This window comes from Hyaena hyaena, unplaced genomic scaffold, assembly GCF_003009895.1.
Source record: "Hyaena hyaena isolate Hyena2069 unplaced genomic scaffold, ASM300989v1 scaffold_138, whole genome shotgun sequence".
Taxonomy (NCBI): Eukaryota; Metazoa; Chordata; class Mammalia; order Carnivora; family Hyaenidae; genus Hyaena; species Hyaena hyaena.
In genome coordinates this window covers 1,908,996-2,051,578 of record NW_024080770.1, presented here as the reverse complement: position 1 = coordinate 2,051,578, position 142,583 = coordinate 1,908,996, and the positions used below count along the sequence as shown (strand labels likewise).

The window sequence follows — 142,583 nt, the reverse complement described above, 5'->3', positions numbered from 1 at the left end:
AAGTCAAACTTCTGGAGACAAAAAGGACACTGAGATGAAAAGTATAGTCGATGAGATTAAAAAGGAGATTAGGCATTACTAAAGAAAAGATTCGTGAATTTGAAGATCTAACAATAGAAACTGTACAAAATGAAATCAGAAAAAGACCGAAAAGATTCTGAATTCACTCTAAATTGATCTCATAATTCAGGGCAATCAAAATGTCAGCATGCTTTTATGTAGATTATAGCTCAATAAAGCTTAAAAGAAAGGACAGGGAAAGGAAGAAGAGCCCACAAAGGTGACTGAATGGACAGAAAAACTTTCTCATTTTTCATTTCATACATGCATTTGTCTTACCTTTCCTTTTCTAAATTATTTTTATGACACAGATAATGTTACATATATGCCTTTATACTTAAAAATTCATGTAAACAAAGAAGAGCAGAAAAAAAATAATGCGTAATCCTGGTACCCAAATCAATAGCTCCATTACTAGAAAGCATTCTTCCAAGCTTATTTTATGTTTACTTGTCTGTCTGTTTATACTGAAACTTCCTGCCTTATTTTGAAGAGACTGAAATGTTTTCCCTACTCTGTTGAATAGGCTGTTTCTAACTTCTAGTGTGTCAGATCCTTGTGGGGTTTTTCTCTTGTATGGGGTTAATAAATTTATAGTGTATTCACTTAAATTAATTTGTGTCAATTTGCAGGAATGGTTCCCCAAGGTGAGGCCAACTTTGCTCCATCTCTAAGCCCTGGGAGCTCCATGGTGCCGATGCCAATCCCTCCTCCTCAGAGCTCTCTGCTCCAGCAGACTCCACCCACTTCTGGGTACCAGTCACCAGACATGAAGGCCTGGCAGCAAGGAGCAATGGGAAACAACAAGTAAGGGACAGTTTTTATATATGCGCATCATCCCTGATCCTCTGCAGCACAGAGCACGCCTGCCTTCACAATCCAAATAGAAGATTATCAGCTCCTGCCATTTGCAAGTTCATGGAACTGAGCTTTGTGTTTTAGCAAAGAGAAATAATGACTCTTAAGTCCTTTTAAGTTTCAAGTCATTTTTAAGGCGAATTTGTATGTTTACAGTACGAAAAAGTGTCCTAATGGCCCTCACTCAACCTCTCCCTGCCACCCCCAGCACACCTGAAGAATGTGATCAACACCTATATGTAACAGAGCTTCCCTGCAACAGATGTAGAAATGGGTACTTTAAAAAAAAAAAAAGTTGTTCTTTATAAAAAACACTTAAAAATCTTAAAAGTCTTAGGGATGCCTGGGTGGCTCAGTTGGTTAAGCATCCTATTCTTGATCTCAGCTCTGGTTTTGATCTCAGGGTCATGAGTTCAAGCCCTCTACTTTTAAAAATCTAAAACTCTAAAGGAAGAATGGTAAAACATAAGAATTCACCAGAGCTGAATAGTGGGCACACAGGTTTCACCCTTCTCAGCACGTTTGAAAGCTCTCGTAGCAACAGCAAATGTTCTGAGGCTTCTAAGGCTGTTGTGCCTCAGCCAGCTTTTTGAATCTCAAGATCTTCAGTGGCCTCATCTTGCCCATTCTGCTTAGAATCGTCTCACGAACGTCATTTTCCCCCCGAATCCTGGCTGCTGAACTTTTCACACTTCACTTGAGTTTTGTAAGGGTTTTAATTAGGTTGTGTCTTGGTTCTAATGACAGGGAAACCGTTTGATCTGACAACATAATAAGTAAGGCAGTTAAAGTTGAAAACTTAAGACCCTATTCTCTTATTAAAGTTCACTGAAAGGTGAGAGGAAGTCTTCCCTTTTGAGAACTGCGTAGCTTTTAGTGAGGACTGTGTGTGAATTAGGTAGATATGGAACCATCTGTGTAACATGCAGGAACAAGGTAGTCTCCTAATGTGTTCTAATCCCAGCTTCCTAAATTCAGAGTCCATGGTCCATGATTATAAATCCAACTAAACTCTAGCTCCATACCCACACATAAGCAGTGAAATGTGCCCTGGTAAAAGCACAGTCCTGCTGCCAGTTCCGCTCCCCACTTTACAGTTAAATTCCCTAAAAGATTATACTCTATGCTACCTCTCCTTCCATTCCTTGTTGGCCAGTCAGGCTTTCATCCCTACCACTTTTCCAGAAGTATTCTTGTCAAGGTCAGCAGTGTCCTGTACCATGCCAATGCAGGGATCGTTGGTAGCATTTGATATATTTGAGCACTTATACTTTCTTGAAGCACCTTCTCCATTTGCTTTCTGGAACAACTTTCTCCCTGGAGGAAGGTGACTGTCATCGTATCTTGGTGTCCTCCACTAGGACTTTGTCATCTCTCTGACCTCCATATGAAGGCCTCAGAGCTCATTCTGTCTACTTGTTCTCTTGGTTATACCATCCACTGTTAGGGCTATAAATGCCCATGTCGCTGTTCAGGACTCCCCAATTTAAATCTCCAGCCCCACCTTCTCCCCTGAACATCATAGTGGATGTGCAGCTGCTCAGTGAGCATCCCAGTCAGAAATCTGATAGGCACCTAAAACTTACCACGTTCTTCTCCCCAAAACCCGCTCCTCCCCTTCTTTCCCCATCTCCATAAATGACAACCTCATTCTTCCAATTATTCAGGAGAAAACCTCTTCTCTTTTCCTCACATCCCACATCAGACATCCCATCAGCAAATCACATCAGCTTCTCAGCGGCTCTCACTTCTTACCTGTCCCACTTATACACTTTAGTGTGAGTCACCGTCGTCATTTTCCGGGACCGTGCAGTAGCCTCCTGTCACCTGCTTCCTGCTTCCACCCTCGTTCCACTGCTGTGTAATCTCCGCATGGCAGCCAGAGTGATGCTTTCAGAACATGAGCAGTATGTCAGTCCTTTACTCAAAGCTCACCGACTTACTCAAAATGCAATACAGGGCCTGTGCAGCCCACAGAATCTTGTTCCTTCTGACCTCTGCTGCTATTCCCATCACTCAGTCTGCCACACTGGTGTCTGTTTATTCTTCTGCTCCTCACCTGTGCCAAGTACATTGCAAACTCAGGGCCTTTGCATTTTTAAATCCCTCTGTTGGAATGTTCTTCTCACAGTAGCCACATGGTTTGTGCTCTCACACTTCAAGTCCCTCCTTAAATGTCACCTTATTAGACACAGATATTAAATGTCACCATATTAAACTTCCCTGACCATCATTTCCAAAACAACAGCATTTCCTACCCCCTGATCCCTTCTCTCCCTTCTTTATTTCTCTTCATAGCACCTGGCATATTGTGTGTTAGTCTGTTTGTTTATGGTCTGCCTCCTCCAACTAGAATATAATGATCCTAAAAGCAAGGACTTTGTTTTTGTTTACTTGAGTATGTCCGTCCTTAAGAACAGGTGAGCACTTAATGTACATCTGTTGAATGAATGGGTACAGAGATTCCCTTTCCCGCCTCAGTCACTTCTTGGATTCAGATTCAAATGCGGACTTGGATTTTTATTGCACTTAAACAGTTTTTGTGAACCTTGACTTTGCCAAATCACTTGAAAAAGAAAATAGATCAACTCTTCAAGCATTCACACTTGCTTTTCTGTTTCACATGTAAAAGCGTATTAGTGGACGCAGGCCACGTGTGTTTTGTGACCACTCACTGTATCGCACGGCGCAAGATGCCACAAGCAGCAGGGGAAAACCGCACTTGCTGTTGAGTTACCGCGAGTCCACTTGGTGACAGGAGTGGGAGGAGAGAAGTAAAACACTAAACAAAGACTCATTTAGTAGAATGATGTAATAGGGTTCAGAGACAGTGTAATGTGATTCTTTTCCATTACCTCTTCGGTGGCAAGACAAATAAAGGGTTAAAGCCAGCCTCTTTGTCCTGGAACAGTGCAGGTTTCTGTGTAACACTAATCGCTCTGGAGAATCCTAGTGCTTATTAGCATCTTAAAGGCTAGGAAGGCCTGTTGTTTAACCCTTCCTTTTTAGACTTAATTGACCTGGAGTGCCTCCCTGCTTGTTAATACCTGTATCTATGGAAGCAACTTCAGGCCAGAAGTCTTCATCCTTACCTCCCCCCCACGCAACCGTGATTCAGGGACTACCAGAAGCCTGGGGCTAGCCTGCAGAGACCGGAGTGGTTGCCCCTGGGCGACGTAGAAAGCACCCGGAGGGAGGGCTTCTTTGCGCAGGGCGAAGGTGCCAGTGAAGCCTGCTGTCCCTCTGAGACCTGGAAGAATGAGTTATGCTGCAGCAGGGTGTGGTCTTCCCATAATGGGAGAAATTGAAATGGAACTATTGGCAAGAGCAGTCTGAAAGAACTTAAGTGAATAGAAGTCCCAAGTATAAAATGTGAAAAGAAATTAAATCTGAAACTTTTTTTCACTAAGTATGACATCATTGCAGCCCTTGGAGCTTCTGTGTGCATTAGCGTACATAGCCCTGAGCTGAGCCCCCACAGTGGTGATTTATGTGTCCGTTGACAAATGAGCATTGTCTGCGGCAGAAATGTTCTCATTAGAAAATGGGCGGCCAGCTAATGGGTTTTCCCTCACCTTTAGTTGTGGGGACGCTGTACAAGCATACACACTGTACAGACATTAATGGCTCAGAGATGTATTATTGACCATTTCCTCGGCATGTAATTTTCTTTGAGCATCTGTGTTTTATAATTACTTGGGGAAATTTTGCTACTTTTTCTTCAGACATGATGAATAGGCTGTTTCTTGGCCTGTTAATTTTAGTATGATTGCCTTAATCTACCGGAAACTATAAATGTCAGTACATCCTGCTTACCTCCCAGGATCTAGCAAGGAATGGATAAGCCATTGATGGGGTACATAATTTTTAGAAATCAAATTCTTCAGAATTCACATTAAAAGAGGTGGAATTTTACCAGCATCTTATTGTTTAACAACTGATAATCATCAAACACTTGATGTTTTGTAGAACTTACAAAAGACACAGCTCATATAATTTTCCTTTAGATGTGTGTATCTGTATCATTTAGAATTTGGGGGTTCGAATACAAAGTTTCCAGATGTATTTACTTGGAGTTTATTCCATACTAGTCTACTGACTAAGAGAACCGGGTTTAACATTTAAGATCTCTGTATAACAGCAGTCCAGAACAAGGCCGTGAAGAAGGAAGTCCGTAAAACAAGCCCACTGAAAAACATAATTGCGCTTGCATTTTGCTTCTAGAAAAGACATAAAGCTGTGGTTAGGCCTGAGAAGACCTTTGAAATCTTTAAACATTTAAATTTGCCAAATAAACATATCTGGTTATATTCCTCTTAGTTTATAGCATATAGAAAGCATCCAGAAGCTGAAACCTTGAGAAATGACATCAAGCTCTAAAACACTGAATAAAGGCCCTTGAGTCCTAATATGCATAGATAGTTAGAAATGCAAATTTCTGTGCCCACCCTCAGAAACTGTGATTCACTAGGGCTGGAGTAAGGCCTGGGAGTCCCCATTTTTAATAAGTCCTGGCATTGGTGGTAGAGTGGTAAGCATAGCGGCCTTCCAGTTTTCAACAAGTCCCAGGGAATTCTCTTGCAGATGCTCTCTGGACTACAATTAGAAAAACATTGGTGTAGGTACCAGAAAAATCTATAAATAAGCAGTCTGAACCTCATCCATTGACAACACTGAGTAATAACCCATGTCCATAAGTCACTGATTCATCAGATATTTACTTATTCATCAGAGAGACAAGGAATAAGTGGAAGAAAACACAAAGTCTAAGAAGATATACAAGCAATCACAATATAAGAATCCCATCTTTGAACTTGTTTATTCAGTGAACATCTATTGAGGATTGATATATATCCCAGGCATTTTGCTTAAATAGAATATTCTCTGTTTAGGAATATAGAATGATGTAACAAATTGTAGAATGGTTTTGATGGTTAAATGAGTAAACTTCAGTTATCTGGAAGATTTACTTAAGTGGAAAACTTTCTTAAGTTTTCAGCTAATTGGGGCTTACAACTCTGATCCTAGGCCAGATAATTGTAACTTTTTTTTTTTTTTTTTTAATTTCTGAGAGAGACAGCGTGAGCAGGGGAGGGTCAGAGGGGGAGATACAGAATCTGAAGCAGGCTCCAGGCTCTGAGCTGTCAGCACAGAGCCCGATGTGGGGCTCAAACCCTTGAACTGTGAGATCATGACCTGCGACAAAGTCGGACACTTAACTGACTGAGCCACCCAGGTGCCCCAGATAATTGTAACTTAAAATGAGTTCTGTATTATTAAATGCTCTGGGTAGAGTTCAAAATTCATCTGAATTATACTCAGTTTTTATATATGGTAATAAGATAAAGTCTTACACATAATTCAAAAATGTATTAATATTTTCTTTGGAATTTCATCTAATAATTAAGAACCAGAGTCCAGTCCACTTACCCCCATGTTCACAATCCGTGGATGTAATTGGGATTGTTTTTGAGTTAACAGTGTGTTCAGTCAAGCTGTCCAGAGCCAGCCCACACCTGCGCAGCCCGGACTGTACAACAATATGAGCATCACCGTGTCCATGGCAGGCGGAAACACAAATGTTCAGAACATGAACCCGATGATTGGCCAGATGCAGATGAGCTCTTTGCAGATGCCAGGAATGAACACTGTGTGCCCTGAGCAGGTAAGTGGTACAGCTGGTACGTACACCACACACCATAAGTTGTTATCCGAGGGAAAATCAGGTGTGTTCGCAGTTACTTGTCAGAAATAAGTGCGCCACGCAGTGACTTGTGCTAATTATTTCTCAGTAACACTGAGGGGAAAGATGCACTCCTTCATTATTTCCCACTATCTTTTGGTAATTAGCCTCTCTTATGATATACAGTGGAAAATTTTGACAGACCTTCTAAGATTTTAGTCTCAAGAGATTTTAGTGTTTTACATTTATTATGAGATGATACATAGAATACATTGGCTCGGAACATATCCCTTTATATTCTGAACACATTTTCTTCATTTTTCTCTTTCCATTTAACAAACCCTTATTCACTACTTACTGTATACAAAGCTAGTTCTGTGGGAGATAATACTGACAAGTTGGGGAGATACGACATGAACAAAGGATCAGTTGAATAACCGGACAAAACCGCTGTGTAAGAGAAGGCCGTCCATAGCACCATACATATTTATGTCAGATTAGGAGGATGTACAATTAACTGCTGAGGGTTTAAAAGAAAAACCGCCTGATTAGGAAAGGCTTCTTGGAAGATTTGCCTAAAAAAAAGAGAATAGAAAAGAACATTCAAGACTGGTTGCCACAGTATAATCTAGGCAGGAATAGAGGTTGAAAGTCTAATGAATGTTAAGGGGACATTTATATTATATTTAAAGCAGAATATATATGATAAGCTTTTTAGGGGTGTTGCAATCCATCTGAATGCTTTTGAGTTTATCCCGGAGCCTCCTGAAGATTTTTAAGGATAGAATGACTAAATTCAGAATGATGCTTAAGGTCATTGGGGTAATTCCCTATAGTTGCTGTTCTCATTTTCAGCAACCACAAAGGAGACAGGTGACTAGACTGTGACCATGTAGCTATAATTTATAGCAAATCTTACAAACCTTTAAACACGGATTATCTTTTCTATAGAATTCCTTTTTGATACGAGGTTTTTTTCTTAATTAAAAAAAATGTTTTTAACTTTGCATTCACCATCCCCCCTACTTGATACAATAAGTCCCTCAGGAGTTTAGCAGGGGGAGAAAATCAATGACTTAGTGATTTATTTACCTATAGCAAAAAAGAAGACCTAGTGTTGTGTCTTGTCCTTGTCCTTATTATTCAGTAATTAGAATATTATACTTAAAGCGTATTTCTTATATAGCTGGGTCTTTGCTTTCCTATTCAGTTTGACCGTCTGCACCTTTTAATTGGAGTGGTCATTAGCCCATTGACATTAAATGTGATTATTGTTATGGTTGAACTTAAATATCTCATCTTGTTTTCTCTTTGTTCTATATCTTGCCTTTTTGGGGTTTAATTGAATACTTTAATTCATTTTATCCCTTTTGTTGGCTTATTAACTATATATGCCTTCATTTTGTTATTTTAGCAGTTGCTTCAGAGTTCAGAGCATGCATCTTTAACTTATTGCCATGTACCTCCAAGCGCTGTTATATCACCTTGTACATAAGAACCTCACAGCTGTTTGCTCCCATTTCTCCCCTCCTCTGCTATTGCTCTCATACGTATTGTGCCTACCTATGTCATATACCTCACATTCTTTAACTTTAATCAGACATATATTTTTAATTTAAGAAGCCTTCTGTGTTTACCCATGTCACCATTTCCAGTATTCTTTCTTCCTTTGTGTAGATCCAAATTTGCAGCTTGGTATCAGTTTCCTTATGCCTGAAGTTGCTCACTTAAATCTTTTATGGTCTGCTGCTGATGAATTCCGTCAGCTTTTGTATGTGTTAAAAAGCTTTTGTTTTACCTTCATCTTTGAAAGGCTTTTTTCCCCTGAATTCTAGGTTGGCTTTAGTTTTAGCTTTCAGTACTTTGGAGATGTTGCTCCACTGCATTATCCCCGATGAGTTATCTGCTGGCATTTTACCTCAGTTCCTCTGTACACGATTGATTTTTCTCCCTCTCTGGCCTGCTTTTTAAGATTATTCTCTTTGTCACTGGTTTTAAACAACATGAGTACCGTATGCCTTAATGATTGCTTTCATGGTTCTTGATGTTGGGACTTCAGTAAGCTTCCTGATTTATGGATGTATAATTTTCATCAAATTTGGAAAAATATTGACCATTGTTTCTTCAAATATTTTTTCTGTCACCACCCATCTCCTTTCCTTCAGAGACTCTTAACTACACACACACACACACACACACACACACACACACACACGACCACTTGAAGTTGTCCCCCAGATCACTGATGGGGAGGGATGAAAGGTCAATTATTTTTTTCTCTGTGTGCTTGATTTGGGTTAGTTTCTATTGCTATAGCTTTAAGGTCACTAATCTTTTCTTTTGCAGTGTCTGATCTGTTAACTTTATTCAGTGTATTTTTCTTCTCAGGTATTCTATTTTCCTCTCCAGAAGTTCAGTTTGGACCTCTTTTATATCTTCCATGCCTGTAACATGTTTAGTCTCTCCTCTTCTTGAACATATGAAATACAGTTATTATAATAACTATCTTAATATTCTTGCCTGTCAGTTCTATTCATCTGCATGATTTTAGAGTTGGTTTCAATTGATTGACTTTTCTTTTCATCATCGGTCATATTTTCCTGCTAATTTAATTTGCATGCCAGTTAATTTTATATTGGGTGCCAGACATGTGAATTTTATCTTGTGATGCACCTACATTCTTGAGCTTTGTTCTGGGAAATGGTTAAGTTACTTGAAACAGTTTGGTCTTTTCAGATCTTCCTTTTTTGCTTAATGGGACCAGAGCAGTGTTCAGTATAGAGCGCATGTGACTTTACTACTGAGGCAAATTTCTAATACGCCATACTATATGAATTATGCCACTTTCCACTCTGGCTGGTGAGGTCAGGACCTGTTGCCAGCTCTGTGTGACCTTTGGGAATTATTCCATCAGCATCTTTGCAGGTGACCCTTTCCTCTGCTTTGGCTAGTTCCCTAAAAGCCATTAACAGATCAGTACTAAGTTGAAGGCTCAAGGGGTCCCTCTGCAGATCTTCCAAGCTTTCTCTCTGTGTAGCTCCCCCTCCTCTGATATTCTGCCTGTGAATTCTAGCCTCCTTGACCATCTCAGACTTCCAGCTGCGTCTTCTCAACTTACGGAGCCATCAGGCTCTGCCTGAGTTCCCTTTCCCCACACTGGCTACAGCCTGGAAATTCTCTGTAGACAGGAGACTGGGGCAATTGTAGGATTCACCTCAGTTGTTTCCCAGCTCTTAGGGGTCACTCTCATTCCTTGGGTTTGTCCAGTGTCTTGAGTGCCTTCACTTCATATATTTTGTCCAGGCCTTTCGTTGATTCAGGCAGAGGATAAATCTGATTTCTATTACTGAATCTTGATGAGAAAAAGACGTTGTTTGCTAATTAACTTGTGTGTGTGTGAATTTAACTTTTATTGAAGTATCATACAAGAATATACAGAAAAATCTACAAGTCAATGAGTTTTCACAAACTGAACCCATCTTTAAAGCTACCATTCAGATCAAGAAACAAAACATTATCAGTAACACCCGAGTTCCCCTCATGCTCTTTACACGTCACTCTTCACCCCTGCAAAGGGAACCACTGTCCTGACTTCTAACAACACAGTAAATTGCTGAGCCCTTTATTCCTGCTGCACTCCTATTTTCTGTCAGTGAGATTATTTTTCACTGAAGAATGTGGTCTTCAACTTAAACAACGTGCTTGTAATTTGGTCTTGTGCTTATCTTTAATAGATAAATGATCCAGCACTGAGACACACAGGCCTCTACTGCAACCAGCTCGCATCCACTGACCTTCTCAAAACAGAAACAGATGGAACCCAGGTCAGTAAGAAAACTCTAAACCCAGAGCTGCCAAGTGTACTCTAGATGCTCAGGAGAAACTTTGTTCAGTATCGTGGTTAAAAGCCTGACGTGGGGAGTCAGACCCGGCTGTGGGTGCTGGCTCTCCTCTTCTTAGCTATATCGTCCCGGGCATGTTAGAGAACTTTCCTGAGCTGCTATTTAACCAACAGAACTAACAAGTTACCTGCTTATAGGATTGTTGAAAGTGTTAAATGAGATAAGCTTTCAAAAGGTTTAATCCAGTGGTTAAACAGGATAAAGGGATCACAAATTGTGGCCACTAATTGTTATTTTGTAAATAAGCACAATTCTAAAACTCATGTGTAATCAAAGTACCTCAAAAGATCTCAGTAAATTCAGACAAGACAGAATGCCTGCTGCACACCCTGCCTCGTTTTAGAAATTCATTTCAAAACAATACAAACGGCAAGGATGGCCACTTTCCTGTATTGACAGAAATTTAGAGATTTTGGATGTTTTAGTCCACTTTAGTAACTTTGGGTTAGTCGTTAGTGCCTTAATAAATCTGTATTTTTAAAATATTGTACAGGCATTATGGTAAGGTCGAGATACAAAGAAACATGAGACATGTTTGCCCTTTAGGTGAACTGTGGGGAGAAGTGAGGAAAGGAAATTTCTTTTGTGAAACACTTACAATTTGCCCAGCACTGTACTACGCACTGTCTGCTTTATCTCATATAAGCCTCACTACAACCCTATGAAGGGAGTAGTATCCCAGTTTTTCACAGATGAAGAAACAGAACCTGAGGAGATTTAACTACGCACACAGTTCACAAAGCTAGAAAGGGGCAGAGCTGAGATTCAGACCCACGTATTTCAAACAACCAAAGTTCATGTTCTTCCTGCCCTGTCGCTTGAACAATAAAACATGTAGACATCTACACATAAATTGTCACATAACCAAAGAAGGCAAATTCAAATTTATGTTACAAGTAACAAGAACCATTAGGTTTAAAAGAGAAAATGCTGTGAAGGTCAGAAGAGCATTTACACAGGAGCTGAACTGGGCCTTGAGGACAGTTAGCAAGGCAAAATGAAGGAGAAAGTGTCGGAGGCTGGAGGAAGGAGTGAGCCTGGAAATCTCGGGCATTGAGAGTAGAGGGCACAGGCACAGGGAAACAGTAACATCTTAGTGTAATCCTGGGAAACCAAATCCACTAAAGGTAAAGAGTTATGTAATAAGATTTTATAGGAAATAAAATTGGTAAAAATAGATTGGGGCAAATTTCTGGGGGCCTTGAATGCTAAACTTGGGTTTGGATTGAGTCCTACAGGTGAAGTAAGTGTCCCCTTGAGGGAGCACAGTGATACAAACACTAGCTCAGGCTTCATCTTGAGGGACAGAAGGAGCACTGGGCAGTCTCCTCATGAAGAAAAAGACCAGATAGGAGCCGTGTGCATAGTCAGGGCACCAAGAAAGAGGATCTAAGGCCTATGTAGGTGAACAGGGGATTCCGTGATGGGGGAAGTGAAGTCTTCATTCACCGGAAGATGTTCAAGGTCTCACGCCTACAGAGACATGTACTGGGCAGCTCAGCAGACTAGTGAAAACTAAACAACCAAGTTTAAAAGTTCTTGAGCTCTGAGACAGCATTTGCACTGATGTAAAAACTCTGCCGGAGAATCTTAAGAGGTTGGGACCCTGCTCTCAACGCCATTCCTCTCACCTGGCAAATCGTAAGGCTTGCGCGCATCTTGCTCTGCCTGTCTTGTGAAGGTGTGGCAGCATCTGGAGTCCTCTGAGGTCTGGGCTCAGGCACCTGTTTTTAAGTAGCAATTCAAAATGGCTGAAGTTTGGTTTAATCTTTTTGATTTTTTTAAATTTCAAAATAGACTGTCTTAAAAACATTGTTTTTGAAGAAGCAAAATTTTCTCTCTAGTTTCTTTGATCATGCCTTCATTAAGAATGTTTTTAAGTGTAGGGGGACAGAAACACCTTGTACTCTGGCCCAGTATTTCATATGTTGAAACACATAAACATGAAATTGTATATGCTGGGTTTTTTTTTAATCAGTCAGTGCCTCCAAGCACTACAGCTTGTGCTCATGCTAAGTTTCAGTGGCAGACTCTTCTTTCTCTTGTAGCCCATCATGCGATATCTGTTTGCTCCAGTGCTTTTGTATTTGTCAAACAGAAGCTTGGAAGCAAGTTAAATACAAATCTCGAGACAGATGTACAGAAAAGGAGAAGGAAGAGAACCAAGAGAGAAGGGCTCAGTGAGGATTGAGGACCACCTGTATTTGGAGAGTGGAGACGGGGAGGAGGCAAGACGGGAGAGAACCGGAAAAGAACAGAGTATAGAGAAGCAGGAGAAAGGCTAGTAGAGGGATTGTTGACGTGGGGAGAGAGGATGCCAGGGGTGGAGCTATAGGAAAGAGAAGTTAGAGGACAGAGGTGAGGGGAAGGCACAGAGATAGCCAGAGAATAGACTCAGACAGAGAGTTGATGTATGTTAGATGCACAGAAAAGAACCCAAAAGAGGAAGACAGATGGGAGCCTGTGGGGTCAAGAAGCAAAACTTGGGAAACCAGGTGAGGAAGAGGATAAGGAGAAAAATGATGCTAATATAAATAGAAGTGTAGTCCAGCAGGCTGGGAAGACTCAGGGCTGTCTTCTCTGAGGGAGAGCAGAGTGGAGGTGTAGAAGGGTCAAGAGGAGAAGACTTGGGGGCTGGACTGATACACCAATTGGGGGTTGGGACATTTCACATATGGCCCGTGAAGGTTGATGAAAACAGCTTCTATTCAAGTAGGATAGAAAAATTTTCCAAAAAAGCTGAGTGTAATTGACATAAATTAGTGGTGAATGACCAAAAAATGCATCATTAATCTAAAATACTTCATGTACCTATTAAACATAAGCACAAGTTTGCCAAAAGCTTGAGCATCTCCATTCTTGGTCTTGAACATTTGCAAGTGTGATACTGGCTTTAATCAGTTCCATAAATGACTTTTTAATAAGGATGTTTGTAAGAACTAACTTCTGGCTTTGTTTTCCCAATAGAAAATGCTAGAACTGTGCAACTTTAGACATTTTTAAGGAATACATGTACTATTAGTGAAAGTAGCTAAAGGGAAAATTCACACTGTTCTCAGCTGGTAATTTACTGTTATTTTTAGCTCATGTGTTTAAATGAATTGTCTATCAGGAAAAAGAAGTTAAATATAAAATTGTTCTACTAATATTTTGCTGTAATTCTAAAGACAATACGTAAAAGAACTATGTAAGAGTAGATTTAGATACTACACAAATCTTCTGGACATTAACTTTAGTAATGCTGATGTCCTGTTACTGAGTTGTGGTGGTTTTTATTTTGCTAATACTGGGTTAAAGCCCTTAATTTTCTAACATTATAAAGTTTTTTTTTATCCTACTAAAGTCATCCATAGAATGCTTTCGTTACCAGTTTCTGAATAATATATATATATATATATATATATATATACACACACACATATATATATGCACACTTAGATTTTTAAACCCACCACTGGACACCCAGACTCTGAAACTGGGCTTTTCCCAATCTTGGCAATATTAGCAATGATGCTTATTTTCATTATTGATGGCAACCCTGTAGGAGGCTTGACCATTCCAATTTTGATTTTATTTTTTAAAGTGTGAACTTTCCAGAACCCTGAGCAAAATGAGTGCAGCGATTTTCTTTTTGTAGGACAAGAAGACAGAAGAGTTCTTCTCTGTGGTGACTACAGACTAGAGGAATGCTCTAGTGAGTTTCCACTTCAAGTAGTACCCACTCATAAGCCGGGGGGGCAGGCCCTTCTGTCTAAACACATCTTTTATTTGTGTTCCAGCAGGTGCAACAGGTTCAGGTGTTTGCTGACGTCCAGTGTACAGTGAATCTGGTAGGCGGGGACCCTTACCTGAACCAGCCTGGTCCACTGGGAACTCAAAAACCCACGGCAGGACCACAGACCCCCCAGGCCCAGCAGAAGAGCCTCCTTCAGCAGCTACTGACTGAATAACCACTTTTAAAGGAATGTGAAATTTAAATAATAGACATACAGAGATATACAAATATATTATATATTTTTCTGAGATTTTTGATATCTCAATCTGCAGCCATTCTTCAGGTCGTAGCATTTGGAGCAAAAAAAAAAAAAAAAAAAAAAAAAGAATTCACTTTTGTTGGAAGATTGAGAGGTGTTTTTGTTTCTTTCTTTGTAAAGGCCTTGGATATTGAAAAAAATAACAAGGCAGAACAGTTGGACAATCTATTTCTTGAGCCAAATTTAATTATTCTTATTTTTGTAATCAGTCATTGGCTTCTTATCTGGATGAAGGCTTTTGGAGGAGAACCAAAACGACAGTTCCAAGGGGAAGATGAAGCCCCGCCTCTGCTGGCTCAGTCCCCACCCTGACGAGGAAGAAGGGCCCGGTGGGGCTTTGCCTGTGCCCGTCCACCAAAGGCTGTCACGTGTGTCTGAATCAACAGCCCTCCCCTTCCCGACCCCAGGCAGCTTGTGTGTACAATCAGCTTCTTCTAGCAACTCTATATCGGTTGGCTTCAAGAGAATATTTTGCCTCCCATATGTACCCCTTCTCCTTTTTTTAAAGATGGATTTAAACCAAGATGCCTCCAGGAATGAGGACGAAATGAGTCTATTCACAGAGGAATCCAAAAAATACAGTTTGGGGGAAAATGCAATAATTTTTGATGAGATGGGTGAAGGACAAGAAACGAGTTCTGTCAATTATTGTAGATAACAATTTTCTGATTAAATCTGGAAAAAAAGGCAGCCTGTTCTTTCTGCTTTTATTGTATTAACAGCTAAGTAGCTAAAGTTATTTAAAATAAAATTAAATTTATGATCCAAGTAGCTTATTCTTCCCTTTAAATCTCACTGTAAATATACTTGATTTCTTGTAGAAATTGATTTCCTTGTTTAATTTTATGGTTTTATTATCATACTCTTGATTTTTCTAAATTTGTGTGTGAATATATCATTGATTGAATTGCAGTTACATTTGGCTAGTAAGAGTTCATTCTCTTAATAACTGTGATGCCATATATGGATTTACTTTAAGGTTCAAATCAAAATGCCACTGCCAGAAAGAGCTGTTCCGGATGAGCAGCCTGCCCTAGCGTGTCCCTGGGATCATCGAACTTGAGACGGTGCAAGGAATTAACACCAGAAGTGCACTGGCTACCTGTACAGAGAAAAATCAGTACTCAAAGAAAATCTTCATTTGTTTTAGATTGACTTTGGGGATTTGAATTTTCATCAGTGCAAATACAAATTTCTCCAACCTGCCCTGAGGCTAACTGGTACCATATTTTCCCTTTGTGTCTTGTCACTCTGCCACATCGTGTCTCATCCTGGCCTCTGAGTCAAGGACCCAGTGAACTGTTCTAGAAGTTCCACTGCAAGGCCAGGAAAGCCTGAGAGAGGTATTGTGGAAGAAGCAAAGGTAGACCCCCCCCCAGCACTCGCCTTTACCTGCACCCTGGGCCTGTGAATGATGACAGCGTCTGACATCGTGCGCCAGCAACCTCTGCTTCCGCGGCAGGGAAGAGGCCACGAGAACTAACAACAGAAAAGGAGCATGGACTCGGACACCAAGGAAGAAGCCATTTTCCCAGGTCCTCCTTTCTGCATCTCACCACCCCTAGTTACAAATAACTCCATTGACAGCATCTACTCAGAAACTATACCGAATAAAAAGATTGCTGGAAGGGCTCACACGGATAGCAACTCTGAAACAGAAATAGGACACTCAGTTACAAACATTATCTCCTTTAGTTTTTCAGAAAATGCATCCCTGATTTCATTCATTCCCAGCTTGAACGCCCAGCCATATTACTCTAGTCCTTACCAAACTGCTCTAGGAGGTCATTTCTGTTTTGTTTGTGATATTTAGAGGCGCAAACTTCAGGAAGTTCACCTTTAACTTCAGCATTCCAGATGAAGTTTCCTGACTCAGTGCTTTTGCATAAGGAACTAGTTTTTAAAAGTGGTAAGGAAAATTGGAGATGCTAATAACATCCTCCCATCCCACTGCACCTGAAAGTATGCATGTCACCTTCAAGGTTTTATAATTGCACTGTTTGTTTTATGTATGTACAGATTAAAATTATTGCTACATTTGAGGAAAATAAAATTGCTTGCTTCTATGTAATTCCTGTCATTCCACAGGAAATTCACTTTTCCAGCTACTGAATAGAACTTGTTTAACAACCTCCCGGGTTGCCTCTTCATTTACAGGGAAGAAATGAAACCTACATCCTGCATGACTTGCCAGAGCCCCAGTGACTAATGAGTAATTAAAGGATCTTAAAAGAAAGGATCCCTGAAGCCAGATATCCTCGAAGTCACCCTGATATGAACCAGTGAAAACTGAAAAGGTCCAAGTAAAGTCATGAGAGTGGGCCATGAGGAAATTTTAGCTCTGGCCATTTGCCTGATGATTAAACACACTGCTCCCGCTGTTTCCGGACCCAGGAGATCTGGTCGGGGCAGCCCCCATAGCTACAAGACCCCATCTCTCTCTTGGTCATGGTTTTTATATACTGCCAGGTATTAGTTATATGCAGATTGCAGAGATGTTGACTCTTACTTAAGGAGGCTCTTTCATTTTGTCCTTGTACTTTGTAAAAGGCAGCCCCTTTCTCTTGTTTGTGTGTTTTTAAAGCAGCCTAAGTCCACCAACACTTAGCTAAGTCGGCCAGGGTAAGCAGGGTCAGCAAATGTGATTCTAGAATCACATTCCACACACATTCCTACATATAAATACACACGGATTTGGTGGTTGCTCTCTGACGTCATGCTTCTGGGAGAAGAAAACCTTTCTTCTCGAAGTTGAGGTGAGGTAAAAATGATACATTTCTTAGATGAATCTGAACATTGATTTAAATTTATCCTAAGGTAGGGGTGGGAAGGCCATTAGAAAAACAAATAGGAACAATTGAGGGAAAAGTGAGGTTGATATAGAAGAACCTCATCTTCTTTATGGTTTTGCCAAGATAGGTTTGTACCTACAAACAGTCTCCTGGGCCCTGAAAATCAAAGAAAATGAAAGGACAATTGCCTATTTACAAAGGAAGCTGTGCTGATTTCCTCCTTGACATGAACTACTCTTCCCAGGAGAGCAGCTCCACTTGAAAAAAGTGAATAATTCAGAGCAAGCTTGATCCTTGGCCATTCCTGTACCTCTGAAAAAGATCTTGACGATTTAATTAAGCCCATAAATTCTTTTTATTGGAGAAAACTGCCAAAGGAAGCATTCCTCCATCCAGAACCCTTTCTGCCAGCCCTAAATTAGTTTTCTTTATATATTTTATTTTCATTGCCGCAAGAGCTCTTAACAAGATTAAAGAAACACAAAGCTCTGGCCTCGTTTAACATATTTTATTGTCTTTATCCAAGGTACTAAGATGTGGAAGAATCCAGACATGAACCCTGCCCTCCCACAGCTTATATTCACATGGGAAAGGACTTCCATAGTGATAATCACAGTGGACTAAGTGTTACATATAATGGAGAGTTAGAAGTTGCTTTGTGAACTTCTTGTCTGGAGTGAAACCTTGTCTGGAGAGTCAAGGAAGGTTTCCTTACTGAAGAAGTGGCATTTGAGGTGAGGTTTGTAGGATGAAGAGGAAGTAGCTCAGACAGGGGCAGGGTGAGAATTCTGACAAACAGGACGTACGGAAGGCCTGGAGGCAGGAAGGAGCCTCAGAGAGCTGGGGTTTTTAAATTGTTAACCAGTTTCTGAGTTCTCATAAACATGTTATTAGTATTATATCCGCTGATGAACTGGAAAGTAATTGAAATCAGCATTTGGCTCCAGGAGGAACATGAACCAGTCTTCGGGACCCCCTCGCTCAGAAATTGTGCCAGCCAGTAGCTAAGGTCTCTTTCCTAACTAGCCATGTCCAGCCAGAAATACAGGCTTTTATTTATATCTTTTATGCCAGATGGGCCACAAGAATCTGTTGTAGCAGGTGACCATCTCCAGAACATTCAGGGAAAACACCTTTGTACTATAGCAACGCCTACAGTGCTGTTCTGTACATTGCCTCATGTAATCCCTGCAGTCCTTTAAGAGAGATGTAAACAGAAAACAGACTGAAAGCTGATGACACAAATGTGGTTTATGAGGGTAACCAGAACTTGAAGCCAAGTCTTCTGAAGCCAAATTCACCATCCTCGACCATATGATGTAGGACTGATTCAGAGTCTGCAGACGCTAATCTCACTGTGTAACCTTAGGCAATGTGTTCTTATATGAAATAACTTTTAAAAACAGGCCTTGGAAAGCAGGGTGAGGAGTCCAGGGCTGAGAAGGAAGGACCTGGCCCTTCTCTGGAGGCAGTCCGCGCCTGCCTTTTGGAGGCTTCTTGGGGGCTGAGCTTTGTTGTAAAGTCAGGAGACGTCCTGCCAGTTTGGGGAGAGGCACTCTAGCCTGCATATCTAAACAGGAAATGAAGAAGTGGTTCCATGAAACTGCAGCGTCATTCCCTTAGCTTGAAAGAATGTTGGGGGTCCTGGGTGGCTCAGTCCATTAAGCGTCTGACTTTGGCTCAGGTCATGATCTCACGGTTCGTGAGTTCTAACCCCGCATAGGGCTCTGTGCTGACAGCTCGGAGCCTGGAGTCTCCTTCAGATTGTGTATCTCCTTCTCTCTGCTTCTGCCTGCTCTTGCTCACTCGCTCTCTCTCTCAAAAATAATAAAAACATTTTTTTAAAAAAAAAGCATTTTGGAAAATGTGGGTTCCTTATGCAGAGGGTATAAAACGAGTGACAGAGGATCACTTTTGAGAAGCAGGGCCCTACAATTCCTCCTAGGAAATTTGGTTTTTTGGATCAGATCATGAAAGCCATCATTCACTTTTCTCTGGCTCTGGAGCCTTCTTCAAACAAAGAATCTTTTTCCTGTGCTGGAGTTTGGCTCTGGTCTAATCATTTGTGCTTGTCTCAGAACTCTGTAGTTTATGCAGCCAGCAGAACCAATCTCTGCCCATAGGTATCCTGAGACATTGGCTTGAGAAAAGAACTCAAATGTATAAAGGAATATTTTTTAATAAAGTTAGTTAGGTTTTTTTTTTTCATTCAAGTAATCTCTATGCCCAACATGGGGCTTGAACTCACAACCCTGAGATCAAGAGTCACATGCTCTACTGACTGAGCCAGCAAGGCGCTCCTTAAAGGAATAATTTCTGTTCCATCAGATTTCTTCCCACTCTAATGCCCAGAGGCCCTAAGGTGCAGGATAAAGCAAAACTTGACACCAAGGTTTATGTATTCCATTTCTGAGGAGCTGTTGCAGTACAGACATTGTGATAGGCAGTGTGGGAAGTATACAGATACTTGCCTGAAGATACTTCCTTCCTAATAATGGAGAGTCTGCATCCGTTAAGAAATACTTCTCTGGGCACCTGGGTGGCACAGTCGGTTAAGCGTCAGACTTCAGCTCAGGTCATTTCACGATTCGTGGGTTCAAGCCCCACGTCAGGCTCTGTGCTGACAGCTAGCTCAGAGCCTGGAGCCTGCTTCAGATTCTTTATCTCCCTCTCTCTCTGACCCTCCCCTGCTCATGCTGTCTGTGTGTCTCTCTCTCAGAAATAAACATTTTTTAAAAATTTTTAAAAAAATACATCTACTCTGCTAGGCAATATGTGAGGCTAATATTCTTTGCGCAAATAATTTCTTAGTTTGTACAGCAGTTTCACATGCAGTATGTCCTTTGATCTTCAAAATCCTCTGAAGCAATTGCAGTAGGTCATAGCCCCATTTTTACAGATGGTGAAATTGATACTCAGATTTATGGTCACGTGGCTGGACACAAGAGCTAACCCTTGGGTTTTGTGATGAAATCTGACAATTTCCACTGCACAACACACCTATCAGAGACAACAGTGCCTTAGTGACACATTAAAATTGTGGGAATCCCAGCGAGTTAACAGTTGTTCTTAGAAACTTGGAAGCGTTCCATTTTGAAAGTAAAACTGGGTACTAATTTTGAGTTTTGTTAAAGTACTAATCTTTTTCTCATATTTGAAATTTGTGTGAGAATGATAGTTCTCAAGCAAATCCCTATCCTCTCCCTGAACAATTTCATCTTTTTCTTAAATCTCAGTGCCACTTATAATGATCTGCAATTTAAGTCCACTCTTCTAGCCAAGATCGTTCTCCAGATCCAGGCCTGAATTTCCAGCTGGTGAACATTACCATATGCATGGATCCCCCCACCAGCCCATCCCAGCACCTCAAACTCAAGTCCCACACCAAATCACTTCCCCACAAAGTGACTTGTGGGGCCTGGGTGACTCAGTTGGTTAAGCATCCAATTCTTGATTTCAGCTCAGGTCACGATCTCACAGTTTGTGAGATGGAGCCCCAAGTCTGCGCTGTCATCGCAGAGCCTGCTTGAGATCCTCTCTCCCTCTCTCTCTGCCCCTCCCCGTGCTCTCTCTTGCTTTCTCAAAATAAATAACATTTTTAAAAAGTTAATGCACATTAAGTTACTCAAAAGTAAGCTCCCAAGCTTTATAGATGATATATGCTTCTATTAAACATGTTACTTTTCTCAGAAATTACTGCCCCATGGAAAATCAGTTGATTGCTTGACTACAGTCTTAATTGAAAAACTAGAAAAGGCAAATCAGGAGAGACAATCTCTTCCAGTTTTCCCTCCCCAACTGAGTACAGATCTTCCCTGACTTGTGATGGGGTTATGTCCCAACAAATCCATTGTAAGCTAAAAATAACATTAATTGAAAATGCATTTAATACACCAAGCCTGCCGAGTATGATAGCTTAGCCTACCTTACATGTGCTCAGAACAACTTATATGAGCCTACAGTTGGTCACAATCATCTAACACACAGCTTACCTGATCACATTTTACTGAATACTAAAAACAGACTGGTTGCATGTGTGGGTACAGAAGGGTTGTCAGTGTGTTGATTATTCATCCTTGTGATCACATGGCTGGTGGAGCTGTGGTTTGCCCCCAGCATCATGAGAGAGTGTTGTACCTGCATATCACTAGCCCAGGAATATAACCAAATTCAAAATTCACAGCACAGTTTCTTCTGAGTGCATACTGCTTTTGCACCAAAAAAATTTTTTGAAAATGTTTAAGTCCCACCATTGTAGATCCAACCAGAATAAATGAGGGACTATCTGTATATACAATGCCCTGCTATGTCTTTCACTTACAATATAATACCTCTGAGAAGTAATTCATGATGAAATTAAATAAGAGGAAGATGGCTCATTGGGAAATATCTATTAGATTGGCCTTTAAAACCAGTGCCTCTACAAGGTCAGTGACTTAACTTGAAAAGTGGACGCATAGAACAGGTCAGTGAACGGGAAGACCTTTCTCCAACACAACAAACATCCTTCCTGGAATTCCTTTCCTCATACCTGAAGAGCTGGCCCTGCTCAGTTCGGCTTTGTTTTCAAAGCTCAAGTAATGTATTAGACACCTGCCTATACTAAATCTTAGGCTGCATGTTTCCTGTTCATTTTCTTTTTTAACTTGCAAACTTTTATAAAATTGTCATTTTTGCAGCCACATCATCCCAGCTGCGTTGATCATCTCAAGCAGCCTCCTTACTCAGGTCCCAGCTTTCCTCCCCACTCCCAGCAGATACGTCTTGTACCTATCGTCAGATCAGTCTTCTCTGGGATCACTGGCACTTCTTCAGAATTCCTTACATCCCGTGCCGGGGAGGAGGCAGAATGCTTTATCCCCACTTCCGCCTTTATAGAATGAGTTAAGGAACACAGTGCTCCTAGTTGCCCCACCCCTTACTCTTCCTTGTGTGGGCCGAATGAGTAACCTACCTGGTGGATATTGCCTTTGGTCCATGTTTCTTAGTTGGGTGGAACTAACCTCTCAAAGTTTGATAGGCTGAATGTGGGGGATCTGTTCTATCTGTGCTTTTCCGCACAACCAGTAGGAAGGAGCAACTCTGGTGATATCTGCTCCATCTGCTCACCTTCCTTAGGACAGGAAGTTATCAAGCCCATTTAGACTATCATATAAAGCCGTATCTTCCAACCCATTGACAAGAAAAGTGATATTTGGTTCCTCCATCCGCTTTTTATCATACATTTATCAAGAAACTACGTTCAGAAGTTGGGTGCCACCACCTATTTGGCCCTTGCAGAACCCCCACAGCTAAAAACTGGATTTGGGCCAGCATTCAGGACCTACCAATTCTGGATCTTAGAGGACAGGTTGAGGTTGTGCTAAATTTAACATCGAGGACAGCTAAAACTTGTGAGGCAATCATAGCCAAAGGATGTGGTTCTCAGCCATTTTTCCACATGAACACCTTCCAGTCAGTAACTGTGGTTCACTGTTGCCGAGATTCTCAACCAGGAAGCCGTGCACCCTCAGGATGGCATCTCAGAATCTGTAGGGGAAGATGTATGTTGATTAAGTGACAATAAAACGTGATTTTAAATGCCCCTCCAGGGGAGCCCTCTGCATTGTGCCAGCCCCATGACAAGCAGTGACCTAGGCACGGAGTTCAGAAACTCCGTCTTGTCAGCTCTTCCAGTGATAATTGGACTCTAGGGTATTGTGTCACACAACTCACAGTCGCAGGAGGCTGGTTTATAATACAGAATGTCAATTAACCAATTTAGAATGGAAGATACTGCTTCCCAGCATTTGAACTACTCATGACCCCTTTTCTTTTTTTTAATTTTTTTTTTTACATTTATTTATTTTTGAGAGACAGTGTAAGACAGTGCGTGAGCGGGGGAGGGGCAGAGAGAGAAGGAGACACAGAATCCGAAACAGGCTCAGGCTCTGAGCAAGCCTTCAACACAGAGCCTGACTCGGGGCTTGAATCCACTAACCGTGAGATCATGACCTGAGCCGAAGTCGTACCCTCAACTGACTGAGCCACTCAGGCACCCCTCATGACCCCTTTTCAAACCACTTTCTAGTAGCTAGATGGCTGAAAACCCAATTAGTAGCCAACTATGAGAGGTTAAGAGAAAACTGGACTGAAAAATGACCTGGTTTTCAATTCCAGCTCTGCCACTGACTTTGGTCTTGGGCAAGTGAAAGCCTTTTTGAATGTGTAAACCTGAGATAAGGCGGCCTGCACTGTAAAAACCATCAGGATTGATTAGCACATATGGAAGTCCTTTGTTAATTCCAAAACATTTTTCACATATAAGAAACTTACCAAAGCATAGATTTTTTTCAAGGATGTATCACCTATTCTAGGGCTTGCAGTACAATCTTTGCTTTATTGGAGAGTACATTGTTTTCTTGTAAACTTAGTATGCAAGGCCAGATATACTATACTTTGTGCCAGATTCTTGCTCTCCATCTTGTTCCTTCCTGTAAACACATTATACACTATTATAATGTGTCGGTTCTAAATCACACACACCTATTCTTTATCTTTTGGGCTGACTGCCTCCTGGAACCAGGCTGCTTCTAGATAGCACCAGAGTTTCTGATTCAGTAAGAATGGGGCAGGGCCTGAGAATTTGCATTTCTTTTGTTTTTTAATGTGTGTTTATTTTTGAGGGGAAGGGCACGGAGCATGAGCAGGGGAGGGGCAGAGAGAGAAGGAGACACAGAATCCCAAGCAGGCTCCAGGCTCTGAGCTGTAAGCACAGAGCCCCCACGCAGGGCTCGAACTCATGAACAGCAAGATCATGACCTGAGCTGAAGTCAGATGCTTAATCAACAGAACCACCCAGGGCCCTGAGTATTTGCATTTCTAAAAAGTATCCAAATGATGCTGATCTAAGGACCACACTTTGAAAACCACTGATCTAGTTCAGATGACAGTGGTCTTAGCTGATATTAATAAGAAAGTCTGCTACTTCCCTGCCACTGGTTTCCACTCCCTCAGGATCAGCCGTGAATATCTGTCCTTTCCCCTCTTGGGTAGAAGTTTATGCTATTTATCCTCAGATCTCAGCTTTAGGGATTTGCCTGAGCTGTTCTGTCTCAGCTATGTAAACTCATCTCTCTCTTGCCTTTATCATTATGTCTTACAGAAGAATTCAGAACTTAAAAAAAATTTAAGGCAGTGTCATTTAGGAACATTTTTCTAATTGTCTTGAGTGGAAATAGCAGGGAGCGCTTCATGGTTCTTGGATGGCATCACTCAAGCAGAAAGGAAATTAGACAACTGGCTTACTTGACTGAAAGCTCTTTGAGGGCAGCTCTTTGAGGGCTGTGTCTTATAGTATCTTTTTATGCTTAGGTTCTAGCACTAAGTGCCCAGGTACTGTCCTAAGGGACCTGTACCTACTAACATAATTAATCCACATAGCACTCCTGTACATTCTTATTGTACAGATGAAGGAACTGGGGCTCAGGGAAGTTGACTTGTCCGAGTTCACACAGTTTGAGGTGTATGAAAACCAGGATTTGGACTCAGGCCATTGACACTAGAGTATGAGGTCTTAACCACTATACTTTACCATATAATACAGTGCTCAGTAAGTTTGTTCAGGGTTGTGAAAGGCTATATATTTCCTATTTCATAGAAGAAAATTCAGTCAATAAGGATAGTCTTCAACTTTTTCCCTTCTCCATCTATAAACTCATGTATATGTATATATTTCTCCACTTCTTTCCTCCAGTTTCATTAAAGTCCTCTCTCTCTCTCTCTCTCTCTCTTCAAGGTCAGTCCTTCCCTATGTCCTTAACCCCGCTTCTTCCCACTTTTTCTGGATTTCCTCTATCAGTTATTCTATTTAGTAACTTTAATCTCTCTTCTCCTTACTCTCCCTTTCCTCACCCATAAACTTGCTCAAACATCTAAGAAAATTTCCGCTGTGGAACCCAGCTTCACCTTTCCACCCCCCTTTCAATCATTACCTTCTCCTATTCGAGTTTCCTGTAATAGTCCCCACCTCGTCTCCCCTCACATTTTTGTCTCAATAGATGGCAGTCAGATTCCCACCCTCATATGCTATTTCAACTGCTTTCAGCAAGTTTACCAGTATGTTCCCAACTGCTCAATGTTTTCAGTACTTATATGCTGAAATTCCATGCAGCACTTGATTGCTCTCCCCTCCTGAATCTCTTATTCACTTGGCTTCCTGGAACTGGTCCTGCCCTCGGCACCCTACCAATTCTCCCATCCACTCTCTGGATGTTGGAAACAACCATCTCTTACAACAGAAAACCTTTGTATCTAGCATCTTCGTCATCTTGGTATCTAGAGGGAAAGGGGAAAGTATACCCACATTACCTGGTACAATTTTCTCTGCATGGATTATCTAGGTATCTGTCTTCTTATTAGAATCCTCGCTACCTGGAGGCAAAAACTTCCGTTCATCCTTATATCCTCTCTTAAGACAGCCTGCCACAGCAGACTTGCAACAGATTATCTGCTGGCCACATTACCCTTTATGACCTTTGCTTCACAGATGTCCAAGCAATGTCTGTAGATGTCTCCAAATGTTTATAGAAATACGTAAAATATTGTAGAGTGGTCTAGAGGTTCAGAAAGCGCACTATCCGTTGGGGTTGGGCAAGACTCCGTGACGGTGATCAAACTTGAGCCAGAAATAGTTTGAAGTCCAGATGTGGGAATGGGGAGGGAAGAGTATGAACACTTGACTCCCAGGCCAGAGATGGGGGGCAGCAACTGGAGTACCTTTGTTGAAACCTCAAGTTTGGATTAGGAAAGAGTAGAAGATAAACTTAAAAAAGTGGGTCGGAAGTATAAACGAGAAAGGTCTGAAGGCTACGCTGAAGAGTTCCACCTTTATTCTAAGGGCAAGTGGGAGTCTACACTGAACAGGGTGCTCAATGATCCTAAATAAACCTGGTGTCAGAAATTCTGCTGGGTTGTAGCCGGGACACAAAGGAGGTGGGGAGGCCAGTGGGACACTCTGATGAACAAAATGAGGGCCCGATACGGGTGGTAGCACTGAAAACTACGATAGATGCAGTTCTTGACAAATTTCATCAAGTATGTATTTGTCTGTATGTGCGTGCATATGTGTATTTTAACACCTTTGAAACGGAAATGCATCTTATGGTTAATCACATATCTTAATTGGAAGCATCTCTTCTCTCTTAACAACATGTAAAGTAATAGTGTATCTTGAAGTTGATATTGTCCTAGATTCAAAGAGTATATCTGGATGTGAATAAGAAATAAAGAATTCAAAGGCAAAATTGTAAACCTGGGTGCCTGGAAGAACTCTGTTATTCCTAATAAAGAAGGAAGGGTGTTTCCTTGATCCCTGGATAGGAGTCTAACCAAATCTATTTGAGCTTTGACCCACAGATAATATTGCTGCTCACCTACTTTCCCCATCTGAACAAATTAAAAATAAAAAAAATTAGAGGAAGTACTTATTAACGACAACTTTAATATGAACATGCGTCTGACCCTCCAGAAACACTCACAGCCTAAAGAGAAGAGCGAGTTGCCACTGAAAGGAGTACATGATGCTTAGGGATGGGTGGCATGCAGTTTCTGGATCCAGCTGATAAATATATCAAGGCAACTGACAGCATGAGTCACTTGAACAATCGGTACTTCTTCAAATACTGGTTCACTTCTTCTTTGGGGTAAGGACGGAGCGCAATGCAAGTGGCGATGTTCTCTGGCTGCTCCAGCCATAGCGCGTGGTCAATGTTCTTCTGTTGTAGGGTGTCAGCCAGCTCCTTCAGGGTGCTTTCATCTGCAGCCTACCAGGAGCAGAGCACAGAACACAGATTTTGAAGGGCCCATTTAGGAAATGTCAGAAGGCAATGAAAAATAAAGCGTGGAGTGGGGTGGGGGGGAGCGGGGGGGGGGTTCTTCCGGACTGAAAAGTGGAGAACAGCTCTCTCAATAGACCACATCTCCAGAAGCAATAGCTTCACTGCCCCATTTGCCATTCACTCTCTGTAGGACCTTAGATAAGCTGCCTGGGGGTAGGAGAGGGAGAGGCTTAATATGCTTGTTTCTAAAATGGAAAAGATTTTTCTCTTCCCTCCTGAGATGCTGTATGCATTATCAGTAATGGTGCTCTCTAGATTTTCTACTTCTCTTATGGCTGCTGCCCATACAGCTATCCCTAGTCCGTTAGCCGGCTCTGATGTTACGAGTGGACTATGAAAAGATTTCTAACAACCTATCACCTCCAGCTCCATCCTCCCCTCCCACCGGACCCCACCCAAACCTGGAAAGGTTTTCTTTCTGCTGGGACAGTTCCCACTTGTTAGCTCAGAGGGCAAACCATTCTCTAACGTCCTTCTTAGAGTCTTTCTTATCATCCTTATCACCATGCTGACTCCATTAATAGGAAGCATTAAAGTAGCACTCAAAGATAATTAGTGTGTTATTTGGCATAAGGTATATTTTTTGCCTGTAAAGGCAGAAGCCACTCAGATAACTAGAGGTTTGTCTCATCAAATAGGAGGATGCAGGGATTGCCACTCTTTAGCTAGTGTCCTCCGGGCACAGCCACGCTGGAGAACTCATGAACTTCCCCTCCCTCTTCTTCAGCACCACATAGTAGCAAAGGACAGTGAGTTAGAGGGAGTCCAAACTCTTGCTCTGCACTTAGTGACTGGATGACCTTTGAGTTTACTTATTTATTTTGAGGGAGAAAGGAAGCATGAGTGAGGAGGGACAGATAGAGAGGGAGAGAGAGAGAATCTGTGCTAATAGCTCAGGGCTCCATCTCTCACAAAACGAACCACGAGATCATGATCTGAGCTGAAATCAAGAATTGGATGCTCAATGGACGGAGCCATCCAGGCACCTCTCATCAGGTATCTTTTAGACTTAAGGGAAGTCACCTAATCTCTGTAGGCTTCAGATCTCTCATCTGAGAAAAGGGGTAAATACATTATCTGCCAGAACATGAAGGAGATGAGGATGTGTGAACCAGATAAATTCTTGAGGTCCTCTTCCTATAAAAAGTCTAAATGAAATACTATCTGCTGCTTCTCCGTCTACTCATAGATTCTCAAGACGCGTTCCCCTAGGTTACTGACTGATGTTTTACTATCCAACAGAAAATTTTCTCTTGAAAGATAATCTGCTTTGTCAGCTGGTCATTAAGGGATTACCCCATCTCCACCCTAGGGTTCTAGTTTGTTTAAAATAAATTTTATAAAAAATAAAATTTTAAAACGTAAAGTAAAATATGTGCTTAATGTAGAAAACTAAATAGAGAAGCATTAAAGAATAACCCAAATCTCACCACCTGCTCAATATGTGGATGTATTTCCTTAGTTTTTCCTTTCCAAATCTGAATCATTTTGTAGGTAGAATATAGTTCGGTTAGCATAACATAATGAACACTCTTCCATGCCAACTAAATATGCTTCAAAACCGTGATTTATACTAGCTTTATAATAGCACATTTTAAGGGCATAAAATGAACCAGTCAATAGTACTGGAAATGTGGTAATTTCCACATTCTTTACTATTATAAGTGCTCCTTTGAATACTCCTGATCTATACAATGCTCTTCAATGCGTCTGATATCTGATACCTTCCCAGGTTACACTTCTAGAAGCAGAATTGACAAAAGGAAAAGATAAGGGTGAGATCTGTTTGGCCACCTGCAAAACGAACCTCACCTCTATTTTACACCAGCGGTACCTGGTATTTATGAAGCTAGGTTCCATTTTTATTATATACACATTTATTTTTCAAATAATAAGGTGTCATACCTCGGTAATGGTTCAGTTTGACCTCACTTGCAGAAAGGAAGCCCGTGTCCTTCTCCCGTCTTAATCGGTTTTTCGGGGAGGAAGTGGGGCAGTACCTTTGGGCCAGGCACTAAGAGGCCCGGCCAGCGCACAGGCAGCAGGGCAGAGTCTCATTCCACCGGCCTTATCCTCACACACATCTACTAAGGGGGGGGGGGGGGGGGGGGGGCGGAAGTCTTAGTAACCACCCAATGCCCACTCTTCACTCTGGCAGGCCCCCGACCAGCCGAGGGAAAGCTCCCTGGGCAATCGCTTAAGTCTCTGAAACCTCTCCAAAGCTTGCTTAGAAGACGTCTCCCCACTAACGCCACACCTACTCTACGAAGTTAAGCCGCTGCCTCAAAACCATACCCACTTCCGGTCTCATCGGCTTCGGCACCCCTCCCACACCGCCGGGCGCCTCACCTCGAGGACCACTTTGCGCATGCGCCCCAGGTCCTGAAGGTAAGCTGCCGTGTGGGGGTGGTCGCGGTGAATGTGCAAGGCCGCGGTGGCTGCGTGACAAGCCTGCGCTACCAGTGCGCCTGCTGGCCAGGAGAATGGAGCCTGCGATAGATCCTTTCGTAACACCAAGTACTGGACTAGGATCTGCGGCTCTGCGCCAGAGGCCGCCATCTTCCGGGCCCACAGAAAGACCGGCCCTACTCCCCGGTGCATGCCGGGATGAGGGAGGGGCCTTGAGCGCCGCCATGTTTTTGTACGGTGGAGGCGCAAAGCACGCTGGGTCCGCTTGGTGTGGTTTTGAAGGCGTGGACGGCGGGAACTCTCAACCTTGGCCTGGGTGAGCGAGAGGAGAGGAGGTAAGGGAAAAGAAGACCTGGTGACGGACGGGACCGTGGCCGGGGTGGAAGGCTGGACAGCCTCTTAAAGCCATGTTTGGAACACATGCGGGGCCAGGTAGACGGGGACACTGCCGGCTATGACCGGCGGACGGGCAGGGGCAGGGAAGGCGGGGTAGGGAAGGGGAGTCCTGGCGGTGTCACTTGAGCGGTCTGGGGGACACCCGACGATGCGTACCTAAGTTGTGTGCGCCTTGCTGTGAATAGACGTGACTTTCTTGCTTTTTTTCTTTCACCAGCAAGGAAATCTGAGTCCCTATTAAGGCTTGCCTGCGCAACTTCATAGGAAGGCCTGTGGGAATCCGAGATGGAGTGGGCGAATGACAAATCCAAAGGAGGTATTCAAAGGGCCGCCTTTTCCCCCTAGTACTGCTGCCGAAGCCCCTTCCTCTAACGGGTGTGTGACCCGGCCTGTTTGGGAGCGTTATGGTGAAAAGACCGAACACCGAAGACTGAAAGGCACAGGCAGCTAGGATTATTCATTGCACACGGGAAATTATTTCAGACGTTTCCTAGGCTCCTGCCCTTTTTTCAACGGATGGGTTGTGTTCATAATATGCTTAGTGTTTATATTCGGAGCTACATTTCTAGCCAGTGAGGTCTCCTTCCTCTCCGGGATTTTTTGTGGGGGTCATTTATGCATTACACCTGTGGAAGGATGGGTGCCAAGCAGTGATTTTGGTGTTGATTAGACCTGGGTGTGCCCTGGCTCTGCCATTAGAAAATAACGTTGCCTTGGGCAAGTTAATTTTACCTCTGTGCCTTAATTTCTTCATCTGGAAAATGGGAGGCAAATAGTAGCCTTATGGTGATGGTTGTGGAAATAAGAAATTAATTATCTTCACGCTTTAATTCTTTTTTTTTTTTTTTTTAAAGCTTATTGATTTTGATAGAGAGCATGAGGAGGGGACGGGCAGAGAGAGGGGGGAGAGAGAGAATCCCAAGCAGGTTCCGCATTGTCAGCACAGAGTCTGACCCAGGGCTTGATCCCACCACTGTGAGATCGTGACCTGAGCTGATGTTAAGAGTCGACACTTAACCGACTGAGCTCCCGAGGTGCCCTTTCATACTTTACTTCTTTACATGGTGTGCAAGTAATAACACCTAGCACAAAGTCGTAATGTGTAGGAAATGTTGAGCAAATGCTTTATTGTTAGCATTGGCGTTATGAAACTGTGATGGTCCTTAATCTCTTGGGAACTGATATTTGCCTTTGAATTTCTGTCCAGCGGTGAACTTGTTTTCCTTTCTAAATCCCAGTAATATTGGTGGACAGTTCCCTTCAGTGTGTATCTTTACAGTCCTGTGTGAATAATACTTTTCAGAGCTTCAAAACAAAACTCTCTGGATGTCCAAATCCCAAGAGTTACTCATTAGCACTTTAGGGAAACATGCATAAAAGCCAATTTTAAAAATCGACATTTTTAAACCAGTTTCTGAGAGAGTCCGTGAATTTGGTGATTCTGTTTTCCCTGGTCCTTATCATAGATAACTGAGTGAGTTATATGCAGATAATGCTCGCTTTGGACAGTGTCCTGGTCAGAACTGCTTGTACATTAGTGCTCAACTTACAAGATGGCTCATTCTTTTTTTTTTTTTTTTTATTTCCTGAGAGAGAGAGAGGCAGCGTGAGCAGGGGAGGGTCAGAGAGAGAGAGAGGGAGTCACAGAATCCGAAGTGGACTTCCGCGCTCTGAGCTAGCTGTCAGCACAGAGCCTGACGCGGGGCTCGAACCCACGACTGTGGGATCATGACCTGAGCTGAAGTCGGACGCTTAACCAACTGAGCCATCCAGGTGCCCCAAGATGGCTCATTCTTGATTCCTGTTGTCATCTCCTCTGGTTTTGTAAATTGCGGCCAGTGTCTAACATTTTAGCTGGCCAAAATTCTAAGAAGGGGGTTAACCCTCTGTAAATCCCTGAAATTCTTCCTGTGGCCAGAGTTAGAAGTCCCTGGATGCTTGTGAAATTGCCTTTTTACTTTCCTCAGGTGTTTTAGCTCACCTGGAAAGACTAGAGATGCAAACGAAGAGATCCTGTAAAAACTTAGAAGATATGCAGAGAGAGACTGTAGAGAGCGCTCTTGGGACCAAGATTCATCAACTGCAGGGTCTGCGCGATAGGCTCAGAGCTGAAGTGAAACACCGTCAAGCCAGAGTGAGTACAGGGGCCATCTTAGCCGGCTTTGCCGGAGCATAGAGAATCAGCATGATCTGGGACCTAACAGATTTGTATAATGGGTTTTACCTGTGATCTTACCGGATTGATTTCAGTCTTGACCTCTCAAATGATCAGTTCTGTAGAGTCAGCCAATATCAGTGTAAACAAATAACTGTCAGGTGTTACTGATAGGGCAGGTAAGCTCTTCATAACCTGCACTCATACCGGAGCTGTTCCTCAGTCTCAGCCTGACGGGTCGTTGGTATTTTTGTCATTAGCGCCATCTTTCCCTTTTAGACTTGAAACCTCACAGTGAACTTTGACTCTTCCCTCTCCTCAGTGTTCTCTCTGGGCCAGGATAAGTCAGCAAGACCTTTCAAATTTCCTTTTAGATTGTCTTTGTGCTTCCAAGTATTATCCACATATGTTGTAAATGTTTACCAGGTGACCGGGATGCCAGGATTGTTCCAGTAGCCTGCTTGTTTCTCTTCCTGCGTATCGGCTTCTCCGGCAACTCTTGCCCAGCCAAGAAAACGCTTCATAAGACACTACATCACTGGATTTCATGTAAATGTAAAGAGTATAAACTTATGTCTGACTTGTTTGGCTTGAATGTTGTCTGTGAGATTTGTCCATTCCGGTGCACCTAGAGGTCATTATCTTTTACTGTTGTATAGTGATTTCATTTTATGAATATCCCCTAATTGTATTGTTGGTGATAGTTGGGTTATTTTGGTTGTTTCACTTCGGAGCTGTGAAACATTCTTGTTCCTGTCTTTGTTGTAAAAATGTGTACTTTTCTATAGGGTGTATACCTTGTAGAATTGCTAGGTCACATTTGTCCTTAGTAAATACTGCCAAACAGGTCTTGGAAGTGATTCTACCAATTTTACATTCCCAGCACCCATATAAATGATTTCCCTCATTTTGCATATTTACCAGTAGTTGATATTGTGAGCTTTAAAAAGTTTGTCACTCTGGCAGGAGTGTCACAGTATCTCATGGTGGAGTAATTTGCAGTTGCCTGATAACTAATGCTGTTAAGTACCTGTGTTGGAGACTGGAAAGTCTTCTGTTGTGAAATAAGGTCTTCAAGTCTTCTGCAAAAATTTTATTGTGTTGTCTACCTCTTACTGAATTGTCGAATTGTTTACATATTTTGGATATGAGTTCTTTGTTTCGTGTATCTTAGACTGTGACTTGCCTTTTCACTCCTTTTATTTATTTAAAAAAATTTTTTTAAACATTTATTTATTATTGAGGGACAGAGAGCATGAACGGGGGAGAGAGAGAGGGAGACATACAGTCTAAAGTAGGCTCCAGGCTCTGAGCTGGAGAGCACAGAGCCCGATGCGCGCTCGAACTCAGGAACCACGAGATCATGACCTGAACAGAAGTTGGATGCTTAGCTGACTGAGCCACCCAGACGCCCACCCCCCCTTGCCTTTTCATTCTAGTGGTGTCTTGTGATAAAAAGAAAGTCTTCACTTTAATGAGGTTTGATTTAGGAATCTAATTTTATACTTATTGCTCTTGTTGCCTAACTTGAGATGATGATGATGTTCTGTGGTATTTTCTAAAAGCTCTGTTGTACTTTTGCTTTCAGAACTACAGTCTGTCTGGAAGGGATTTTTGTGTATGGGATGAAGTTGAGGTCGTATTACTACTTCTGTTTTTCCACGTGGATATCCATTGCCTCTGCTACGCTTTTTGACGTCTGCTCTTTTCCTGTTGTGTTGTAATGGATCTTTGGGGCCGCTGCAGGCCTGTTTCTAACTTCTGTTCCATTGGTCTGTTTGTATTCATGCTGGTACAAGAGATTTATTTACTGTGAGTTTGGATACATATCATGTATGTTATCATCTTCAGAATAATCCTGGCTATTCTTGGCCCCTTGGGTTTTACAGAAATTTGGGTATCAGCCATCAATTTCCAAAACACACACCTATAGTTTTGATTGGGATTGCATTGAATCGTACACCAGTTTGGAGAGACTTGAAATATTTTCAGCATTGCATTTTCTAATCAGTGTACATGATTGTATCTTTTCATTTATTTAGGTCTTTTATTTCTCTCAGTAATGTGTGCAGTTTTATGTGTAGAGGTCTTAAACATCATTCAGTGTATTGATCTATGTATTTGATTTTTCCTGATGTTAATGCATGTGGCAGGGGTCAGCAGACTTTGTCAGGCCAGATGGTTGTTATTTTAGGCTTCGTGAGCCGCGTGTTCTCTGTGGTGACTCTTCGGCCCTGCTGCTGTACTGTGAGGCAGCCCTAGACAATCTGTACATTAGTGGGTGTGTTCCAGCCAAAGCTTATTTACAAAAATAAGTGTCAATGTAGGTTTGGCCCACAACTCATATTTTAATAGTTCCTGATATATGGTACTATTTTTTAGAAATTTTGTTCTTAGATTGTGTAGAAATATACTTGATTTTTATATATTGACTTTATGACAACTTTGCTGTATCTGCATTAATTCTATTTCTCTCTCTATTCTTTTGGGATTTCTACATCTGGAGTGAGGTCATATGCAAACAGTAACAGTTTTACTTCTTTCCGATCCTTGTAACTTGTTTTCTTTGCCTTTATTCTGCTGGCTAACTTGTTCCGTATGTTGTTGAGTGGAAATAGTCTTAGAGTCAACCTGTTTGCTCTAAGTTATGTATATACATACTCTATCAGATTAAGGAAATGCTCTTCTATATCTAGCTTGTTAGAGTTAATTGTGATCAAGTATTGAATTTTATCAAATGTTTTTACTGCATACGTTAAGGTGGTTGTATGGCTTTTGTTAATGTGATACATATTGATTGGTGTTTGATAATGGCTTACATTTTTAGAATAAACCTACTTTGGTTTGATGTATTGCCTTTCTATATAATGTTGAATTCTATTTGCTAATATTTGCTAATAGGACTTTTACATCTAAATTCTTGAGATTGTCTTGTGATTTTTCTTTTCTTTCTTTCTTTTTTTTTTTTAATATAATGCCCTTTTCAGGTTTTGGCATCACCTTTAACCTGGTATTAGAAACAAGTTGAGATAGTTTCCTCTTTTTTCTGTTTCTTGGAAAAGTTTATATAAAATTGGTGTGGTTTTTCCTTAAATTTTTGTAAAGAACTACCGGGTAAAACTTTGGGCCTCCTCTGTGGGAAGGTTTTAAGTTTCTGATTCAATTACTTTGATTAATATAAAGCTTTTATATTTCCTGTTTTCTCTTGGGTCATCTTTGGTAAATTGCATTTCAGGAAATTTGTCCATTTCATCTGAATTTGCATTTAAAGTTGTTTGAACCTTCTTAAACAACTATCTTGTGAATAGGATTGATCAATATTGCTTCATTTTTTATTCTGATATTGGTAATTTGTGATCCTCTTCCACTTTTTTTCTCTCCTCGATCAGTCTTGTTATCATCAGTCTTGAATTAGTTTTATTAGAAAACCAACTTTGGCATTATTGATATTTCTCTCTTACACGTTTGTGTTGTATTTTCATTGATATCTTCTCATCATTATCCCCTTCCTTTTCTTTGGATATAAGTTGCTTTTTAGCTTCCTGAGGTGAATACTTACTGTTATTTTTAGTCTGTCTTTTCCCCTTTTTGTATGTGAGGTTATAAATTTTTCACTAAGCACAATGTCTTAGTATGAGCTATTGGAACAAAAGTACCATAAACTGGGTGATTTGTCAACCACACCTGCTTCTCACAGTTCTAGTGCGTGGGAAGTCCAAGATTATGGACCCAGCAAATTCAGTGTCTGATGAGGACCTACTTCCTCATTGATGATAGTCTTCTCACTGTAGCTCACATGCTAGAAGGGGTGAGCTAGCTTTCTGGGGTCTCTTACAAGAGCACTAATCTCATTCACGAGGGTGCCAATATTGTGATGTAATCACCAGCCAGAGGCCCTACCTCTAGATACCATCACATTGGGCATTAGGTTTCAGCATACGAATTTTGAGGGATACAAACATTCAGTGACTAGCACGTGGCTTTGACTAGATCCCGCGAGTTGTGGTATGTCATGTTTTCATTGCTTTGCTGCCCTCTTCTTATCCTAGACTTGCTTTACACCCTTTTCTTTTACCTCTCACAGTACTCTCCATTTCCACCAAAGCCCTAATTCTTCAGGCCGGCACAGTTTCTCCTGATTCCTAGCACCGCGACCCACAAGATTCTTCCTTTCTTGTGAATTCATAGCACTAACTGGTCACTGTAGCATTTCTTCAGTTATTACATAATATAAAAAAAAAATACTCTGCCTTTAGCTTTTTTCCCACTTATGTGAGGGCAAGAACCCTGTGCTATGTCCCTTTTACCCAGTGTGATTTGCTGCATATTTTGCAGGTTAAAGCATCTACTGCCAGTGTAGAACCCGACCAAACATTGGAGGTCGATGAGCAAGAAGCTGTGGAAGGAAAACAGGAAAATATGAAAGCCATTCTGCAGGCATATCGTTTTACAGGTATAATTTATTTTCTGACCTGTTTCAGTCTGAGTCTCTTGTCTCTAGTGAGTCGGTTTGCTAGATATTAGTAGTCCTGGACTTATTTCATGAGCATGGATTTTGCCGCCTTCAGCCTACACACGCAAAGCTGGTGTGCTGTGTGTAGGCATTTTTACCTACAAAATTGGCCTGTTTTTGCAGAAGATGGTTGATGGCCAGCTTAGACTGTTCATTTTAGCTCTTTAGTGTGTGCCGGACCCTATGGTAGAACTGCCTTTGCTGCTGGCTGGCTTGATGCCACCGGTCAAGTTGTTTCAACCTATTAAGTCTCTGTTTTCCTGTTAAAATGGGGATTTATCCTGCCCGTTATCTGTGGCATAAGAGGATTGTGGAAGGAACTAGACTGTCGTACCTTATTTGACACCCAGAAGAAGAAGAGGTAAAATGAAAATTCTTAAATCTCTTCTTCCGTAATTTGATCTGAGGATGTTTTATCTTCTCTACCATCTTCCATGGTTTTAACAACTCAAATTTGAAGTGAGCCAGAGTCAGAATAAAGTCTATGATGTTCATTCAACAAACATTTGAACACCTGTTGTACGTATGAGGCAGTGCTGAAGTGATTGCACAGCTGAGAAAGACACTACCTTTGGTGACCTGTGTTGACAGTATCAACTTGTTTGCTTCAGGGCTCAGTGGGAAACTGACCAGCCGCGGGGTCTGTGTCTGCATCAGCACTGCTTTTGAGGGAAATCTGCTGGATTCCTATTTTGTTGACCTTATCATACAGAAGCCACTTCGGATACATCACCATTCAATTCCGGTCTTCATTCCCCTAGAGGAGCTCTCTGCAAAGTACTTACAGACTGATATTCAGCACTTCCTGTTCTGTCTCTGTGAATACCTAAATGCTTATGCCGGAAGGAAGTACCAGGCAGATCAACTTCAGGTATCTGTCTGGTATCTTACATAGGTTTTATTAGCCCAGAATAGGCTCAAAAGGTGAAAAAAATGTGGGAGGCAAGTTTTTTATTTTATTTTTTTATTTTAGAGAGCACACTCAAGTAGAGGATTGGAGCAGAGGGAGAGAGAGGAAGAATATCTTAAGCAGGCTTCACACTCCACACAGAGCTCCCATGGGTCTCCATCCCATGATCCAGGGATCATGACCTACTGAGCCACCCAGCCCACCTCTCTTTTGTATTTAAAATGCTTTATAATTCTGAGCCAGAAGTTTGACCATTGTCCTTCTGATGCATGTTTCTTATTTTTATACAAGCTATTTTCCACCTTTTTCTCCTTTTGAAATTCTGGATGCTGTTCAAGCGTGGATACCGGTTAAGGGATTTTTCACTCCTGACTGGTGGTCCTCAGGCTTTTATACTTGACCGTTTCTTCCCTTCACAAAAGTAGTCATCCCTCGTTTTATTGTACTTCTCTTTATTATGCTTTGCAGATACTGTGTTTTCCTACTGATTGAAGGTTTGTGGCAACCTTGTGTTGAGCAAGCCTATCTGTGCCATTTTTCCAGCAGCATTTGCTCACTTTGTCTGTGTGTCACATTGTGGCAATTCTTTCAACATTTCAAACTTTTTTATTATTTGTTATGGTGATCTGATCAGTGATTATGATTCACTAAAAAGTTCAGATGATGATTAGCATTTTTCAGCAAATGGTCAGTCATTCCCATTTTGTGCTAGACTACTGTGTAAAGACCTCACAACAACCCTCCAGACCGACGTCACCATTATGTACCAAGGTGAGAGGAAGAAGCATGCCTCAGCGAAGAAATTATAATGTGCTCTGCGCTACTCAGGTTGAATGAAATGGTAAAATAGGTAGACTACATGAAGGACAATGGTTTAATTAACATCTGCACATTGGGTGGCGCCTGGGTGGCTCAGTTAAGCGACCTACTCCTGATTTCAGCTCAGGTCATGGCTCACAGTTGGTGAGATAAAGCCCCATGTTGGGCTCTGTACTGATAGTGTGGAGCTTGCTTAGGATTCTTTCTGCTCCTCTCTCTCAATTTTTCTCTGAAAGTAGATAAATTTAAAAAACTTTAAAAAGGTATGCACATTGGTTTTTTTAGACATAATGCTATTGCATACTTAATAGGCTGCAGGGTAGTATGTAAATATAACTGTCCTGGGAAACCAAACAATTCACTTGACTTGCTTCATTGCAAGTCTGGAACTGAACCCACAGTATCTTTGAGGCATGCCTGTACAGTTTCTGTACTTTTAATTCAGGGATTTATAGAGTACCTACTATGTGCCAGGTGCCTTGCTGAGCCTTAGGTATAGACGCAAAGCAGAATCATCCATTGAGGAATACTATCCATCTTTGCCTGAACTCTGGCCTGCCTTCTTGGGGTTGCATTGGTGTAGGGTTGGGTAAGAAAGAAATTGCTTTTAAGTAGACAGGAAATGGATACAGATAAGGAATATATGACTTTCTAGAAGCTGTGTTCCACCCATGCGTTTAGGACTCTGAAGCTCTTAGTTGTCAGTTAAACTTACACTAAACGTAAACTCAGACACAGGAGTGTCTTAGCCAACTACATGACGACAGCGGAATTCTTGGCAGAAATTGTATCTTCCTTGTGCCCCCAGCCCCTGGCCATTTATTTAGTGCTTTCTGCAGGCCTTTCTAGGGTGCCACCAACTCTTACACATCTTAATCATTAGTCCTTTTTATAGGCTTTTCTCTGTCTTTTATTTCTCTGAAATTTGATTAATGGGCCCTTTTTTGTAGACCTGTTTGAAGTGTCACAACCACTCACTGCCTCTGGAACTGTAATCATAACATTTTGTCTTCTCTGACCCCCCACCCCTTAGAGTGACTTTGCAGGCTTTCTGGCTGGGCCCTTGCGGAGAAACTCGCTGTGCAACTTGCTGTCGTTTACTTACAAAGTGGAGGCAGATGGTCAGTCGTTCCCATTTTGTGCTAGACTGCTGTATAAGGACCTCACAACAACCCTTCCGACTGACGTCACCATTACGTACCAAGGTGAGAGGAAGAAGCATGCCTCAGCGAAGAAATTATAATGTTCTCTGCGCTAGTCAGGTTGAATGAAACAGGGTAAAATAGGTAGACTACGTGTGTTGGACCTTTGGAGACCCATTCTTTGGTTAATCTAGAAATTTACTCCATAAAATACAAAGAATATTTTTTAATATATTTTTTAATGTTTATTTTTGAGAGAGTGAGCAGGGGAGGGGCAGAGACAGTTGGACACAGATGATCCAAAGCAGGCTCTGTGCTGACAGCAAAGAGCCCAGTGTGGGGATTGAACTCACAAACCGGGAGTAGTCAGACGCTTAACTGACTGAGCCGCCCAGGTGCCCTGAATATATTCCTTCCTTCTTTCATTTTTTTCTCTCCTTTTTGTAGGTAGTAAACATAATTACCCTCGTTCCCTCTCTTTGGCTCCATCCAACTCTGCTAAGGCTCCTTCAGTTTAAGATTTGTTTTCTTTGGAGATTCCTCTTGAAGAGCGACAGCTACTGAGGCTCAGAGGGCCGCTTTTGATGAAGAGAGCCAAAAGTCTCCTCTCACTAAGAAGCCAGAGAGACAAATAAGTGTACACTTCGCTCTCTAGAGACTCTTCTGTGGATGGGAAGTTTTTAGGGCTAGCTGAGACTATGATATAGTTTCATAGTTAAATGTACTGTTGTAATGTGACATGGGCAATAATGAAAAATGGGATAAAATATTTTTAGGAGATGGAAATTTTGAAACTGCCAGAGATTTCACACTGTAGTTTTTAGGCTTTGGGGCAGAATCTATTCAGGTCTCAAAACTTCATTGGTCCAATAGGGGCGCCTGGGTGGCTTAGTCTGTTGAGTGTCTGACTTTTGCTTAGGTCATGATCTCGCGGTTCGTGGCTTCGAGCCCCGCGTCGGGCTCTGTGCTGACTGCCAGCTCAGAGCCTGGAGCCTGTTTCAGTCTGTGACTCCCTCTCTCTCTGACCCTCCCCTGCTCACGCTGTCTCTCTCTCTCTCCTAGAAATAAAAAAAAAAAAATAACAACAACAACTTCATTGGTCCAATAAAAGGCAGCCTCCTCCAGACCACAAAAAAAAAAAAAAAGTTACGTCCAAAACATCAGTGACCCAGGTTCAGATTCCCCAGCTGCACTAAATGAGATTGGTATACTCTGTTTTAGGGACGGATGCATTGTCCACTTCGTGGGAAGAACAGCGAGCATCCCATGAAAATCTATTTTTAACAAAGCCCCTGCATCAAGTGTTTACTTCGTTTACAAGAAAAGGAGAAAAGTTGGATATGAGCCTGGTCTCCTAGAATATTATTTTCATTGGGAGCACATCAAAAGTGAGTAAAGTAATACTGTGTGCAGTCCCAGGCTAGGTCCTGGGAACTGAAAACTATTGGAAGGTTCAGACCCCTTGCCTGGGGTCTGAATGTTGCACTGAGAACATTCACCTCATCATGAAGGTAGGGGGCAAGTTTGGACAATTGAGGTATTGATTTGATCATCCTCTTTAGCTGAAAATCACAATGTGTGGGGGGCAGAAGGCATTCTGTGAAAGAGGGAGTGTGTATCATTCAACTGAAGAGTATAGCTTTGATGAAAGTTTTAATTCTGCCTCATTTTCCTGAGTCTTTTGAAACTAAAGTTTTCAGAACATCATAGGTTCCTGATAGGCAGTTAAGGAAAACATGTTTGATTTTTAGTTTGAAGCAGTGTATTCTAGGCCTCCGTTTTATAAAGAATATGGTGTGAGAAAGTACTGTGGATAATCAGTGTTCAATGTAGCTAATACTTTGTTTTCTACATGTTAGTTAAATGTATTAAGTCAGCCATCGAAAAGCAGAAGTCTGCTCAATCTCTGTGGTTACAGAGGGAGGCAGACCTCCATCCTTTCTCTTCTGCAAGTTCCCGGCCCCAGTGTCTCCTCCACCTCCTCCCCTGACTAGTAGGAATCATGACCGCCCCCCCCTTCCTGTCCCAGAGCTGCATCCAAGCCTCTAACATGGTCCCTTTCTAGACCCAATGACCAGGAAGTACGGTACGTATGTGGGGGCACAGGGCGAGCCAGCTTAGACCCCCACTTAGGAGAAAGCAGCTTGAGAGTAAGAGATGTCTTGGTTCAGGCGCTTGCCTTCTAGGCACTTGGTAAGGGTGAGTGTGAGTTAGCAAAGTCCTGTGCTTCTCAGATGAGTGGTATTCACAGAATTTTCACAAGGAGCACATCCAAGTTGAATAAAGCTTTTAATAAAACAGTCTTGTTCTTTATCAATACCTGTAAATTCTCTTTTAAAGCAGTAGCAAAGGCGACTGTAGCAAGAGCTCAAGAGGCAAGGCAATATCGGAAAGTGTTTAACAGAAAGTTAAAAATATAAATGTAGAAGATCTGTTTATATATTTTTCTCTCAGAAATAAATTCCCTTTCCCTCCCTCCCACCAGGTAAAAGGAGATATTGCACTTTCTGCTCTCACGACTAAGGTGGCAGGGGTTCCAGAAGAACCATTCAAGATTATCAGGAACACGAGCGTGAGGGCCGGCTCGCCCAGCCCGGCCCACCCAGAGGCCGGCGGCTCCCCCGGCTTGGAGACGGCTTCCACGCGTGCGCTGGGGGGCACGGCTGTCTGCTAGCTGCCCAGGCCCTCCAGGTCCTCGCCTGCAGCCCGGCGGTAAAGGCAGCTTGGTTCCACCTTGGATACGTTCCTGCTCACAGTGGCCATGGCCTCTCTGGGGGAAGGAGGGCTTGTCAGACCCGGGGCTCTGGAAGGATTGTTCCAGTACTATGCCTAAGACCCCTACTCTCTGAGGAAGCTACAGGCACGCTGAGGAATAGTATGGCCACCCTCAGAGCTCACGCATCCATGAACAAATGAAGGCTTGAGGAGATTTTTAAACCTAAAGTCTATGTGAGTGTGCACTTCAACAGTTTGGGCAGGTTGGGACTTGGTCCTTTGTCCTTTCCAAGGCCTTTCTTTGATCCCAGAAACCAGATTCTCCCTTCCCGTTCGGACTGCTGTGGGGCTGGCGGCCGTTCAGGAGTTGTCCACCACCTGGTGGGGCAGGGTGACCGAGGAGCCGTTAGGGAAGACCGCTGGCTTCTCCCGCCCCTTCAAGAAAAAGGTCAGCAGTTCTCCTTTCCCTTTCACAAAGATGGGCCCTCGCCTCACAAAGCGGAAGCCGTACTCCCGAAGGATGGCTTGTGTTTCTTCCACCACCTGTGGAGGGAGAACATCGTGAGCTCAGACCACAGCTGCCCAGAAGGTGTCCACACGTGGCCCGCAGGCCCCAGTCAGCCCGCCTGGAACGCTCCTCTCCACACCTTGGGCCAAGTCCCTTATCTGCGAGCCAGCAGGCCCAGGCTGGACAGGGACGGGATGCAGGGTTGCTGGGGCCTTTTCCTCTCCTGGGGACAGTGCTCCCTGTCTCTAGAGGACAGCCTCAGGTCACCAGTATGATAGTACACACACTCTTTTGTCCCCTCTCCATACTTTATGCCAGTTTTCTGTTATGAGGGTGGCTCTTGGAGGCATAAAATATTAGTTCCTACCAAGAGGCGGGATAGGCTTACCAGGAACTTCAGCCTAGATTTTGGAAATGGGGTTGAAGTATTTCCTCCCTTCCACTGAGGCATCCCTTCCTCCCACCCCCACCCCCACCCCCTGGCTTTAATCTCCCAGAAGTACCAACTTGATATTCTGAGCCAACAGAAAGGAAGCAGTACTGCATTGCAAAGCATGCCCTATTCCAACTTTGTTCCCGGTCCCTGGGTCTGAGCACACGCTCTGCTCTCTTGCTGGACGTACCTGAATGTTGCCCATGACCCCTGTGGACTCCATCCTGCTGGCTACGTTGACTGTATTGCCCCAGATGTCATAGTGTGGTTTCCGGGCTCCAATGACCCCAGCCAGTACCCCACCTTTGTTCATGCCTGGTGTAGAAGCATAAAGTTAAGCACAGCCACATGTGACATATTTTGTCATTATCCCATTTCAGAAGCCACCACCTCCTCTCCCAGAGAATTGACCACATGACCCCAACCACAAAGCTCCTAGGTCTGTAACCTGCTCCTCCTGAAGCTGGTCTCTAAGCCACCAGAGGGCAGGTATGTCTCCAGTTTATCCTGTCATCGGCAAAGGTCAGCCGTCCCCAATATGCTCACTGACCTATGCAGCGTGGACGTTGACAGTTGTGACACATACCTGGTACCTCAAGTGAACACCCCCTGCCCCCACCCCCAGTCAGGGCAGCAGGTGACAGCAACTCCTAACATGCTGGACGGAGGCAGCAAAGGCCTTGGTAGGCATACAAGGCTGCTTGGGGAAATAGCCTAACTTCCCAGCCGGACTCGGAAAGCCGCTTCTAGCTGTCAACGGCAGAGGACGCAGACAGCTGTCATTTCGTCAGATGTACAGTCCGGTCAGCTGGAAGAGGTTCCTGAGGTCCCAGCACTGTGACTATGTGACCCTCCCTGACCTAAATTCCTCAGGGCCGATCTGAGTCCCTTACGTCAGAGGAGCATGCAGCGGAGCAGACAAGCCTGAAACCCTTACCTATGCGCAGCATGAAGTTGTTGAAGGACTGGTTGTTGATGTTGGTGAGCGTATCCTTCATGGCCAGGGCGAAGTCAGCCAGGTCGGCCAGGTGCTGCCAGCGCTCCCGGTCAGACTTTTCCTCCTGTGCCAGGGAGTGGGGGTGAGGGCAGCAGGAGCCAGTGTGGGCACCTGCCTCCCCTTCACAGTATTCTCAAGGTGACTTCCTACAGCTACGTGTTAAAGGCCTTATTCTCCACTTCCTCCCACAGACGGGTCTGTGACCTCTACCTCTGTATGTCACTGACACATCACCTGGGTCCCTTTGGGTCCAGGGCAAAGCCTGGGTGGTGGTGGGGAAGCCAAATACTGTCCAGCCGAGTCACTTCCTGTCTGCCATGTTAGCTGATCGGGAGTCCTGCCTCATCACCACCTTGCCTGAACCTGGTCTTGTTATTTTGAGATAGCTGGCCTCACTTTGATTCCTGAACTAGGTGAGCGCTTAAGGGTCATGAACCATCTTAGATGCGTTTCTTTAACCTCATCCGTAGAGTGGAGACGGTAGCAATACTTACACAGTACAGGACAGGTATAAGATAAAATAATAGTTTAAGAAGAGCTCTTGGGACCAGGGCCCCCACAGCTCCTCTCTCCTAGAATGAGCTAGCTAAGCGGCTAGGTGCACAGGTCTGATTCAACAACAGGCCAATGCCAGCTGATGAGCTCTGAAGAACCCTTTTCTAATCACACTTCCGAACCTGGATGTCTTCATTGTTACCTAATTAGGTGGTTTCTACTCCCCAGTTCTTTTGAAGAATAGAACATGAAGGGAGCATGGCCACAGTTGAAGCAGCTTACACCTGGGCTAAGCGGTGCAAGTGATTGATAGAGGGCTTGTGTGTCCTACTATTTCTCTGCTCGTGAAACTTTGCCAATAAACCCGATTTTAAATCTGCGTTGCATAGTGCTAATGGTGTGTGTGACCCCTTGGTGCAGCCAGTACTAGGTAGCATCAGCTACCCTCGTAGCTTCCTGTTTCACACGTGTGCATGCGGGCTGCTTTCTTGCTTGCCTCGGGAGGCAGAGCCCCGTCTCCAGCCACGGAGACAGTTAGCTACCTTGTTGGAGCTGGCGAAGCCATTGGTGTTGACGTCTGGGGTGACTCCTGAAGCTGCCATATAGGTGCTGCCGATGGTTTTGATCTTGGTGATGACCCGGAACTTAGGATTGTCCAGGAGCTGGGGCCAATATTAAAGAGAGAAACGTCAATCCCTGGGGATAGATGAGTCAACTAAGTGACAGATGTTCCTGTTTACAACCCCACAAGACATCCACGAGATGCTTTCCTAAAAGAGCTTGATCTGTTCTGCTGATTATCAGCCATGTGATCTTGAGCAAACTTCCTGATGAGCCTCAGTTTCTGTATCCTTAACATGGGACAAAACTGCCAGTTCCCAAGAGTGGTTGGGCATCTGTGTAAAAGCATTTTCCTTGACATACAAGTTACCTAATTTTACTGGATCTCAATTTGAGGGTGGGAAGAATCCGAGGGACCCCAGGGCCAGTCATGCCATGAATTTGCAGGCAGTTTCCAGGCTCCTTTCTGCCCACCCAGACGCACCAGGCTGTAGGAGCTCCTACGTTACGGGGAGGGGCCCATCCAGAAAAGTGGAGCAGCTACAATAACTATAGCTTCTGACTTCTGCAGCAGGTCCTGGGGTGTAATCCGGAGTGAGCTGGCTCAGGGCCAGGACAGGGACTCACGGAATCAAAGTCTGAGATGATCTCATTGAGGAAGCGCAGACACTCAATGCCACCATTATTGATGCTCTCCTCTGTGTAGAAATCAGCGAAGTTGGGTAAGGAGGCAAACATGACTCCAATCTCATCATAAGACTGGCTGTACAGCTCCTAAAAAGAGGCAGGGCCAAAGTGCTCAAAGAAATGCTGATGAACAGTGTGCCACAGAAATGAAGCTCTCCCATGACTGGTGTACTCAGCTTACGGATACCTCTCTGGTTATTCCAGCTTTGAACTATAAGGAAGTAGATCATCACATCTTTGAAGAAGTAAAAAGTTTCTCTAGTCTCTGGAACAGTCCTAGCTTTGAGAAAGCGGGTGGGATGGAGTTGGGAAGTGAGGCGGGAGAATGCTTCTATGCGAGGAGATGACAGGTGACAGGGGAGCTCTAGCCAAGGCCTCATCTGAAATGGGGCTTTCCGGTGATGTGTGGCCCACAGGTTGAAGTGCTACCAAAAGCCTGTGAAATTTCCCTTTTGCTTATGTTGCAATTGCTGCTTGGGCACAGCCCTGCCTAGACTGGAACCAGCTCATGAGAAGACCTTGGGTCCAGAGGGGCTCCCTGGCAGAAAGCCAGACAACACACAGCCTTATGGCTGCGGGCTATAGGGTGAGGCCACCCCTCACCTCATCTCTCTTCTTGGACCCCAGGAAATGGCGTGCCACATGCTCAGGCAGCATGTTGGTGACCAAGGCCTCATTCCAGCGCCGCATCTCGTAGACGCGTTCCTTCTGGTCATGAACCTCAATCTTCCACAAGAACAGTGTCCGTGCCAATTTTTCCACCTGTGGACAGGCACAGGCAAGGTGTGTGCTTTAGCTGACCATTTGATGGAAAGATGAAGAAGAGGGAATTTGAATGGAAGGAAGACCCAGAGAGGCTCACCTACTGAAAAGGCCACCCTGCAGCTATAGTGAGGACTCCAGCTCTGAGAGGCCTCCTGGATATGTGGGGCTTTCTGGGACCTAATTCTAGCTACAGATCTATGTTGGCCTGGGGGAGGGGAGCAGCAATGGAAAGCTAGCCCAGCGTGGAGTCCCTGTTTCCGGCAGGTTCCATTTGGCCAAGAAGTGGCTTGGGAAGGCTGTACTTTCCCTGGCAAGCCACTGGGGGGCACTTGGGCTAACATGGAGCTACTTCACCCTCTCCCTCTGTGCTCTTTATTTTTCTTCTTCGTATTAACCAAACAAAACTTCATCAGCTTCTTTCCCTTCCTCTTCTGGTTCAGAAACAGATTTTCTCCAAGCTTTTATGCCTCCACTGTGTGCTTGCTTCAGCATGCTGGAGGAAGTCAGAAGAGGTAAAGAACTGTTCTCCTTATATTACAAGGGAGGAAACCAGACAAAGGAGGGGTGATGGCTTGGCCAGGGCCACATGCTACATTGGGTAAGGGAAACCAACACTCCTGAGGAGCCGGTGTTCTTAGATCCTGAGACTCCTTTCTCAGGAGACCCTGATGGGTTGTGCGCAAAGACAGGAGAGGAGGGCGTGTGGGCACTTACATGGCGTGAGAAGTAGTAAAAGCTCAGCATCATGATGAAGATCATCACTGTCATGGAGTACTTAGAAGGCACCAGGGGCAGCCTGTGGGGCAGAGTAATTCATTGACCCATGCTGCCATCTTGGAAGGCAGATTCATTCCCTCCAACTGGGCTGTGCCTTTCCTGTCACCCTGGGCTCCAGAAACTTCTCCCAGTTCCTTAAGCACCTTCACATCAAGTCCGAACTCAGAGGTAAATATTTCTTAATCACTGGGCTCCTAATAGGCACCCAGCCCTGGCCACTCCTGGAATCCACACCAGAGCTACTCCCCAGATGTTTAGTAAACACTGCATCAACTGATTGATAACAGAAGTAAGTACAGCCATGGAAGCCTCTGGAGAAAGGAGAGAGGAGCATCGCAGTGATGAGCTAAGGCACCGCTTTAGCATGCTTTTTTATAACTTCACATTTTTGTACGGAGCTAACGTTTCCATTACTGCATAGTAGCCTACTGCATGAGTAGGTCACAGTTTGTATACCTATTTGCTGTTGATGGGCTCTGGGTGGTTTTCATCTGCTTTGCACGCGTGCATGTGTAGCTATGATGAACAACATGACTGGATGTTTCTGCACACACATCTGTGATATACAGATGTGCATGGATTTCTGTAAGGAATGTACGGAGCAGTAGAATTGCTGGGTCATGAGTCTTTTTGCAACTTCACTAACTCCAAATTGTTTTCTAAAATGGTTGTACCAACTCACACTCCCATCAGGAGTGTGTGTGTGCTACCATCGTTCTTGATATTACCAGACTTAGCTCTAGAGAAACTGTAGGTGTTTAATAGTCTTTTGTCATGGTCCTAATTTTCGTTTCCTTGATTATGTGAATGCCTTTCATTTATAAGTGGCCATTTAGATTTCTTCTTTTGTGAAAGGGTCTATTCTTCTGCCCTAATTCTGTTAGGTAATTTTTTTTTAAACTTACATGAAAGTCTAGTCAAGGCACTGAACCATAAAATTCTAAAACTTTAGAGCTAGAAGAGACCTTGGAGAACTTCTAGTCCACTATCCTCCTCAAGATGTGAAATAGACTCAAACAATGGCCTGCCTGCAGCCCCAGAGAGCACTACTGTGGCTGGGGAAGAATCCACACCTTCTAGATCAGGTGCAGTGCTTCTTCCTCCTCATTTTGCTGCGGTCCTGGCGGCCAGTTAAATGCAGCTATCACATCCACTTGGCTGTTTGTTCCCTCTCCCCTCACCTGAACCCAGCCTCCAACGCACCCCGTAAACCACTCTGCTGCTGATGTGGTTTGCTCTCTGATCCCAGATAGGCCATAACGGCCAGGCCCATCCCCGAGTCATTCTACCTCTCCTCCAGGCCCACCCCTTTAAAAAAGCACATACTGCTCTAGTAACTATCCCACATTGTGTGCCTCTGAAGGAGTGAGATCATGGTCTTGTTTCTAGAAGAAAGGGAGACCAAACACAGACCAAAAGGGGAAAGCAGCCGCCCTTACCTGTCAGTGCCATTAAGCCCAGGGGTGGAAAATATCTGCATCTTCTCTAAGGCGACCACGGGAAAGCTGTTGGACAGATAACCGCACACTCAGGCCCCACCTGAGCACAAGAGCACGGAGGTAGCCGTGATCTTCCACTCATCAAGAATGGAAAGGATCTCAGAGGCGTATCTGTGAGAAGCCAAGAACCCCGATTCCTATACAAGCCTCTGAGGAGGCCAAGGCCCATGACCCTGAGGTGGAGACTTGGGGGTGGGAGGAAGGAGATAAAACAGACCCCAAAACAGGCTTCATCTTACCCATGTTCCTGGAAACGTTTGCGGTCGTATTCATCAAAGATGGGGCACCAGGCATAGATGTTAATGACGGCCACGGCACCCGTGACGAGCAGCATGAGCGTGAGCTTCACCATGTGGCTGACCTGCACCAGCATGATGGTGGCGATGAGGGACAGCACGGCGACGTAGTTGTAATACTTGGGGTTCTCTACGCAGCCATCCTCCACTCCTGCAGTGCCATTGACTGGTCCCGTGTAGTACTGCAGACAGCTAAGCTGGAGGGGAGGACCGTGGCAGCCGCGGGGAGAACAGAGGGGACAGGGGGACAGCGGACAACGGTCAGAGACGGCTGTGGCACAGCACTGTCCATTCAGCTGCCGCTTCGCACGGCTCCCTCAGAAACACTGAAAGATGGGAAAATTCACCAAGGAGCAGTACAAAAGCCAGTAATGCCTACTAAGAGCTTAACCACACCTCATTTGATGTTTATGAAATTCCAGTGTTTTTGGCATTGCCACCTTTGTAAAGAAAACTCAAAGAGGGGGGACTCGCACCAAGCAGCACAATGGGCAAGTGGTAAAGCCAGAGCTGGGGGTCCAGTTTTCCAGTTTCAAATACAGATGCTCTCAATCAATAGGGCCAAGATGGCAGTGAAGTAGGGGGATCCGTACTTCCCGGTCGCATCTCTCAAAGGGCTGAAGCCAAAGGACTCAGAACCCCAAGAGTCTGGGAGGAAAGGAGACGGAGTCTACTGGGGAATACAGATGCTCTCGCCCACGTCACACTGTTGCTTAAGTCGGGGGGCGGGGGGGGTTCCTGAACCGCGTCACTGTGCTGGCAGCCAGGCTCCACGCAAACATTTCCATTTCTCCAGTCCTGCTGCCGAGCACAGGGACTCCAGGGAAAGTGCATCCATAATCTGAATCAAACCCACTTTCTGTAACTTTCACCACTGAGGCTTATCTGGCTTTGGGGAAGTTCTCAGCACGTGGAAAGTTTTCATACTGCCCTGGTCCCCCCCACCCCCACCCCCCCACTGGCGACAGGCGCTCCAGCTGTCCATGCCCCTGTTAATCAGCAGTCCCCAGACCCGGCTCCAGGCAGGTTCAGACACACAAGGGGCCTGGGGCTTCTCCTCCCTGCGCGCACGCACTGTGCGACCAGGGGTCTGTCAGGTTCGGGAGCCCCACCTTTGCCTTCTAGCTGGACTCGGGCTCCATAGGCCTTAGGGCTTTTTCATCTACACTACTACCAGATCCGGTCTCCATGGTGAGGTTTTTTCCCTCCTGTGCTTAAATCGTTAAAGAAAATAAAGCAAGTGATACAACACTTATTTAGAAAAAGCAGGACTTTTTAAGAGCATGTATATCATACTGCCAAAATTGTTGGGAGCCGTGACCAATGACAAGAAAGTCAATGACAGCTCCAAGCTGCCGATGCTCAGCAAATGACTGGCAGCTCTGAATTAACAGATCTGGGCTTCCGACTGCTGTTCTCTCCCCCAGGAAAGCATCTGGCTGCCGCCTGGACCGGCAGCTTCTCGGTGAATTGAAGAGAGCGGCAAAGATGATATGTCTGCCCCCAGCCATTTTGGCTCTAGGAAGGTCTGGCAACGTTCAAATGTACGAAGGCCACACAGGAGAGCTCCTTTAGTGGGACGGGTTTACCTCCCTGGTCCTCCTGGATACCTGGCACTCACCACACTGTAGGGAACACTTAACATATGCAGAACACGTACAAGTATTGTGCCCCTTGAGCAGCGAGATGGAGAGTTTCTTCACAGGGTTGGGATTTAGAACTGCTCAATCCCTTCCTCTGTCACTTACTGGCTGTATGACCTAAAACAAGTGAATTGACCTCTCTGAGCCTTGGTGGTACCAACACGTCTTAGGGGTGTTAGATTAAACGAGTCAACATCCAACACGGGATCTGAAGCATGGTGTCGGGCTCTGGGACTCTGGGAGAGCAAGAAGCTGGGGCAACAGGTCAGTCTCAGGTTTCTGGAATAGAAGACCCCCTCCATTTGGCCAAGATAACCTGTTTAGGAAACTAAGCCAGGTCTAGTGGTGGAGGACTAGTTGACAAACCACTCACACTGGCCAACACAGAAGCCTTTCTCCACTGAGAGTGTCCCTTCTACAAGGACAGTAGGAACTCACCATGTCCACGACATTGGCCATAACCAGAATGAAGATGGCTAACATGGCCCAGGTGTTCCTGGCCCAGCGGGTCCGGTCGATCCAAGTCGAGAAGGCCACCAGTTTCTTAGGAAAGGCCTAGAAGAATGGGATTTCAGGGGCCATGAACCTTTGACAGTCTTTTCTCCCGTAAATATGGCTGCTAATGACTCTGGCTGTTCCCCTACCTCCCGGGACTGTAGAAAGTAGTCCTCTGCCCATGAGTCAACCAAAAACTGACCAGCAGACCTGAGGAGGTAGCGCAGGAACCCGAGGCTCTGTATCAGCCCCACTGGAGGCGTCTGTGACACAGCAGGGCCTCGAGATACTGGAGCCCTTTCTGGAGCAGACCCCAGAGACCAGCCCAGGAGGCTGTGGGCAGCGCCAGCCAGCAACCCAAGGCCGAGCAGCAAAGCCACGTCAGGGAACAATTTCCAGGGCCGGCTATCTTTGCCTGGCTGCTCCCGCCTTTCCTGGGTCAGTGTACCCTAAATCCTGCAAGTTACCCAGCAAGCCACCTGCTAGACTCCCTTCCCTAAAACACTGCTTTGCTCTGGTTATTCTGATCAAAACCTGGTTCTTTTTTTTTTTTTTTTTTTTCAAAACCTGGTTCTTATAGAACATCTCAGTCCCTTTGTCTGGCTCTCCCTGTGCTTCACATCTGGGGCCAACTGTCCACTGTTTTTCTACACAGGTCCCCGTTTGTCCGGGCTCTGGCTTACGCACCCAGGCTTGCTCAGCTGGAGTGAATAAATGACTGGTGTGGGATAAAGGAACGAGTGGGTAAATGCCTGCCCCGTCCTAGCGAGGCCAGCGTATTTGTCAGGATTTGATGGGATGCCGGCACCACCTGCACTTGGAGAGGCCTTCGGAGCCCAAGGGAAGGCTGCTCTTACCCGGGGAAAGATGGCGGCCAATGAGCAGACAGTCAGGATCAGAATGAGAACCTCCCCAACCACAAAGGTCATGTAGTTTGTCATCAGCCTGTGACAAGGAGGCGACAATTAGAGAGGGGAGCAGACAGGTCAGTGAGATCAGGTGAAGGGCCAGGACAGGAAAGAAGGAGGAAGAAGGGTGGGCTCTCCGTGCTGGCACCTGAAACATTCACGAGACACCACGGAGCCCTGTCTCCTGCTGCAGAGACGGGACGGAGGCCCTGGGGGCAGGGCCTGGGTGGGTGCAGCCCTCCCCAGCAGTAGCTGTTGCTGGCACACAGATGCCCTGGCCAGGGCCCAGCAGAACATGGGCATCTTAGGAATGAGCACCCTGCCGTGAAGGGACAGCGGGGGACAGAGCCGCTCCCCTGCTGCCAAGGTCCGCAAGACCTCCCCTCTGCCGACCGCATCGAGCTTCACGGCTGAGCAGGGACTTCCACACCCACCTTCTCAATACCCAGAAAGTCAGGGTCTCTAAATCCTCCCGGTACTCACACCCCCCACCATCTGGTTTCTAGAAACCTCTGTTGCCAGGCAGGCGCCTGATTTTTGGTCTTTACTGAAGATCGCCCCGTCAGCGAGGCTGCTGTGCCCACGCTCTACGCAAACGCAGGCACGGCCACGCTCGCCACCAGCACTCCCGGCTCCCTTCTTCGCCTGTTACCCACGCCACTCGCCCGCCTGCATACATGTTTTGATCATTCAGTTGTTCACATCTGTCTCCCCCCCACCCCCGCACTAGAATGGAAGTTCCATGAGAGCAGGACTGTTTGTACACTGTGCTCACCGCACGCCCCTAGACCTCAGCGCCGGGACAGAGCAGCCAGTAAATACCTGTGCGGCGAATGAACAGATTTGCTCCTTACAACAACCCTGCGAGTTAGGAGGGCGCATTATGATCTTCAAAGTGTTATTACCATCGTCATCTTTCGCTTTACCGGCGAGTAACCGGATGCTTTGGGAACCTTAGAGACACAGCCATACAACTGATAGGCAGCGAGGCCGTGTCTAAACCTGCGGCTAAGTCCAAGGCTCCTAACGGTTCCCCCAACTATAGCTGGGACAGGGCTCCACCCCGCCTCCCTTCAGAGGGGGAACCCTGTGCAGGAGGGAGCTGCTGATGGGCCACGGGGAGCGGGGGCTGCTGTCCATTACTTGGGCCTCAACAGTTGGGGCAAGGACTCCAGAAGACCCCCTGCCCCAGGGGACCTGCTGCCGTGTGCAGAGCTCTATCCGTTTGTGCCCAGAGCTTAAAATCCACCTTCTAAGATGAGGCAAGAACAGGAAGCCAGATCTGCCTTGATGACAGGTTGAAGAGCATCCCCATCTTCTGTCTCCTTGTCCCAAGACCACTCAGGCCCGCACAGCCAACACCTCCACCCTCTGCAACCCCTCTCTGCCCCTTAGCTCTCTCCGTCCTGGTTTTGAGGCTAGTGCTGTTTGGAGCCCCAGAGGAGAGAGAAGGAAGGGGGTCCAGTCCCAGCAACACCTGGGCCTGAGATCAGCTGGGGCTGTTCCACTGAGGCAAGACGTCAGGCTCCAAGTGATGCACCCACACCCTTTATGCCTCTGGCCTCGGTAGGTCATCACCTTCGCCCTTTCCTGGCCTCCCAGCTCCTACTAGGCCCTCCTCACCAGGGGTCGATTAGTATCTCCACCAGGGCCGTACAGAGCAGAACGACGCAGGAGCAGCTAAAGGCGGCCCCACTCTGCTTCTCCTTCTCCACGGAGTAGCGGGTTTCCATCTCGGGGTCCATGAACCGCATGGAAAGAAGGAAGGTGTTTCTCTTCTTCACTCTGCAGTGGAAACACGGCCCCACAAAACACAGATGTCACATCTGCCTTGGCCTGACAGGAAGGGACCCCACTGGAGACGGCTAACTTCCTGAAGCCCAAGTTACAGCCTACAAGGTATGTGCAGAGAAGCCACTTACACCTGGGCAGACTCTCGCTCAAGCAGGGCCTCGTTAAGTAGCTGGTTGAGCTCATGCTCGTCCTCAGAGGCGTCCACCACCCGATCAGCCAGGTCCTGAAGGCGCAGCCTCCGGCGCGGGTTGGGGAACGAGGGGTTGTCCGCCTGCAAGGCAGTGCATGGGGTTGGAGGAGAGGAAGAGGGGATGGGGGGCAGAAGGGATCACACTCAGGAGGACTAAGCTCTTGGCTCTAGGCACCACTTTACAGGAAGTCTTCCCCATGCCCCCACCGGCTCCGTCTGGCTTGGGCCTGGACCCAAGCTCAGGCCCCCCGGCTCTGCAATGACCAGGCACTAAGTGCAGCACATGGGGCAGCAGCCGCTGGCCCCGAGGAAGACACCCAGGGATGTTAGACCACTGCTGGGGCCACTACGAGGAGGGGGGCCACACAGCCATGTACATTGGCGTCCCCGGGGATGGGATGACCCCCAACCCTAGGGCATTAAGGTGTGTACGTCCGGTTCCTTAGGGGGGGTGGAAGTTCTGAGGGGGAAAGTGCTGGGAGAAGAAGGAGCACCTTGTCATGAGTGGGGTGGTGGGGTTGGGTTACTTCTACCATTTTAACTCCCCGTCACAGAGGAAAAACAACAGCTCCAAAAGTATGAGTCCAGACTGTGATTACATGGCCATCGACCCAAATGGTAACTGAGACCGGGCCCATTAGAGCTGTCTGTTTGGGTCCAAGAGCATCTGGAAGCCAGAACCAAGACAGCCCGGTCCTCAGCTCGGGCGTGCCACTGGCTGACAATCTGATCCCAAGTCACTCATGTTCCCCAGCTCCAGCCTTCACCTCTGTAAAACAACGCGGAAGGTCTATTCCAGCACCGAGAACCTCTGTCCCTGAAGTGTACACTGGGGAGCGTGGCTAATCGTGAGGACAGAAAGATCACAGGCCGCTGAAAGGGTCTGCGTCCTTGTTAACGAGGTACGAAGGGTCTACATTTCCACACTCTATCAAGGAGATCACGACAGAGAAAAGTTGCCGAATGTCACGGTGATCCCGAAAACCTCCGTGAACTTTCAGCCCTGTCTCCCCTCTTGCTCTGCGGCCCCCTCATCTCAGGCACCGGGGCAGTATGTCCGCCCCCCGACCCCCACCCCCCAGCAGTGAGAATGGGGGTGCTGCCGACAGGCTCGCCTGAGCAAGGCAGAGACCCCCGTCTCCCAAGACCTGCCTTTATCACTGAGTGGGCATGGGATGCTGTCCCAAGATGGACCCTGTCTTCAGGGGGGAAAGCAGGTTAATTCCTCAGCAAACCACCCCTTGCACCGTCTGTTCATGGCACTTGTGGAATCTGGACCTCGCCAGAGAGGTGGGCCCACCCTGAAGTCTCGCTTCCAGAACAGTCACAGTTGGACCATACGGAATCTTCCATGGACGTCCTCGTTGCCCTCAAAGCCACAGGATTCCGGGACAGAGGAGGTAGACAAGGCCTCCGAGGGGAGCACCTCCTGGGACGTGCCCCCCTTCACCCCAGTAACTACAGAGAAGACAGCGGAACCAGGGCAGGAGGTGACGCCCAAGGTGACACTGGTAAAAAGGAAAGAGCCCAGGCCGGTCTCCCACCCCCGCAGCAACCTCCCCCTGCGCCACACCCTGCCCACAGCCCGGGCCTCGGCCCACACACCTGGGCCTCCTGCTCCTCGGCCCCCTCCGACTTGGAGCCACTGGTGTGGATGCTTCCGTTGGGCTCCTTGGTCTCAATGAGGGTGGGAGAGCTGGGCTTTGAGGAAGCCGGCGCGCCATTCGGCAGGGCCTGCGGCGGAAAGAAGTGGCCGTCAGGGGCACTGGACACACCGGTCACAGCCGCCTACCTGCCCCGGCAGACCTGGTTGGCCTACTTACTATCAGCCTGGAATCTTCCCACTAGAGTTTAGAAGCCTGTAGACAGAAATATCACTGTTGGACTCTTCCTCTAGAACGTGAAGTGTAAAATGCTGCTGCACTTTCCTGGTATTTTTTTCTACTAGTAAAATTATTCAAAGACAAAGAGCCTACTGTTCCAACTCCTATTTCTAAAACAGTAACTTGACACAGTGATTCACAGAGGCTTTTTTGGTGGAGAGCCTGTCGAATGTCTTCCGAAAGTCTGAATAAACTCCACAAGCCCGTGTCCCCAGTGATTAAGTGCTTTTCCTTGACAGAGTAAGTTAAACACTGTAACACAGGCCAACAAGTGCCTACGGAGTCCCTGCTCGGTGACAGGGACTGCTCTCACTTCTGGGGAGACACAGCATGTCCTGGCTGGGATGGCTCATGCTCCACTGAGGAAAGGCAGACAACAGGGAAGTAAGTAAAGTTACTGCAGTGCGTAAGGGCGTAAGTGCTCTGGGGAGACATCAAGCAGGAAAGGGGCACAGGGTCGCCGGAGAGTGGGACAGTGAGGAGGAGGTCACGGAAGGCCTGAAGGACTGAGTCACGTGGCTCTGTTGGGACAGAGGCCCCCGGGAAGAGGGAGAAGCCTGAGCACTGGCCGGGAGGTCAGGGCCGCCGTGAAGAGAGGGCTCGAGCACGTGCTTGAGCTGTTGAAAGAATGAACTTGTCGCCGATGGAGACAGGAGGGCAGAGGGACCGGCAGGCGCTGGGCCTCCGACCTGGGGACCGAGCTGCCCCATGTCTGTGCAGGTGGACACTTACAGGGGCCACGGGGCGAGGGCAGGCACAGCTGGGGCCGAGGTGGAAACCTGGGCGCCGTCAGAGATGGCATGTGAGACAGCGAGACGGGGTGGGTCTGACAACAAGGGGAGATCTGGAAGCTTTTTAACACCCGGGAAGGACTCATCGCGAGGGTTCTCCTCACTCCCCTCCCTGTCACTTTATCCAGATAAAACACGGGGACAGATTTCTGCAAACAGAACTGTGTTTGCCCCTGTGACTTCCCAAAGAGCACCTCTCACCAGCTTCCTTCCTTCTTCCCGCTGTCCCCCCACATCCCATGCGGCACCCCCCACACTGTCCACACGCTACGGCTTCTGCCCCCGTGACGGTGGAGTAGGTGAACATCGCCTTATCCGCGTGCACCAATGGTGACTTCCTGAACAATGGTCATCTGCACGAGCCACACCGCCGTGCAGAGGAGACAGGAGGCGTGGGCTCCTGACCACAGCTGAAGGCTCGAGTTCCCTGAGTCGCAGCAGCGCCGGCATGTGGCGGACGCCCAGCTGATGCTTGCTGACTGCCGCATGAGCCAGGGCTCACTTCTCTAATAAGCAAAGAGCCCTGCAGAGCAGAGAGGGGACAGGGCCCTCAGAGGCCACACAAAGCACAGGCAACAGAAGAAAACACCTGGCTGACAACCATGGTAAGCGTCCAGCCTCGCTAATAATTACAGGGATGAGGTTACAACTGTGACCTATCACAGTCCTGTCTTTCAAATGAATAAACCCAAAGGTGATTACAGAGCCGGGTGGGGAGGGTGCCCTCCAGGGGTGGGTGGCAGGTGGTAGGTGGTGAGTGGGGGTAAAAGCTTTCCACGTGCAGAAACCTGAACCCAGACTTCTACTTCAAGAAATGTATGTTTCGGGGCACCTGGGTGGCTTAGTCGGTTAAGCGTCCGACTTTCGCTTAGGTCGTGATCTCGCGGATCGTGGGTTCGAGCCCCGCGTCGAGCTCTGTGCTGACTGCCAGCTCAGAGCCTGGAGCCTGTTTCAGTCTGTGACTCCCTCTCTCTCTGACCCTCCCCTGCTCACGCTGTCTCTCTGTCTCTCTCCTAGAAATAAATAAAACATTGAAAAAAAAAAGAAAGAAAGAAAGAAAACATTAAAAAAAAAAAAAAGAAATGTATGTTTCGTCCTAAAATGTCACGGAAAGAAGTGTTAAAAAGAGAACACCGTTCATGTTTCCACCGGAAACAGCGCGGCTCTCTCGTGCGATGGTGGACTTAAAAAGAAGACTGTGTGCTCCCGACCACCAACGCCTGAGCTCCGTGCTGTGTGGCAGCGTCCTCGGCACGGGCCCTTCCCACTCGCTCAGAGCTTTGGAGCTGCTGTTTGAAGCGACACAACCACAGACTCAACTTTTCTCTCATTTGCAAGTTGCATAATGGCTCAAGGACAACAGCGGCAGAGAGATGGGGCTCTGCCCAGGCCCCCCAGGCCCCTCATCTGCACCCTCAGAGGAGCATCAGGGGCCGAGGACCACCCCTGAGTCAAAGGACACACCACACAAGGCTTATCGAAAGAAGCAAAATGAAATACAAGATTAGAACCGACCAGAATGAGTACTGTCCCAAAAGACTTATTTACTGCTTTGTGACTTCAAGGTGGCCCCTAGTGAAACCAAATTTGTGGGTGATTTTTGAAAGGAATAACATCTCTCAATTTATTAAGAATTGTATATGCCAGAAGTTACAAACTTCCTACCTCCTTACAAAAGTAGCTGATTTCTTAAATTATCGTCAATTACTGTCTTATAGAACAGCTTTGAAGATACATTTTAATTTGTTCCAGTGAATATATTAAAGTTCCCCACGTAGCACTCTTCCAAATATGAATGAACTTGTTAATTCTGTTGGCAAGGTTAAGTCTTAGTTCCTAATTTTCTGAAAAAACAGCTTCCTAGTTTTCTGAGTTCCTTGGAGCATTTAATTGTAGCTCAGACTTCACATGCAGAGCAAAATAGCTTGAACCGTCCTTTGCTTTAAGACTGGCACCGGGTGGGATTTAAAATTCCTTGGGAGTGAGGTGGTGCCTACTGTGTATCCCTCCCAGGGCCGAGTCCGTGTGAACTCCTTCACATGGGGGGCCCCACATTTCTGGGTCTCGGGGTGGTTGGCAGGTTGGGAGCAGGGCCCTGCTATGCCCCCCACTAGATCTGCAACTTACGCAAAGTTCTGGGCCTCAGTTTCCTCCTCTGTAAAGTGGGTATGAGGGGCGCCTGGGTGGCTTAGTCGGTTAAGCGTCCGACTTTCGCTTAGGTCATGATCTCGCGGTTCGTGGGTTCGAGCCCCGCGTCGGGCTCTGTGCTGACTGCCAGCTCAGAGCCTGGAGCCTATTTCAGTCTGTGACTCCCTCTCTCTCTGACCCTCCCCTGCTCACACTGTCTCTCTCTCTCTCCTAGAAATAAATAAAACATTAAAAAAAAAATTAAAAAAAAAATTTAAAGTGGGTATGACTGCAGCCCCCTTCTCACAGGGCTGTCTTGAGGATTATGGGAAATAACGGAGAAACAGAAGTACTCACTAAATAGTGGTCGCAATGCGATTTAACAGATGAATGTTCTGTTTGATTTGCTAGTCATCACGTACCCTTGGGGGAGGGGAGAAGGTGTCTAGTTTTCTTTCGAGACTTCACAAGGGTCGTGAAACCTCACCAGACCAGCTCAAGCCCTGCCTTAGGCATCACGAGACAAAGCCTCAGCCATGGGATCGTCTCAACCTGCCACCTCTGGAAGCACCAAACCCTTAAACTGTTAAACACCCACGACTGGTGGGGTGTTTAGGTGCAAAGCTGTGAGGAGTAAAATCACTTCCAGGCTCAGCAGAGGAGGACAGACGGCTCAATTTCTGCAGCAGACACTGGTGGCTTCTAACCAGACGCCAGGAGGCTGGTGATGGGCGCGAAAAGCCTGGGGCAGCTGCTGAGGGCACTGGGTCTGATGAGATGCAGGAAATCAGCACAGAGGCCGGGGCGGCAGGACGGCCTCACTGCTTCCATCCCGTTCTCTTCTCATTTCCCACCCAGCAAACCTTCCCAGCTCAGTTCTCCCCCGTGGCCAAGCCGACCTCACTGCCGGCCCCTGACATCCTCACCCGCTCCGCGAACTCTGTCCCTGGGCGCCCACATGTCTCCCATGGCTCTGACCGCCTCCCCAATGCCGGGAGCCCTTCCCTAGCCAGCTGCTGTCCTGACTGCCACACACCTCCGGGCACCTCCCCTGTGATGTGCTACTTACCGTCAGCTTGCCGGGAGCCACATGCGCCACTCCCCCAGGAGCCCACTTCCCCCTGCGAGGGTGCCCCCATGACCCCGCCCGCTCTTCCCCAGGCCCCGCTTCCCGAACCCCGCCTTTCCGTGTCCTGTCTGGGGCAGGCAGGGGACTCACCAGGCCATCGAGGCCGTGCTGGGCGGCTGTTTTCTTCACCTCTGGCTTGGACGCGATGATGAGGTAGGTCTCGATGCCCTTCTCGTCCAGGTACTCACAGCGGCTGCCCCCGTCACCCGGCTCCACGTCGAACTCGCCCTTTAGGCAGTCCAAGGTGCTCTGGGAGATGTGCACGCGTCTGGACGGCAGCAAAACGCCCGGGACCGTCAGTGGACGGCCGGGCCACCCGAGACCCACGGCTCCCGAGGAGGTGGGGAGGTGTGTGCCACCAGAGCCCCCCGGCAGGGGGCGCCCCGGCGCTAACTGGGCTGTGCGGGCCCTGCGGCACCCGCCCCTCTGGGCTTCGGCGCTACATCCACGCAACAGGAAGGACACGTGCTCAGGCTGCCCCGAGCACCGAGCCCGGTTAGGAACGTACAAGGCCGCTCTGGGCTCTTGGTGAGCTCCTGCTGCTACGCACCTCACATGGCTCCCACCTGCTCTCAGAGGGGAGCTACCCGTCTCGGGAGAGTCACCACTGAGGGGGCAAACCCTGACGAGGGCCACTCCCTGGCCCGGGCGGGGAAGGTCCCTCTGCGTCCTGGGCCTGTCCGCCTGACCGGCTGACGGTGTGAAGGGGCTCGAGCTGGTGTGCACCGCCTCAGAGCCCGTTCCTCTAGCTCAGGGCCCCGTGGGGAGACTTCGAAGCGGCCACGGCCATGCTGCCGTCTGTGGCCCCTCAAGGAGAGGAAGGGGACGAGGACTCTGCTGCAGAGGCCCAGGCAGGAGGCAGCTGGGTGCAGGGCAAGGAGGCAGGTGCCCGAGGAAGAACACTGCTCCTGGGTGTCTCCGGGCTGAGCCCCAGGCGCGAGGGACGGACAGTCCCCTCCCTCAGCTCCCATGCCCGCCCCCTGGGAAGGAGATGCTTGCTCACCCGGGGATGCCACCGGCCTCCATCTTGTTGGCCACCGTGACGTCAGTGGACCACACGTCATACTGCCAGCGCTTCTGGCCCAGAACGCCCCCCAGCACGGTGCCCGTGTGCACCCCGACACGCATGTCCACCCCAGTCTTCGTCTTCTCCCGCACGTACCTGCCAGGCACACACGGAAAGGAGGGTCAAGCATGGCCGCAGCGTGGTGGCCAGCCCTCTGTGCCCTTCAGGAAGAATCCTGCACGGGCGTTCCTGCCCCAGGCAGAGGGGACTGCTGGGTACCCCACAGCTCTCTGACTGCACGGGAGCTGAGTGACCTGCGGCCAGGGGTCCAGCAGGTTGGCCTGGGCCCAGGCTCACACTCCAAGCCAGCGTGATGGGGTGCAGGCAGGAAACAGACTAACAGGTGCTACCTCCCCGCGTCTACCTGTGCCAGCACCGTGCCAGGCACCCATGTGCAGCAGAAAAGTGGAGGTGACTGATACTGACCTGCCCCCTCCCCCACACCGCCAGCACATCATTTGTTTCTAAGGCCGACGTCAGAGACGCTCCAAGCCAGGAGCTCCAATGCAAAAGCGCCCTCTAGTGGCAAGGTGTCACCCCCCCCCCCCCCACCCCGGCCTCCACCCTACTTGGGGGGGTTGGGGGGAACCTCAGCAAGGAGCCCCGTTCCCTCCTGAGGCCTGATCCCAGTCAAGGCCTGCCTGCTAGGGCCCCCAGGCCGCCCGCAATGTGGCAGTGATGCGGAGGGAGAGGGGGAAGAGGGCAGGGTCCTCCCAGCTCCCAGGGGTGGAGGCAGGCGCCCCTGCTGGGAGCCTGGAGCAGAGTCCAGGGCTCTGGTCCCACCTCTGCCGCCTCGCATCACTGCCACACGGGGACTTTCTGACCTGAGATGGGCCTGGAGGTTCACAGCGAGAAAACATGGAGAGAAGGGACGGGGCGCCTGGGGGGGACTCCTAACCAGTGTGAGGAGGTGTGATAGCCTTCACCATGACTGCCACGGCTCCGGGAAACAATAGTGGACGCAGGCTGGGCCCCTCGGAGGCCCAGGCTTCCAGCCTCTCAGCCGGCAAGGGAGGTGAGCCACGTCCCCACTTCCCAGAGCCGGGGACTGAGCTGCCCGGGGCCAACACAGCACGCACAGGACGTGGGGGCCTGGGGTGCGCCGAGCCCCCCCTCCCGCAGTCCCTTCCCCCTCCCCCAGGGGCCCCCACTCACGAGATGGCCTCCACCATGGCGAGCCCCATGAGGATGGATCAGACGGCGTGGTCTTCCCGGTAGTCGGGCAGGCCGCAGATGCAGTAGTAGCAGTCGCCCAGGATCTTAATCCGCAGCTGGTGGTATTTCTGAAAGAACAGGGTGTGCTGTGGGGCACGGAGGGCGGGCAGGGGGCCGAGCACGTGCACCCGTGGGGGGAGCCCCCGCCCTGGCAGCCCAGGGGGGCCGGGCACTCACGGCCGCCAGCTTGTCAAAGCGGGCAAAGAGCTCGTTGAGCAGCTTCACGAGCTCCTGGGCGCTGCAGGCAGAAGACAGCTGCGTGAAGCCCACGATGTCCGCAAAGAGGATGCTGTGAGGGGAGGGAGGGCGCCGCCATGAGGCTCCAGACAGCGTGCCAGCTCGGCCGCCAGCTCCTGCCCTAGGACCATGGCGGCGGGGGGGGGGGGGGGGGGGGGGGGCGACCCCAAAGCAGCGAGACCCTGGCACTTCTGGGCGAATTTGGGGCTCTGACGTTGAGTTTCTCCTCGTGGGCCTCCCTCCCCGAGGCTGCCTGCTCCTGGCCCCAGGATGAAGTCCCCTCTCCCAGTAGGAACACAGCTGCTAGCCCCAGTGCTATCCTGGACGGCCGGGGGACCTCACAGACGTCACCTCCCCACTCTGGGTGACGTGTACAATGAGGGGGTCCTACCCCGTGGCCTAGCTGGCTCGGCCCGGCATCTGTCCGCAAGACTGCTCCCACAGGGGCCGAGGCTCACGCTGCAGCCACGGCCTAGCTTCTAGTCCCTGGGGGAAGTCTCTCGAGTCTGTGCTGCACTCGGAGCCCAGGCCCACAGGCCGGCGCACCTGACATTCTCGTGGCGGTACATGTACATGGTGTTGAACTGCTGCTGGTCTTTTTGGCTCTCGTCCTTCTTCATGTCCTTCAGCATCTCGTCAGCCACGTGCTTGGGCAGGATGGAAAGCATAAGGTTCTCCTGGGAGGAGGGGGAGAGGGTTAGTGGAGAAGCGGGGTCTGGTCTGCACCCTTCCAGGGGCAGGTTTGGGTACTTCTGGGAAGAAACACCCCGATCCCGGTGACACACGTCAGCCAGGAACCAGCTGACCCTCCACAGGGGCCTTACAGCGCAGGCCCCACACTGGGAAGCAGCCCGAGGCCCAGGGCAACAGGCTCGGGGTCGTGACTGCGCACCTTCAGGGCCCTGACGGGAGTCAGAAACCCAGGAAGGAACCCATGCTTGGTCCCGAGTGTCCTCAGTGCCACAGGGAAGGGGACAGTTCCTATGTGGAACATTGTCCCCCGCAATGGGAGCCCCCAAGGTCAGGACCTGGGTCACCCACCCCACCTTGCACAGCGCGATCGCCCGAGAATTCTGACTGAGCGTGACTGAAGACCCGCTAGGCGCCAGGCAGCAGGCTGCAGCGGGCCGATGCCACAAGACGAGGCGTCTCTGCCCTACGGGGCTGAGGGTCTCATGGGGGGGTGGGCGAGTGTGCCCACCGCAGTGGGGTACGGTAAGTACCAAGACAAGGGAGACAGTAACAAGACGCAAGGCGTCAGAGTCAGCTGGGGGTGTTGGGGGCAATCGGGGGACAGAGACCCGGGACCTGAGGGGGTTCCCGCGGGGGCAGGACCAGGCACTCCGTAGCCCCATGGCTAGGTCTGGATGGGGGTCCACACACTGCCACCTGCAGGCCAGACCAGGCTGCTGCGGCTCGCAGATGAAGTCCTGTGGGCCCCCACCCCTACCCCACGTCACCTATGGCTGCTTCCTTGCTCCGACAGAGTCGGGTTGCTGCAAAACCGAAAGGGCTTTTCTGGCCCCTTCCAGAAAACGTCTGCTGACCCCTGGTTCACATCCTGAAGGCCTCATGTGCCAGGCAAGGAACGGGGAGCCCCTTCCTGAAAGCTGCGGAGAGGGACCAGGGCCGAGGGCTGTGACATGGGAGGCGGGCTGGGTGACCAGTGAGCAGTCATCTGGGCAAAGCGGGGCTGGGGGATGGCTTGCCCCAAGCAGGCGGGACAGGCCTGTGGTTGGGCCCCTGGGCGGAAGGTGCGGTCTCTGACGTAAGGAACAGAGGAGGAGAGAGAGGCGAGGGAGAACCAGGGCACATCTGGGGCGCACGGCAGACAGACGCCGAGCTGGCTCGTGGGCTGAGCACAGGGAAAGGGGGACAGGAGACAGTCCCTGGGAAGAGGCGCGAGGGGTTGAAGCCAGAGCCGGGAGCCCTGTGCCCCAGGATGGGGGCCAGGTGACGATGGGAGAAACCTGAGGTCACAGCTCAGGCTGGGGTTTGCAGGAGGGAGGCGGGAAGTGTGGCTGCAGTGAGGCTGAGCGGAGGCCTGGGGGGCGCGGCAAGCGAGAGAAGTACGGGAGGGGACAGAGACAAGACTGGGGACCGAGGCTCGGCAGGGTCCGAGCCCGGTGGTGGAGCGGTTCCGAGAGCAGGCTGCGTGCCGCCCAGGGCGGCGGACGGACAGGGAGGAGGAAGGCGGGCGGCGGGGGAGGGCCGCTGCCCGAGCCACCTGGGTGCTAAACCACGGCCGCTGCCCGGGGCCCGTCCGCGTGTTGCCAGACCCCAGAGGAGCAGGGGCTTGGCAGGGACGCCAGCCGGGTGAGTACAAGAGTGGGGGACCTCGCCCCTCACCAGGGGCCTGGGCAGGGTGAGGGGCCCCCCGGCTGCTGTTCTCCGTTGTGGTCAGCGGGCCCTGAGGCCAGAGAGCCCAGCTCTACCTGTATTTTAAACACACCTTCTCTGAGGCAGGAGAACGAAGGTGGGGAGGTTCTGCTCCTCTCCTCCAGGGGCGGCGGGCAGCTAAAAGGCTCCCTGGAGCCCAGGCCCCTGGCCCCCCAGAAGCCAGACGGCTGGGGCCTCACTTCCTCCAGGAGAAGTCAGCTCTGCTGCAGGACAGCCCCGTCCCTTCTGCTCCTGGAGAGCCTGGGACCAGAGCCCCCGCCCGCTCACCCATCGCACCACAGGAAGGTCCTTGTCACTTATCCCCATTTCTGTGGGGAGAAGCAGGCCTCCTGTGGGAAGTCACACCGTTGTTAGGAGGCGAGGCCCCCTCAGCCCGGCATGCCTGGCACTTAGGGCGATCACCACATTCTTCTGTTTCCACAGCTGTCTCCCCCGCAGCTACAAGCCTTTCTAGCAACATCATCACAGGGGAATGAGAAGCCAAAATAAGCCCAGTGTTAGAACCCCCACCTGAGCCCAGGAAGCAGCAATGGGGCCTCCCAGACCCTGCACCCGGGCACACCTGGCCCGTGTGTGGCAAGGGGCTTCCAAAACCGAACTAAACCCAGGCACTTTGGAGAAAGTGCTCAGCTTAGGAAGGGCATGAGCCTCCAGGAGGATTTTCAAGAAAAGCCAGAGAGAGCTGGGGTCCTGCAGGCACTCAAGGCAGCCTGAGGGGTGGGGGGAGGCGGCTGGGAGGTGGCAGCGAGTGCTGGGGCAGGAATCCCAGGGTCCCAGCCCAGGCCCGAGTGCCAGGCGCTGGTCTGTGAGAGGCCAGCAGGGACCGGAGGGTGTGGCGGTTAAGAGCGTGGGCTTTGGGCCCCACGGCCGAGCTCACTCAGTTCCTTGCACTGCCACTAAGTCACTGTGTGACAGCAGGCCGCTGCTAACTCCCCTGTGCCTTGCTTTCCTCGTTGGGAGAGGAGGACGAAGTGACCCTGAGCCCAAGGCACTAAGAACGGTGCCCACACACAGCAAGTGTTCAGTGTATCACAGCTCTTCTGTCAGCTCAGGTGGCGTGTTACTGAGGGTGTGGGGAAAGCAGGGATCGCAGGAAGACGAGGCCTAAACTCCCTTTGGGCTTTGAAGTTGGCCACCTCTTGCAGGTTAAGAGTCCTCATGGGGCACCTAAGTGAGCAAAAAGTCCTTGGCATCACTTGTGCCAGGCCCGGCTCTGTCCGGTCCCGGCACAATGATGAGAGAGATATGAACAAGGGTCCGGGCTTCCATGCATGTCTCAGCCTTTCTCTCCCCCCTCCCCCACCTCTCCTTCTCACCCCTACACCCCGCCAGGTGTCCACGCAGGTACTCGCTAAGGGGAGGAAGAGGCAGGTGTGTGAGGAGTATGGGGGGGACCCCCCAGCCCGGGGAAGAGGCCACTCAGGTGTGTGAGCCGGCAGGGGGCGTGGGACGTCAAGGGCTGGGAAAGTCACAGTGCCATCCTGGGCTCCCAGCCAACCCGCCTGGCCACCCCAGCAGCCATCACCGGCGCGGTGAGGCCTCCCCTGCCCTCCCAGACCCTGTCGCTCCGGAAGAGCCTCTCGGGGCTCCCCTGGAGGCAGACTAGCCCTGTGAGGTGTCCCATGCCCCTGACCATGGTCCCACTTTCTCTGAAACCACAGCCAGACGTCTTCACGGGTGCAGGACCACCCAGAGCAGCTGGGGGACGTGGCTTAGCCTCCCCAGCATAGAGGCAGAGCCCGCTCTTCCTAAAATAGTAACTACTATATATTTCAGAAGCCATAAGAATGTTCTGAGCCTCTGACCCATTAATGGCTCTCCTGGGAATTCTTCCAACGGAAATAATCCAAGAAAAGTAAAAAGATGTGTGTGCAAGAATTCCATTGCACCCTCACTTACACTCATGGAAAAGACTAAGTGGCCCAAATGCTCAGCCAGAGGCTCATTTAACTGGGACGCATCCTTCAGATGGAAGATTACGGAACTTCAGAAGTGATCATACGAGAAGAAAATGGCAATAGAAAAAGACACACAGACCCACGTGTGCACAGACCTGCCCCGAGTCAAGGTGGCAGAGTCTGCATGATATGGAGAAGGGTAATTTGATCCAGTGCACGGAATTCAGAGAAAACTCGAAATGTTTTTCAAAACTGCTATATGGTTTTACTGCTGCTGCTGCTTTTTCAAAATACTTTTTAAACCGGGAATAAACACAAAACTTCCTGTTGCCACCAGCTGTGACCCTGACCCCAGCTTGTCTGTAATGACCAGATTTCTTAGACAGGGAAGGTTCCTGCAAGTCCAGGGGGCAGGTTCCAGACCCCCCATGTCTGCTTAGATGTGAGCTGAAGGAGGAGACTGATGGCCAGGGATGGCCCCCTTCCCCACAGCACAACGGGGAGGAGGCAGAGGCCCTCTCAGGGAGCCCAGTGACGGACCAATCACCCTGGGCTGGTTTCTTTCTGTAGTTCTCAAATACCACAACTCACCGGGCAAATGGACACTACCGACCCCTGTCAAAATTGTCCCTCTTTCTGCTAAGACTTTCTCATCTGCCCTGGATTTTTACACGTGTGTAACACTGCCTCCCTTTTGCAGGGGACCCAACCATGGCATGGAGGGGCTGAGTGGCTTATCCCAGGTTCCTCAGACTTAGTGACAGACCCAGAACTGAACCCAAGGCTCTCTGACAAAAGAACGGGTGGTATTTTCTTCTACACCAAGGGATGTGCTTTTCACACACCAATTCTCCCACCCACACCGGACGCTGTTTTGCTACAAATGTGGAGGAACAAGAGGTGCCCAAATCTTCCCCAGCGAGGACCTGACAACGCTGCTCTAGAAACCCAGGGGTGAGCTTGCTGGAACGTTCTGTGGGGCCTGGTGCTTGTGGAGCTGTGTTAGGATACGTGGCTACTCCTTGCAGAAGGGGACCGAGCTGAGACGTCCATGGGTGCCTCCGCATGGGGCTGGCAGCACCCCAGACCACCTGTGGGGCTCAGGGAGTGCAGGTGGGCTAGTGGTGGCTGCTGGAATTCCTTCCAATGGGTCAACAGGGGAGAGGAGGTGGGTGCTGCTGAGGTGGACTCCGGGTTTCCATGACGGACCCTGGGCAGGCCTCAGTGATCTCCCTCAGCCTCAGAGTGTCCCCCCCCCGCCCCCCACTGGCTGAGGGCACGAGACAGGGGCCAGTGCTGTGAGGCCGTCTCAGTGACGGGCAGTGGACCCTGAGCATACCAACAAGGCCAAATGTGAGGGCCCAGAGACGCTGAGCCACCCCAAATCTGTGACAGAGGCCAGCTATGTCAGCTCCAGAAGGCCTCTGCTATGCACAGTGTGATGCCACCCAACTGCAAAGGGCCCAAGAACACGTGGTTAATGTGGGAAACGGCGTTGGGCACTGCTGCCCAGAGGAGAAATCTATGGTGGGTCCCTGGTCAGCAGAGCCACCCCTCAGGACTTTAGGACCCACAGCCCAGTCTGGGCTTCGGAGCGGCAGCCTCAGCATCACCTGAGGCCCAGCTACCCTCAGGCAACTCATGACCACATTAAAGTCTGGAAGGGCCACTGGAGCACCCGGGGAGGAGGTGTCCCCAAGGGAACCGTTTGCCCAGGCCCTCACTGAGGAGGGACCGCAGGGTGCAGTGGCCTAAGGCCAGGCATCAAAGGTGAGCTGAGGGGCTGGGAACTGGCCAGAGAAGAGAGGGCTCTGCAGTGACACAGAGCGACCTTCACATCCGAGGACAGCAGCTGTGTGGGAAAGGGAGGACGCTTGCTCTGGAGGCCCCGCCGGAGGAAGCCAGTGATGGAAAGCTGGGGTGAACAGACCATTGCTTCCACAACAGAAAGAATGTTCTAAGAGTCCAAGCAGCTCGATCAAAGAATGCACCACCCTGAGAGCTAGTGAGCTCCTGCCCCAGACACTGGGTGAGAAGGGAGTCAGCCACAGGATGGAAGACGGGCCCCGGGGACAGGGATCCACCGGACTCTCCAAGTCCAGGCCAGTGGCCCTGTGACACGGCTCTGCTTGGAGAGATGGAGAAGGCGGTAAGCCGCCTCACATGGCCTCTCTCCAGTCCTGCAGTGCTTTGATGCTGATCCTAAAAATACACACAAAGTCAAGGCCTTGACCCTCTCTGGGAAAAGAACCAAATGATGCAAAAGAAAGAACAAGCCTGGAAAGTCTCTAGTGGGCGCTCTGAGTAGAGCAAAAATAGTACCCAGATCCTGGGGAGAAGCACCCGAGGCCACCCTGGGTGGCGTGCAGCCTGGGGGCTGGGGGGGCTGGCCGGGGCGCAGCAGGTATCCTGGGCCTGGGCCGAGGGTCTGTAAACAGGTATTTGCTGCGCTGCTCAGGTGAGCCGTGAGCCCCTGACCAGGGCTGTCAGCGTGGCCTCCACCAGCCTCTGAGAAGGAACCAATCGAGCCGCCTCCTCCCCCTCGAGGTGACTCACGCCAGGCCGCGCCTTTGTGCTGGCTCCGGACTGAGACAGAGGCAGGAGGCCTGAGCCACTCCCAGGGGCCCTGATAGGCATTCAGGAGTTCATTACAGCAAGGCGGCCAGCAGGGATTTGGACACGCGAGCCTGGCTGATGAGAAGCTAGGTTTCTGCAACATCCTTGTAAAGGGGCAGCGGGAGGGAGAGAGACTTCAGTGGAGAGAGAACTCAGCAGCGCCCAGGCGGCCGGATGGGTGTGTGTGGGGTCCGCATGAAGCAAGCGTGTGAAGTCTGCATGGTGTGTCCTTGCGTATGCCCACACGTGTCCTACACATGTGCTGTGTGTACACACACATGTCACTACAACCCATCACAGGCTATGAGCAGATGTACAGCTGTCCGCAAACACATCTGTTCTCGGCCTGATTTCTCCAGATTCTTGGAGCTTCCAGACCACTTGAAAGCCAAAACAGGCCCATGGGCTCCAACAGTGCCCACCCAGGCCGGCTAGCCCTGGGACATCAGAGCCCAAACAGCTCACATCTCCCTAATGCAAGGGCAAAGGACCACAACACGTAAATTCTGGAAAACTCCAGAGCTGTGCCTGGGGCAGGCAGCCACCATCTAGACTAGGGACCCACACACGCTGCTCCATCCAATAGACATGGTCACAACCTCACTCACTCAAAGAACAGTAACTGGTCATCTCTGCAAGTCCCACAGCTAAATGCTGGCCAGTTCAAAGGTGAACAGTATTCCCAAGAGCTTGGGTGGTGAGGGCAGTCAGATGACCTGGGAGTGACTGGTCTCAGGAGGTGGGAGTGCCATGCTGTCTTCTGCCAAGGGCATGGGAATTCACAGGGAAGCATGGCCTGTGGCACTCAAAGTCCGGCATCTCTTTCAATAAGACCCTCCAATGTGAAAGCAGGCTCTGAGCCGGCATCCCTAGGGCCTCTCAAGATGTTGCTCCAAGCAGGAAGCAGGGCCATACTTAATCCCGGCACTGTGGGAGCCAGACTAATGCGTCACCACCAGGGCGTGTCATCTGGAACAGTACAGAAACTGCACAGAGCCAGGGGCAGCCCAGAACTCCTACCCTGCTAGTGGGGACCGAACCATGGGACTTTGGCCACTTGCCTGGAGTCCTGCCTCCTCTCAAGAGATGGGGGCCATGGTGCAGGCCAAGGTGACTGCAGTGTCAGGAGAGAGCTCTTTAGGTGCAAAGACAGCTGTGTGTGTGGAATCCGCAGCCCTCGCCTAGCCCTCGGCTGTACAGGGCAGGTGCTCCTCGGAGATTTGTTGAGATGCTGAGCTGTCAACGAGGAGATGTGGCCCAAGGGGCGAGCCATCACCCTCTAGCACAGCACTGTCAGAACTTTCTGCCAAGAAATGCTTTGTGACCTGTATGGGAGCCACTAGTCACTTGTAGCTGTGGAGCACATGGAAAGTGGCCAGTCCAACCTTTTTAATTTTAAATTTTAATTAACTTAAATAACCACATGTGCCTAGTGGCTACCACATCAGACAGCGCAGCTCTAGAACACTGTAGCAAGTAAGTACAGCTTCCGTGCCAACCCTGGGGGACAGAGAGTTGCTGCCTACAGTGCCATGTTGATGTACGACCACATCTGTGATCCATGGTTAAGAGCTCAGTATCCGCTTCCATCCTTGACCCGGAAGCAACAGCTCAACCAACCCTGGGCATGAAGGTTCCAAACCCACTCCTCACCTGTGAGGGTTGCTGGTGGTTTGGCTTCACACCCTCTGCCTCCTCCCAGGGGCGCAATAAATCTTGTTGGTGCTTTTCCCAAACACAGAGCCCACCTTCCTCTTCCCTTTGGACCTCCCCTCTGGCCCCAGTGCTGGCCAGGGTCCTGACTCCCCCCACCCCGGTGCTGGCCAGGGTCCTGACTCCTCCCACCCCAGGGCTGTTGACTCTGGTCTCTCCCATACAAGGGATGAGCCACTGCAGTCCAGGGAGGACTCCCTCTGGCTCCCTGCTCAGCCTTCACTAATCCACCTCTGCCCTAATGCACGCATCAGGACTCCATTCTCCCCACCGCATACTGGCCAGCACCCACCCCGCTTCCCGAAAAGCCATCCATCTTATTAAATCCAACTCTGAACACACTTCTCTGAGCCTCCGAGGGCAGGTGCTGACCACCCGCCCCCTTCCCCACCCCACACCTTCCCCAGGCCCTGACGCAGGCTCTGCACCATGCACTTTGCGCTGGTTCACAGCTGCTCTCCCGCTGCATATTTAGGGAACTGCAGGACTGCAGACTCCCCGCTGTGCCCGAGCCAGATCTTCTGGGTCACACCATCCCATGTTGCTTCTGCAATCTGGGCACGTGGCATCACGTTCCCATCGGCGCACGCCAGGACACAGAGGGGCTGGCTGGCACGCTGCAGCTGTCACTACAGAAGCTGACATTCCTACTGGGTGCTTCTCTCCTTGTGCCCCTTCCGACTGGCTTCTGGAAGGCCCTGAGAGCCTCTGGGGCAGAGGAGAGGGTGGGCAGGTCTGGGACTCATGTATGGCACCGGACAGCAGGATCACCTCCTATTGTCTTTGAGGAGACATGATAAAAGAGTTCCCCAGGTGCTGCTTGGTTGCCAGCTTTCACTGAGCTCCCCGGCATGAGGCGCCGTCCTACAGGGCCCACCACCCTGGCCCCTGGAGGGCCCAGCAGGAGCCAGCAAACGCAGGCACAGCCCTTCCAGCCCGCCAGGCACGTGTTTAGCGCACAGGACGACGATCTTCCTGGATGCCTGGGAGATATCTCTAACTCAGCTGACTCCCCACCGCCCACCGAACCCACTCCTCTCACCATCCTCCCATCTCTGTAAAGAGCCACACTGCCCTTCCAATGCCTCCCGGCTAAATCCTGACAGCCATCATGGACGCCCACTCTCCCATCTCCCGTGCCACTCAGCAGTGAAGTCTGTTGGCTCTGCCTTCAAAAAACACCCAGAATTTTTTTCCTGATCACTTCCATCCTGGTCTGAGCCACTATCCTCTCTCCCTAAATTACTACATAGCTTCTAACTGGTCTCCACTGCTGTCTCTTCTCCACCAGCAGCCAGACTGATCCATTTAAAACCTACAACCTTCCGATGTCTCCCATGTCCTTCGGGGTTTTCCTACAGGACCTGGCTCCCATCACCTCCCTGCCTTACCTCCTACCTCTCTTCCCCTTACTTCAAATCCACCTTCACCTGCTGCCATGATGTCCTGTGAACGCACCTCAGGGCCTATGCACTTACTGCTCCCTCTCTGTGGAACACGGCATGGCTCATGCCCTGACTTCAGGTCTCTGCTCAAATCTCACTTTATCATAAAGGATTCTCTGGCCACATGATATCAAATAGCAACCTTCCTTCGCCCAAGCAAATCCTATGTTCCTTCTCCAGCTTTGCCTGCCACTGTCCTACCTTATAATAGCATATGCTTATTTAATATCTCTCTCTCCCACTGGAATCTGTTCTGCTTACAGTTGCATCCCTAGTGCCTAGAAGAATGCCCCAAATATCTGTGGAATGCTCTCCCTTAGATCTTTTAACAATCTTATTCCAATCCCCTTTCACAAAGAAATGGGGTCAGAGGGCATGGGTGATTGGCTCAAGGAAACCTGGCAAGTAAGTGGCCTGGCGAGGACTTGAATGCAAGTCTTACTCCTGAGCCCTGTGTTGTCAGCGCTTTAATCTTTCCAAGATGGTCAGAAATGCAAGTGTTTATACAGAATGTCCAAATCTTTAAGTATTAGAAATTTTTAAAACTCTGGGCAGGTCAAACAAAGCCAATGCCCACAAACCAGATGTCCAGAGATTATACAACTGAACGCCTAGTAAACAGAACCGAACAGAAGCCCTGGCCAGGAGGAAATGTGGGCCAACTCTTCTCTGGGTTTGTTGTGATGATTAAATTAGATAATCCAGTAAAAACACAGCCCCAGGGCTTGACACAAGGTAACTATGCCATTACTAAACAAGACATCGGTCCCATAGCCAGAGAATGGCGGGGACGCTCAGTAGCCCCAGCCACACTGGTCGTGGACAGTAGACACTAAAACTGGGGATAAAAGTGCCGGGGAAGGGGTGCCTGGGTGGATCAGTCGGTTAAGCGTCCGACTTCGGTTCAGGTCATGATCTCACGGTTCGTGGTTTCAAGTCCCGTGTCGGGCTCTGTGCTGACAGCTCAGATTCTGTGTCTCCCTCTCTCTGCCCCTCCCCCATTCGTGCTCTGCCTCTGTCTCAAAAATTAAAAAAAAAAAAAAAAAGTGCCAGGGCAGGATGTGGCTAGGGCTACAACCCTCCAGGGCCCAGCAGGACCCCAGCTCAGAAGCCACGCCGCCCACACACAGTGCCGTCTGCAATGCTGTCGTTGCCACCAGGGACCGGGGTCTACCTGACACAGATGTCCTCCCACGGCCAGGAACCCTCCATGGCTTTAGAACAGCCTGTCCTCCATGAGCTCGTCTCCTGCAGTATCTAAAATGTGGATTTGTTCTGCTAAGTTCTGAAATGCTAGAATGAGGAACATTCTGTGAAATCCAAGAAGTGGGGGGTCAGAACCAACAGAAGCACGGATGCCTACCTCACGCCACAGGAAATTCGCCTTCTGGCTTTTCTCAAGCCAAGATACGTTCAAGGCTAAAAAAATAAACCTTAAAAATATCAGCTATATTCAGAGCGGGTGTGTGAGGAAATGCAGACAGCAAGTGTATCTCTTGGCTGATGTCGGGTGGAAGGGGTCCTCTGTGGCTGTCTAGTGGATGATGGGCCTGCCCCCACCCCCCGCCCTGCCCATCAGGTGCCAGGAGCATGAGAGCCTGGCTTTGGGCTACCACGCAGCACGCGGCAGAGCTGCTATGGCGGTGGGACCACGTTCCTCCCGCTCCATGCCAGCCTCCTCTCCTCTAGCGGCTCCCTAGGAGACGGGTCCCCACCCCAATCTCACTGTTGCCAGGACAACAGTCAGGACGGACAACAGAAGCCCAACCCCAGTGCGAGAGGCGGCTGATCTCTCTGCTCTTCCCACTCAGTCTCTGTGTGTCTGTCTCTCTCCTGCCCTGACCTCCCTCTTCCCCACCAGCCTCTTATGAGAGCAGGGCTCAGGGGCGAGGTCATTCTATGCCTTACTCTCACAGCGAAAGGCCTTGAAGGGAACAGGGAAGCCGGCATGGGCAGAGGTCAGCGAGGAGGGACATCAAGAAGACAAGAAACGGCTGAGTTTACGAAATGGCAGCGCGCCAGAACCCCAAGCTCGGGAGCTCCCAGGAGAGAAGTCTGTGACTCTCATGGTAAAGGGTGGGTCTTCCCTCCAAGACATGCTCATGCTCACGCACCTAGGGAAAGACGCCAGCAGGAAGAAGGCACGCCTTCCCTTGGTCACGGTGACTCTGGGCATTGGGTTTACGTAAAAGGAAAGGCAGAGTGAAGGGACGGTCCTGTCCTGTGTATCCCCCCAGGAGCCAAGCAGAAGACCCCCCCACCCCAGTGGCAGCCTGAGCCACACTCCCTCGGGCGCCTGGGATAAAGACGGCCTGGCTCGTTGGGCCTCACTGGGGCCGGGGGCTGGTTTTCTGACCTAAACTCAACCCTGCACAGTCAGCCCTGCACTCTCCCTCTTCACTTCTGAAGGGTGGGGACACAAGGCAGCCCTCTCTTGCCTGACCAGGACAGGCGGACCCCACCTAACGGAATGTGGTCTAAAGGAAGGGCGGCCTCTGTGCCCTCCTGTCCTTCCTCCTTCCGTCAACCGTGTTCCGCTCCCTGGGAAGCTAACTCTGAGCGTGAGATCCAGAAAAGCTCATGATTCTGTAGTTTGTGCCCGGCACTAGGTATGTGCTGGTGGATGTCCCATATGCCTGACGTTGCCAGGTGGCAGTCAGGGTGCTTAGCAACCTGCAAGGTCCCCAACTAAACTCTGGTGTATGGCCACATGGGGATAAAGGTAAGCAACTCCCGTTCCGCAGTCCCCTGGGCCTTCTGCTCTACCCTAACGGCCCATGGAGCGGAGGCCTCAAGTCCACCTTGACGGCCCCGTGTCCTATGGAAGGGCCACGGACTGCCTACCAAGTGAGATATGTGCACGCCAGGGCCACCCTCCCAGACCTCAGCTCCGCAAGGACCTCAGGGCTGTCCGGCCCCACACCTCCCTGCAGAAAGGAGACTGGAGCCAGGGAGGCGAAGCAGGCGAGCGCTGGAATCGGAGACCCCCAACTCCACATCTTTTCACAGGACACACCCACCTGAGTGGCAAAGCAGAAGGGGAAGCCTGGCCACCAAGGCCCAGGGCTGCTTTGCACCTGCCAGGGGATGATGGCAGGCAGCCCACCTGTTGGGAGTTGCCAGCTATTAGCAGGACGCTGGACACCCTCACATGAGAGCACAACCTCCCAGGTGCCAGCAGTAAAGAAAACGGAATCAGAGGCTGTGGGCCGGGATGCCCTCGGCCTCACTGAGGAGGAGGGGGACGAGGCCCAGAGAGGACCTGCCCGCTGGAGGCCACACGGCCACCAGGGCAGGCCTTCCCCTCAGCACACGGCGCTTCCTCCCAAGGCACTTTAGAGGATGAGATAAATCCACGCCAACCAAATACAAATCGGGATGCAGACTGTGACGGCTAAATTCTGCAAGGGGGCCCCTGCAAGGAGGTGCTGAGAATTTGTTTAATCGGGCATTTTTTTTACAAAGGCATTTAAACACCGTGAGTGGCCACTGTGGCCTCAAACAGCTCCTCAAACAGGAGCCACGTCCACACCAGCTTCTGTTTCATCTCCTTCCAGGACATCGTGCAGCCCTTTCCAGCATGTTCGCCCTGTGATCTCATTCTTACGCTCACCGGCTGCCCTCACGGGAGGACAGTGAGATGGGACCACTGGCCCCTCTCCCGGGCTGCACTCGGCCAACCTTCCCGGGAAGTCAGTCAGCCCCGTGGCGCAGGGGGGTGGCAGCCCGGGTCTCGTCCCACCTCTACATCCCTGGGGCAGGAGCCGGCATGAGCGCAGCTTGTAGCACCAAAGGGCTTCACTGTGTGTGGACTCATCTTCATGTCCTGACTTCAAGTGATCCCCAAACAACCCCATGAATGGCATGATCTTTAATCTCCCTCTTGCAGAAAACTGCGGATGGCACACCGGGAGAAGGTGGGGAAGCCAGGTCTCGCTGTCGCCCAGAAAATGCTGGAGGAAGCATCGGAGGCAAACCCCAGGTCCAAACTCACCAGCGGGATTGGCCTCTGGTGCAAGCTTCAGACTCTCACGGAGAAGAGCGCCCAGGATGGCGGGGGTGCGTGTGTGAGTGTAAGTGCCCAGGACAGTGGGTGTGTGCGTGTGCAAGCAGGAGTGCCCAGGAAAGTGTGTGTGTGTGCATGTGCGTGCACGCGTGCACGAGCATGAGCGCCCAGGACAGTGGGGGGGAGGTGTGCGAGCATGAGCACCAGGACAGTGTGTGTGTGTGTGTGTGTATTTATGCGCATGCATGCACGAGCATGAGCACCCAGGATAGTGGAGAGGTGTGTGTGTGAGCATGAATGCCAGGACAGTGCGTGTGTGTGTGCGCACGTGCGTGTGCGAGCAGGAGTGCCCAGGACACTGTGTGTGTGTGTGTGTGTTTGCGCACATGCACGCATGAGCATGAGTGCCCAGGACAGTGGGGAGGCGTGTGTGTGAGCGTGAGCACCAGGAGTGTGTGTGTGTGTGTGCATGTGCATGCGCACAAGCAGGAGCACCCAGGACTCTGTGTGTGTGTGTGTGTGAGTGCGCGCGCGCGCGAGCATGAACGCCCAGGACAGTGGTGTGTGCAAGGATGCTGGGCTTCTGTCCTTCCAGGCAAGGAAAGGAACCTGCTCTCCGGGGCTGTCCCGACGCTCACCAGGTGCCCTTCTGTGCGGCTTTAAGAATCAGGCTTGGGTATGGGGTTTGCTTTTGAAGTGGTGAACAGGTTTTGGAACTGGACAAGGTGGTGCCTGCACAACACAGGGAAGGTACTCGACTGCACACTTTCACATGGTTAACTCTGTACGAATGTCACCTCCACGAAAAGGAAAAAGAAAGAAAAGCACACCCACAAAGTTCTAAAACCTTTTCTAGCTGAGCACACAATTGATCACATTTGTATTTTTAAAAATTATTTTTATAAGACACACCCAAACGATATAAGTTTGGGGGTCTTTTCCACACTCTGTATCTGCATGCTTTTATCCACCACCAGCAGCAGGACGTAGACCGTGCAAGTGGCTGCTAGGGCCGGGCACCGCGCTGAACACACTCTTTACACTGCACGTCCCTGGCAGCCACAGGACACAGGCTTAAAGGCTCCAATATCCAGTCCTTGGCTGCTATTCTTACAGCTTTCTATGAGAATGATCTACGAGAATGAGGCAGTACTTTCTATATTCAGGATGACATGGTTTTAGGACACTCAAAACACAGAAGAATAAGACCTGAAGGAATAATCCTCTATCAACGGGGTTTTTTCCTTTATACTTGCCTTTAATGAGTATTGCACAATATATGTTAAAAAATACAAACAAAGAAACCTCTCCCAAACCCCAGTCTACTTGGCGGTGACCTGAACCAAATAAGTTAACAGCAGGAAAGGGCTCACAGGACGCCGCGGCCGTGGGGCCCCTTCCAGGCCACTGGGGTTTGCCGACAGGCATTTCGAGAGGAGCTGCGGGAGTTTCACGTCAAAGAAGCATTTTCTCGATAAACAAGGAAAATTTAACCACCTAAGCACGCTCTCAATCACTGCCGGGAGGAGCGCAAATTGTTCGAACCTCTATATGAAACAATTTGGTAATATTTCTGAGCACTGAAAACATGCATGGGCACCGCTTGGGGTGGCTCAGTCAGTTAAGTATCTAACTCTTGATTTCGGCAGACAAAGCAGAGAGGGGCACAGAGGATCTGAAGCAGGCTCTGCACTGACAGCAGCGAGCCCAATGTGGGGCTCAAATTCATGAATCACAGGATCATGACCTGAGCCGAAGTCGGATGCTCAACCATCTGAGTCCCCCCACCCCCATCCAAGGTGCCCCTGCTTCTTGCTATTGTAGAGGAGCTTACATCAGACCAACACTTAAGCCAAGAACAGCTATAGAAGCTGGATAAGAGAGCTGTCTTCAGGGAGGCGGCTAGGACGCCGCAGGGAGAGCAGAGCGCAGGGAAACACACTTGAGTGAGCCCGACACACTCTGCCACTTTTGCCCTTGAGGCTAGGCTTCAGAGGATGGGGGGAGAGCAATGGCTTGAGTTTCCAAGGGGGTGGAGAAACAAGGACTGGTGAGCAAGGATTCCAAGGCAGAGCAGAGGGGTGAGGTCCTGGAGAGAAGAGAGCCTCTCTCTACACAAATTCCCAAAGGCGTCTGCCGACCCCCAAGCGACACGGCGTGAGAGACCAAGAACTCAAGCGGAAAGTGACAGCTGAGAGGCTAACACTGAAGGGTAGTTTGGCTGTCTTCTCGTGCCGGGGAGTCCAGGGTCCCTCGAGGGGAGGACCAGCCTTTGAGTTAAGATTCCTGAAGGACTATTTCCTAAGAGCAGGCACAACAGAAACCAGCTCTCAGACTGAAACCCAGCCCTATATCTTCTAGACCTCACACTGGATCAAGGCGAGTCCTCTCTGGAGAGACATCCTTCAGAGTTGCCACTATTTTCCACACACGATATTCAGCATTTAATTTACCCAGCTTGTTTTTAAAAAGGCCAAGATGTGGGACACCTGGGTGGCTCAGTCAGTTAAGCATCCAGCTCTTGGTTTCGGCTCAGGTCGTGATCTCACAGTTTCATGAGTTCGAGCCCCACATTGGGCTCCACACTGACTGTGCAAAGCCTGCTTGGGATTCTCTCTCTCTCCCTCTCTCTTCCTTCCCCTCCCCGACCCGTGCTTTCTCTGTCTCTCTCAAACTTAGAAAAAATTTTTAAGTAAATTTTTAGTTAAAAAAAATTTTAAGGCCAGGATGCCATGCGATGGGAGCAAAAGTCAACAAGGAAAAGCAGACCCATTGGTACTTCAGATATGGCCATTGTCAGAGACTTTAAAATGTTTACTATGTTCCAAAGAATAGATGACAAAATGGAGAACTTAACTGGAGAAGTGGAATGTGTTCTTTTTTTAAGTATTATTTTTATAAATGTTTATTCATTTTCGAGAGAGAGAGACAGAGTGCAAGCAGGGCAGGAACAGAGAGAAAGAGACACACAGAATCTGAAGCAGGCTCCGGTCTCTGAGCTGTCAGCACAGAGCCTGACATGGGACTCGAACTCACAAGCCATGAGATCATGACCTGAGCTAAAGTTGAATGCTAACCTACTGAGCCACCTAGATGCCCCTGGAATGTGTTTTTTATTTAAATCAAATGGAAATTCTAGAAATGAAGAAAATACAATACTACAATGAAGGATTCAACAGAGGAGCTGAAGCACTGAGAAGACAAAGGATTAGTAACTGGGAAGTTAGGTCAATAAAAATACTCAGTCTGAAGCAATGAAAAACAAAAGGAAGGTTCAGAAAAAAACTGATTTATGGAACACGGTAAAAATGTCCGATAAAGGACATCTAGAGTGCTGGAAGGAAAGGAAAAAGAATGGGGCAAAAAGATACCGGCTGAAAATCTTGAAACTGATGAAAGACATCAGACCAACAATTCAAGCAGCTCCTCAAATACCCCGCGTAACTGCGAAGAAACCTGCAGGCGCATCATTGTGAAACTGCTGGACACCAGTGACAAAGTACAAAAGCAACCGGAGGGCAAAAATACAGAAAAGTACGTCTTACTTTAAAAGGAGCAACAGTGTGTCAGAACAGCTGGTGTTTCAACAAAAATAGTAGAAGCCACAGGGTAACATAATGACGCCTTCCAAGGACCCAGAGCACAGAGCGGTCAGCCTAGATCTCTACCTTGGACAAGTGACTTCCAAAACTGAAAGCAAAATAAACATATTTCCAGGCAATTAGAAATGCAGACACTTAACCAACAGACCTTCGTGAAAAGTAACGCTAAGGGGAATTCTTCAAGAAGATGAAAGCTCTGGGCTGACAGCGCAGAGCCTGCTTGGGATTCTCTCTCTCTCTCTCTCTCTCTCTCTCTCTCTCTCGGCTGACAGTGCAGAGCCTGCCTGGGATTCTCTCTCTCTCTCTCTCTCTCTCTCTCTCTCTTTCTCTCATTCTCTCAAAAATAAACAAACATCAAATAAATAAATAAATAAGTTTTAACTGAATAAATAAAATACTTGCAATAGCCAGAAAGTCTGGGGGAAGGCGAATTAAATGCTGTGAGGCCCTTGCACTGTGCCCAGATAGGTAAAAGTACTAATTTACCTTAGATGCAAATGCACCATGGGGTGCATGGGGTAGATGCAAATGCATCATGACGGACACATATCGGCATTATTTCATTGTTGAAAGATATTTTGATGCATTTTTGTAAAATCCATGTTGTCTTTAAGTACAGCAAGATCAATCAAAAGTGAGAGGTCAAAAATCAAGTTCTGATGGATTTCAAAGGGCTAAAATTACACAGAATATGTTCTTTGACAGCAGCAAAGTAAACTAAAATCAATAATGAAAAGAAGACTTTAAAAATTCCCTGGGGGTGCCTGGGTGGCTTAGTGGGTTGAGCGTCCAACTTTGACTCAGGTCATGGTCTCAGGGTTCATGGGTTCAAGCCCCACATTGAGCTCTGTGCTGACAGCTCAGAGCCTGGAGCCTACTTCGGATTCTGTGTCTCCCTCTCTCTCTGCTCTTCCCTCACTCATGCTCTGTGTGTCTGTCTGTCTGTCTCTCTCTCTCTCAAAAATAAACAAACATTAAAAAAAATTTTTTTAATTCCCTATATGCTTGCAAATTAATTGATGTACCCTCAAATAGCCTGGAGGATCAAAGATATCTCAGTGGAAATTAGAAAGTATTCTGAACTAAATGACAACAGAAATAGAAAAATGCTAAAATCAGTTAAATTCCATCTCGAGAAGGTAAAAAAGAACATGATATATCAATATCAAAGAAAGGAGAAGAGAACCAAAGTTAAAAACACAATGCGTTACGGAAGCACACAAAGGAACGTGTCTTCCTGAAAAGGTTCAAACATTAATAAACCTCAGTAAGACGGATTAAGTTCAAACAAACATACAAAAAAATTTGAAGGCCCAAACTACCAATATCAGTAATGAAAAGGGAATATCACTACAAATCCCACAGAAAGATAAAGAGAGTAAACATGTCAAAAATGTGACATTTATATAAAGTTAGTAAGTTTCTGAAAAAACAAAAATGTTTTATAACTTATACAAAAAACCAAAAGCCTTGTACCTATGAGGGGAACTGAATCTCATAAAGAAAACCCCTGAGCCACAGGGCTTCACTAGTTAGCCTTTTTTTTTTTTTTTTTTTTAATTTTAGAGAGCGAGCGAGCGAGCGAGCAAGAGGGTGTACACATGAGCCAGGGAGGGGGCAGAGAGGGAGAGACAGAGAGAGAATCCCAAGCAGGCTCCTCACTGTCAGCATGGAGCCCAATGTAGGGCTTGATGTGGGGCTCAACCCCACGACCCTGGGATCATGACCTGAGCAGAAATCAAGAGCTGGATGCTCAACCGAGCCACCCTGGCAACCTGAGAGTCCTACTCCCGCCAAGAAGAACCCGTATCTTCTTCAAGCTCCCCCAGGTTAGAAAGAGGAAACACTTCTCAAGTTATTCCTAAGCCCAGCACAGCCATGATGTCCAGGGACGTGGAAAGAAGTAAGACTGCAAGCAGATCTCAAGCACACGGTCACGAGAACTAAGGAAAACACGGGCAAACTTTGACGCACGGTGGGGGAGGGGGAGGGTGCAGAACTCAGCCCCTCCTGACGGGAACAGAGCTTTCCTCATTCCTGAAGGGATTCATGCGATTATCCCATTTTCACCAAAGGTTTTATTCTCACGTACACTTTCCACATAGGGAAACTGAGGCCCAAAGAGGTGAAGGAGCTGGCCCAAGGTCACACTCGGGCTACTCTGGTCGAGATAGATTCACTGCACTTGATACTTACGGGCACCTGCTGCTTCCCAGCTAGGCCTGGGGGTGTACATTTGTGTCCCTGAACACCTCCCTTCTGCCTCCCTGGACCCTCTCTCCTGGAGCCACCGTCTGCTTTGCCGCTGCTCACGACACAGCAACACAGTGGACCGAGGCGACACCCCCTGGCCACCACGCAGCGTTCGGGAGGCCGGAAGCTCATAGGAGCGGCCCTCCCTGCCAGGCCCCAGGCTCCGGGCGAGGACCCTGCCCCGCGGGGACATCGCAAACTGCCCGTGCGCTGTGCGGCCTGCGCGCTGCAGCCTGACCGCCACCGTTTCCGAGCTCTACATGTTATGAAGCACTTCGGTGTTTCTGCCTTCGGGAAACCTACAGGACAAGGAGCAATACCCCTGCTCTGGAAAATCAAGACCCCCCCGCTTTGCAGATTAGGAAAGCAAGGCTGTAAGAGGTGGATAACCTGTCCACATTATCTACGCAGAGAATATCGGGTCCGGGTGAGACACGGGATCTTCCTCTGCCACACCAGGACGCCCCCCTCCAAGCACCGTTTGATGTGACAGATGTTCTGGATTATACCAACTACACATCGTGAGGCAGATAAGACTGACAGGTGTGCTGAAGGCTGCACAAATACTCTAGAAAAAAAGAACTCCTGACCTAGATAAGTGATGACACAAGCTTTTTTCTTTTTTTTTTTTTAACGTAGAGAATCCAGAGAGATGCCTCCACGGTATGAGAGAGAAGACGCAGAGAGAAACAAGCCAGTATGTAAAACAGAAACTGAAGAACGCCTTTCAAGGGGCTCTAAAGCCAGTCAAAGACTGGGGCTCCTTACATACATTCAAGCAGAAGCAGCTCATAGGTAACCACAGGCTACAGGGATGGGGACAAGGAGGCAAATTCAAAGAGCTGCTAAGCGTGGCCCCTTGTGGCACCGGAAGCTGGGGAGATTCCCCTTCTAAAATCTCCCTTCAGAAGGAGTGGAGTCTGAGGCCCAGCTCAGAAGCTTCTAGATCTTCTTGGTAAACAGAGAAAACACATCCCAGGACAGGGCAAGTGAGGACTCACCAGCAAATGACTCAGTGTGTGCCTTCGAAGAGCACCATCTAGAGAAGGGGAGGCCCACCACTGGGGGGCCCCCAGGCAAGGCTCCAGAGAGGCCCCCAGAACTCTGGCCCGGCACACCTGGGTGGCAGGCTCTATGCAAACAGCAGTTGCTGTGAATCCAGAGCCAAGAGCACCGCCTGAACACAAAATGACATGCTTCCCAGAGCAGGGAATCCTCTACTTTCAACTTACTGAGCTTGCTTGTCAACAGGACATAAACCTATGGGTAACAGGAAGTTGGTGGATGTAATTTCTGCAGACCTTCAAAAAGCATTGGAGATGAATCCAGGCCAGAAACTATTTAAAAGACTGAATCACACGAGAACGGGGTGGTTCCATGGTGGATCATGCTGGAGTAAAGCCAGTAAACAAAGAGCGGGGACAGAAGGCACTTCTCTCGATGGAAAAATGTAAACAGTGGGGTCCCCAGGGTTTGGGCTGGTTTTACTTCTTCATCTAGGACTTAGGAGGAGAAGGAAGTAGGAGACACACAGAGCGTGAAGGAAACTTAGCGCCCTGGGTGGAGGGGAGCGGGTTGATGGGCCTCACCCAGAAGGCCGCCCGCAGGATGGCCTGGGCCCACCACCCTGCAGAGACCACGGCTTGGGTGCACGGTAGGTGCACACGGCGAATCTGCCACAGAACGGGGAAGGGTGGCAGAGGAGGACGCACCTGAAGTGATGCCATGGGAGAAAAGCGCTCAGAATAAACAGAGCTCTTTTTCACCTGAGGGAGGAACACGGGGAGTTGGTGACTGCTTGGGCCAATGTGGTTCTTTAAAAACTTTTAAATTATGGAGGAAAAAACAGGAGGAGGGAAGGTTTAGGTCAAGTACAGAGGAGGGGAGAGGGCAGGTGTCCAGCATGACAAGCTCCCCGAAGTCAGGAGGAGCCGTGTGACGGCCATCGGCCCAGGAGGCAGCCAGCACCTGCCCTGGCAGGTGATAGCCAAGCCCCCAGGGAGCCCAGGGGGCTACTGCACTGTCCCGGGCCCACCCCCTCCCAACCAGCCCCTCTCTGAACCCGGTCGCTGGCCCTGGGCTCCAGGCCTACACAGCTGCATGGCCACCCAGAAAGGGCCTCACCTGCTGCTGGCTCTGCTCCTCCAAGTTCATCTTCACCTCCAGCGACTGGCGGGCCTCCAGGAAGGCCTTGCGGTGCTTGCGGTCCGCCATGTAGTAGGACATGACGCCCACCATGATGGCGCAGAGGTAGAGGAAGACGTTGGCCAGGATCTGTGCCCCAAGGAGAGAAAAGGACAATGGTGAAGGCACATGGTCAGGAGAGAGGATGGAGAAGGAAGGGGGTGGATGGTAACGAAAATCACACCCCAGGGAGGGCCCTGGCGAGCCTCTGACCTCGATAGGATGTTTAGGGCCCTGCCCTGCTTACCTTGGGCGGGTGAGGCCAAGGCCTGGAAGGATGGTTATGGGGCTGTTCGCCCCTCCTGCCTCACAGCGCAGCGAAACTGGCCAATCCCATGGGCCTGTGTGCCTCACAGTCCCTCTGCTACCCAATTCATCCATTCTCTCATTTGTTCAACCACCGCTTAGTGAGGACTTACTTATTAGGTGACCTTAGGTGCTATGTTGATTAGCTGGAAGGAGAGTGTAGAAAATCGTGCTCTACTAGCCAGGGGTGTATAATCCTAAAAGCTGCAGGTTGTACTGAATGTCACAGACGTGAAGTAGTGCTGGGCCAACTCCCAGTCACCATGCTACCTTCCACGTGATGCTGCAGGTATACAGGTGTCTGGGACTCACGCGCATCTTCCCAGCCAACCCCACCTGCCAGGTGGCCAGTCTCAGTACCGAGATCCCATGAGGAAGCTACGGGAAGGGGACAGGGCAGCTGTGGGAACGGATATCTGTCCTGCAAGCTCAGTATTTTGGTATAAAGGCCTTCTTGCACAATGAGAGTCTGTTCCTCCATCCTTGGCCCCCTCCAGGCTCCCCTAGGTGTCTGTGGTCCCCAGCCCATTCCCAGAAGCTGCTGGGATTGCAGACTCGACCTCCTGCTGCAGGTAACCTTGGATATGGACCTGAATATTCAAACCACATCTCATTCCTGGTGCTTGCTACTAATGGCCACAGTCTTTGACCCTGGCTGGGCCCCATTTGGGGCTGGGCCAGGTTCTAGCCCCTCCTGCTTCTCCAAAGCCACCGCCAAGAGCCATCTCCAACAAGGTCTGGCCCCTCCCACTTCCCTGAGGCTGGCTCATACCCTCCCCACCTTGGTTCCCTGAGGTCCCGCCAGAGGAAGGCAGACCCCTCCTCTGAAGGGTGTGGTTTCTCAGGCAGAAGTCTAGCTGAGATGTGGGTTGAGAGGCAAAAGTTCTTTATTTCTGGCCCAGGGGAAGAAAGTGTTCTCTTAAGTGAAGTATAAGGGATTCTGGAGAGGTGAAAAATGCAGGGAAGTCAATTTTTAAACAAGATGGCTTTACAGAAAACAGGAAGGTAATCCTGACATTAGTTTTCTGGATACTCTTGGTTATGCCTTATTCCCCTGTTTTTGTGTTTTATCAGGGCTGATCAGTATTAAACCTGAGGACCCATCACCCCCAGGAGAAAGCTCCTGAGGGCTTGGGCACTCAACGCTGGCTCACTGATTAATGAGTTTGTTAGTAGGTGAGGTGGGTCTTGATACTGGTCATCGAGTCACCAGATGCAGACCTCACAATCTCTTTAAATTGCTGGACCCAGCAACTAACCAACTCATTGTGTTGGGTCCGGGCAGCCCCGATCACTATACCATTCATGGGGCAAGTGTGTGATTTCGAAAATCCTATGGGACATCTCTTGAACTTCTGCTTGGACATGATTGGCCATTCCCACCTGAGCAGTCAGTATCAATACAGCCTCAGGCCACCTGTTAAATACCTGATAATCCAAAGAGCTGCCAACTTACATTAAGTGAGTCAAAGCAAATCACATAGATCCCGCTGGGTCTCAAAGCCAGTCCGGCCTGAGGTCCTAGAACCTCAGACAGCCTAGAGATTACCTTCCTTTGGGGGCTGTATAGCCTTAGGATCTGCCCAGCCCCAAGTTCATGGCACAGGAGGCTTAGTCAACAAGGTCAGGCTGTACCTCATGCATCTCACTGAGCAGGAGCACTTTGCCAAAACCAACACAGGATCCAGATACAGCAGAGTCACCAGGACCAAGGGTCTGGGTCCTAGAGGTCAACGGGGTAGCTGCACAAGAAGAAGCCACAAGCCTGGGCCCCATACCTACTGGTATCAACAACCCTGACCTATCTCTGGCCCTGGCCACCACCTGGGCTGTCACACTCAGCCATGGACAGAGCTCCACGCCCAGGAGTCTACTGCCCCCCAACAGGCCCTGCCTGTCCACCTCACAGGGTGGGTAGAGCCAACTAGGCCCTGTGTCATGAATTACCATTGTCATTACCCATCAGGGCTCCCCCTCTAAGAAAACCACCTACTCTGTAGAAAAAGGACAATTATAACAGGAAACCTTCAGACCAACTCCTACCAGAGATTATTACCCAAACAGTGTATCAGGGCCGCCTGGGTGGCTCAGTCAGTTAGGCGTCGGACTCTTGATTTCGGCTCAGGTCACAATCTCTCAGTTCTGCATTTGAGCCCTGCATCAGACTCCTAGCTGACAGTGTAGAGCCTGCTTGGGCTTTTATCTCTCTAACCCTCCCCTGCTCCTGCTTGCGTGCTCTCTCTCTCTCAAAATAAATAAACATAAAAAGAAAAGGGTATAACAGGATTCAGGTTTGGTTCACCCTAGAAACCATCTATACGGGGCAGCACTCCCTCCGGCGAACTGTGCCTATTTTAAAATAAGCCCCACATTTGCCTTCCACTTGCAGGTGCAGAAAACAAACAGGAGGAGCCAGACCGCTGCCTTGCTGCTCGCTAGATGGGCAACCTGCTAGGTCAGGAAACTTCCGGAGCCCCCACTTCACCATCTATGAGCTGAGGGACGGGCTGACTCATCCTGAAAGTCCCTGCGGTCCCGACCCTGGCTGGCCCTCATCAGACCTCACTTCTGAGGGCAGAGGTGGGGCCTGGAGATGACCTGCTGGGAAAGGCTGGAGGGAAGGCAAGGCAGGTCGGTTCCTAGGGCGGCCAGGGGGTCCCCTGAGTACCCCGAGTCACAGAGGCCGCTGCCCGCCCCTTCTCGACCTGTACTCTCAGCTCACCTGTGCGGGGATGTGGAGGCAAATGGCCATGTTTGGGCTACACGCTGGAGAGTCATGTGGGCCCCACAGGTCCCTCCCTGGCCAGGGAATTCCCTCCCCACATCCCAGTGAGCTTACTCCTTCCTAGAGATTTCTCCCAGGAGCCCCGGGCTGTGGGTTTCTCAGAGCTCCCCCAATTCCCTAAACTTCCGTCAACTAACAGGTCCTCGGGTTGCTGTTGCTCCGTTCCACCCCAATCGCTCTCTTCCACGCAGCCATAGCCACAAGGCTCGGAAGGAGCTCACCAGTCCCCCAAGGCCAGGCAGTAAGTGGCCGGAAGCTGAGCCAGAGCCCCACAGGTGTCTCTCAGCCTCCAAATCCAGGGCACAAATCAGGTAAGGTGAGGCTGCCACCTGGAGGAGACCCCCAGCCAGGAAGCGGGGGGGTGGGGGTCAGCTCTAGGGGAAGGTTGGGGAGTGAGGCGCTGCTGCTCTGCCCACATGCAACCTCTCAGCATGCAACACGCAGGAGCACAGTCACCTGGGTCAAGGTCTCCCAGCTGGCTCCTCCCCAGGGGTGCTCTGGGGATGGGCGGGGGTGGGCAGCAGTCTGCAAACACTCTCGGAGGACCCCGATGTGTGGCCGGGTCCAGGAGCCCCCTTTCCCGGCCTCAGTTTCTTTGCCTGGGACATCACCTCACATCACATTAGGTCCTGGACATGGGGACACACTTTATCTGCCTCATCTTGGTTAATCTACTCAAGGCCAGGCCCTGTCGTTCCAATTTTACAGGAGAAGGAGCCGATGTGGAGCAAGGACTCAGAACCAGAGGACAGCTCTGCTCCACACCCTGCTGCACGATGCAGAACCCCAGCCTGCAATACTCCCTGTAACCCGACGGTTTTATTTAGTTTTTGTTTATTTTCATTATTTTTTTAATGTTTATTTTTGAGAGAGAGACAGAGCTCAAGCAAGGGAGGGGCAGAGAGAGGGAGACGCAGAATCCAAAGAAGCTCCAGACTCCAAACTGTCAGCACAGAGCCCAACACGGGGCTCAAACTCACAAACCTCGAGATCTGACCTGAGCCGAAGTCAGCAGCTTAAGTGACGGAGCCACCCAGGCGCCCCAGTATTGGACATTTTTAAAACTATAAAACACTGCCACCAAGATACCAGCCCTAAAGCACTCTCGTGGGGGCTGGTCACATCTCTGATCCAGAAGAAAGGGGCACATCTAAGGGTGTGCATGGCCTGCATACACAACAGTGGGTGTGACCTCAAAGCTCTCACTATTCAGACATTTCCCGCTTCATGTTTATAAGTATAAACATGTGTCATTCAGCAGAACCGAAGTGCTCTTCAAAGTCTATTTGAGAAAAGGGGTTTCTCTCCCTCCCCAGGGAGCCCAGCACAGTGCTGGCACTGAGGAGCTCACTGTGACGCCGTCCCTGCCCCTGGGGTCACCGCTGGCAGGAGAACACCCAGCTCAGGGGGGACGTGATGGCGTAAGCAGGGAGGCTGTCATTCCTCTAAAATATATTGACTAGTACAGCTTCTCACTATAGGTCAGAACTGTAGACCCAGGAAAACGTAGGCCACAGGGAAAACTTGAGAGTCTGAAACGTGTCTCTCGCGTGACTGGGACAAACGGGCTCCTCCAAACTCAGCCTTGAGCTCCGGTGCCGTACAGTCTCTGGAACTCCCACCCCCGGGGAAGCGGGGAAGGTCTTCCTTTCAGAACTCTTCTCCACCCGAGGTAATGCAACCACGTCACACCTCGCCCCTCGCCCCTACCCCTTCGGCCTCTGGTCAGCACATGAGCAGGCCAGAAGCCATCACAAACCTGACCCCTCAGCCTCATGGTCTCCCTGGGACCCAGCCCTCTAACAACCCATCTGCCGCACCCCAGCCCTCTCCCACCCCACCCCACCCCAGCCTAAGAACAGAGGAATGAGGCTCGGAGGACTGTATAGGCCGGGACAGTAGTGGGGACAGGCCCGGAAACATCCAGAAGGTGAGGCTGAGAGCACAAAGGTGCAGACAGAGGTCGGGTGGGTGGGGACCACATCCGATCAGGGAGGTATCACACGGCTTCAGGAAGATATGGGCTCTACAGAGATGGGATCCTGGGAACAAAGGGAACCTTGGATACCACACTCTGCGACCAGGCACGGCAGGAAGGCTTCTACCGTCACCAGTAACGACTGCCTGAGGGAGCTCCGGCAGCTGGGTGTGCAGACAGGACAGCTGACCTGTGACAGACAGGGAGTAGGTTCTCCGCTCAGGCAGTCCTGAAAGCCAAGCAGGAGCCCTGATGCAGCCCCCTGGCTCCTCGGTGTGGTCCCAGCGGGGGTGGGGGCAGCGGCATCACCGTGCACTTGTTACACAGGACTCAACACACCATGTTTCCTTCTTGGGGGGACTCTCCCGCACGACCAGCCTGCGAAGTTCTGCTCTGGGGCACCATCGAGGTCACCTCTCCCTACTCCAGTGAACCCCTTTCCCCAGTGAACCAGATTGGGCAGCAGTCTCATCGCAGAAGAACTGTTTTTTTTTTTTTTTAAACACAAGATTTTTAAAGTAATGAGAATGAATGAATCTCCCAAGCGGGTAAACATTCAGACTACAGCTTCATCTGACCCACGATGGGGTTTGTAATACCCCAGCTCAGAAACACGGCCGTGAGAAAATTCCTTTACAAAATCCTTCCTCTTGGAATGTGATGAATCACAAGATCCTGCACATTTCTACCAGTCCACAGGGACACAGGGCCGCTCCAAGCAGAGCTTTACAAGAGAACTCATCCCCTTGGAGGCGGGCTGGTGCCTCAACTGCCTAGGCTGACCCCTCCCCATGGGTTCATTGCAGCCTAGAGATTCCAGAACACCCCAGAACTGGGGAGGAGAAACCCAGGGAGAGAGAAAGCTGCTCTGGGGAGTCAACCTCCATGTGAGCTGCCCTTGGAGACCCCACGATGCTCTGCTGTCAGGGGAAGACCACCCTGGAGCTTCTGTTCATTAAAACTAACTTAGATGTTCTAGGGGAAAAAAATCTCCACGGAGCCGTAGGGCAAGAGGATTCTCTGCAGGCAGCCAGCCTCCCCAGCCCAAGGAAGCCAGGCCAGAGCCTGGGGTGGCCGCCACTCAGTGCCCATGGGCCCCCCACTCTGGAGCCATGCTCCCTGTAGACTTCAGGTGACCTTCCTCCTCAGTCAGGTCCCTGATGAAAGGTCCCCTCCTCACAATAGGCCTGCCCTGACCACCCACCCCCCACTCTCTATATTTTCCTGTTTAAGACCCTGCAGAGAAGTATCTGCACTTTGCATTCTCTGATCCTTTTCCTATTTGCCCGTTTAGTCTGTTTACTTCACAAAAAAGCAAGCTCCAAATGGCCAGGGTTTGGTTTTCTTTCTCTGCTGATTCCCCAGCACCCGGACTGGGTCTGGCACATGGGAAGCCACCAGTGCTGACTGGATGAACGAGTGGCAGAAAGAGGTGGGGCTGTGCAGTCACGCAGACCTCACATACCACCTGCAGGCTGTGTGGCCTGGAGGAAGTCACTTCCCCTCTCTGAGATGGAACTTCTTCATCCTCGCAGGAATCCTGAAGGCTGAGCCAGGAAGATCAAAAGAGAGGTTATATGCAACAAAATACGTTCTTAGTGACTTTCTTTTTATTCTTCCAGAAGGAGAAGGGAAATTCGTGCCTAACGATAAGGCTGTAACGGAGTTTTGTCACAATCCTACTTGTCACAACAAGCTAAGTTCTTATTCTCATTTTACGGAAGAGGCTTGAAGCCCAGAGAAATGAGGCTACGAGCCTGTGGTCTCCTATGGTGCTGACCTTGGAACTCAGATCTCTTTCCTCTTTCTTCCCCCATTACAAGCAGAGTTCAAGTTTCAAGACATTAATAAAAATCTGCTCCGACCCAGACGACTGAGTATCAAAAGGCAGCCTGACCCTGGGGTAGGTCCCCTGGTGTTCTTGTGCTTGGCTGGCAACACATCACCCACGCGTGATGCCAGGGCTTTCCCTACGTTACCTAGCGGAGTTGTGACAAGGGCCAGTGGAGGCTGAGGTCCCAGGCACTGGGGGCCCCTGGACCCAGGAAGGACCTGGGGCATCTACACAGGTGGGGAGGTGCAGACGGTCGAGGGGGAGATGCTCTAGGCCCACACAGCACACTCCAGCGTCTGGGGTCTCCAATAAATACAGCCTACCCAGCACAATTCGAGGTTCCAGCCTTGGGGTACCACTGAGGTGTCCTTCCAAGCTGACATCTGTCCAGTTCCGACCATGCCTCAACACAAAAGGACCTCTAGCAGCTTCCAATTTGTTCTATAGCTTGGGCACACCTCTGCTAAAAGACATTCAATGTCCACCTTCTTCCAAAAACAAAGACAACTTCCAGAATAGGCCTCCAGCCAACCTGACATGTTATATGAGGTCCCTCATGATCTGCTAGGTTGCCAGGACAGCTTCTCAGGCTGCGCACTGCACAGCCGCAGGGGTACCACTCTGCAGACTCTGATGTGATGGCTCCCCTACAGGTATGGAACTGACAGTCCTGACCGTTGGGCTCCAGTGTCACTTCGTCTCTTCTACCTGGCTACCGCCCACCAAGCTCCCTTCACTCCAGCCACAATGGGCCTCTCTCCAACCCTCTACTAAGATGTGCTGTTTCAGGGCTCTATGGCTCTAACCAGAACATTCTGCCTCTCCTCCTTTGCCTGTGGAGGGCCACACGAAGCAGTGATCCTCAGACTGAACCCAGGCCGAAAACCCAGCACATACTGGCTTTAGTCATTCCCAAAAAATGTTAGTGATTGTTACTATTTCAAGACCCAGCTCTAATACCACCCCCCAATCCCCAAACAGAAACATTCATTCATTCATTCATTCATTCATTCAATCATTCATTCAAAGACTTAGTAAATGGCCACCCTGTGGCAGGTAGATACTTGGTATGTAGCAATGAATACGGCAGCAAAAGTCTCTGCTGTTGGGAACTGATGTTTTGGGAACAGTGGATGAAAAAGAAACAGAATTCAATAATAAAAGTATCAGAACTCAGGAGAGAATAAAAACGATACAGTAACAGGCAGCTGCTTTAGATGAGAAGGTGAGAAAGACTGATGGTCCCAACTCTTCACTCCCCTGTGCAAGTATCATAGAGCCATACACTTGTCATAGCCTCGTGGACAGTGTTCCCTCCTGCTGACTCTGACCATGGACTCTGCTCTGGTCAGATGGATGTCAGCACACAGGACATGAGCAAATGTTTGGAATATGCCTGCTCTTCCTCCTGGGCTTCCACTGTCGCCATGAGAACAATGTGCACCAAGAAGCTCACCAGTACAGTGAACGAGAGACCTGGGGAGCTAAGCAAAACCCAGGCTACAGCATGGAGCCAAACCCAGCTGAACCCAGCCCAGATCAGCCAGGCCCCAACCCAGCCAGGGATGTACGAGTGAGAAATGTGTGGTTGCGAGCCACTGACTTTTGGGTTGTTATGCTGCATTAAGTGACAAGAGCTGGTTAATGCAGGTTGGTTAGGACAGCTGTCCCTGAAATGGTGGCATCTTTTTTTTACACTCTAGTTAGCATATAGCGTAATAATGATTTCAGGAGTAGATTCCAGTGATGCGCCTCCTATATAGAACACCCAGTGTTCAACCCAACAAGTGTCCTCCTTAATGCCCTTCACCCATTTAGCCCATCCCCACCCTGCAACACCTCCAGCAACCTCAATTTGTTCTCTGTATTTAAGAGTCTCTTATGTTTTGTCCCCCTCCCTGTCTTTATATTCTTTTTGCTTCCCTTCCATGTTAATGTTTTATATCTTAAATTCCACATGAATGAAGTCATAGGATATTTCTTTCTCCAATTTTGCTTAGCATAATACCCTCTAGTTCCATCGATGTTGTTGCAAATGGAAAGATTTCATTCTTTTTGATTGTTGAGTAATACTCCATTGTATATATATACCACATCTCTTTTTCCATTCATAGGTCAATGGACATTTAGACTCTTTCCATACTTTGGCTATTGTTGATAGCGCTGCTATAAATATTGGGTGCATGTGCCCCTTTGAAACAGCACACCTGTATCCCTTGGATAAATACCTAGTAGTGCAACTACTGGGTGCTAGGGTAGTTCTATTTTTAACCTTTTGAGGAACCTCCATACTGTTTTCCAGAGTAGATGCACCAGTTTGCATTCCCACCAGCAGTGCAAAAGAGATCCTCTTTCTTCACATCCTTGCCAACATCTGTTGTTTCCTGAGTTGTTAATTTTAGACATTCTAACTGGTGTGAGGTGGTATCCCACTGTATTTTTAATTTGTATTTCCCTGATGATGAGTGATGTTGAACATTTTCTCATGGGTTGGTAAGCCTTTTGGATGTCTTCTTTGGTAAAGTGTCTATTCATGTCTTTTGCCCGTTTCTTCAACTGGATTGTTTTCTGGGTATTGAGTTTGATAAGTTATTTATAGATTCTGGATATTAACACTATATCTGATACATCATTTACAAATATCTCCTGCCATTTTGTTGGTTGCCTTTTAGTTTTGCTGATTGTTTCCCTTTGCTGTGCAGCTTTTTATCCTGATGAGGTCCCAAAAGTTCATTTTTGTTTTTGTTTCCCTTGCCTCTGGAGATGTGTTGAGTAAGAAGTTGCTGTGGGTGAAGTCTAAGAAGTTTTTGTCTGCTTTCTCCTCTAGGATGTTGATGGCTTCCTGTCTCACATTTAGGTCATTCATCCATTTTGAGTTCATTTTTGTGTATGGTTTAAGAAAGTGGTCCAGGTTCATTTTTCTGCATGTTGCTGTCCAGTTTTCCCAACACCATTTGCTGAAGAGTCTTTATACCATTGGATATTCCTTCCTGCTGTGTCAAAGATTAGTTAGCCATACATCTGTGGGTCCATTTCTGGGTTCTCTGTTCTGTTCCATTACTGTAAGTGTCTGTTTTTGTGCCAGTACCATACTGTCTTGATGATTACAACTTTATAATACATCTTAAGGTTCAGAATTGTGACACCTCCAGCTTTGGTTTTCTTTTTCAGGACTGCTTTGGCTATTCAGGGTCTATTCTGGTTCCATACAAATTTTAGGATTGTTTGTTCTAGTTCTGTGAAGAATACTGGTGTTATTTTGATAGGTGTTATTTTGATATTTCAATGACTAATATTCAATTATTTGTCATTGAATATGTAGATTCCTTTGGGTAGTATCAACATTTTAACAATATTTGTTCTTCCAATCCATGAGCATGTAATATTTTTCCATTTTTTGTGTCTTCTTCAATTTCTCTTATAAGCTTTCTATAATTTTCAGTGTATTGGTTTTTCACCTCTTTGATTAGGTTTATTCCTAGGTATTTTATGGTTTTTGGTGCAATTGTAAATGAGACTGATTCCTTCATTTCTCGTTCTATTGCTTCATTCCTGGATGTATAGGAATGCAACTGATTTCTGTGCACTGATTTTATATCCTGCGACTTTGCTGAATTCATGGATCAGTTCTAGCAGTTTTTTGGTGGAATGTTTTGGGTTTTCCATATAGAGTATCATGTCATCTGTGAAGAGTGAAAGTTTGACTTCTTTCTTGCTGATTTGGATGCCTTTTATTCCTTTGTGTTGTCTGATTGCTGAGGCTAGGACTTCCAATACTATGATAAATAACACTGGCAAGAGTGGAGATCCATGTGTGTTCCTAACCTTAGGGGGAAAGTTCTCAGTTTTTCCTCATTGAGGATATTAGCTGGTGGATCTTTCATATATGGCTTTTATGACTGAGGTATGATCCTTCTATGCCTACTTTCTTGAGGGTTTTTATCAAGAAAGGATGCTGTATTTTGTCAAATGCTTTTTCTGCATCTATTGAGAGAATCATGTGGTTCTTGTCCTTTTATTGATGTATCACATTGTTTTGTGGATACTGAACCGGCCCTGCATCCTAGGTATAAATCCCACTTGGTTGTGGTGAATAATTCTTTTAATGTATTGTTGGATTGGGTTGGCTAGTATCTTGTTGAGGATTTTTGCATCCATGTTGATCAGAGAAATTGTGTCTGTACTTCTTTTTAGTGGGGTCTATGTCTGGTTTTGCAATCAAGGTAATGCTGGCTTCATAGAAAGAGTTTGGAAGTTTTTCTTCCATTTCTATTTTTTGGAACAGCTTCAAAAGAATAGGTATTAACTCTTCTTTAAATATTTGGTAGAATCCCACTGGAAAGCCATCTTGTTTTTTGGGAGATTTTTTTTTCTTTTTTTTTTTTTTAATGTGTTATTTATTTCTAGGAGAGAGAGAGAGAGACAGCACAAGCAGGGTAGGGTCAGAGAGAGAGGAAGTCACAGACTGAAACAGGCTCCAGGCTCTGAGCTGGCAGTCAGCACAGAGCCCGATGCGGGGCTTGAACCCACGAACCGCGAGATCATGACCTAAGCGAAAGTCGGACGCCCAACCAACTAAGCCACCCAGGTGCCCCGGGAGATTTTTGATTACTAATTTGATTTCTTTACTGGTTATGGGTCTGTTCAAATTTTCTATTTCTTCTTGTTTCAGTCTGGGTAGTTTATATGTTTCTAGGAATTTGTCCATTTCTTCCAGATTCCCCAATTTATTGGTGTATAATTTCTCATAATATATTATTGTTTGTATTTCTGCAGTGTTGCTTGTGATCTCTCCTCTTTCATTCTTTTTATTTATTTGGGTCCTTTCCTTTTTCCTTTTGATCAAACTGGCTAGAGGCTTATCAATTTTGTTAATTATTTCAAAGAAACAGCTCCTGGTTTCATTGATCTGTTCTACTGTTTTTTTTCTTCGATAGCATTGATTTCTGCTCTAATCTTAATTATTTCCCGTTTTCTGCTGGTTTAGAGTTTTATTTGCTGTTCTTTTTTTCAGCTCCTTGAGGGGTAGGGTTAGGTTGTATATACCTTTCTTCCTCCTTTAGGAAGGCCTAGATTGCTATATACTTCCCTCTTATGACCACCTTTGCTGTATCCCAGAGGTTTTGGGCTGTGGCATTATCATTTTCATTGTCTTTCATGTACTTTTTAATTTCCTCTTTAAGTTCTTGGTTAGCCCATTAATTCTTTAGTAGGATGTTCTTTAGTGTCAAAGTATTTGTTGTCTTTCCAATTTTTTTCTTGTGGTTAATTTTGAGTTTCATAGCATTGTGATTTGAAAATATGCATGGTGTGATGTTGATCTTTTTATACTTGTTGAGGACTTTGTGTCCCTGTGTGTGATCTATTCTAGAAAATGTTCCATGTGCACTTGAGAGGAATGTGTATTCTGCTGCAATGTTCTGAAAATATCTGTTAAGTCCATCCAGTCCAGTGTGCCATTCAAAACCATTGTTTCCTTGTTGATTTTCTGTTTAGATGATCTGTCCATTGCTATAAGTGGGGTGTTGAGGTCTCCTCCTATTATGGTATTATTATCAATGAGTTTCTCTATGTTTGTGACTAGTTGATCTATATATTTAGGTGCTTTCACATTGGTGGCATAAATGTTTTAATTGTTAGGTCGTCTTGGTGGATAGGCCCCTTAATTAATGATATAATTAATGCCCTTTTTCATCTTGTTATAGTCTTTATTTTAAAATCTAGATTGTCTAATAAGTATGGCTACTCTGGCTTTCTTTTGGTGACCAATACCATGACAGATGGTTCTCCGTTCCCTTACTTTCAATCTGAAGGTGGCTTTAGGTCTAAAGTGGGTCTCTTGTAAACAGCATATAGATGGGTCTTGTTTTCTTATCCGTTCTGTTACCATATGTCTTTTCATTGGAGTGTTTAGTCCATTAACATTTAGAGTGAGTACTGAAAGATATGAATTTATTGCCATTGTGTTGCCTGTAGATTTGGATTTCTGGTGGTGTTCTCTGATCCTTTCTAATCTTTGTTGCTTTTGGTCTTTTTTGTTTTATTTTGTCTTTTCTCCCCTCAGAGAATCCCCCTTAAAATTTCTTGCAGGGCTGGTTTAGTGGTCACATAATCCTTTAGTTTTTGTTTGTCTGGGAAACTCTTTATATCTCCCTTCAGTTTGAATGACAGCCTTGTTGGATAAAAGATTCTTGCCTGCATATTTTTCTGATTCAGCATATTAAGTATATCCTGCCACTCCTTTCTGGCCTGCCAAGTTTCTGTGGATAGGTCTGGTGTGAACCTGATCTGTTTTCCTTTGTAGGTTAAAGACTTTTTTCCCTTGCTACTTTCATGATTCTTTCCTTGTCTGTGTATTTTGTGAATTTGACTATGAAAGGCCTTGTTGATGGTTGGTCTTTGTAGAATTTAATGGGAGTTCTCTGTGCTTCCTGGATTTTAATGTCTATGTGTTTCCCTGGGTTAAGAAAGTTTTCCACTATGATTTGCTCACATAAACCCTCCACCCCCCTTTTTTTCTCTCTTTATCTTCCGGGACCCCTATGATTCAGATGTTATTCCTTTTAAAGGAGTCACTGAATTCTCTAATTCTTAAATCATGCAGTTTTGCCTTAGCTTCCCTCTTTCTTTTCTGCTTCATTATTCTCCATAAGTTTGTCCTCTGCATCACACTGATTCGTTGCTCTGCTTCATCCATCCTTGCTGCCATGGCATCCATTCAAGATTGCATCTCAGTTATAGCATTTTTAATTTCATCCTAGCTAAACTTTACTTCTTTTATCTCCACAGAAAGGGATTCTATGCTTTTTTCAACCAGCTAGTATTATTATTAAGATTCTAAATTCTGGTTCAGACATCTTGTTTGTATCTGCATTAAGTCCCTGGCTGTCATTTCTTCCTGTTCTTTCTTTTGGGGTGAATTCCTTCGTTTCATCATTTTGGAGGAAGAAAAAGAATAAAATTAAATTTAATTAAAAAAATTAAGAACAACACAAAAAAATCAAATAGATGCTAGGCGTGTTTTGGTCTGGTTGTCAAAAGAAGCTTGATAGAATAAAGAAAAAAGGGGAAGAAAAGAAACGAAAAATAAGGAAAAAAGGAAAAAACAAGGAAAACATTTGAAAATTAAAAAAAAATAGAACAAAATGAAATAATTAAAGTAAAATAGAATAAAAAATTTACAAAGTAAAAAAAATAGTAGAAAAAAATCTTTTTTATAAGAACGGAAAATAAAAATAAGTTTTTTCTTTCTGTACTGAAGAATAAGAAAAAGGGAAAAAAATGAATAGATGGACCAGCGAACAGAATGAAATACGATTGAAATTACATCCAGTTTCTTCTAGAATTCATACTATGAAGCACTTCATAGTCTGTAAACTAAACAGGCAGAGAGACTTATGTTCTTCTAGAGCCTGGTTGGCCCAGTTGGCGGGGGGCTAGTGCAACAACTCTGTTCTCCACTAGATGGCGCCCCTTAGTTTACTGGTGTGGATCATTGTGGTGCATATACACGTTTATGTGCATGCACGGGAGAGGCGAAACTGGTGTCACCCAACTACCCAGTCTCTAGTATCAGAACTCTGTGCTTTCACGACTGGCAATCAAGTACCCCTCCTTTGCCTCTGGCTTCTGTCCACTCCCTGCTTCTACACTGTCCATGACCAAGCCGTGAGGATGCCAGGCAGCACCTCCCTCCCAAGTTTTATCTCAGATGGGGCTGTGTTTCCAAATCCCTCATTTCTGAGGGCCCTGTGGCTTTTACCTGCTCAGACCTTCTGGGGGAGGGTCTCCCCGAGCAATGGCCAGGTGTCAGCCCGCCCCCAGGTATGTTCACGCAACTGCACTGCTGCAGATGCCTAGAGACTGAGGCAGGTTCCAGCCTGCCCCAGAAAAAGTTTGCCTGATCGTGGAGCAGCAGAATTTCAGGGATTATGGTAAATCACAACACACATCTGGCACCAGGCTTCACCACCCCTTAACATCCTTGTTCCAACACTGGCAAATGTGGCTGTTCTCCAGGGTCTGCTGGGACCTTGGCCTGTGAGAGGCTGCACAACCTCTACCAAACGTCCTCTCAGCAGGGGAACTGCCTCTCCCCATGTGGCCCAAGGACCCTGAGGACCTGGCTGTCTGCTCCTGGGGATTTGCCCTTCCCACCAGAGCTCTGCCAGATATGAAGCTGAGGAGTTTCAGACTCTAGCTTCCCTGTTCATAGAGTCTTATGGTCTCCAAGCCCCCTCCTCTCTCCCTTTCTTGTTAAGTCCCTTATGGGTGTTTCCACTCTTTCTCTTCCTCTCCAGCTGCTTTCAGGGGGAGTGCTTTTCCTGTGCTTTCCCCTCTGTCTCCATCCTATCTTCGCAAACAAAAACAGTTCCCTTTCCTCCGCAGCTTCTCTCTCCCCCAGTTCACCTCTCAGTGCCGTGTACCTGTCAAATTCTGTGGTTCAAGTTATGCCGATTGTTGTGTTAATCCTCAGATCAATTTTCTAGGTGTGCAATATAGTTTGGCGTTGATCTAGCTACATTTCAGGGACAAGACGTGCAAAAAATCTTCCATGCTGCTCTGCCATCTTGGCCCCCCCTCTCCCTGAAGTGGTGGCATTTAAACTGAGATATGAATGACAAAAAAGACCTCAGCCATGGGAAAACTCTGTACAAAGAGCATCCTGGGTGGATAATATACTTCAAAGGCCATGGAATATGTGCCTCTTTTCCATAGGACACCCCCCCACACACACACACACACACACCATACCCTCTGATACTTCTGAGTGTATCTCTTCCCAACTAAGACACACGAAGCCCCCAAGGTCAGGGTGTTTCACTCACATTTTCAGCCTCTGGGGCTGGTACAGTGGCTGGCACAGACACAGCTAGCTGCATGAATGGCTCCAGAAGGCAGGCCAGAGAATAGTTCATTCTTCACAGAGGTGTTCTCCTTGATAAGAGAGCCAAAATCGAGCTAGAGAAAGGTTACAAGCAATGGTTCTCAACAGAGGGTGGAGGGTGATCCAGCCCTGCTGGGTTCTATACAGCCATATGTCTGGGGACATATTTGATTGTTGTGAGTAGGCCAGGAGGGTGCTCCTGGCATCTGAATGGGGACCACGGCTGCTGCTGAATACCCTCTAGTGCACAAAGCAGGCCCCACAGTGAATAATGACCTTGCCCCAAATGTCAACAGACCCAAGCCCAAGAAACCTTGGCTAGAACAATGCCACTTTCTTTTTGGATCCCTGAGCATTCACATGAAACTTTCCTAAGCTTTTTTTACTAAACAATATTGAACTCTGAGGACAAAGACATGAACAAGCAGATTTTTATGTCAATCGTAAGCCTTGGGGCTAAGAAGAAAATGCCACTAACACGCACTGAACATAAGGACATGATGTCTTGATAAATACACCTATGATGCAAAGGCGGTCCACATCACTGGGGAAAAGACGATTAAGACCAGAGAAGGCCATTCGGTCTATCTCCCTGTAGGAGGAAGATGTAGGAATGAACATCCCACATTTAACATTTTATAATGGCCCAGGGATTATTCACTTCAAATCTGAGAAGTAGGATGCAGGAGTCAGTGAGCCCCTAGAATTAAGAGCAAATTGTGTTTTGCCCTTTTCTGGGGGAGCAAATCCATTGCTCTCATCATATTCTCAAAGGGCCTGTTAACCCAGATGATTAAGAATCACAGAACTAATCAAAAGTTCCCCCTCTTCCCTGGTGGCTTCACTATAGAAACAGAAAACATCTGGACATACCATTCTGTATCTTTTCTTAGTCACCCTGGTCTTTTCCTCTGGGCCAAATAATTCCAATTTTGCTTAAAGAACTCTATTTTAAAATGTTTAATCATACTTGGCTTCCAGATCCTTTAAAAAAAAAAAAAAAACTCAACTCTGCTGGTGTCTTGGTAAGCGGTGGGGCTCCAAGCTGAGTCTGGGACAGTAAAAAACGACCTCAAGAGCAGAGATAAAGAAGCTACTGGAAAAGAAGGAAGCACAGATTGATCTTGATGGAGAAAAGGGTAGGTCATCAAAGACCCCTAAGAGAGAGTAGAACTTGAGCTGGCCCATTCAGTTGTGGTCTTACACACACACTCACAACAAAGAGCTTGTAGAGACATTTTAATATGGGTTCCAGATGGTAAAGAAAATTTAAGTCAATAGCTGATGATTAAGGTGAGAAAAAAAAAAAAAGGAAAAACAGGGGTTGCCTGGGTGGCTCAGTCGGTGGGGTGTTGGACTTCAGCTCAGGTCATGATCTCCTAGTTTGTTCATGGGTTTGAGCCTCATGTTGGGTTCTGTGCTGACAGCTCAGTCTAAAGCCTGCTTCCAATTCTGTGTCTTCCTCTTCCCCTCTCTCTCTCCGCCCCTCTCCCACTCTCACTCTCAAAAATAAACATTAAGAAATTAATAAAAAGAAAAAAGGGGTGTCTGGGTGGCTCAGTCGATTGAGCATCTGACTTCAGCTCAGGTCATGATCTCGTGGTCTGTGAGTTCAAGCCCCACACTGGGCTCTGTGCTGACAGCTCAGAGCCTGGAGCCTGCTTTGGATTCTGTGTCTCCCTCTCTCTCTGCCCCCCCCTCCTCAAAAATAGACAAACATTAAAAAACATTTAAAAAAATTAACTATAACTTATGGGAGTAACCAGAATGACAACACGGTCCTATGCTGCCTGCTCAGGTCTTGTTAACCTCTGAGCAATACCAGTTGCATTTAATGCTTAGATCCTGACTTTCTGGAACTATCTTTGAATGAACTCGAGAACAAATGTACCAGCCCAGAGGAAGAGGAGCACATAATCTGAAGACAGAAAATTTTTAGAGTTTCAGAAATATAGTCATCACATAAGCTTAGCATGAGGAAATGTGAAGGGGGATCACCAATCATACAAAAACATCAAAGTCCCTGTGTATGTACCTATGGAACAGAGCAAGCTCTTAGGATTCCAGAGCTCCCTACCTCTTAATTCAGAATGACTCAGGTTTTGAGAGTGAAAATTTTGGCAGAGTCTCAAACTGCAGAAACCAGCCGGTGCTCAGTCTCTTTGGGGACTCCATTCCCTTCCTTCTCTCCCACTGTGTTCCTTAGGTGCCACTCAGTGGTCTATCTTCCCTACAGCCCCTCAGAGCCCGTCCAGGGACATCTGGGATGGTATTTTTAGCCCCTGATTTCAACTCAATCGTTCGGGATTTACTCCTTAGTTGCTATTTCTCTAGGTCACTGCTTCTAATCCAAGTGCACTAGGATCCCCAGAGGAACAGGTGAAGAAGGGAGATTCCTGAGTCCCACCTCCCTGAGGCTCAGGGATCTGCATTTCACACTCTCTTCTACGAATCACTGTTCTAGGTGGTGTAATAAACATTAAAGCAAAGCCGAGATCCTCCCACTTCCCTGGCTCTGGAAACCAAACTCTAGACACACGGGACTGCTTCACGTCATCTCCCTCTGCCTGTTACCTGTTTTTCCTCTGTCCACTGATTTGCTTTCCTTTTCTAAAATTCACCCCTCACCCCAAGTGGCCACACCTCCTTCCCGTCTGTCCAGCATCTCTTCCTTACAGTCAAAGCCACACCCACAGAGATGTGTTCCATCTGTTAATGCAGCTTCATTGGTCCTGCCTTGAGTCCAGTCCCTTAGTTTTCAATTCAGATTTTAAGTCATTTTCCAAATTTCCTTCTTGTGGTCCCTTTTCCTAACTGTCCTTCCCCTGTTTCCCGAAAGAGCTAGCACATATTCAGAGAGAGAGTCCGGCCTGTAAGGACCCTACCAGGCCATGGGTCAGGTCTCTCAAGGAGAATTTAATCACATGACATATAAAGACCTTCAAATTCCAAACTTCAAATTCAAAGACCTGGCAAACTATGCATCTCCTAAATTTCTTTTCTTCTACCCCAACTGTCTTGGATTAGCACCATCTGGGGGTGCTCCCTTCATCCATATCAGGGGTTCCCAACCCAGGGTTCACTTTAGAATCACTGGAGAGCTATACCCGGGCAGCACCCCCAAAACAATGAAAACAGAGGCCCAGATATTGACATTGTTTAAAAGCCTCCAGGTGACACTCAGGCACAGCCAGGGGTGAGACACACCACTTGAAGCGAGTGAGAATACCCAAGCCATGGTCTTCCCCACCCAGGCTGATCTGAAGGTCCATTTCTGCCAGCTTAGGGATGGGACCACAGCTCACCGGACTGTGCACCCCAGGTAACCAGAACCCAGCATCTGACACTGTGCACCTTCAGTAAACCTTTTCTGAATACCTGAACCAGCACTAGGCCACTCTGTCAAGCTGGTGGTCCTTTTTGCACCTCCAGTGGGTCATTCATTCCATCTGGTCTCCTTCCTCATCACTCCTCCAGCCACTTCCTGGCCAAAGCTTCACCTCCCACAGGACTGGGCACAGACTTCTCCCTGGCCCTTCTCCGATCCTGCTAACCCATCCCCTCATATCACATTAATCTTCCAAAATGGTCTTTTTGCAAACCCTGCCTCCTACTCGAAAGACATCAATAGCTTCCAATTGTCTAAAAGGTAAAAATTCAAAACCTTGTAGGGGCAGGGGGCATGGTTGCTGTGGATTTACAACAACTTCTGTTTTCCTGTTTGCTTTATAATCTCTCTATTGTAAATCTCTTGAAGAGAAAATAAAGACAATGAGCACTATTTGAAAGTTGCTATTCAATAAACTATTTAATGAAAAAAAAAGTTGCTATTGCTCCACTCACTTGGAACACGCAGCCCACCAGCAGACTTGGGGGCCCTCCAGGATAGAGACTCCACTTCCTGGAAATGCCCTCTTCACACGGGAAAGACCCTCAATAAATGCCCTGTGGAGAGCAGCCCCACCACAGAGCCTCTGTATCTTGTCCATGAGTCTACTGAGCAGCTCCTCTCTGTGCACCTGTTTCTACGGGACACACCTCGCCTCCTGCCAGGTCTTTCAAAGGATCAGCCAGGAAGATCTATCTTTCTCAAGTCCTCATACAAGACCTGGGCACAGCATCCAATGGCCTCTCCCTTTGCCCTCCTGCTCTGCTTTGTGAAATGTAGGAATCGGGAACCAGAGGGTCACAGCCACCAGGAATGATGGGAGAAGATGCCTTGTCAGCCCCGAGATCAGTGTGCTGCATGCTGCCGGGACAGTCATTTGTCCCTCATTGTTCAGTGCCAACATTTACAAGGGATGCATTCTCATTATAAACTGGAACTGGCTCAGGTTGTCCCCACAGCATCACCGTCTCACTCAGATGAGCCTTCCCTCAGGGAAGGTCCAGAGAGGTTCCGTGCCAGCTGACACACATGGCACGGCCACCAGTCACCGAGGCTCTGCCAGACTGTCGCCGTGGGCATGAGGGGCCTATCTACATCAACCTGACGATCCCTTACAGTTGATGTCACATGACTCACTTGATGGGCTGATCTCCTCTGCAACCACCTAGTTTCCTTCCTTTCGCCCTCAAATGCTTTTTCCTCCCTGTGAGAGTCACCGTCCGTCCTCTCCCTCAATGAGTGGCCATTTTCTCATCCTGGGAACACCCATTTTCCAGGCTTCCAAAAGAGTTCTAAAACCAGCCCTTGGCTTCCTGAGAAGTTCCTGACTTTTAAAATATCTCCATTGGTTTTTGCCTAATTTTCCCACTTATCAGCCTTACACTTTTGACATACGAGTGGCCCAATCCGGACCCTCTCTGCCCAAGTTTGGGACTTACGCCCATGGCCAGCATTGTCAGTTCTGCCCACAGTGGCTACTGCACCTCTCCCAGCTCACGGCCGGGGCACCACGCTCCCGAGTCATTCTCCTCCGTCAGGTCTCAACCTGACCATCTGTCCCAACACACACACACTCTTCTGTCCCTTGATGAAGTACCGCTTGGGGCCAGGAACACAGCGGTTAGACACCGATCCTGCCTCTACCACTGATGGCTGTGGCCTCTGCAAGTCACTTCTGCTCTAAGCTTGCTCCCTTTTCTGTGAAACCAGAATAAAATGGTCCTGCCTTGGGAGGAGGGGGTTGTGAGAATTTGGTAAGACAATGGGGGTAAAGTACCCCACCGCATACCATGCTGGACACAGTAAAGCTCAAGAAATGCCAGTTACTATGATCAGGCGTATTATAAATTCCCAACTTTGCCACTGCACTTCATTCCATTTGCCAGTTTTCCTAGCCTCCTTTAATGTCTTGTCATGGCCCAGCAAGGTAGGAGTATCAGAGGTTCCCAAACCTGTCAGCACCTGTATTCCCAGGCCCCACCCTCAGGAGCTCTGCTTTAGCACATCCGGTGTAGGACCAAATCCTATTCTGAATAAAGCCCTCCTCCCCACCCAGGGGATCCTGGGATGGCCTGCTCTTCCTGGGAATAAGAAGTCTTATACAAGACTCAAGTATAATCTTGCTGCTGCTATTTTATTATTTAAATGCAACTTCATGGTCCTTAGCCTTATTCTGTAAGGTTCACCCTGTCTACTCAACTTGTCCCCCTACAGCGTTCAGTGTCTTTCTGAACTGTGACCTTCCCCCATTGCCCGCCATCTCTCCCCACAAATGCAGTGTGCTGGCGGTGCGCTCCAGCCAGACCCCACGGCCCTGTTCCCCACTCCTTCTCCTGCCCCCTTACCCACTGAGACTGGGAAGACCTTCTGGCAGTGCCAGCAGCTGCTGGAGCCACCTGCCCAAACTGCCCTCTTCCAAGTACCTTGCCAGCCCTGCCTGTTGTCTGGGGACCCCAAAGAACCTCAGCCGTGAGTCAGTAAGCCCTTCTCCTGCCCCTACAACAGGGGGCAGAATGCTACCATGGGCTGAGCAGGGGCTTTGGAGCGAGACAAGCTCCGATTCTATCATTCGTTAACAGGTCCCATAAAACCTCCTCCTTCAACTTCCTCACATGGAAAATAAGGTTAGCAGCTTCGATACTCACCTCCACTCAAGAATCTTTGCCCAAGGTTGCAAAGAGTTTTTCTTTTTTCCCCTAAAATTTCTATAGCTTAAGTTTTACTATGATCTATTTCAAGTTAATTTTTCTATGTGGAGTTAGGTACATATTATGATTTTTTTCCCATATGGATATCTAATTATTCTAGTATCATTTGTTGAAAGATTATCCTTTTTCCATTGAATTACCTTGGCATTTTTATTGACTATGAGTTGATCAAAGATATGTTAATTTCTGGACTTCATTTGGATTCTATCCTTAGGGTAGTACTGTTCTGTCTTGATTACTATACATTTATATTACATCTCAGATAGCATAAGCCTTTTTTAAAAAAAAAAAAAAGTTTTCATTTTTCTAGCTCATTTACATATCCATATAAATTCTTAATCATCAATTTCTACAAAAAAGACTGATAGGGGGGCGCCTGGGTGGCTTAGTCGGTTGAGCGTCCGACTTTCGCTCGGGTCATGATCTCGCGGTTCGTGGGTTCGAGCCCCGCGTCGGGCTCTGTGCTGACTGCCAGCTTAGAGCCTGGAGCCTGTTTCAGTCTGTGACTCCCTCTCACTCTGACCCTCCCCTGCTCACGCTGTCTCTCTCTCTCCTAGAAATAAATAAAACATTAAAAAAAAATTAAAAAAAAAAAAAGACTGATAGGTTTTGATTTGGACTGAATTGAATCTCTAACAATTTAGAGCGAATTGACATCTTAATATGGTTATCAGTGATCTCTCTGTTATTTTAGGTCTCTGATTTCAGCCATGTTTTACAGTTTTTACAATAAGGGTCTTGCACCTATCTTGTTAAATTCAGCTTTAACTATTTCATAGTTTCGGATGCTATTTTAAATGGAATTTTTTTCAATTTCCAATTGTTTGTTGCCAATGCATAAAAATAAAGATCTTTTAATACGAATTCTGTAACTTTCAAACTTGTTAAGCTTCTTTCTAGGATTTTTGAGGATTCCTTAGGATTTTTTACATAAATGACCATATCACATGAAAATAAAGACAGTTTCATTTCTTTTCAATTTGTAGGACTTTTTTTTCTTACTTTATTGCACTAGCCAGGACCTAGGAAGAAGAAGTGAGAATGAATTTTCTTTCTTGCCTTGTTCCTGAACTGAGGGACAGAGCCAGCCACATAACTCAGGGTCCTACTGCAAAGTGAAAATGAAGGTTCCCTTCCTCAAAAAGCAGGAAAAAACAGCCATTAAAGGTACTAAAATATATAGCTTTGCCCTTTCCTCTGTGGCTTATTTTTACTTGTCATGGTGATTTTTATTTTCTGTTCAACATTGGTCCACGAAAAGCTAAATTTTAAAATTGTCAGTGTGGATTTCACTTTCTTAACATTGTACAATGCCAATTTTTAAAAATTATTCGTTTAATGTTTACTTATTTTTTGAGAGTGAGAGAGACACAGAGTGCAAGCAGGGAAGGGGCAAAGAAAGACAGGGAGACCCAGAATCTAGAATCCAGAATCCGAAACAGATTCCAGGCTCTGAGCTGGCTGTCAGTACAGAGCCAGACACAGGCCTTAAACTCATGATCCAGGAGATCATAACCTGAACCGAAGTCAGACACTTAGCTGACTGAGCCACCCAGGTGCTCCCAGAAGTCGGACACTTAACTGAGCCACCCAGGTACCCCTGTACAATCCCAATTTTAAATGCAAATATAAGAGCATTTAATGCATATGCAGAACACTGAAATGGAACAATTAGTATCTCATGGCTTAAATGGACATATGTGTATATGTGTATTTCATTTTTACGGAAACAGCTGAAACACTGTACAAAACTAACTCCCCTGTTTGTAGTTCACTTCTTGATATGCACACATTCTAACACTGTCTATCTTCAGTTTACTAATGAAGGACTGAAAAGAAAAGGAACTACGGCTTCTATCTCTCCCTTTCCTTCTATGCCATCAATTTCTGCATTAAATGGTTGGCTAACACAGGGACGCAATGGGTAATAGAGATTATGTGGTTCCTTGCATGCTCACACTTCTTAGAATGTCACTGCCCTCCTTCTGCATTAGAAGCAAGTTCTAGTTTGTACAGAAAGCATGGCCTTTCAGGACCTCCACTTAGTCATAAATGTAACACATTTACTTTGTTCTTGCTCTGGGGCTGCTGAACTACCAGACACTGTGAGTTCACCAGAATTCATGCTGTGGGGGCACTGCAAACACTACATGAACATGGGCCAGGAAAGGACTGGAAGACACCCAGATTGTGCACATGCCCTCTGCACATGGGCATGTTCTACTCCACAAGTAGGCTTTAATTACAAAACACAAGGTCAAAGATAACATTAAGCATTTTAAGGGGGTCACCTGGGTGGCTCAGTTGGTTAAGTGGCCGACTTCAGTTCAGGTCACGATCTCATGGTTCGGGAGTTCGAGCCCCACATCAGGCTCTGTGCTGACAGCTCAGAGCCTGGAACCTGCTTCGGATTCTCTGTCTCCCTCTCTCTGACCCTCCCCGGCTCATGCTCTGTTTCTCTCTGTCTCAATAATAAATAAAACAGAAAAAAAATTAAAAAAAAAAAAAAAAAGAATTTTAAGGGGCGCCTGGGTGGCTCAGTTGGTTAAGCATCTGACTTCGGCTCAGGTCATGATCTCACGTCCGTGGGTTTGAGCCCCACATCGGGTTCTGTGCTGACAGTTCAGAGCCTGGAGGCTGTTTCAGACTCTGTCTCCCTCTCTCTCTGCACCGTCCCCCCCCCCCCGCTCATTCTCTGTCTCTCAAAGTAAAATAAAGATACATATTTTTAAAAAAATAAAGAATTTTAAGACTGCACAAGTCACATGCCCGTAAAGCCAAACCTGCTTAGGAGAGGATTCAAATTTTCACTATTAAATGCGATGTAGTGATTTTTTCATAGATGCTGTTGCTGAACTCAAAGAAACTTTCTATACCTAGTTTGCTAAGAGGTGTTTTTTTGTTTTTTTTTTTTTTTTACCATAAATGGGTGTTGAAATCTGTCAAGTGTTTTCCTGTGTTTACTGAAATAATCATGAATTTTCCTTTTTAGGCTAATAAATTGAATTATATCAATCGATTTTAACATGCCAAAACATTACATTGCTTTGAAAATCCCTAACTGGTCGTTATGTGTTACCCTTTCTACAGATTGCTGGGTTCTATTTGCTAATGTTCTATTAAAGATTCTTAGATACACAATGAGAAGTATTCACCTGTGGTATTTTTTTTCTATGCCTTTTTCTGGTTTTGATACCAGGCAATGCTGACCTACTAAAACTAGTAGGGAAACATTCCTGCTTCTATTTTTTGGCATAGTTTGTATAGAATTGTATTATTTCACTCTTAATAGTTTGGTGGAATTCAGGATTGAAACCATGTGGGACTGGGGTCTCTTTGAGACGGGAGTTATTAAGTTCAAACTCAATTTCTTTCATGGATACAGGGCTATTCAACTTTGGTAGTAGGTCTATCAAGTGATTTATCTAATTTGTCAAATTTGTTGGCGTATCATAGTTTATAACATTTTATTTTTCTGTTAATGTCTGTAGGACCTATAGTCATGTTCCCATTCCCATTTCTGGTATTTGTAATTTGTATCCTTTCTCATTCCTCTGATCATCTAGCTAGAGATTTATCTATTTTGACTTTTTCAAAGGACCAGCTTTGGATTCACTGATTTTTCTTTGTTGTTTGTCCAGATTTTCTGGGTTGTTTTTTTTTTTATCACTTCCTATTTCTTACTCTGAATTTTTCTACTTAAGGTGGAAGCATAATTGATCTTAGATGTTATTTTTTCTTTTTTTTTTTTTTAAAGAATTCTTTTTTTTTTTTTTAAATGTTTTATTTATTTCTAGGAGAGAGAGAGAGAGACAGCGTGAGCAGGGGAGGGTCAGAGAGGGAGTCACAGACCGAAACAGGCTCCAGGCTCTGAGCTGGCAGTCAGCACAGAGCCCGACGCGGGGCTCGAACCCACGAACCGCGAGATCATGACCCGAGCGAAAGTTGGACGCTTAACCAACTACGCCACCCGGGCGCCCCAGAGATGTTATTTTTTCTAATGTTTATTTTTTTGAGAGAGAGAGAGAGAGAGCAGAGCAGCGGAGAGGTAGAGAGAGGGAGGCACAGAATTGGAAGCAGGCTCCAGGTTCTGAGCTGTCAGCACAGAGCCCAACGCAGGGTTTGAACTCATGAACCGTGAGATCATGACCTGAGCTGAAGTCAGATGCTTAACCAACTGAGCCACCCAGGTGTCCCTAAACCTTTATTAATATAAACATTTAATACAATAAATTTCCCTCTTAGTGCCACTTTGTGTACATCCCACAGGTTTGGGCATGTTTTCATTTTCATTTAATTCAACACATTTTTTTCATGTTTCTTGTGATTTCTATCTTGACCCATGAATTAGTTAGGCATGTGTTTAACTTCCAAATATTTTGTGATTTTAAGATCTATTTATTTCTACTTCAATCCCTCATTTTTGTTAGAGGACACACTTTGTATGCTTTTAATCATTTTTTAATGAATTGAATCCTGTGTTATGGCCAGCAGATTGCTTATCTTCATGAGCATTTCCATGCACTTGAATGCATGCTCTGTAGTTGCTGGGTGGAAGGTTCTGTAATATACCATGCTGGTCCAGTTGGTTGTTCAGATGGTTCAAGTGGTCTATATATTTACTAATTTGTCTATTTGTTTTACCAGTAACAGAGAGAAGTGATACAATCTTCAAATATTATGGATTTGTCTATTCTTTCTTTTTGTTCTGTCAGTTACTGCTTCATGTATTTTGAAGCTTTGTTATTAGGTACCTATGTATTTGGGAGTATGATGAGTGTTTGATGAACTGTCTCCTTTATCATTATGAAATGTTATTTGTTCCTCTTTGTCCCTGGTAATATTCGCTATTCCAAAATCTACAGGTTCTTTATGCACTGCTTAATACAGCCAGCCACTCCTTCTTCTTTTTGGTTAATGTTTAAAAGTAAAAGGATGGACAAAGACATCCCATGTAATCTATCTGTGTCTTTACATTTAATATGGGTTTCTTTATGATGGCTTATAGTTGCTTCTTGCTTTGGTTTTTTACTTATTTATGTATTTATTTATTGAGAGAGAGAGAAAGCGCACAAGCAGGGGAGGGGCAGAGAGAGAGGGAGACACAGAATCTGAAGCAGGACCCAGGCTCTGAGCTGTCAGCACAGAGCCTGGTGCAGGGCTCAAATCCACAAACTGTGAGATCATGACATGAGCCTAAGCTGGACATTCAACTGACTGAGCCACCTAGGTGCCCCATTCTTGCTTGGTCATATAACATTATCGTCCTACTAAGTGGCATCATTACATCACATACACTTAATATTTTCATCAATATGGCTGAATTTAAAACTATGACATTAATTGTCTTCTATTTGTCTCATTTGTTCTGTTACTTTTTCCCCCTCTTTTCCTGCTATCTTTTGACTTACCATTCTATCTCCATTATTGGCTTATGTGCCATATTTCTTTGTTACGCTTTTGTAATGGCTGCTCTGATATTTACAATACACCTCTCTAACTTAATACAGTCTACTTTACATATTATTACTTTACATATATTTAAGAAAATTATGGGGTGTGTCTACTCTTGGTTTTGGCTCAGGTCATGATCTCACAATTTATAAGATTGAGCCCTGCATCAAGCTCTGCAGTGACAGCATGGAGCCTGCCTCAGATTCTCTCTCCCTCTCTCTCTGCCCCTCCCCTGCTCACACTATCTTTCTTTCTCTCTCAAAATAAACATTAAAAAAATTTTTTTAAGTATATGGTCATTTCTTCCCTCCTGTCCCTTATGCTACTATATTTTGTCTCTATGTTATAAACTCCAAAGTACATTCTTCATATTTTTGCTTCAGTCTTTTAAAAACATTAAATATGAAGAAAAAGAACTTTCATTTTCTCCCACTTATTTACCACTGAGGGGTCTCTTCGTTCCTTTGTGCAGTCCAAATTTCTGTCCCATGTATTTTTCTTTTGCCTAAAAAACTTTCATTAATACTTTTTGTAGTACAGTTCTGCCAGTGATGAACTCTCAACTTTAGTTTGTCTTATTTAAAAAAAAAAATATTTAAGTAATCTCTACCCCCCAGTTGGGGCTTGAACTCATAACCTTGAGACCAAAAGTCACATGCCCTTCTGACTAAGCCAGTCAGGCACCTCCCCCACAAAATAAAAGTATTTCACCTTCATTTTCTGAAGGATATTTTTGTTAGGTATAGAATTCTAGATTGACCATTTTAATCTTTAAGTTGTATTGTCTTCTGCCTTAGAATAATTTCTGACCAGAAATCTTCTATCATTATTTGTTCCTCTCTATGTAATAGGTCTTCTTACTTTCTTTCTAGTTGCTTTTATTAGTTTTTCCTTATTATAAGTATTAGGCAATTTGATTATGATACACCTTGATGTGACTCTCTTTTTGGGTATATGAGTCATGCTGTGCTTCTTCAACTGTGGGTTTATAGTTTTTGGACATTTTCCACCATTATTACTTCAAATTTTTTCTGTCCTCTCTCTCTCTTCTTCTGGGACAGCAGTGCTCTCCACTCTCTACAGTTTACAGTCAAAGCGATTGCAAATAACTGTCTAGGTCCTCTGCTTCAGATCCAAAATTACCTTCCATCTTCCTCTCTTACCACGTCACCCAATTCTGCAGTCAAAGAATCTCTGTTAATACATATGCATTCATTCTCTAGACCACTGCTCACCAAAAACTGCTTCTGTCCCTTCGCTATCAATACAAGGCTCAAAACGGAATTTACCCTTCATGACCCAGCTCAGTAACACCTCCTCCATGAGGCCCCTCCTAATAGAGGCAGAAAGACACTCTTTCTCTACGCTCACAGGTCTTGCGTGTCATAGTGGCCCCTTGAAGGCTTGAGGCCATCCTTTCAGTCAATTTGGGATGAGCCCTACCTCATACCCAGGAGAAGGAAAGGTATTAGGCCCTGATGACTCTGTGATGGGAGCAGAAGCAATGACTGTATGAAAACGTGCCTGCGCGAGACTCTCCTCAGGGAGAATGTGAGCAACAGTATCTTATGAAGGAGTGAGTCGGGCAGCAGCTCTCTCTTTCCTCCAAAGGGAAAAATGAGCCACATCACAGATTAAGTCAATTATTCTGAGCCAGAGGAAATACTTCTAAGGGTATTACTACCAGCTCGGTCTCTCTCCATACAGCCTCTCGGGAGTTGGAAGGGGCAAGAACCATGCCAGCCTGTGACTTCATTCTTATAAAGCCAGGAGAGCCCAGGGGCAGGCAATCAGAGGAAGCCACACAGCTCCTGGCTCCAGGTCTCTGGGGACAGAGCCCCGGCCCCAGGGCAGCAAACAATTCCCGAGATTGGGAAAACAAAAGCAAGATTACCCATGCCACCAAGAGCAGCTCCCCTGCAAAAATCTGAAGCCTGAGGCCACCTCAGTTTCACACTGGAAACTGAGGCACAGAACTCCAGACCATCCCCTTCAAATGCGCTCACCCCAGGTCACCTATCTTCCCTCTAGCCCCACTTCCTGTTCTCATCATCTTCCTCACACAACCACACACTCAAAGGCTTTCCACCTGAATAAATTCCTCCTAACACCCCACCAGCCCCTCACTCACCCTTGCCACCTCAAATGCCAATGCCCACCTGCCCCTCCAGCCACACCCTCTGAAGCTGTCTCCCATCTCCTCCCAAGTTCCGGAGCAGAGCCACAGAGGATACTCCTGAACAGGCCCGCCATCTCCCGTGCCTGGAGCCTCACCACAGAATCAGGGGTCGCGGTGTTCCTCAGCTCCTTCTTTGAGCGGGTGGAAGAATACTGGCTTAGGGGCCGGAGACTGAGGCTACAGATGGGGGCTAGGACGACACTGTGTGACCTCAAGCAAGTGACTTCCCTTCTGGGTCTCAGCATTCTCCCTCTGGAGACAGTGACAGCCCCAAGGCTCTCCTCACCGGGTAGAGCACCACGGGCAGGAGGGGACAGAGCGCAGTGGGAACAAGCCCTTCTTCTACGTACACCTCAACTCATCCCGATTTGCAAATCCCGCTCAAGCAAAATGCTGCTTAGCGCATCTCAGTGGGGATACATTTTTGGATTTAATGTCCATTTAGTTACCAACACATAGTAACACTTGCATGGAAACGGGGCTTCGTTGTTTACAAAGTACTTGCACTCACGGTCTCATACACTCCTTGCCACAACCTGGCTGGCTGGCGGGACATAGTCATCACAGCAAACCTAGGAGGCAAGCATTAGTCTAGGAGCTTTACCTACGGTAACTCCTTCAGAGGTTTCGCGAAGAAGCCACAGACAGGGCTAAGCCACCTGACCGTGATCCCAGAGCTGAGGAAGGGCAGGTCCAGCCCTGGCACCCCAGCCCAGCATCAGCCTCGGGTCTGGTGCTTACTCATCAGGCACGTGCCCCCCACCCTCCTCACTCTCAGAAGAGCACACCAGACTCCGTGACCTCAGATGGCTGGTCTGAGGCCCCGGCATCCACGGAGGGGCAGAGTTGGAACTCCACTCCTGTTCACCGACAAAACGACAACGAAATGCGCAAAGCCAGAAACACAAAGGAGGTCGGCACTTGACAGAAACATAGGCACTATGGAGCCCCAACCCTCCGACGGAGGCTCGGGGTTCGCCGAGAGAGCCCTGGGCGTCTAGCCACCTAGCTCCTGGCCCAGCTTCCCTCCTCCTGCACAAACCACCACCCTTTCTCTTTCACCCTGCAAGTTGGTTTGTGTTGATTTAGATGCTTTGGAGCATCCCAGTGACTAAAGCACTCGGACAGGGGCCACAGCAGGTGCCGGGACTAGTGGCAGCCACTGGCTCTCAGCTGAGATGCCGCTGTCATGTACCCAGCAGGATGGGCTGGGCCTACACTTCCTGCTCAGTGGGACCCACACCGAGTCCTTCTTGCTGTGTCATGTGGAGGCTGGCGGGAGCAGCTGGCCACGCCAGCCTGGCTCTTCTTCAGCTCAAGGAGCAGCCACGACTACACATGAGAAGCCACCAGTGTGGCCGTCGGGCGGGACCTCCTGGCTGCAGGAGGAAAGGGCTGCAGACTGCAGGTATACCTCACCACCTTGAGAAGGAAACTGGTTACCAATAAGGAGCATGCAGGCGTTAGTGCAGTCATACTTTCACTGATTTGCATAAATAATCTCTCAATCCTAAATGTGCATAGATTCACATAAATTTGCAAATTCATAGAAAGCTCTCTGCAAATACATACACCAAAAACTTGGCACTGATTGCCTACAGGAAGGGGGGAGGGTGGGCAAGGGGGTGGGGGGGAGAGGGACTTTCACAGCTACTCTTTAGAACACCTGCCTGGATGGAATTGTTTCTTACAAGCCCTTGCATATTATCGAGGGAAATCAATCTTCGTACCTATTGATCTATAAAAGGGGGCTCTATGTTACCAGTAGGCACCCTTGAGGAATAATATCATGGGTAATATTTTTCCATACTATTTAGTATTTGCCGGGCTTTGCATAATGGGCACATTTGTTACTGTTACAGTACACTGAGCCATATGAAATGCAATTAGTGCTTTTTTTGCAGATCGAAAGTGGTTGCATATTGGGAATTTCATGTGATTTAACCTTAAAAACTCGTGCATCAACATTCAACAAATATTTATGGAGGGACTGCTTTGTGTCATGCCCATATTCAGATAAATTGTTTTGGTGTTAAGAAAGGAGATAAACCAAGCCGGGCCCCTTTCGTAGCCCCAGCACCTGGCAACTCGTGCAGACATGCATCTAGAGCCTTGTATGTTTGGCTGAATGAAAAGATAAATTACTGGCTAGATGGACAACAGATACCCATCAATAGACATACAAATGCGATTACACAGTCCAGATAATCAATACCACCCGCAGCGTCCTGTAAGGAAAAAGACAAAGAGGAGGACGGGTCAGACTCTGGTTGACTTGGCAATGCTGTGGCCCTCGGCTGCTCCGGCAGGGTGACGGGAGCAGAGAAGCAACAGAGAAAGGACACAGCATCAGGGGCGTGCAGGCTGCGGAGGGTCATGGCCATGGGCAGAGGGGCAGCCCAGGTTGGCCAGCACAACCCCTCAGCCATGACCGGCAGTCCCCAGCCGAATGGTCCCTTGAAAGGGCTCCTCTGCCTCTCCCCTCTCCCTTAAACAGCACATGCTGCCGGGCAGGAGAACATTCTAACAGTCTCCATGGAGCTGTCCCACCATCCAGGCAGCAGTGGGTTTCTCTATATTAATGTAAATGTTTATATGTAGACTGTAATTCTTTCACAAAGGTTCGAAACCTAAACTTCCCAAGAGTAGAGAGCCCTCTCCCCACCAAACCTTACATTACAGCTGTAAAAGAATGTATGCCTCTTACATGTGTGTCCTGCAGGGAGGATGGGCGGGTTCTTAGCGCAGGCGGGGGAACAATGTCTGTGAAACAGGAGCAGGGGCCCCTGGGCATGGAGTTTCGGTTTGCAGGCAAAAAGTACCTGGGATCCTGTAAGGTCCAAAACCCACATCACCTGAGGACTGCTTGGGAGAAGTGGTTTAGGCTGAGGAGGAGACTGGGGGCAGGGAGATGGCAGAATTCAAATACTGCAAGGGCTGCCGGGCAGAAAACAGGAGACAGGACACATCACTTTCTCTGCAGAAACTTGAACCAGGAACAGACAGAGAGGGCAGGATGGGGCCAGGAGCGTGGGACAGCACTGAAGTGCTCTGACCCGATATTCCAGATGAGTCAAGACCATCCGCCCCTCGATAAGACCCACTGGCCTGACACACACAGCTGGCAGGATCCTCTCTAGAACACTCATGCAGTTCTGCTCCAACTTCTGGAGTGTTTCCCCACAGGCAGCTGTGTTTAGTCCCAAGCCTGGTTCTGTCAGCTGTTTTTGGTATCCTATTTACATAATTCATATATAACCTAAACAGATAAAATAGGAGTTTGAAAAAAAAAAAAGGCAATTGTTTCTAAGAAAAGTGAATATTTTGGAAATTTTTGAGTGAACAGCTAAAACTGTTGGTAAATTAGAAGTGAGCAAGATCGGGGTGCCTCGGTGGCTCAGTCGGTTGAGCATCCAACTTCGGCTCAGGTCATGATCTCATGCTCATGAGTTCAAGCCTCGCGTCTGGCTCTGTGCTGACAGCTCAGAGCCTGGAGCCTGCTTCAGATTTGGTGTCTCCCTCTCTCTCTGCCCCTCTTCCATTTGCTCTCTTTCTCTCTCAAAAATAAATAAAAACATTTTTAAATGTTTTTAAAAAAAGAAGTGAGCAAGATAATAGCAAAAATTTGGCCAGGAAGTTATAAAAATCTAAAATCCTGTACCCAGATTATTTCCAACTGACTTTTAATTATCTCTCCTTTAAGGAAACTGGAAATTATAGATGACACATCCTAACTACAAGGGACACCAATGTGGGCACCTAGGCACAAAGGAAAGATCTTCCCCTCAACAAAAGATAAGCAAGTGACCCTATAGCTATGTGTATGCAGTTAAAATAATGTTAAATACATATAAATGTGTATATATGTACAATTACTTTGGATTCCTGGATCTTACAGACTTTCTAAAAATCTACCTCATTGTATTACTCTTTAAATACAATCAGCAGGAGTATATTTTGATGAGTGCTGACAAATGCATACAGCTATGTGACTACATCCACAATCATGATTCAGAGCCCATAAGATTCTATTATGGCCCATCCAAGCCTGTTCCCTCACGCTTCAATGTGCCTGTAGTGGTATCTCAGCTCTTACTGTGCTGTATTGAGGTCATCCACTGTCTACCATCTTTCCAAGCTTTGGTTTTTATTCCCTTTCCTTACAGTGAAATTTACTCTTTTTGGTATACAGTCTATGTGTTTTTGACACACAGTTATGTGGCCACCATCACAAGAACTTTGCACATTAGCTGACCAACTACATGTCCCAATCTCATCTGGCAAGAGCATTTTCACTGCATTTGGATCTGGAAGACCTGAGATTAACCTGCTTGCATTTTCTCCATGGTTCTGGGCACCTTATTTATACCGTGTGCTTCCTCCCCTTTCTCTCCATCTATAATGCCAAGGGCAAGAATATCAACTAGAAGTAAGTATGACGACTAAAGACAACCAGTAGATAAAAAGTACTTTAAAGATCTATGTAAATGTTCTCTGTAATTAATTTTAACAGCATCTTTAGACCAATGAGGCTTTCTGAAGGAAAGGGAGTTTCCCATCCCCAGAGAAATGGAAGCAAAGACACACAAAGAGTATGTGTCTGGGATTCCATGGCCTGCAAGTTGGACCATGAGCCCCAAAGATCCTTCCCATCTCCAAATCCAGTGACAAGTCTCATGAGGCGTGTGTGAGTGTATGCTAGTGAGGAGAAGCCACGCGAGACCACCCAGGAGCAATGGGGGCTGTCCCACAGCCCCAGGGTCCTCTTTATTCTCAATGAAGAAACCAAGCTCCACATGGCTCAAATGATTTGACCTAATGGAAGAAGACATTTGACATTCCTCCGGTCCAAATCATTCTGGAGACCTTCCTCACCCACTACCTACTCTTAATTCATTCCTCCCAAAATAGAGAAAGATATTAAATGAAAGGTCACTGCTACAATGCAAAACAATAACAAGCAAAAGAAATCGCCTCCCAAAATCAAAGGACAAAAAGCCTGCATTAAAAATCCAGTATTCTTTGTACTCGTGTGAAACATCACCTGAAAAGTACATTCCTTCTAACAGTCTAAGGCAACAACCACAAGATGTTGACCCAGCTCCCCTATGCCCCAGTAAGGGGAGTAGGTTTCCAATGACCCAACCAAGGTGCCCTTCAGACATCTGGAGCATGTAGCTTCTCTTCTCTACCTTTGGAACGGCCCAAGTTGTGCTAAAATTCCTCCCCAGTGGAGCCAGTAATAATGACAGCAAAAGGCAGAGCAACAGGCACTTCTAGGCCCAGCGGTGCCTCAGCCCTGCACCAAAAAGCCAGGTATATAGGTTAGTGCATTTCATCATTGCACTGACCCTGTGAAGGAAGATTAGCCCATTTCACAGAGGTAGAGACTAGACAGAGAGATTAAATAACATCTCTAAGCTCTTACAGTTGGTATGTTAGGAGCCGGGAGGTACTTTGAGTCAAATAACTGTGAAGCCAGGGCCTTTAGGAGTCCTGAGGCACAAAGCACATTGGCAGCCCAGGCTCCCAAGGTCCCTTCACTAGTTTATAACTATAGAGGTCAGCTGGGTCTAAGACCAGACACTATGGAAGGAAGAGAAAATGCTCTCTAAAATAACCACACCACATTGGGTCTTTCCTGAAATAGAGAGGTAATGTCCAAAGTTTGTCCCCAGAGATGTGTGATATAAAGAACTACAATCCCAATGTGTGTGTGGGGGGGGGGCAGTGTTAGTGTCTTCCAGAGTACTTGTGAAGGATAAACTATAATCACATGTAGGAGTTTAGGAAAAGAGCTGGAGAGAGAACTGTGCCACTTTCCTGGCTATCAGAGAGAGGCTGTGTCTAATGGATGGAGTCGTCAGACACTGGGAAATGGGCCTGTGGGGCAGCGGGAGCAGTGCCCAGCCTGAGATGAGGACCCACTCTCAGCACCATGCACTGCCCTTTCCTTAATTCCCCTTCATCAAATTATTGATTTGGTTTCTTAGGAATTTGTAGCAAATATGTACCAAGTAACAGACATATGTAGTATTTCCCTCCTTGGGAGGGTGGCCAGGTCCATCTACCATCATCAGGTTGGTGACCAAGCCTTGGGCTTATCAGTCAGTCTCTTAAGAGTTTGGCCCACGGGGATCAATTATCCAGGATCCAGTCCCATTGAGTGAAAAACAGCCTTCTCAAGGCAGCCAAGAAGCCTACCTAAAGCCAACCATGGAACTGGGAGGGGCGGCTGCCTGGCCTTATGCTGCGAGATCAGACTCAGCTGGCACCAGGTTACATTTCACGAGGACCAGTCTTGAGATGGTGTGGGAACAACAAACCACAACCATGGAAATCTTGCAAAGGTTCAAATCCAGACCACGTACTTTGGGGGTTTGAATAGGGGTGAAGGGTGGGGTGGGATTTCATCTTAAACATGTCATTTTCTGTTCTGTCTACAACAAAGAAAGCATTCTTGAAGAGAGGAAAGGGAAAAGAAAAGCCTTCATTACTAATCAAAGAAAATTTCTTAGAAACCACAAAGAGGAACTTTGCTGGAGGAAATGGCTGAAAATCTGATCAGAGGAAGGAAGAGGCATCATATATAGAATGGCTGAAAGGGAGCTCAAATAAACAAACCAACCTTACACCTAAAGAAACTAAAAAAGGAACAAACAAAGCCCAAGGTGAGTAGAAGGAAGGAAACAATGAAGATCAAGACCAGAAATAAATGACACAGACTGAAAGAAAAATAGAAAAAAAATCAGTGAAATCAGGAGCTGGTTCCTTGTAAAGATTAACAAAATAGATAAACCCTTGGCCAGACACATCAAGAAAAAAAGGACCCAAATAAATAAAATCAGAAACAAAAGAGAAGTAACAACAGACACCACAGAAATACAAAGGATTGGAAGAGAACACTATGAAAAATGGTATGTCAACAAATTGGACAACCTAGGTGAAATGGATAGATTCCTAAAAACATATAATCTTCTAATATGTAATCAGGAAGAAATAGAAAATCTGAATAGACCAATTACTAGTAATCAAATTGAACTGATAATCAAAAAACTACCATAAAATAAGAGTCAGGGACCAGATGGATTGACAGGAAAATTCTACCAAACGTTTAAAGAGATACTACCAATTTTCATAAAACTATTCCAAAAAATAGAAAAGGAAAAAAAGCTTCTAAATGTATTCTATGAGGCCAACATTACACTGACACTAAAACCAGCCAAAGATATCACACACAACACACACATACACACACACACACACACACACACACACACACAAAGAAGGAAAAGAAAAAAGAAAACTAGAGGCCAATATCCCTGATGTACATAGAAAATCCTCAACAAAATATTAGCAAAATGTATTCAACAATACATTAAAAAGATCATTCACTACAATCAAGCAAAATTTATTCCAGGGATGCAAGGATGGTTCAATATTTGCAAATCAATCAACACAATATACCACATCAACAAAATGAAGGATAAAAATCATATGATCACATCAATAGATGCAGAAAAAGCATTTGCTGAAATTCAACATCTGTTCATGATAAAAGCTCTCAACAAAGTGGGTTCAGAGGGAACATACCTCAATGTAATAAAGGTCATATATGAAAAATGCACAGCTAACATCATACCCAGTAGTGAAAAGCTGAGTCCTTTTAAGATCAGGAACAACACAAAAAAGTCCACGCTTGCCACTTTTATCCAACATAGTACTGATTGCCATAGCAATCAGATAAGAAAAAGAAATGAAGCATACATATGGGCAAAGAAGAAATTGGGGAGTATCTGCAGATGGGGTGGGGCATGGATGCTCTGAGCTATGGAATCTCTCCTCTGGGCTACTCCCTAATGCTAGGTCCTAAGCCCCCTTCTTTTGATTCTACACCTTCCTTGAGCAAAACTCACCCTCCCTGTGGTGATGGGTGCCACTTAAATGCTAATGATTCCCAAATCTGGAACTCTAGATGTCTCTTCTAAGCTCCACATCTTGAACACAGGGCCTGGTGTTCAATAATTACCCACTGATGGCTCCATCAGTTAAAGGTCCAACTTTGGCTCAGGTCATGATCTCATGGCTTGTGAATTTGCTGACAGCTCAGAGCCTGGAGCCTGCTTTGGATTCTGTGTCTCCTTTGCTCTCTGCCCCTCCCCCATTCATTCTCTCTCTCTCTCTCTCTCTCTCTCTCTCCCTCCCTCCCTCCCTCATGGCATCATGCCTGGATGACCTTAAAAGTCTCCTAATCCAGGCGGCCTGGGTGGCTCAGTCAGTTGACTGACTTCAACTCAGTCATGATCTTGCAGTTCATGGGTTTGAGCCCCGTGTCAGCACAGAGCCTAGAGCCTGCTTCAGCTTCTGTGTCTCCTTTTCTCTCCACCCCTCCCCTGCTCACATTCTGTCTCTATGTCTTTCTCAAAAACAAATAAACATTAAAAAATTTTTTTAAGTAAATAAAAGTCTCCTAATCAGTCTTGGCCTCCCTCAAGTCCACCAGAATGACTCTTCTAAATGCAAATCAGATCCTGTCTGTCCCTGCTTAAATAAATTCCTACTATGGACCTCATCATTGTAGGAATAAAGCCCAAATCCATTAGTCCTTCTGCTCTCTGGCTTCTCTGCACCTTATCTCTCCAGTTCCTATCACTCACTCGTGCTCCGGTCACATAATAATGCTCAGCAGTCCCAGTCAGGTAAGAACCTCCTAGGACTCTGACTAAGAAGCCCTGTTCCCATTGCTCCACTCAGCAAACTTCTACTCATCCTTCAAATCCCAGCTCAATGGCCAGCTCTTTAGAAGCCTTCCTGTTTCCCTAGGTAGGTCCTCATTAACAGGACTTGCACCATAGCCCGTGAGCTCCTTGCGGGAGGGGCTAAGTTTTACACACTCTGAATACTCTGACTAGATTGATGCTTATGACTCTGATGAAATGTTTCATAAGTGATGGAAGGAATTAAGTTTCTCCTTAAACTAGAGGAACAAGCAGAGTACGTGGGATGGTAAGAGCTCCAGCTCTGCTCAGCCATTCTCCTATATGATCTCATGCAAATCATTTTTGTGCAAGGAGATTAGAATTAAGCCAAAAGGATATCTAGGACTCATTTTGTGGGCTACTAAGAACCCTCCTCCAATGCTGCTTTTCCCTACACAAGAACATGAACAAGTGGCAAAGGAGTATTGATTAGCACCCTTAAAAGGTTTATATAGATCTTTCTTTAAGAAATAATTTTCAGGGCTCTTGGGTGGCTCAGTCAGTTAAGTGTCTGACTCTTGGTTTCGGCTCAGGTCATCATCTCACTGCTTGTGAGATGAAGCCCCATGTGGGGCTCTGTGCTGATAGCATGGAAGTTGCCTGGGATTCTCTCTCCGTCCCTCCTCTGTTCGTGCTCTCTCTTGCATGTGCGCACTCGCTCTCTCTCCCTCTCCCTCTCAAAATTAATAAACTTTAAAAAATAATAATTCTCAAGTCACTTGGCTTAACACTAAGACATTTCCCCCATCTTGGATCTAGCCAAAAATTTATCAAACTCTCAATGAGCCGATGGGGAAGGAAACAAAGGTAAAAAACAGAGAAAGTACATACTCAACACCTATAGAGCGCATTCACAACCAAGGCACCCCAAATGGCTGCAAAGGAATTCTACGATCAGTCTTAACCTATCCTTGAGGCAAATGACAACCTGCTAAGAAAGACAAATTTGACATGTTTCTGAAGCATGTACGTGAGCAAACTCCCACCTCCTGGGAAAGAAATACAAATAACAGAGCCAGGCTGCTGATCTTGCTGATGTACAGAGAGAAGGGACCAGCCCTGATGCTGGGGTTGTGGCTGGATGCAGGGACAGCACAGCTTCCCTATAAACTGGCACAATGCCCTGGACACAGTGGGCATGCACATTTGATAAGAGAATGAATTCTCAAGAATGTAACGCAAGACAAAACTCATGCAAATGAACTATGAGCCTCTGTCTTTTTTTTTTAATGTGCTATGCAGTTTCTAAAAATTTCTGAAAATCATAGAAATGATGGATTTCATAGAGAAGCAATACCTTAAAGAAGTTACATATGCCTTGCTCTGGAGCACGCTTCTAACTCTTGAAGCATCCTGTGGTCGCATGGTATTTTTGTACCCCACCAAGACTCATGGATTTCTTTGATCCCTTCTTCCCAGCATTCCCATGTGTCCCCTGCTTTGGTCGGCAGCCTCAGAAGATGCCTGCCCTCCATTCCTTTCCTCCCTGTACGCACAGGCTCCTCTCACATCAAGGGGCAGAAGCTCCCCTTATCTTGCATTCAGGTTAGTGTGACCTTCTTGGACCATAGTGACCAGTCTAGCCTCTAAAAAAAAGACTCTGGTAGTTTCCATTTTCTCCCAGAGGCCACCACGCCTGTGAGGAAGCCCAAGCTAACCACATGGAGAGGTCACCTGGAGGAGCTCCAAGGCTCCAGGCCTTCCTAGAGCTTTCTAGCATAGTGGTCAGCTGGAATGCCAGTGGCTGAATGCAATAGCCCAGGCGGTCAGGTAGTGACCCCAGCCAGTCCCATATGAAACAGAAAAACTGCCCAGCTGAGCACAGTCAGCCCACATAAGAAGATAGTAACCTATTACTCTGAGACTGTCACAGCAATGGATAACTGAAACGCTTAGTAAATTGGATTCATTTAGGTGCCGGAAGGCCACTGAGAAAGAGTTTCCTAGAGAACCAAAACATCCAAACTTGTTTTTATCCAGTTCTGACCAAAAAAATGTTTGTAGACTGCAACACCACACCCCATCCTGTGCTAAATGTAATCTAATATTTTCTTGATGAATGGGTCATCCCCGCAGAGACATCAGGAACCACACTGTCCTACAATGTAATGAAGCCTCCAGCAGCCACAGAAATATGTAGGCTTTTAGTTGCAACCTGTTCAGTCTGCAGACAGCAATGCGCCTTGATCAGCAGTAACATGCCTGTCCCTGGAAACACCTCATTCTCCGTCACCAGCTCCCTCTAATGGTTGGGACCCTATCCCCGCTGGACTGGAACTTTATCTCAACAGGTCTGAGGAAAGATAGTCCAAGAGGTTCTTTTATGATTGAAGAGAAGGAACTCTAGAACCCCACTGATCTGAGTTTGAATCCTGATCCGCCACCTGCTAGCTATATGGCCTTAGACCAGTCATGGCACTCGTGCACATTTCAGTTTCCCCATCTGTAAATGAACACAATATCTGCCCCCTGTGGGGAGCTACGCGCCGGAAACACACCAAGAGCTCAGTAAATGAGGGCACCCTGTCTCTACTCCATGTTCGGTGGGCCTGGCCCTGCATGTGGGTGCTCCCCCTGAGCACACACAGCTGAGTGTCCGTCAGGATTACCCCCATGGAAGCTTATCATCAAGAGCGCCTATCAGTGGGCTGCCTGGATGGCTCAGTTGGTTAAATATCCAACTCCTGATTTCGGCCCAGGTCATGATCTCAGGGTTGTAGGCTTGAGGCCCTCATGGGACTCAGCGCTGAGCGTGGAACCTGCTTAAGACCCCCCCACCCCGTCTTTCTCTGCCCCTCCCCTGCGCTTGTTCACATACCATGTGCTCAGTCTCAAAAAAAAAAAAAAAGTGCCTATCAAAAGGGGACAGTGGAGGCAGGGGCTGGGAGGGAAGGTCTGAACATGTATTCAGGGTTGGGACACCCTAGTGGGATTTACTGACAAACGTGAAGAAACTGGAGAACAGTGACGACCTTGGAATCCTAAGTCTGTCTCATGGCTGTTCACCTGGACTACTGGGCAGATCAAGTCCAGGGGTGGGTGCGTGGGTGGGTGGGTGTACACCCTGGAGCTCACGAGGTAAGCCTGGGGGCAGGGCAAGGGGAGCGCTGGGGTCTGACTGGCCCTACTGCTACCCAATTCCCCACCACTGGCCCAGCCCCGGGCTTTGGTTTCCTCTCCAGGAAAACCATCTTTAATGATAAAGAGCCGACTGAAAATAAATATGAGGGATCTGAGATTCACGGCAAAACATCAGTGAGGTAATGTGGTGAAAATCAGGACCCCCTGCGTATGCACGGCAAGGACGTACTGGAAAAGCCGTTCTCACACACAGAAGGATCAGAAAAGGACACACACACACACACACACACACACACACACACAGGGCAGGACTGAGGGGGTGACTTTCTGCAAAGTCTGCAAAGTCGTTTCCATGTCCAGTAATGGACTGTTCTTCCACAGCTGGATTTGATGCCTCCCCATCCCTTCTACACCTTTCCTCATTATGCTGGTTCCTAAGACACGCCCACCTGCACACACTGCGCGGAGAGACGACCCTTCTGTCCTGCTCTGGGCTGGCAGCTTTGTCTCCCCACTCATTTCCTGCACGGCCCCCACCCTGCCGTCTTCCTGCCCCAGCTCATCACATTTCATCCCACACAGACCATCAGGTAACAACCAGGAAGATGCCATCATGGCTTCTCCCCTCCTTGTGTCCAGTTCTCAGGGGGACATGGGGGGTACCTGCTGTGACACTTTAGGGCCTCCCACCTCTTGGTACCTTTCTTCAATGCCACTTAGCAAAGACACTTAGGGGCAGCCAGAGAAGCAGGAAAGAGGCTCAGAAGCCTGCATTCCAGTGGAAGAGTGGCTCTCAGGGAAGCAAGGCTCTGGATAAGTCCTGCCTCCTTCTCCCCGTCGTCCCTCCTTCTCACTCAACAGGGACCCCTCCCCAGTTATCCAGCCCCCCACTAACTCCCAACCTCCCTGAGCCTCAGTTTCCTCATCTATAAAATGGAGCCAGTCACATCCGGGATCAAATGAGACAATGTATGTAGAACCCTAAACTCCAGCCTGCAGATGAAGGAGTCTGGAAGCATCAGCCCTCTCACACTATATCCTACTATAGCTGCTCCAGCCCCTTGGAGCGGAATGTTCATTCACGGGGTGAACACTCTGTGTGATGTGTACGTGTGAAGGAATTACACACCCACATCCTATCGTGGCCCCAGTTGTAAACAAAGGTCTTAGCAGGCTATTAATTCCAAGAGAAAATTTTGCTCCCAAATAGCCTTTCTGCTACAAAATAAAGCTATGAAATAGTTTTCAAATGTTGTTCCTTGTCCCTGAATGTCCACGGACTCTAACCACCCCGTCAGAAGCAAGCAGGCTGTGTGGGCGCATCTGGGTCTGGCGAATGGCCACTGGCCTCAGGAATGCTTCCCACCACCTTGGCTGCGTCTTCACCCATAAGCTGATGCCTGGTCCTGCCCTGGGTCCCTCCTGCTCCATCACATCACCCTAAGCAGCAGTTTGTGGCAGTAGAGAGCGAGTTGTGCCATGAGAGGCTGGTGGTGCCAGGACTCAGGCAAGGGGAAGGATGTGGGGAGACCCGGCTAGCTGCAGCTTGCTCCCCGCAGCCTGGCTCCCCTGCACTCAGCCTCAGACTGGGATTGTCTGATTCCCGTTATTCCCAGACCCCGCAGGCTGCAAGGCCCATAGTATTGCTCAGTAATCTTTACTCCTGTACTAACAAATGAGCAACACCCCAACCCTACACCCCATCTGACAGCCCAGCTCCACCTGCTCTTCCGGTCAGAACCCCAACCTCCCTGTCTCCTATGAGAAAATCCCAGGGCAGGATGGACATCTTGCCCCTGACATTCCAGGCTACCCTGAGGTCTCCCTGTCCCTCTGTCTACCCCCTAACCCCCTACCAGATTGCTAGAATGAAGGGTGTAGGAAGCCGTGGACAGTGAAAGTGCTTCTTAGTGCTGCTGGCGGCAGCAGCAATGGAGCCTTTCCAAAGCCCCCAGATCCAGTATCTGCTGGAGCCCAGTTCACCCCTCCCCATCAGCCCAGGAGGGAGTCCCTGGCTGTATCCAACAGGTGACGGGCAACAAAAAAGAAAAGGGGTCTTTAGGCAAGAGAAAGAAGAGGAAGGATGTGCTGGGGTCTGGAGAACGTTCCTGGTGATACCCCAGCTGGGGATCTGGCTACCGACCCCATTCTCACATCCCCGTTCCAGCCTACTCTTGGTCTCAGGAGGGAACACGGGCCCGCAGAAGCAGAGGGCACAGGCGTGTTGCCTTATTCCATGGCTGGAGGAGACATGTATTCAGTGTTCTCCCCACAGCGCACACGGCCACATGGGGCTCAGTTTCGACCACATTCAGAAATACTGAATGCAGGGACTCTGGGACTTAAGGAAAACTTGGACAAGTGGGTCTGGGAACCCAGGAACCTTTTAAAAAGTCATATTAGTTCCAAACAAGTGACTCAAACTTCTGGAACGCAGCCCACTGAAAGCTGGGGCCTCCTGCATTCTATCTCAGGCTCCCAAATGGACCTTGAGAGGCAGCTCCTCCTTCCCCTCCATTCCCAAAGTCACATCCAGGGCACAATTTCTAGGTCAAGGCCATGCTCTCCTGGGATGCTAATAGTGTTATCTTCTACTTACTTATTTTTCTTTTTTCCCTATTTCCTAACCTTTTTGGGGTTTTTGTCTCTTCTTAGCATCACCCAAAGAATACCAGCAAATCATGAGTTTAGTGTTCGGGCTCCAAAGGGGAGAATTTGGTTTTGCTCCCTTAATGGACAGCGAAGCATATGGGAAAACTCCAGTGGTCCAGGGGCCTGGGCAGAGAGGAAGAGGCCAGAAGTGACTGCTTAGTAGAAAGTAATGGTTCAAAGTTGGAGGTCAGACCCCAAAGGCTGCCATGCCCACCTGTCTGCCTGCTCGGAGCTGTGCTTCCTGATTCCAAGCAGAAAGGACTCCTGCCATTCTTCCCCAGAGAGCTTCCAGCAGGACCCTTGGCCAGCAGAGGCACGAGCTAAAGTTCACGGACTCCAAAGTCAAGAGCAATGGCAGACTGTCACTCTATGTGAACAGGGCATTGGAGCAAAACCAAGGGAAGCGTTGGTGTGCCCAGGGGGCCCACACGCACCAGCCCAGGGCTGGGCTTCTACAGGACGCACCAAGCTTCCCGAGAGAAGACACGGCATGAGCCACGACGGAAGAGCAGGAAGAATCTTGGTCCAGGAACCAGGAAAAAGTTAAAACAGAAAATCTGTGTTTTCCTCTAACCAAGTGGGAGGCAACAGGTTGGCTCCCTGGGGCTCTTGCATCAACCCCTACGGCACTGCTAGGCCTATGGAGAACTTGGCCCTCAAGCCCAGGAGACCGTGACAATGGCTTTGGCCGAGATGCAGCCAGCGTCATGATAGAGGAGGAAGAGCACCGGAACTGGAATCGAGAAAGGGCTGCTCCAGGCGGGTGACCACCGTAACTACCTCTGCAGCCTCGAACAGACCACTTTCCATCTCTGGGCTCACATATAAAGAAGGTAGCACCTAGGGCACAAGACTGTGGAACTGACTGACGGAGCCCCACAGGCTCCTCCGGATGGGCTAGTAGATAAACTCAGATGCTGAGAATCACAGCTCCCAGTCTCTATAGCCCCTCACCACCTCGTCAGGGTCTTGGCTTCCGGCAGGAACACAATGTAATTAGTTAAGCGGCGGCCAAAACTCCACCCCTTCCAACAGAACACGTCCTCAAAGAACTAGCAGACCCTCTGCCACGCTCGCGAACACGATTGTCCCTGTGTATGTCGCCGTAGCTTCTACCTGCTCCGTGCACCCTGAGCTCCCAGCGGCAGGCGAAGGATGGAGGACCATCACACCTTCGTGTTTCCCGGTGCATCTTCACCCACATCCCCTTCGGTCTTGATAAGCAGCACTTATGCAGACAGACAGTCCTCATCCGAGAGAGGGGCACCGAGTCCACACAAGTCAGGCAACTGCTGGAGCGAGTCAAGGACAGGCTGGAGACCAGAAGCTAAGGGAACCCCCCCTTCCCCATAAGAGGTCTTTCTGGAGAAGATCAAGGACAGAGGGAAGGGCCAGGATGACGCTGCCTTGGAACCAGGCCTACTGGGCCTTCCTGCTGCCCACTTGGGCTGAACACAAGTGACAGAGTGGCCCTGAGGCCCAATGTCCTGATATCCTCCACTCCCTCAGGCTAAACACAGAAAGCTCTAGAGCAAAGCCAGGGGGTGAGGGAGAGATGGTGGTCTTCCTGCACAAGCAGCCGAGAGCCCCAGAGGCACTCCCCCAACACACGCTGACTCAAGGGCAAAGAAAACAATGCCATCCCACCTTTGAAACCTGCACCACCTCGCAAGAGAGCTGGTGGGAAGGGACGCCCCGGGGTGGGACTCAAGGCGGGACTCACCTCCCTCAGCAAGTGCACGCCTTTCAGCCCGTCCTGCTGCTGCTGGGCCACGGTGACGCCCAAGACGAGCGTGTGCACCACACAGGAGACCACGGAGATGACGACGATGGGGCTGAGGCTGAGGGGCAGCGTGATGAAGAAGGAGAAGACAAAGAAGGTCTGCCAGCCCACCGTGTCGCTGGCCGCATGTGCGCGGGCAAAGTTCAGGCCCAGGTAGGAGAAAATCTGGGCAGTTATCAGCAGCCACAGCAGGTAGGGCACCACTTTCCGGGTGACGCGGTCCGGGAGGAGCCCCTTCTTGCAGAGCACGAAGAGCAGGATGTCCAACAGCAGTCCCATCCCGGCCACGACAAGGGGAGCCAGCTTGTCGCTGGAGTAGACCACGGCGCACATGACCACCACGTAGCAGTCGAAGAGGGCCGCGAAGACCACGAGCACCAGCAGGGTCTCATGGCGCTGCCGTTTGAAGTAGGTCTGGTACAAGTTCTCCAAGGACTCGGGCACGAAGGTCAGCCGCATGAACCGAGGCAGGCAGAGGCAGGATCCCGAGCTCCGGACAGAGATCTCATGGGTGCGGCCCACCCCGCGGTCAGGGTCAGAGGGCAGGCTGACTGAGTATTCGGCAGAGTACTCAGCCGAGTACTCGGGCTCCGAAAAGCCCTGGTTCCTCGGCATCCTGGCGGCGGTCTGCTTCTACCGGCTCAGGAGAGGCGGACCCGGGACAGAGGAAGGGCTCTGGAACGGGCCACCTACCAGCCACCTCCAGCAGCAACGCAGAGCAGGTCTCCAAGACGGGCAGCGCCGATCTGGAACTTAGAAGGGCAATGCCAAGTAGATACACCTCCCCTCCTTCCTACCTGCGGCTTCCCACGACCCACCCGACCCCTCCCGGAAGATCGCAGCCGCCCGAAGCTCGGGGACCAGGGCCTTCTCCAGCCGCCCCCACCGGACCGCCCTCCCCCGCCCCGCTCCACACACGCACACACCACACACGCACACACCACACACACATCACACACCACACACCACACACACACCACACACCACACGCACACCACACACCACACACACACATCACACACCACACACCACACACACACCACACACACATCACACACCACACACATCACACACCACACACATCACACACCACACACATCACACGCACACCACACACACCCATCACTCACACCACACACACACCACACACACACCACACACACATCACACACACATCACACACCACACACACACCACACATCACACACACACACACCACACGCACATCACACACCACACGCACATCACACACACACACCACACACACACACACCACACACACACCACACACACCACACACACACCCCTGGTCCTGTCCTCGTCAGTTTCCTGTCTCTGGCTTGCCGAGAGGCCCGGTCACCTCTCCATCCCTCACACTCCAGGTCCGTCTGTGTCATCTCTTCTCCCTCGGTGCCTGACTTCCTCACCTAAATTTCCAACAGGCCCAAGCGCTAGAAGCTGGAGATCAAACGTGCCCGGGAACAACCAAAGCCATCCCGGGGATTCCTGAATCTTCCTTCTGTTTACTTCCTTTATCCCACCCAGCCCTGGGCGGCTCCGGCTCTCCACCTCCGGGCACTACCTGCCCTCGGGAAGGCTGGCCTGCCCCCGCATTTACCTGTGCGGGAACTCAGGAGCCGCGCGGTCCGCCCGGTCCCCGCGCGGGCTGCGGGGCTGGGTCACGCGTGTGGCGGGCGGGGGCCGGAGGGCTCAGCGCGCGGGCGGGGGCCGCGCCGCCCCGCCAGCGTCCCGGTCCCCGGCCGGAGCGCGACGCCCGCGCCGTCAGGCCCGGGACCCGGCCAGGAGAGGCGCGGGGCTGCCCCTCAGCATCCGCGGGCGCCCGGCCGCAGGAGGAAGGCGGCGGCGGGCGCTGGAAAATCGGGGGGCGCCCGCCTCCGGGGCTGCGGCTCGCTGCGCGGCCGGACCCCTCCCTCTCGCCCCCGCGGCGGCGGCGCGGCTAGGGGCGCACCCGGGGCCCTCCCAGGCGGGAGCGCGGGCCGAGGCCGGGGCAGCCCGCCAGCATCCTCTGGGCCGCCGGCGCGCCGAGCGGAGCCAGCCGAGTCCGGGCGCGGCGCGCTGCGCTGTGAGTCCCCGCGCGGCGCCGGCGGCTCCGGGGCCACGCGCGCTCCAGGCCCCGGGAGGCGGGAGGCGGGCGGCGCCCCTCCCTCCCCGCAGTCGCCGCCCTCTCGGCGAGCGCGTCCCGGAGTTGGGGGGGCGCCCCGCTCCAGCCCCGCGGCCGGCGGGGGAAGCTGGAGAAGGGCGCGGAGGACGCGGGGGCGAGAGTCGGAGGGCCCCGGGAGGCCCGCGCTCCAGCCCCGGCAAGCGAGCCGACTGCGGCTGCTGAGTGGAGGGGCCGGGGTGGGCGGCGGGCAGGAAGGATGGGCGAGCCGATGCCTACCGCCTCCCCCAACCCCGGGCAGGCCGGGTCTCGGAGGATGAGAGCCCGGGACGTGCCCTCCCGCAGGTGAGGCGCGTTCGCGGCACCGTCGCCGCCGCCTCTTTGGCTGCGGCTTCCTTCTGGGCGCGGAGAGGAGAGGCCGGGGCTGAGGTTTGGGGCCGGCTGCCCCGCCGGGCGCGCCGGGCCTAAGTGTCCCCGCCCACCCTGGCAGCCCCAGCCTCCTGCAGAAGGGCCCGCAGCTGAGCTCCGTTCCTGAAGGAGGAGGGAATGGAGGAGTGGCCTGGGAGGCACCTGGCACGTGGAATCGCTAGAAACCAGCTTCGGAAAGATCTCCCGTGCACATTCCACCTGCTGGAAGATGGGTTTGAATTTACAAACTCTGCTTAAAAACTAAAGTGCTCCTGTGAACGGTTAAGCCTATTAGTCTCTTACACCTTAGTATAAATTACTTCTCTTGGCTTTGACCGAACACCTTGCCAAGATCAACCACCCGCTTTAAGAATTTAGATAAAGGGGAAGGGGAAGAAAAAGTGTGTGTAGTGGGGCATGGGGGTGCTGGAGGGGAAGTTACTGAGGACTGCCAGCAGCATTAGGGAATAGGCTCCCATGGGGAGAGCAGAAGAAATGAGTCAGAGAGGAGACAAACTCAGCCACCCAGGCCCTGGAAGGAGATGTCTCCTCCTTGTGCTCCTCAGAGTCATCCATGAATGCCCTTTCCAAAGCCTCCATCACCTCACATCCCTCAGGAATAGATTCATTGGAGAATTGATACTATCGCAGCTGTTTCTGTTCTTCCCTCTGCTAATTCTGAAAAGCTGCCAACTCCATCCAAACTTGTCAGGGCATTGATTACCAAGGTGGGGGGGGCGGGCATAACATCAGGTTTGGGAGGAGCGGAATTCGAATAAACCGACCGCTTTCCCCATTGTTTTAATTGGAGTTTTTTGGTTTGGATTGTGACATGATGTTCAAGGAGACATGATTTTTATGTTTAACAAAGGGACCTGTGTTAATGAAAGGGGAGAAGCTGGTAAACACGGTTTGGGCCTGCTTCGGCACAGAGAGGACACCCACATCGCACCCTCCCCCTTTCCTGCTGTATAAGACGATCCTTGGCGTTCTCCTGCACAGCTTCCTACTTGGCAAGACCATGCCCTGCTCCTGGGCCACATGGGTTGTTTGCTGGGCCTTCGCCCTCATGTCCCAGACCCTGCTCCACACTCACCTAGCAAAGGGAGAGTTTTCTACCCAGATGCCCCTGGTAAAAAGAATGGTAATAAATTCTTTTTTTAAAGGCCTGATTTCCTGCCCCTCTTGCCCTAATCGCTGGCCTCCCCTGCTCCACTCCCTGGCCTTCCACAATCCTCCTCTCTTTGCTGTGGACACCTGTTCAGCCACTGGGCCAGGCATCAGACAGGCCAGAGGAGCCACCCAGCCCCTGCCTGGAGGATGCCAGCTGGCTCTGTGGGGGCATCAAATACATGGAGAAGACAGAGCCTCAGCTGTGCACAAGTGGCAATCAGAGACGACCTGAAACCCGACCTTTCAGGACGGGGCGGAAGGATCTGACTGGTTCTGAAAGGGGTGCCCTCAGAGGCCTGAAGCCTCCTGACAAAAGCTTGGTGGTGGGAGAGTGGCCGGGGCACATTCCCAGCCCTGCTCTGCTTTCTGGGTTTGGGTGCAACCCTCTCTTGGGGATGTGGGAAGCACCATGGGCCTCCTTAGGAGCCAGAGGTAACTGAGTGAATATTCCAGAACAGGAAAGCTGCTCAAGGCCCTGGGTGCCGAGCAGATCAGGGAAAACACAACTAGTAGGAGACGGGCAGCCAGGCCTGAGAGCCTTCTGCAGCTTCTCTGGCACCTGGAGCCAAATAGTCATGGAATGAATGATGGCCCTAGGGAGAAATGGCACTTTGTAAGTGCACCTCTCACCTCTGAGAGAGCCCACAGACCTCATTCATTGATGCTGAAAATGTTCTGGTCCAGGAAAATTAAAAATAACCCCACTCAAGAAAAGGGTAGGAGGTGCCTTCAGTTTCTAAGCTTTCCATTTTGTATCTATCTTAAAACACGCGTACACGCATATGCACGCACCCACGCAACCTAAGACCATGAATGGCTGCGTGGGTGACTTGCCTAGGACGCGCGTCCTAAATTGAGGACAGAGCCTCAGGCTTGAGTGTAAGCTTGGGTGGGTATCCTGACTCCCACCCTAACGCAGGGTAGAGGACAGATGCCTCTTTGCTTGTATGGTTTGAGACTAGAGATGATTGCAGAGCGTTAGTTGTTGTTGGATAAACAGGAGTGGTTTGGGCCCCTGGGGAAATGTGCGGCTCCCGAGTCTAGCAAACAATAGATCGGAGCAGAACCCTGGTGTCCTGGGGAAAAAGAAGTGGGAGGAAAGAAGATCATTAGCTCCCCTGGTACTGGGCCCCAGGAGAGACCTGTTTGGGGCCTTAGCTGAAGGCAGAGCCCCAGACCGGGGCCTGCACACAGCTGGTTTAATTGGACAAGTGATTCCCAGAGAAAGAAGGTGGGAAAGCGGGTAAATACAAGGGTGTGTGGTGAGCGGTCACCGCAGGCAGTAGGGCTCAGTCCCTGAGGGCAGAAAGCAACTCGGAACTTCCCCCGGAGGGCTGGAAGAGGGCAGTGTCCATGCACTTGCTTCCCTACCGCACTGGGTACCCCCAGGTGTGCGCAAGCTTCAGGGACACCGAGTGACGGGCGTCGAGGCAGGGGACAAGACAGTGCAGGGAGGTGAGATCCCTCCGCTGCGTGACAGTGGACGGGTGGGCCAAGAGGATGGGCAGATGACACACCAGTGTCCCCGATGGGGCCCAGCTCCTGCCAGCTTGGAGGTTCGAATCCTGTCGCCTAGAGGAGATAGCCACGTGGTACGGGAGAAAGCTGGCCCTCAGTAGTCAGAGAATTCAGCCTGTGCACTGGTCGCGTGTCCTGGCAGAGCAATGCCACAGCGCTAACCCCAAGATGGAGTCACTGGGAGGAAGGAGGAAATTAATAGGAACCAGAGTGGTTGGCAGATCTCCACAGGCAAGTCAGTCCGAGGGAGGAGCGTCCCTCCATCTCATGGCCCGGTCCCCAGGGGGCCTGGGCCACTTCTGTTCCAGCGTGACCCATGCCATCTCCCTTGGGCGGTCTCTGGTCTCATCCAGGAGCCTCTCCTGATGACGCGATGTGTGACCATGCTGAGTGAGCCTGTGTGGTCAGTGGGCATGTGAGTGAGTGTGTGTGTGAGCCGGTGTGATGAGTGTGAGTCTACGTGCTCAGCGTGTGTGTGATCAGTGTGCATGTGCCTAAGGGTGTGCGTGAGGGGGAGCAAATGAGATGGGTGTGAGTGAGCACGTATGCCAGTGTGTTTGACCAGCATGCACATGAGTGACCGTGTGCGGTGGGAGCATGTGCCCTGCCGGTGTGGCTCTGGCCTCCCCGGGCCCCACCCGTTCTGCCCCCCTGCTCGCTGCCCTGGGACCTTCCGAGCCCTCTCTCGTAGGTAGACGGAGCGTGAGACAGCACCGTGCTTCTAGGCTTTGTGATTTGTGTTGTCTCCGTCGGTTTTACGAGGTAAGTACAAACGTCCCCATTACATGGGTGAGAAGACTGGGGCTCAGAAACCCCCCAAGTAGGGGCTGCAGAGAGGGGACCAGGTTCCGAATGTGCTCTTGGCCACGCAGAAGTCTGGCTCAATCAGGAATCCTCGGGAAGCTTCTTCCAGTGGCTGCCTCCCTAACCAAGGGATGCTCGATCCCAGGGACCTGGTGCTTAGCCGGCAGCCAGAGGCAGCCTGTGGAATCGTGACTAGATGGCAGAGAAAGAGACTCGAGGCACCATTCTGCCCCCAGCCCGGATAAGGAAGCTGAGGTCCAGACAGGTTAAATTTGGGGAAGGCAAGACACATGCATGGAGTGTGAAGCAATGTGCGAATGCTGAGTAATCCCGGGGCCTCTGTGGAAATGTCACGTTTCCAAAAGCACTCAAGCCAGGGCCCCTCTGGGAAGAGGCACCATAGAAATATGTGCTAACAAGCCTCTCCCCGGTCTGCTGGGGATAAGAAGGAACAGACAAAGATTTTAGAACAACAAGGATGGCTAGAGAAGGCCCGGGTGGGGAGGAGATGGGGCCTCTACCTTCATGGTCCCTCTCACAGGTGGGAGGTCACAACACCCAGAAGAGCGAGGCTGAGACCCCCCGGGGGGTCAGGCTGGAGGGGCTAAGGGAGAGCTGGTGAAAAGCCCTCACTGCAGATGAAACAGTCTACTTTCCCATGGCTGCTCCTCCCCACCACTCCCCACCCCGCCCACCTCCTCAGGAATCACCCTTAACTCTGCCCTTCTCACCCACTGGCCCATTCTCTACCCCAAAGCCAGGGCGATTGTTCCAAATCCAGATCTGATCTTTTCCCTATTTTCTTTGAAAATCTGGTCGCTAGCTGGCCCTGCCCCAGCTAAGAGGACTGCCCACCTTCCCACATACTACGATTAAATAAGATGGTACTTATGAAGTGCTCAGATGTCACCTTGCCTTTCAAGATGCACCAAAGGAACGCCAGTCATTTTTTACTTAGGTTGAGTGGTGGTCCCTGAAAAGGTAGAGCCACACCCAAATCCCTGAAGCCTGTGAATGTGACCTTATTTGGGAAGAGTCTTTGCAGATGTAATTGGGTCATGAATCTTGGGATGATGCCATGCTGGATGGCTTGGATGGCCCTGAATCCAATGATAGGCCACCTCGGGGGAGACAGGCACAGAGGAGATGATGTGCAGATGGAGGCAGAGGTTGGGGGGAGGGGGCAAATAGCCGGGCAGCGCCTGGAGCCACCAAAGGCAGGAAGAGGCGAGGAGGCGTTCTCCCCTTGAGCCTCCAGAGGGAATGCAGGCCTGCTGACCACTCGATCCGGACCTCTGGACTCTGGAATGGCGAGAGAGTAAATTCTGTTGTTTTCAACCACCCACCCAGGGTGTGGCAATTTGTTCTGACAGCCACAGAGACCTAAGACAGGATCCAACAGTGCACTTTTTATACCTGTATTTAACACCTGCTAGGATTTGTTGTAATTTTGCATGACTCTCGCCCCACTCACTGGACTTTGAGCCCAGGGTCAAGGCCTTGGTTTGCCTTTATAGTTGGAATGCCAACCCCTGGTAGGTTATCAATAAAGCTTGTTGAATTAAAATAACAGTTCTGGGGCACCTGGGTGGCTCAGTTAGTTAAGCATCTGACTTTGGCTCAAGTCATGACCTCGCCATTTGAGTTCAAGCCCCACATCTGGCTCTGTGCTGACAGCTCAGACCCTGGACTCTGCTTCAAAATTTCTGTCTCTGTCTCTCTGCCCCTCCCTCTCCCTCTCTCAAAATATATAAACATTAAAAAAAATTTTAATAGCAATTCTGAGGCACCTGAGCCGCTCGCTCAGTTAAGCGAGGTCAGGTCACTATCCAACCTCAGCTCAGGTCACTATCTCGCGGTTTGTGAGTTAGAGCCCCGCAACGGGCTCTGTGCTGACAGCTCCAAGCCTGCTAAGGATTCTGTGTCTCCCTCTCTCTCTGTCCCTCCCCCGTTCATCCTCTGTCTCTCTCTGTCTCAAAAATAAACATTAACAAAATTATTTCTAATTTAAAAATATAAAAAACAACAATTCTGTTGGATCCTCTTTTCCATTCACAGAGCTTCAATTACCTGGAGATGTGCCAGGAGGTGGCAAAATCCACCTCATCATTATTCCCAGACTTCAATTTTACTTGAAGTCATTTTTTTCCATGTAGAGGGAAGTTGAGTGATTTAACTGGCAGGTAACTGTAACCACTATTTTTTTTTAATGTTTTATTTATTTCTAGGAGAGAGACAGAGAGAGGGACAGTGTGAGCAGGGGAGGGTCAGAGAGAGAGAGGGAGTCACAGACTGAAAGAGGCTCCAGGCTCCGAGCTGGCAGTCAGCACAGAGCCCGACGCGGGGCTGGAACCCACGAACCGCGAGATCATGACCTAAGCGAAAGTCGGACGCTTAACGGACTAAGCCACCCAGGGAAGAGGCAGTGTAATCACTATTTTTATCACAAAACCATCAGGGATTGATTGGGGATGGAAGGCACGAAGTTGTGTCTGTTTGGGGGTACAAGACAAGACGGCAAGGACGTGGATGTAGGGTGCCACCTCTGGATCGTGCCTCCGGAGCTCCGGAGGCTTTGTCCTCTCTCTGTGTGCAGGGACACGGGAGACACCCGAGGTCCACACCATTTCCAGACCTGCTCTGCCGCTCCTCCAGCCGCCTGGAGCTCCTCACGGGTCTGGACACACTCTTCATGCCCTCATCACTTTGCACATGCTGTTCCCTCTGCCTGGATCTCTCTTCCCTCCTGTTGTCCACCCGATACACGACTACCCATCCTCAAAGACCCCCTTCCCAAGCCACCTGCTCTGTGAGGTCTTCTCTCATCCCCAGGCAGGGGCGGCCCCTTGGGAACCGCTGTGAGGACAGCCTGCTCGTCTGTCTCCCGCTCCGGCAGAGTCCCTCAGGGGCGGACAGTATGTTCTCATCCATCTCCCCACCCTGCTTTCTCTTTCTTCACGGCACATTCTGCCTGAAACAACAGTGTATAACTGTTTGTTCATGAGTCTTGTTTCTTCCCCATGGAATGTGAGTTCCATTGGAAAAAGAACCCTGTTGTGTTTTGGCTTTGTAACCTGCTGATTCTCATGTACTTGGCATAACCCTGGCCCATAGTATACGGGTTCCTTTTCTATAGCTCCCATAACAAATTTAGTACCTAAACAGTACAAATGTATTGTCTTACAGGTCTGGAGGGCAGAAGTCCAAAACGGGTTTCACTGGAAGCCATGGCTTTGGGAGGGCTGCGTTCTTTTCTGGAGACGAGGGGAGATTTGATTTCCTTACCTTTTCTAGCTTCTAGAGGCTGCCCATGCTCCTTGGCTCATGGCCCCCTTCCTCCATCTTCAAAGCCAGTAATATTATATCTCTCTGGCCATTCTTCCATAGCCACATCTCCCTCTAACAGAGCCTGGAAAGTCCAAGTTTAGGGACCACGGGATGAGGTGAGACCCACCTGGATAATCTCCCCATCTCAATGTCCTAAATCATATTTGCAAAGTCCCTTTTGCCACATAAGGTAACACACTCACAGTTTCTAGAGATTAGGATGACGACAGTTTGGGGATCATTGTTCTGTCTATCATAGTGGGCTCCTGATAGGCTGTCCAGGCAATGTGATTACAGCAAGGATCCATATTAGTTCATTTCTCCCAAGCAAATCTTCTCCAGATATTTCCAAACTTCATGCTGCACTAAATGTCACAAGCAGTTTAAATCTGGAGATTGTAAAGCATCTTAAAAGTCTGTGAAAAGGGGCTTTTTTCTGAGAGGAAAGAGGTCCTTAAAGTCTTTTGATGCAAGAGAAAGTTCTAGAAGGAACCCATCTGCCTGAGATGTCCCCCACCTCCATTCATGTTACCTAATCTGTGTTAACAGCACAGGTCCTTTGTTCCAGGAAGGCTGGTTGGGAACAAGAGTTGCTCGAGATTCATGGCATTCATTCCAAAACTCTCCAAATCCCCTTCATGCTGCCATTAGAACTGTCTTCCAGAAGCATGGTTTAGGCTTTGCACTTCCTCAAAAATGTCCATGGTTTTACTGTTTTCAGATTTGATTCTAAAGTCCTTAGCTTCCAGGATATTCCTCAGATGGGTCCCAACTCCTTACCTCATGTAATCTTCACAACAGTTCTATGATGTGAATATGATTATTGTGTCCATTTTATAGACAAGAAAACTGAGACTGGGTTCACAACTTGCCTAAGGTTCCACAACAGATAAAGGGCACCACCAAATTTATACCCATGTACCCGACCTTAGGGCCTGGCACCCAGGCCCTGTGCAATCCCACCTGCCCAGCTGATCAGTCATTGCTGGAGGACTGATAACTCAGTAGCCTGCCCTCCCGGCTTGGGTAGGGGTCAAGTTAGTGCCAGACCACAGGGTGGGGATCAGAGGAAAGCAAAGCAGGAGAGAGGCTGGACCTTTGCTTGAAGATATATCTGTTCAATCCGGAGTTGTCCTTCTAGCCTGGGAGGCAGGAAGTCCCGGTTGGAGGGTGGAAAGCTAGACAGCAGGCACACGACAGCGCAATACCCAGGGGGAGCCTGCAGTCTGACCAGGGAAGGCTCAGGGCAGCTTGATTTGCATACTGCGCACTCATTTTCATATCTTAAAATAAGAAACATTGGGTATAAGCTTCAGCAATTATATTAATCAAGTCAGCAGAGTGGGGCCAGGTCTTAAAGCTGAGATTTATCTGTCCCCTTTGTCCTTTAGGTCACCCTCCCTTCCCTTCTCCCTGTGTGTGGGCCTCTCACCTTCTCTTCTTCTTAGGACCCGGAGAGGGATCCGCCTGAAGCTGGGCTTACCGCTGAGGTCTGGAAGCCATCATCCAGTCTGTTGCTGCTCCTTCCACTACGGAGCCACCTAGGAAGCGGGTGGACCCTGGAGGCAGGCAGATGGGCGCACAGGTCACTAAGGATGGAGTCAGTCGGAGCTTGGGGCTCAGATGTGTGGCCGCAGTCTGTGATAATGCTTCACTCTGGATTTGAACCCCTTCACCTAGCCCCAGGCATGGGACATGTCCAAATGTTCCCCACCCCCCCTAGGTGCAGAGCCTGCCCTGGGGATATGGAAGTAAGAGAACAAAACGCACCCTCTCTCTCACTCTGCTGGCAAATGAGAACAGAGTGACAGGGCCAAGCAGATGGGGCTCAGTTCCTGTTCCCCATTTCACCAGAAGAAAGTTAGTGAAGCCAGAAGAGCTCTCCAGGGGGCCTCTGTAGAAGCAGAAGAGGGAGGGGCACTCCACTAACAGTGATCTCCACACACGCACACACAGACGTATGCAAGCATGTGCGCATACGTGCACACAGACGCGCACATGCATATGTGCACACACACAGACGCACACATGCATATGTGCACACACAGATGCACACATGCATGTAAACGCATGTACACACTGGTACACACTTGCACAGATGCATGCAGGTATGTACACACTACACACTGATGCATGCACGCATGTGCACGCATGCACACACAGATGCATACATGCATGTTCACACAAAGATGCGCACACATGCACACACAGATGCGTGCACATACGTACACACAAATGCATACATGCACACACAGATACATGCATGCATGTGTGTGCGCGCACACACACATACACACACACACACCTTTGATTGACAGTAAAAGCCAAGGAATAAGTCAGAACGATGGTATTTCAGATTTCATTGCAGAGTAGGGAAGATGGTATTTTGTGGGCAGAGTGGCCTTCTGAGAACCTCCCCTCCCCCATTGGATCAGAGCATCTATGATCCAGAAACACAGTGGAGATTGCAGAGAAGTGTTCGCTGCCTCCTGTGCAGGGCAGTCTCCTCCCCTTGCCCTGGAACACGCCCCGCACACCTCACTCCGCTCCTTGCCCTTCTC

At 48.5% G+C, this 142,583-nt stretch overlaps 4 protein-coding genes across 10 annotated transcripts in view; 2 read left to right on the top strand and 2 right to left on the bottom strand.

The window, feature by feature from the left end:
• The window catches only part of NCOA1 (nuclear receptor coactivator 1), a 241,137-nt gene extending 224,465 nt beyond the window's left edge, over positions 1 to 16,672 (top strand). For 3 of the 6 annotated variants that reach the window (XM_039238319.1, XM_039238320.1, XM_039238318.1), the window contains 4 exons: positions 693 to 867; positions 6,400 to 6,583; positions 10,336 to 10,425; positions 14,283 to 16,672. In XM_039238319.1, the coding sequence (XP_039094250.1) occupies positions 693 to 867; positions 6,400 to 6,583; positions 10,336 to 10,425; positions 14,283 to 14,453 (620 nt within the window). In that variant the 3' untranslated portion in view covers positions 14,454 to 16,672. Of the gene's footprint in view, positions 1 to 692; positions 868 to 6,399; positions 6,584 to 10,335; positions 10,426 to 14,140; positions 14,198 to 14,282 lie in introns of all 6 variants that reach the window. The other 3 variants (XM_039238322.1, XM_039238323.1, XM_039238321.1) reach the window with 3 other exon arrangements.
• Positions 16,673 to 26,790: 10,118 nt separating this feature from the next.
• PTRHD1 (peptidyl-tRNA hydrolase domain containing 1) lies at positions 26,791 to 29,827 on the bottom strand. 2 transcript variants are annotated; one of them, XM_039238294.1, is made up of 2 exons: positions 29,557 to 29,827; positions 26,791 to 27,132 (listed from the first exon to the last, which is right to left on the bottom strand). In XM_039238294.1, the coding sequence occupies exons 1-2, from the start codon at positions 29,806 to 29,808 to the stop codon at positions 26,962 to 26,964; spliced, it is 423 nt and encodes a 140-aa protein (XP_039094225.1). In that variant the 5' UTR covers positions 29,809 to 29,827; the 3' UTR covers positions 26,791 to 26,961. The 2 variants fall into 2 exon arrangements, 1 of the variants encoding a protein (XP_039094225.1); XR_005529504.1 differs by lacking the exon at positions 29,557 to 29,827 and adding an exon at positions 29,113 to 29,543 and having other exon boundaries at positions 27,045 to 27,132.
• CENPO (centromere protein O) lies at positions 29,827 to 42,122 on the top strand. The gene is made up of 8 exons (XM_039238293.1): positions 29,827 to 29,951; positions 30,230 to 30,328; positions 31,980 to 32,146; positions 36,503 to 36,620; positions 37,292 to 37,551; positions 39,443 to 39,614; positions 40,773 to 40,939; positions 42,037 to 42,122. The coding sequence occupies exons 2-7, from the start codon at positions 30,298 to 30,300 to the stop codon at positions 40,907 to 40,909; spliced, it is 885 nt and encodes a 294-aa protein (XP_039094224.1). The 5' UTR covers positions 29,827 to 29,951; positions 30,230 to 30,297; the 3' UTR covers positions 40,910 to 40,939; positions 42,037 to 42,122.
• On the bottom strand, positions 41,822 to 132,708 carry ADCY3 (adenylate cyclase 3). Its single transcript, XM_039238292.1, is given in 22 exon segments — positions 41,822 to 42,809; positions 43,398 to 43,522; positions 44,145 to 44,268; positions 45,242 to 45,361; positions 45,888 to 46,034; positions 46,551 to 46,709; positions 47,427 to 47,508; positions 48,929 to 48,994; positions 49,228 to 49,481; positions 51,366 to 51,482; positions 52,280 to 52,367; positions 53,954 to 54,115; positions 54,253 to 54,395; positions 55,920 to 56,048; positions 60,335 to 60,512; positions 61,248 to 61,406; positions 62,466 to 62,593; positions 62,703 to 62,814; positions 63,309 to 63,439; positions 84,820 to 84,969; positions 130,614 to 131,425; positions 132,292 to 132,708. Coding segments are annotated over 21 exon segments (3,432 nt in total). The 5' UTR covers positions 131,289 to 131,425; positions 132,292 to 132,708; the 3' UTR covers positions 41,822 to 42,626.
• Between the last annotated feature and the right edge of the window lie 9,875 nt (positions 132,709 to 142,583).

Coding starts and splice junctions, on each gene's coding strand:
- PTRHD1 (XM_039238294.1), bottom strand. CDS start 29,808: ATGCACCGGGGAGTAGGGCCGGTCTTTCTGTGGGCCCGGAAGATGGCG. Junction 27,133..29,556: donor TGCGCAAAGTGGTCCTCGAG/GTGAGGCGCCCG, acceptor TGCTCCTGGTAG/GCTGCAGATGAAAGCACCCT.
- CENPO (XM_039238293.1), top strand. CDS start 30,298: ATGGAGTGGGCGAATGACAAATCCAAAGGAG. Junction 30,329..31,979: donor GAATGACAAATCCAAAGGAG/GTATTCAAAGGG, acceptor TACTTTCCTCAG/GTGTTTTAGCTCACCTGGAA. Junction 37,552..39,442: donor ACCAGGCAGATCAACTTCAG/GTATCTGTCTGG, acceptor CCCACCCCTTAG/AGTGACTTTGCAGGCTTTCT.